Genomic DNA, 144,179 nt, shown 5'->3' with positions numbered 1-144,179 from the left:
GTCGGAGTAGTCGACACAGAGTCGCCAATTACCATTGTTCTTACGGACCAAGACGACGTTTGACAACCATCTAGGGTAATTCACGTTTTTGATGAATTGTGCTTCAAGGAGCTTGTCGACCTCTGCGGCAATGAGAGTGTTGCGCTCCGGATGAAAGATGCGCTGCTTCTGGCGGTAAGGTCGGAAATGGGGTTCAATGCTGAGGCGGTGGGTTATGAATGTGGGGTCAATACCCGGCATGTCTGAGTGGGTCCAGGCAAATACATCGTTGTGCTCGATTAAGAGGGCAGTAAGGTCGGCCTTTGCTTTGAGGGATAGTTGGCTACCGATTTTGGCAGTTTTGGTCGAGTTGGCGGGGTCGATGGGAACCTCAACGAGCTCTTCCACAGGCTCTCATCTGGCCAACTCGTCCTCATCTCGGACGTCAAGCCCTTTAATGATCATTGCCTCCTTCAGCATGACTTCTTTGAGTGAGGCGACATAACACTCCCTGGAAACTGTCTGCTCTCCTCTCACTATCCCGACATCCAGATCGGTGGGGAACTTAATGGCAAGGTGGTAAGTTGATATGATAGCTTGAAAAGTATTTAGGGCGGTGCAGCCAAGGATGATATTGTAGGTGGAAGGGCAGTCGACAACAAGGAAGGTGAGCAACTTTGTGGTCTACCGCGGGTACTCGCCGATTGTGAGAGGAAGATCGATGGAGCCAATGGAGGTCACCCGGTCACCAGTGAAATCGACCAAAGGGGTTTGGAGAGGAGATGGACTTTTCTCCCCAATCTTGAGCTGGCGAAAGCAGTTGAGGAGAATGATGTCTGAAAAACTGCCGTTGTCGATGAGAACTCGTCTGACCTTGTAGTTGGAGATGAGGGCAGAAATGACGAGAGGGTCATCATGAGGGTAACAAATGCCTGCGCAGTCGACGTCCGTGAAGGTGATAGGCTCGGCCCACTGCTTGGGCTATTTGGAGGGTTGGTCCACCGTGGCAACTGCTTTGTCTGAGCCCTGCCTTATCTTTTTGAGTTCTGCTTTCTGAGCCGAGTGGGATTGTTTCCCACAAGCAATGCCACCTGAAATAACTCTGATTTCTCCAATAGGTGGGGGGGATTACCTTGCGGCCGAGGCTGCTGTGGAGGGCAATCATGGCCTTAGTTTCGTTCGGCTGGCTGCTAGGGAAAGGTGCGCCGGCGGTTGTTTCTGAGTGGCTCAGTCCTTTTCCTCTACTGAGGGGGGGTGTCCGTGAACCGGCTAAGACGTCCCTGACGTATTAAGGTCTCGACCTGATCTTTGAGGTTGATGCACTCGTCGGTATTTTGGCTGTGGTCCTGGTGGAAACAGCAACATTTGGACTGGTCTTTCCGATTGGAAGGGGTTCGTGATGGTTGGGGCCATTTGAGGGAGTATTCCCGTTGGATCTGATTGAGGACTTGTTCTATGAGGGAATTGAGGGGTGTGTACCGTTTGAACCGACTAGGCGGTCGGGCTGATGCCGTACAGTCAACTCTAAGGGGTCGGTCGGTATAGTGGGGTGTTTAGTACTGGGTGCTTCTGAGTCTTTTCGCTTTTCTCGGGGGGTCGGGTTTTTTGCTGTAGTGTCTTGGCGAGCGGCTAGGGAATCTTCTGCGTTCATGTATTTTTGGGCTTTGGAGAGTAGGGCTGCCATGGAGGTGGGGGGTTTTTAGAGAGGGAGAAGATGAAATCAGATGACCGTAGTCCGACCATGAAAGCCATAAGGATGACCTTATCATCGTTTTCCGCCACCTACAAGGCTTCAGTGTTGAAGCGGGTAACGAAACTGCATAGGGACTCCCCCTCGGACTGGCGGTAGGAATGGCAACGGGCCGGGGCGGGGCCGGGGACTACACTCCCCGTCCCCGATCCCCGAAGGCTCAAAAATCCCCGTCCCCGCCCCCGATCCCCGGCGGGGGAACCCATCAACTCCCCGTCCCCGTCCCCTAACGGGGATCGGGTTTCCCCGACCCCGAAAAATCCCCGAACTTTTTTTTGAATTTTATTCAACACAACAACAAATCAATATAATCACTATGTTTTGTCATGAACAACAAATCAATGTGTACATAGATCAGACACAGATTTAAATTAAAAAAAAATTAATGTGAAAGAAAAATCTATTTTTAACAACAATATGTTTTCATCATCATCAATAAATCAATATGTGTACACAGATCAGATCATATAGAGATTTAAATTTAAAAAAAAAATAATAATCTGAAAAAAAAAATCTGATTTCAACAACAATACCAGAGAGAGATCTGAGTACACAGATCAGATCACAGAGAGAGAGAGAGAGAGAGAGAGAGAGAGACATAACAGATCAGAGTTCAGATCTAACATATTTGGGCGCGAGATCGACAATCACTGGTTGTGGTAGTGGGTTCGGTGGTGGTGACAAAGAGACACAGCTTCTGCGGCGGTGGCGGTGGCCAACGGTAGTGGTGGTGTCGGGGCTGAGATGAGAGTCGGGGCTAAGTTGAGAACGAGAGTTGACAGAGAGAAGAAACGAGAGTTGACAGAGAGTGAGGAAAAGAAGAACGAGAGACAGAGAGTTGAGAGAGTGAGAAAGAGACGAATGAGAGTGAGAGAGTGAGACTGAAAGAGTGAGATGAGAGTCAGAGAGTGAGAGGATAGAGATGTATGTAAGAGATATATAATAATATAATAATAATATGAAAGAGATATAGAATAATATAATAATAATACAACTAATAGTATATACGGGGGAACTTTCGGGGAACTTTTGGGCCGGGGCCGGGGCCGGGGCCGAGAAATTAATCCCCGTCCCCGGCCCGAAAATTATCGGGGATGTGTTTTTTAATACCAGCCCCGGCCCTATGGGGAATAATTTTCGAGGAAAAACCTATTTATCGGGACGGGGCGGTCCGGGTCCCCGTCGGGCCGGGTTGATATTGCCATCCCTAACTGGCGGATGTTGAGGAGTTGGGTTGCCGGATGGCGTTGGCGCTGGGCTCCAATAAAATGGCTGAGGAAGGAGTCACTGAGATGCTGGAAAGTGGAGACGGAGTCTGCTGGTAACTGGTTAAACCACAGCCGAGCTGACCCCTTCAGTGTCACGGGGAAAGCTCGACACATGATCTCGTCAGGGAATGCATGGAGGATCATGAGGGTTCTATAGGTCTCCAGATGGTCGACTGGATCCGTCATACCGTCAAAATAGTCGATGGTGGGCATTTTGAACTTGGGGGGTAGAGGTTTGTCCCGGATGGAGGCGACAAATGGTGAGTTTGTTGTGGTAGAGGGTTTATGCTGGATGTTCTGCATGACCCTTTGGAGTTGGAGCTTCATGGCTCGGAGTTCTGCATCCTAGAAAGGGATGTTATCACCACCGGAAGGTAGCGGGGGTTGGACGCTACTGGCTTCCCCTTCAGGGGTTGGTGCCAGGACCGATGGATGTGGGGGTTGGGGTGGTGAATTTATATTAGGAGGAGGAGGTTGGAAGCCTTCCAAGTTGGGTGGATAGGGCTGCGAGATAGTATGGCTCGGGGCTCGTTCTTGGTTGGGCAGAATATCGGGAGGTGGTGGAGAAAGCATAGGAAGGTTTCTTTGGAGTAGAGCATTTATCAGAGCTTGGTTTTGCTCGGCCATGCGATTAATGCTGTTGATAAGCTCGATGAAATACTGTGGTGGGTTGTTTAGATTGGGGGGGTCGGCTTGGTGGTCGGCAGCATTTTGGTGAGAAGTCATGGATCTAGTCGTGACCATACACTTTGATGGGTAGCAGGAAAGGGTTATTGACAGGGTCTCCGGCAACAATGAGCACAACTGGCGTGCGGAGCAAAGCGTTCCCACAGACGGCGCCAACTGATGATACAGTTATGATATAACGGGCTCCAGATGGAATGGGTCGGATTGGTCCACGCTTCTCCAACCGGTATCTGAATGGTCAAGCCCACCAATGAACCTGCACACGAGTTCAACGGGGAACGGGGAGTCCCCCAGCAAACCCTCGGACGAGCAAGTTAGAAGAAGAGGAAGTGGGATGTAGGGATAAGAATTAGAGATAGAAAAGCTTAACCTTCTTCTTGTCTTCAACGTCTGCTTATATCCTTTGGTAATCATTTCGTTGTCCCTCTCGACCTGTCACTTTGGCCAAAAGTCTATGCTATAGCTTACCTTGTTTAGGGTGAGGGCGTACTGTCCTGACGGAGAGATGTTGTCGTAATAAATGCTGTAAGGGGCTGCATTAATGGCGATGTGCAGTGGTAATAACTTTGTAGATCTTTGTCTGCTGATGTGGTTTTCCCTTTACCTGCCACGTGTCTGAATATCATTGGTCCTTCAAGTTATGTTGACTTCCAGCTGTGCTGGGCCTTATCAGTTGGGTTATGTATTGGGCCCTAAATGGTAGGCTTGGGTTATTCATAGTGGGTTATGGCCTTTATGGGCCTACCCACGTCAACTCCAATAATTTATTTATTTTTCCTCTCTAGGGAAGATTATAATATACATAGAGCTTTACAAACAATCCCTCAAGGTTAATCATTTTTTTAATTGAAATCTATTTGAAGCCATAAAAAATTTCGTGTAATTTTTTTATTATTATTCTATTGTATATTTTAATGATAGATCTTTTTAAGCAACATGTTCAAATTCATATAAATTTACATACAGTCTATATAGTTTTACATAAAATCTACTTACGTCTATAAACTTTTTCAAGCAATTGCTCTAGATTTATAAATCTTTGCATGTAATTTGTGATAGTACTTGAAAAAAAAATTTATTGAATAATTTATACATATTACAATTATCAATCACTTCATTTTAACTCACTATAATATATATCTATATATATATATATATATATTATGCATGTTTCTCAAATGTATCATTTGTCCTATAATATTTGGTATAATTACTACTATACATTTTTAGTCTCTATTGATCTAATTATTAGTTATATATGATATCTTAAAAATTCATTTCAATGATTGATTGCAATTATTAAATTGATATATGTTTTTTTCTATTCTTTATTTATTTATTTTGTATTGTTTTTATTTTCACTTTTGTCTATTCTATTGTTTATGTGAGAACTTTATTAATAAATTGTGTGGTATAAAAATTATCAATATTTAGTTTGAATAATTATTCATATATATATATATATATATATATTTGGATTGGCAAAAGTCAATTGTTAGATATTATTTAGCTTAAGTATGAGATATTATGGCTCTTTTTATTAAATGATTAGTTTTATATTAAGATATTTTTCTTCTTAATCTTATTTCCTTTCAAAAAAACACTTGAGACTCCTTATGAAAAAAACTGATCAACTAATAGTATCAATTTGGTTTCTATTGAATCATCCTTTAATCATGTTTGCTAAATTTAAAAATTAAAAACAACTATCTTATTGATATAAGTAACACAATTTAATGGGATTAGACATGACTACAATTCAATTATATTATTGGCTAAATTTAAAAAATCAAAATTAAAAACATCTATTACATGGGGCATAATCCAATTGGGTTAAATATTTTGACTATAACTTAATCATAACTATTTATTAAACTTTAAAAGAAAATTGAATATTAAAAATACTTATCTTATTCTACTACAAATAAAAATAAATAAAAACACCTAATTTTTTTTAGATGGTGAAAACAATTAAGTATTAGATAAATTAATTGGCATATGTGGTCATGATCAATTGGGTCAGATATTTGACTATATTTCAATCATAACTATTTGATCATAAAAAATGTAATAAATATAAAAAAAAAATTAATAATCATTAGACTATTTACCATGTCGCCCAATGTTCACTAAAAAGGAAAAAAATTCTTAGTGCATAAAGGTTCAAAATTTAGAACACCCAACAAGATAAGGCCTAATTTTGATGTATATTTTACTACTAAAAATTACCACATTAAAAATCTCTGTCATAATCAAAATCTACTAACTCCACCCTATCATATTCACACCACAATTAAAATCACATTTCTTTTTCTCTTTCAAATTTAAATATTTTTAATAAAATATTAAAAATAAAGAAAAATATAAATTAAGATTGTGCAAAATATATATATATATTTTAAAAGGTTTTATTATTGTTAATCTATAAATAAAATTTTGACTCTCCTATGCATACATAGTAGGTTTTATGCTAGTATAATATTATAACATTGTAATTAATAATTAATAATAATGTGTGAATCAAAGAATAAAGATATACAGGCAGGATTGAGGTTCTACAGGTCATCAACCAGAAACCATTATTTATGCCTTTAAAATAAAAAACATTAAGCATTGCTGGCGCCAAACACATTTGTTTTTGTTTTTTTTGTCAATTCAGCCAATGCTTGATGACAAAATTGAAACCATAAAAGGAGACAACACTTTTTTTGTTTGTTTGTTTGTTGAAGGGGTAATCCTCACAATCCAAAAATATATATATATAATTTCCACTTTACTGTTTTTGTTGAAGGAATCATGTCCATGCCAAAAAGAACTTTGCTGAAGGTCATCGTCCTTGGTGATAGTGGGTATGATTTGGCCTTTGTTTTTTATTGACAATTTCTTCTTCTTCTTCTTCTTCTTTCCCTCTCTCTCTTACATGGTTTAATACTTCTTGAGGTATGTTTTGTTTATTCTTTTTTGTGGGTGTGTTTTTGTGTGTTTTCAGGGTTGGAAAGACATCTTTGATGAATCAGTATCCATAAACCTATTTAATTAGTTTGGATGAGCTAGTGAGACAAATTGATGCTCCCTAATTTCTTACTTTTGTAATTTTCTGTCTTAAATTTAAAAAGTAAAATAAAAATACAGTTGTTGCTCTTTCTTTGTTGTTCTTCCCCTCCGTGCGAAATTTGGATAGACACATACATATTTATGTACTTTGAATGATCATTTCCTTTATATTTATTTTACTGAACTAGCTACTGCAGATTGGATGAGATGTTGGTGAAGTGATAAGAAAATTTGTGGTGGTGGCTATAAGTGCAATCTTTGATTTCTTTCCACCACATCACCTAACACCTAACTGAATTTGGTACAACACTCTCAGATAATGTGGCAACATGTTGCATACATAATTGGTCCAGAAATATATTGATCTTGTTGTACTCTGAACTTTATTTATTTACTTATATTTTATTTTGTAACGAGGGTATCCAGCGCTTTGTCCCGACTCAATTAGTCCCCTTGTAATAATTGGTCACAACCCTAAAGAAGTTAAATGCTTTATGAAATTCGAACTCGTAACCTACACTTTCTGAGATGCTTATCATGGATGGTTCAAGTTGCTGCTAGGCTAACTAACCCCTTGATGTTAGTTGTGGACTTTCTTGATCTCGACAACTGGATTTGATGTTCTTACCAAGTGTTTGTGGAATTAAATTCAAGTGCTACATGTGAGTTTGTTGTGTCGGAAATTGTTGTTTGAATTTGGGGGTCGTTAACAGCCACTCCAGATATGTTTATAAGAAATTCAGTCAACAGTACAAATCCACAATTGGAGCTGATTTTGTCACAAAAGAAGTAGAGATTGATGGCAAACACGTCACTTTGCAAGTGGGTAATTAGTTGAAAGTAGTACTGAATAATGTATGAATGTTGTATATAAGATGAAATATTGATTAACTCTACTCTGTTAAACTATGTGTTAATGTTGAATAGATTTGGGACACAGCAGGTCAGGAAAGGTTTCAGAGCCTTGGTGCTGCATTTTATAGAGGGGCAGATTGTTGCATCCTCGTATACGATGTAAATATTCCCAAATCATTTGAAACACTTCAAAATTGGCATGACGAATTTCTCAATCAGGTAGCTCTTTTCTATTTTTTATTTTTTGTGGAATTAGTTCTGCTGATTCTTGAACGCTATGCTTGAATGTGTGAATGGAAAAGAAAACGAAATGAAAAAGATATAAAGAGAAAGTTTGTGAAAGAAGCTAGTTTTTTTTTTTAATTTTTTCCCCCACTCTTGCACAATTTTATTGCCTATTATGTGAGAGAATGTTACCTCTGGTTTGGTTATAATTGGTTTGTATGGGACTCCAGGTAGATCCAACTGACCCTGATACATTTCCCTTTGTATTAATTGGTAACAAGGTCGATGTTGACGGTGGAAATAGCAGAGTGGTAAGAATATACGATGAATCACTTGAAAAGTTATTATTTTGTGATTTATTTTGCTACATATGTCCAAGTATTCTTTCATACAGGTTTCTGAGAAGACAGCAAGGGAGTGGTGTGCTTCCAGGGAAAACAGCATGCCTTATTTTGAGACCTCAGCAAAAGAGGGTTACAACGTCAATGATGCATTCCTTTGCATAGCAAAAACTGCCATTCTGAATCAACATGAGCAGGACATGTAAGTTTGGGTCGTCGACTCATTGGGGACCAACCAATTTCCTCATCTTCTATGCATAATAAAATTATATAAATATGCTTTCTGTGCCAAGTTGTTTGTTGATATTGCCTTGCCAACATTGATGTGATGACGTGTTCTTATTCATTGTAAATGTTTTATTGAGGAAATTTTTAGTAATCACCTACTCCTAAAAATCGATGATTGTTACACCTCATAGAATCTTCAAAAGCCTGTATAAAATTACATTTACCTCAGCCTAGTGATTTTGATTCAAAATGAAAAAGAGCAAAGGTCTACATTTAGAACTATGATGCCTGGGTCCTTAAGTAATTACTGTATTTTTGTTTTTGTTTACCACAATTGTCTATCAGCCTTCCACCTCCAGCATTCATATCTCAGGGATAGTTTTTTGGTGATTCCTTTGTTTTGTTTTGTGTTTTGATACATCAGTAAGTAGGCATACAGATAGAATACCATTTGTCTTTTGGTAGGTTGGTGTGGATATGGTTCCCATTAGGTATTTAAGCCTTTATTTTCAAATTTTTTTCATGACTTTCATATGTTATTTACTTGTAAAATTTTCAAAACTATAAACCTAGGCCCTTCTGTTTAATTCACCATTTTGTTTTCAGTTACTGTCAAGGAATCCAGGAATCAATTTCAGAAATTGAGCAGACAGGAAGATGTGCATGTTGAAGTTGGCTGCATCAAGAATCAATTTCCTAAATATTCATTCTTTTGTAAATAACTTCTCTCTCTCTCTCTGTCTCTCTCTCTCTCTCACATATTCATCCCAACTACGCTTCTTGGACAATAACGCTGTGTTTGGTTGGAGGATTTGGGGAGGGATTTGAAAAATGAAAGGAAAAAAGTGTGTGAAACTAGGTGAAATATAGTCATATTTTATTCACATTTCACCTACTTTTTTCATTTCTCTTTCCAAATCTCTCCTCAAATCTCTCAACCAAACACAGCATAATAGAATATTATTTTTCATTTTCAGTGTAATACCAAGGAAACTATTGTGGCATGAGTATGTAAAGTCCAAACTCTTGTGGCATGAGTGTAATACCAAGGAAACTATTGTGGCATGAGTATGTAAATCAACCACCAGGGTGGTGGTGGGGTGGAAAGGTGCCTTCCTTCTACACAGTTGAGCACGGCTCGATTTCTGTGAGGTGCAATTAGCGGTTCATTTTTTAAACAATGAAACTGACTACGCTACTATACTTCGATCGTAGCTCTGTCTCATGTCTTAAGAGTTGGTGCATTCCTCTATTGCTCTAGTAGTAGGTCCATTCTTTTGGATTTGGTTAAATCTGGTCGGCAATCGGTTACCCAAAGTGAGGGCTCACAGATGCTATGACATTCCTATGAAGTGTCCTTTTATTTTGAACAAGTGTTCTCCGTAGTTTTTATTTTATTTTATTTTAATGCTTGACATTTTAATTCGAGCACATTTGTCTTTTAAATTTTGTTTTTCTCTCAAATAAGGACAATTACAAACCCAAGTTAAGTTTTTGAATGGAAATTTGTCCCATCATCCCACATGACTATATTTTGGGGGGACAATGATTTTTTTGCCTTTCCCCGTGTAATTCATCTTCTTTCTTTGTTTCTCCCGCCACCATTACCCCCTCACAGCCACCAAAACTACCATTTCTGCCATCTCCACTGCCTCCAAACATCACCATCTTAAGCATAGCCACCAGCCACCGCCAAAACACCTCCGCCACACGACCACTACCTCATTAAACTAGCCTCAAACCAACACCAAATCCACCTTAAACCAGTGCCAAATCAAGTCCCTCTACCTACCCCAACACCCACCTCCCGCTAGATCATAACCACCAATACTTCCCCACCCCGTCACCTTTACCACTACGAAATCTGCCTTCAAATCCCCCACTGAAATCCACATCTTCAACGAATCAAACCATTGAATCCATTGCAACCATACACACATCACATATATATACAAAAATGATTTGCACCCCCACTTTTTCAACCCCCAGTGACCCCCAGTGTTTTCCTATTGGCTGGAAATTTTTTTTTTTTTTTTTTTTCTATCGGCCAATGACAGGGGCCCATGTGGACTGGGGGTGCTGGGGTCCCCAGCACGGTTGCATATATATATACACATATAAATTGTTGGGTTGGGTTGGGTTTCAGTGGCTGATGATGGGTGAAGACAACAAATACGTAATTAGAACCCAACCCTTTCTGCTTTTACCCAAGCCAATCATCCCAAAATAAATATATATAAAAAACTCAAAATTCATTTTATCGGGTTTGTGTTAAAAAAAAATGAACATCAAAAAAGTAGGTCGGTATAATTGTAAATTTTTTTTTTTATATATTTCTTTCTAGGACCTAATTTATTTTAATAAATGATATACACCAAAAATCTTATAAAAAGTAAAATTTAATTATTGAAACAGAATTTGTAATGATTTTCAAGTTCTCTCCTGATTCAAATTTGAATTTTAAAAAATAAAACAAAAGTAATAATTATCTTTCATGTTAATCCAATAAAACTGGCACATGAGGGTCATTGAAGCTAAGTTTTAGACGTGCACTTTATATGCTTTTTGTCAAAAAATAAAATAGCGAAAAAACAAAGCTAATACGAGAGTACAAAACAAAGTAGCTTGTTTAATGTAGGAGGTCTGAAATGTGTAGTATGAGATAATTACTAGATAGAGGCAAAACTATGTGAATAGTTAATAGTATGGGAGATAGAGAGCGAGTAGCCAAGTGAAAGTAGAGCAAACAACTAGAAAAAGAAGGAATATGCCAGTAAGCAAATGGCAACACCTCCCCACTCCTAAAATCCTCTTCTTAAATTTTAAGGTGTTGTTTGGTAATATTTATATTTTTAATTTTCTGTTTATATTTATAAAAATTTAAATAAAAACTTGTTTGGTAAAATTTTTGATTTATAAATCAGTGGTCTCAGTTTATAAATTTGGCCAAAAAATGTAAACTCAAAAAATGTGTTTCCGTTTTGAGTTTTTTTTTTTTTTACTACCCAACACTAGTCACCACCCGCCACCATTTTCCACCACCATCTTTCGCTACCACCACCACCCACCAGCCACTCCCCACCACCACCTGCCACCACCACTCACCAGCCGCCACCACCCATTAGCCACCCGCCACCACCAACCACCAGTCACCATCAGCCACCACCCACCTACCACCCACTCGCCACCACCACACACCCCTCGCCACCACCACCAACCACCCATTACCCACCACCCACTTGCTATCCACCCGCCACCACCCGCCACTACCATCTACCGTCCGCCACCACCGCCCACCACCTACTTGCCACCACTACTCACCACCCACCTGCCACCACCATCCATTACCAGCCACCTGCCACCTACCCACCACCACCACCTACCACCCACCACCACCACCACCACCCACCCGTCACCCACCTGCCACCACCACCACCACCACCCACTCGCTACCACCCACCACCTGCCACTGCCACCCATCCACCCACCACCACCACCGCCACCGCCACCACCGACCACCACCTGCCACCACCACCCACCGTCACCCACCCACCCACCACCACCACCTGCTACCTACCCACTACTGCCACCCACCCGTTACCACCCACCACCACCCGCTATCCGCCACCCACCTGCCACCACTACCCACCACCCGCCACCACCACCACCACCATCACCACTCGCTACCACCCACCACCCGTCACCGTTACCACCCACCTGCCACCACCCACCACCACCCGCTACCCACCACCCATCGTCACCACTTTCCACCACCGTCTTCCACCGCCAATTGCCACCACTTGTCATTTCTCACTCTTTTTTATATTTTTAAATTTTTTTAAACATTTTGTCAATTACCAAACGCGTTTGTAGTTTATGTTTTTCTAAAAATAAACAAAAACCAGTTTATAAAATTTTTGTAAATATAAACTGAAAACGTAAACGTTACCAAACAGACCATTATATATATAGGTTTTTCCGTGATATTGAAGATATCAAGTGGCCAATAGGGTGATGACATGTGTCTCTAGGTTCACGTAGAATATTCGTTGTCTTAACTGCAAAGCCTCAATAAACACGTGTCTCCTTCAGTCTTTACCATTTTGGTATGTACCTTGATAGTACCTTATTCAACATCACCTACCTCAGTGGTACCTTACTTGGTACAACTTTCCAAAGACCTTACTTAGGAGTCATACCTTTTGTTTAGCTATATTTGAATCCACTTCAACGACTTATCTACTCTTAGCCACCAAACTATAAGATCCGCAACTTCTTAGTCTTCGGGTCATAGCAAGGCCCTGAATCGTTTCGTTGGGCTATGCCTTATACCAAGTCTTAGGGGACTTCCTTGGTCTTGCCATTACCTTAGGTAAATGAAAAGAAAGTCCATTACTTTTAGGTTTCTCTTCATCTATCTTTGCAGGAGTCGTGATTCTGACTTGTTGCGATATTTTTTGTATCTTTGGGCCTACTATCAGCTTCAACCAGTGATCTCCATTTACACGGAATGGAGGCCTTGCAATCACCTCATGGAGTCCTGCCTTAGATAGTGGTACCTTAGGGGCAGTGCCTCAATGGGTCTTGTCTCAGGGACGGTGCCTCAGTAAGTCTTGCCTCAAGGATGGTGTCACAATGGGTCTTCTCATGGAGGCAGTGCCTTAATAATTCTTACCTTAGGTAGTTGTACGTCGATTACTTCTACCATTGTGACGACCTTGACGTACATATTATTTTATTGAGCATAATTGCATGATTATGTGTTTAATTTGCATTTATCTGTCTGTTTATGGAATACTTATTAGAATACCAACCTTAAATGAGAAATTGAAAGCTCAAATGGATTCAGAAACTAAAATTAACTAGTTCAATAGACTAATTATAATATTTGGAATCATATGGCAAGTTTAATTAAAATTTGATTTGGATCAAAATAATTAGAATAGACCAATTAGACTTTATTGGAACTAATTAGACTTAAGTTAGATTAATTAGCCTTAATCCTACTTAATTAAGCCTAATCTAATCTATCCTATATATAGGCAATATAAGCTTAATAAGCTTATTTCTCATCATCTTTTGAGCTGAAAATTTGGAGAGAGAAAGAGAGAGAAAGAGAGAGAGGACAACTACTTTAGAGAGAGAATAAGAAGAATTATGAAGTCTAAGAGGAGATTTGAGGGAATCAAGCTATCACACCTTCAATTCAAGCTCCATGTATGGAATTTAACCCTAATTCTTGCAAATAGTTCATGTAGGAGTTGGATTCATGTGATAATAAGTGTAAATTCTATGTAATTGACAAGAAGATCAAAGAATCAACTTGATTATGGAAGATATGAACTAAACTGGGACATGCATGCATAATTCATCATCTTTAAGTTGACTTTCACCAAAATCTTTACATGCATAGAGTTATACTTACTATTTTTTAGAGCCCTTCGTGATTTCACACTTATCATCTCGTATGATCATGTTTTGAAAGGGAAGAGGTTGAATTTATTACATGCATGGCAAAACTATTGAGTTTGGGGTTTTGTTTTAGAAAATTTAAAGAGGTTTTGGGACTATGGTTTGATAATTAACGTGTATTCATGATTGACAAAGATTTTTTACGCTTTTGACTCTAGCTATACAGGTTACACAACTTAAACTCATGTTTTTGAACCAGAAATCTGTTCTGGAAATTTCAGAATTCGACCACTTCGCTATGCTTTCAATATTTTTACAAACCTTTGTAGTTGGCTCAAGCGACCGAGTGTGTGCTCGAGCGAACTCAATTTTGCATTACACTTTGGCTCAAGCCCACTTTGATACCATCTAGTACTTTTGCAGACAGACTGTGATAACCCTATCCTGTATTATACTTTAATTCCTTAATTAAGCGTGTGATTTTTTGTAATCTGGATGAGGCCGTAGGTAATCGAGTGATTATTGGTCGGCTATGATCCAAATTTTTAGGGGTGAGTTTGGGTCATGACATAGACCACACGGCTCGAGCGGCCAAAGGTGCATTCGAGCGAACTGCCCAATTTTCAGCATTTTTGAAACACACTCTCATGTGCATGTTTCCATCCTCATGCTCTCATAAACATTCTTCGGTATTGTTTAAACATTGATAATAAGGAAGTGAATTAGAAACACATTAAAAGAATATTGGAATAAGATGGGTCATTCGTTTAAGTCACGTGTTTTAATGTGTGCTTTATTATGTGTTTTGTGTAGGTAGTCGCCTGAGGCTTAATAGCGGTACAACCCATTGTGAGTAATATCTTTATAAAACTATGTTCGAAAAGTATTTTGAATTGTTCAAGAATAATATTCTGAATCTTATTTTGTTATCTATGAATGAATGTCATTTGTGAAAATGTATTCATGACATTTTTTAGTGAGACCCTTGCTTTGAGAATAATACCATGGCCCATTGGATTAATTGAAACACAAAGATCTCTGATGTTAGACTTTAATGGTCCACATTGAATTAAGAATTATTGATTGACCCGTTGTGGTCCCATTGGATTGACCTTAGTGGTCCTATTGACTTTGACATATTGTTACATTGTTACTCTATTGGATGTCTAAAGATTTGAATGATTATTGTTATCGCAAGTATTGATATGATTGGACATATGATTGCTAATCGAATTATTTTACTTATTGAAATAAAAGATATGTTTTGTATCATGTTGGACTTCATTCATTAACCCTTTATATTGATGTTACTCATTGGGCTCCAATTCACCCATCTCCCTCATATATGTGTAGGTGAGCAAGTGGAACGTTAAGTCTAAGGCAGCCTCGGAGTCTACCCCTATGAAGTCATTTTTGAAGTGCCTCTGTGATGGAGTGTGCTTAGATCGAGTGGAGCCAAGCTTTGTTACCCCTTTTACTTGTTTTGTTTTTGTTTGTTTGAAACTTGTTAAGGATGGATGTTATGTACGAAACTCTATCTTTGATGTGATGTATATATGAATGTATGAAGTTTAAAGTTTTAAATATTTATGAATTCGGCATGTATGCACTGCTCAATAGACTTGGTTATATTTTATTATTGCTTTCGCTAAGCCCCGTTTATTATATTATGATTAATTTTGTCTTCGAGGCTGAAGGCAATCCGGGATTACTGGCTGGTCATTACCAGGTTCGGATTGTGACTCCCACGTCTAGTAATCGAACCTTGTTGAGTTCTATGTTGACCCACTTTCCTTAGGGATTTACCCACACTCTTTTTATAAAAAGTATTCCTTTTGCCAAGGTGACTTTGGTAGGAAAGTCAAAGTTTGAATTTTCTCCATAAGTAATAACTTATTTATGTTATGAGTTTATTTTAAGTAAATAAGCTAACTTAAATGTTGAGTGCCAATGACAAAGAATAATGCCCTTATGTTATGTATACAAATTTTATGATTATGAAAATTGTGCTAGTTAGAGCGAACTCATTAAGGAAGTTAACTCCCTAACAAAATAGATTGTTCCTAGAGAAAAATATCATTTCGTCCCTCAAATTTTATGAAATTTTCAATTTGATCCTCAAATTTTGATTAATATCAATTTTACACCCAAACTTTCGAAATTTTGATCAATTTGACCACTGCCATCACATTCCATCAACAATTTGATGGAATGTGTTGACGTGAGGGGCAAATTGATTTTTAAGGTATAATTTGGGGATTAAAATAAAATTTTAAATGAATTTTGGTGTCAAGTTAGCACATTTTGTCCAATTGCAGATGGAATGTGACGGCATAAGCCAAATTGATCAAAACTTCACAAGTTTAGGTGTAAAATTGATATTAATCGAAGTCTGGGGTTAAATTGAAAAATGTATGAAAGTTTAGGGGGTAAAATGATATTCCTCTTGTTGCTAGCCAAACAACCTGGATGAGGCTTGAAATGTGTAATGCAAATAGTATCATTGAAAGAAGCAATGTTATACAAAATAGTGGATAATTTGAAGGCTTGGAAAATGAGTAACCAGGTGAGAGTAGGGCAAATAGTTAGGAAGGAAGGAATATGACACTAAGTAAAAGAGAATTTTTTTTAAGGTTTCTCATATTAAAATTTTATAAGATAAATGATATATAATATTTTTATAATAATCAAAGTTCCTTAACATTTGTATAGAGAAAATTCGATTCAGAAAATTTTTGTCAAACTCAAACAAATTTCTCTGATTTCATACAAAAGACTTTACTTTTATAAACAAATTTAAAAAGTAAATTTTTTTAAAATAACAAAAATAAATCTAAAAAGTCTGCAATTTTTTTGGTTTATTTTTTTCTTTTCTAAATATTTTAAAAAAAATAACTTTTTTCGATTCATGTGGTAAAACTAAAATTTAGAAGCCTAAATAATTTTAAATTAAAAAAATAACTTAAAAAAACCAAATAAACAAGGAATAATTTCACATCAATGTGTAATTGAAAAAATATTTTTAAATTAATAAAAAAATATATAAACATGAAAAAATAAAATCATAAATTGTTTCATGAATTTGTAATTAAAATTTGAAGGTAAAGGCCTATAAATTCCCAAATAAATAATCCCCAAAAACCACTTAAGAAACCCTCAAGACGCGAGAACCAGTGTTCCAGTGGTCGACTCTGAAAAAAAGAACAAAAGAAATCGAGTGATCTGATACAGCGACAAGCTCACGGTTTGGGGTATCCCTTCTTCGAGGTTCCTGATCAATCTTGAAGAACCTTGAAGAGAGAGAGAAGTTGAAAATGGAATTCGATGAGTACGATTACCTGGAGAAGACCGTGGAAGAGAGCGAGCGAGACGGTTCGTCGACGAAGAAGAGCCAGAAAGGTTACAGGAGGAGAGAGAGGTCCGTAGAGGAAGACAGCGGCCATGAAGAGGAGGAGCATCGGAGAAGTAAGAAATCGAGAGGGGAGGAAGAGAATGGGTCCAAGAGAGAGCGGTCAATTAGGGATTCTGAGAGAGATGTTGAGAGAGACAAAGATCGCCGCAGGACTAGCAGAAATGGAGATAGGGAGTCCGAGAGAGAGAGGGTGAGGGACAGAGACAGGGAGAGGGATAGGGGCTCTAGAGAGAAAGATAGGGAGAGGGAGAGGGGCTCCAGAGAGAAAGATAAGGAGAGGGAAAAAGACAAGCGAGATAAGGAGAAAGAGAGGGAGAGAGATAGGGAGAGAAGAGAGAAAGATAAGGAGAGAGAAAAGGAGAAGGAGGTTGAGCTGCACCGGAGAAGCCGGAGTCGGTCGAGGTCATCGAAGAGGCACGATAGTGATCGCGAAAGAGACAAGGAATATTTGAGAGACAGGGAAACTGAACTTGAATTGAGAGACAGCAGGTGGTATCTCACTCTTTCCTCCCCAATTGGTGTTTTGGACTATATATATATATATATATATTCTGCTGTTGTTTGAAAGAGTTCCTTGTGAATAATTCCTATGCATTTGATTCATCATGACTGTAAATGTTTAAACTTCACCCTTTAGAAAATTTGAAATAATTCCCTGCGCTAAAGGTTGTAACTTGCATAATCTAACGACTACAATGATATAGTTGTTCAAGCCTTCACTGAGAGGAAGGGGGATTTATGCAAATGGAGTTGGAGAAGCTTTTATGTGCTTCATTTTGCCCTTTGAGTTGCAGCGTAAAAACATTTAGCAGGTTTTACCATCAATATAAACAGATGAATGTTGATTATATGCCTTTCATTTTCTTGGTGTCATTCATATGATTGTGTTGGAAGCTTGTCTTCATGAATTTTAAACTACTTATATGCTATATTTTTACTATCAACTTAAAACAACTTAAGAACTCATAAGAAAATGAAAATTCATGCATCTGTGTACAATTTCTAACTTGGGTTGAAATCATAGATGGATTGTTTGCACATTCTAATGGGCTAACAATGCGGCAAGTTCTTCAAGGCTTCATTGAAGAAAGTGGCTTTTCCACAAATTGGTTTTGATAAGGTCTGTTGTGTTTTTATTTTGCCCTTCAAGGTATGCATTGTCTTCATGGTAGATTCTGTATCAAAAAATAGATTTACAATGCATCTTATGGCTTTATGTTCTGTAATCATATGGATATTAATTGTCAAATTTAATCGTTCAGAGAGGTCTGTAATAAACTTTTGAAGCATCTAATATTTGCATGTAATTGGCCTTGAGGTTACTGTATACATGGGAGATTTTGATTGAGATGATGCTGAATGAAGTATGTTGACTTTTAGGTCTGCAATGCTTGTCATTTATCCTCTCTCATGCACTGCCTGTTGAATTAATTGTTTTACTAAATAGATGATAATGCTTTAACATCCCCTTTAATAGAGTGTTCACCGCCCACGTCATACTCCACAAGGTATTTCATAAGTAGAACTATGGATCAAATCTCTAAGTTTTCCAATTGAAATGGTTGAAATCTAGTCAATTTCAATGCATGTAGTTTTATAACTAAAACTCTTCAGAACTAACACTCAAAAATCCTCGTACACTTGAGTTCATCACACTAAAAGGCAACTTACTTGTATCATGGTTATAAAACTTGGCTTTTTTTGTTGTTGTTGTTGATGTCTACATGCTTCCAGTGTTCTTTCAATCTTTTTTTTTAATGAAAGTTGAAACTCACTCTCGAAGTCTTGTCTGAAGTTTATGGATGCTGTGCATAGAAAAGAAATACTAGTTAAATACCTAATTGTAATTCAATTTTCCCATGTTAATGTTCTTATGTACTCATATTTTTAGTTATCATGGCCTATTTTTGTTACATCCATAAAAGGTTGTGCATGTCAAAGTAGTGAACTGCCTTTTCTGTTATATACCTTCTTATTATGTTGAAATCAATTTTAATGGCAGGAGACTCAAAGAAAAGAAAGAAGCGGTGGAGCCTGAAGCTGATCCAGAAAGGGACCAAAGAACTGTTTTTGCATACCAGGTAGATGGATAATATTTGTCTTCTATTTTAAGGAGTTGATGGGAATGGAAATTTTAGTGGTTCTGTTTGTTTGCACTTGTTTTCTTGTATTCACATGCCCATACTACTCTTTCTACTTGTTTTTTGCTAATTCCTGTTTTCTTGTATGAATATGATGTCGGCAGATGCCTCTGAAGGCAACCGAGAGAGATGTTTATGAGTTTTTCTCAAAAGCAGGCAAGGTTAGTGGGGTTTTTAATATTCTTGCTTTGTGGATTATCTGAATGATCTATTTTTAGACTATTGTATGCTATAGTAGGCATTGTGCTCTATGTATTTTCTTATTGCATGCCATGTGTTGCCTTGGATTTTTCATTGCCGCCTACATGTATATGATCAATTCATGTCCTTGTTACTTGAAACACTACGTTGAACGTTAATACATGTTATTGAGATACATCTCCTTCCTGTTGCAGTAAATGCTCCTTTGCCTTCAGTTACGAGTAATATAATGACTTTCTTGTGTCAACATTCTATGTATGTGGGGTGAGTGAAAATATACAAACGAGTTAAAGCTGATGATCTCATGAAACACCCCGTAGTAGGTGTTGTTATAGACAATTTGTCCATAATGACATGTATTTTCTATGTTTATTGCAAGTTTTTTTTTTTTTGTTTTTTTTAAATCATTCACTGTTTCATATCCAGGTGAGGGATGTTCGTCTAATCATGGACCGGAATTCAAGACGTTCAAAAGGAGTTGGGTAAGTGTGTTTTTGCTAAAAAGCATATCATTTATGTGCAGTGTAGTCAGAAAGTAATTGTTGATTCTTTTTAAAAATTTATAGTCCCTATAGTTTGGGGCTCGGATAATTTTGGGCCATGACTTTTCAATTGTGACACATTTAACCACCCATTACATGATTATCATCCAAACACATAATAAAAATTAATTTGGTAAAATAAATAAATAAATAAATGTCTAAAAGATTTATCAATTTTACATAATTTTATCTTTAGTGGGTAGAAATAATTTTTAAAAATTTAAAAATATTTTTTTGACATTTATTTTTATCAAATTAGTTTATATTTTATGAAATTGACTACTTTATCCTTGAAATTGAGTAATGGTATCTTCAATTGTCGTTATTTGGAATATGATTCAAAATTCAAAGTCAAATGTGTCACAATTAAAAGGTCAAGGATCAAAGTGACACAAGGCCCGAACTAGAGGGACCGTTAGTGTAATTCGTCTTAAAAATTAAACATAACTTTATTCTTAAATTCACTAGCATTGCAATAAAGAATCCATGATGAGGGGTGGTGGGATTACCTTGCACTCATGTTTAAACAATTCATGTTGCGTGCTCAAGGTAGATGACATGAACCTAAGCTTAGTAGCAGGAACCTTCTACTCAAGTAGCGTTTCTTACTAAGAAACACGATTCCACACTCCCAAGTTAGAAACTTGTAAGAAACTTACTCCCAAGTGAGATAGAAACCTCTCAAATAAAGACAATTTATATAAGATTTATTTATACTTAATAAATAATTTGTAGTTAACATGAGTTTCTAATATTTATTCATATTTTAATACATATGTTACAACTAAGAAGCAAAATATAATTGTTAGAATATCTTTATATATTTAATAAATAAATACACCCCCTGCTCTCAACCAAAGAAACTTCTATATGCCCTTGTTTCTTTCCTCCTGCTCCTGCTCCTGCTCCTGCTCTCATCCATGCCCCGTTTCGTGCAACTAGGAACCTAAGTTTCTTCTTTTGTTTTTTCTTTTCTTTACCCAGTGTATATTGTTACTGTTTTCATCCAATGACAACCAAAATGTATTTGTGTTCTCCTTGTTTGCTTCCTGCAATTTTTATTTATAGGCTGTGTTTGGTTTTGTTTTCCAAACACATTTTCACTCACTTTCATGAGTGTGGTGTTAGTTTTGAGTTTTTAAATTATAATTCCACACCCACTTTTGAAAACTCCTTTCCAAGCGGGAAAATTTGGCTAACCCGGACGTCCGGCCGGTTGACCGGAGCAGTGTTCGCTTTTTTTTTTTGGCACTTGTTATTTTTATATTGTAAATAAAAAATATTTTTGGAATTTTTTAAATTTTTATATGAGCTTTGAATAGAATTTTAGGTTTGTGTGTTTGGTTATGAGCTATAAGTTTTTGAATCAAAAAACTTTTCTAATTTCAAAAACTCCCTCCAAAACTTAATTCAAAACTCTTTTTAAAACTCATAATCAAACAAATTTTTCACACTCAAATCATAATTCCAAAACTCACAAACTCAAAATACAACTCTATTATCAAATCATATTTAGAAAACTCTACCAAACGCTACCATAGTTTTTCTAACTCTGCACTGGAAATTTCACATTAGATCCAGTCAAGTTTATTCGATGGCAAGGCACTTATTCTTTAAGAATAAATTTGGCACAATTCTTGGGGAGAGTGTCTTGATCCTTGATATGTCTTTGTTCTGGCATCAATATTGCTTGTGGGAGTTGGAAGATATATAGTGCTGTCAATTGATGGTTTTGGCTGAGGGTGGTTTCTCCACAATTCATGATTGAGTTTGCTGCTTCTTTATGTTATAAGCCCTGATCATGTTTTCTGTCAAAAAGCGTGTGGACCATTTTATACATGTTCTATGGGAGACCATACAAACATGTTTAGTTCATCAGCTTGAGTCTGATTTTAGCTTTCCCTGTGCCCATATATGTAGAATTCCTTAGGTACTTCTTAATCCTGCCAGGCAGATTTTGTTGATTGATAAAATCCTTTCCTGGTTGGAGAAAAACTCCCTAGGAATTTTTACAGTTTAGTTGATTTAAGATGATTTTACCTTTTTTGTTGATTGATAAAGAAGTTGGTTGAACTCTTTAATTTGCCTATGTGGTTAGAAGTTGGTACTTGGTCTTTGAGCATGCTTCTATATCCCAACCTTGGAGTTCATGTCATTGCTAAATTTTTCCAAACCATTTCGAAGGAAATTTATACAAAAATGTTAACTGCTATTGTGCTTTGCAGACGTATTAGTTTGGCCTGACAAAGTGCTAATTCTTTTGGGTAGTCATAGCCCTTGATTTTTGTCACTCTATTCTATCCGAGTCTCCTAAAACTATCTTTTTTGTGAATCACTTTGATATGTCTTAATTATCCCAGTTTGTATTTTGTCACGAGTAGCTGACGTCTTCTGTTTCATGAACTTTAGATACGAGAGAAGAAATTCAGCTTGGCACATATGCACTTAAGAGAGTTTTTGATTTTCCTACCTTCCGTAGATACCTGCTTTGTAAGTTATAATTGTATTTTTGTCTCGTATGGTCTGGCAAACTTATTGTGAGTCCTTGGGTGATACTGCAGGTATATTGAATTTTATGATGCAATGTCTGTGCCAATGGCTATAGCTCTCTCTGGCCACCTACTTCTCGGACAACCTGTAATGGTTAAACCATCGGAAGCTGAAAAGAACCTTGTTCAAACTAATGCTGCTGCTGGTGGTTTAGTTGTGGGACCCTATGGTGCAGTTGATAGAAAACTGTATGTGGGGAATTTGCACTTCAACATGACAGAATTTCAGCTTAAACAGGTAATATGACTTTCATTACTGAATGTTTTCAATTTTAGCTTGTTTAAATATTACCATTGCTGTTAAAGGAGGAAGAATGGTGTAAGATTTGCAGAAAATGCCGGGTCCTATGGATGGGAAATTAAGTAAATAAACCTAAAAATGAAAGAAAAAGAGGAGTTCTTAGAAGCAGCACTATAAATACCAGATTAGCCCACACTGCAAAAGGCAGCCATTACAGTAATGGTGAGTGATTGTTAACAGATGTAAAAATATAGTAATGTGCTGTATTTCCATGGTAAGACAAAGGATCTTCCAAGTCCAGTGGCAGACCATCGATGTTCTTGAAGACGACAATAGTCAAGCAAGGTGGTTTACAAAGATAGCAGTGGTTGAGTTGTGATGTCATGTCTCCCAGGGAGCTGTAGATGGGTCAGTGTTCCCGACATTCTGGTGGTCTGTAATGGGTGACAGATGCATAGTTTGCCGAAGCCTTGTCAGTTGAGGGAGAGAGATATTTGGAAGTGACCATTTATTGGGAAAGGGAGGTAGAGTTTGCTTAAGATTAAAGATATGTTGGTGGAGGTGATTGGCTTGTGGTGCGGGAAGTGCTCAAGGAGTTCAGTGGGGAGGTTACAAGCTGAAGGACCGGCAGCCAAAAATCTTTTTGGGAGGCCAGTAGAGGACAGAATATGAATGGAGGTGGACGACGGATCTTGTAGGTATACAATGTCTTTCATATGGAATTGTCTAGTGGGTAGGTTTGGTAGACGGGGCTTGTCGTTGTCAAAGAAGGTAGAGCTTTAAGAATGGGTGAACAATGTATGGAGGGTACCATAAGGAGCTAGGGGAATGAAGCTCAGTGCTGCATGCTTTTTGTTTGAGTTACCATGACTGTTAGCTAAGAAGCATGAGCACAAACATGGACATGGGACTTGTTACAATATTAAAGAAGTTTTTTGATTGGGGTGACAGTTGCCCCTACCAGACCCTTTGTTGGTCCATCTCTGCCCACCACCATGGCAAGAGGTCTTTTGTCCTCTATGATGCTTGGTACTATTAGGCCTCCAATTTCCCTAGCCATAAAAGGCAAGTTTCCATGTCTCATAGTTTCATGCAGACTTGACACATAGAACAATTGTGACCCATGTTTTAGAAAAAAATTTGGGGCATGTGTCGCATCACATCTCTTAAAGGAATAAGCATGATACGCATCATAGTTGAAGTGGAACTACGATATGCATGAAGTGGAAATATAGTGAATCAACTAGTTATAGCGAAGTGGAATAAGCATATACCAACATGATAGGAACCAACTGGTTATGGTGAATCAATGATCATGCCTGAAGTGGAAATATGCTTTGTTCTTCAAGGGAAATATAATCAGTTGTTTATTTCTACTATGCTTATTTCCACTATAACTAGTTGTTTTCAAGGGAAATTTCACTTCGACTATGTTTATTTCCACTATGACCAGTTGTTTTCAACGGGATATGCATGAAGTGGAAATATGATCTGTTCTTCAAGGGATTTTCCTTTTTCAAATATTTTTGATAGGATGCTTAGAATTTTTCTTTGCTTGTGAAATTAACTTTTGTAATGGTCTAGCTAATGGACAACGAATTTTAAGAAATCAGAGTTGAATTGTTTTGTTGTTTGGTTTTCAGCCTAGCGGACACTTGTGAACCTTTATTAAAATCTTGGAAGTATTTCAATGGTAGGAATGTTCTAAAATCCAGACTGTTGAGGAAACCAGAAAAAGGATAGTGTCAATGATCATTGGTTCAACTGTAGAGTCCATTGGAATTGAACCATGACACATAATTACCACATAAGTATTTTAAAATTATATATAAATAAAAAATATAGGTTTTAAAACTATAGAAAAATTATCTAAAGAACTCTAAATTTTTTAAGTATTTCTTCTGGTATTTTTCTTTATTTTTCAAATAAAAATATCGTAGATGCAAAAAAAACACGTTGAATAAATAAATTAAAGTATGTGCGTTTGCCTAGCCTTTGCTATCCCATTCCCCAATTAGAAATGCACACATCCACATAATCTCAAGTCACATGTATGGTCTTTTTCTTTTGACTCTCTAGCTTTGTTCTCATTTATGTCACTTTGTTGGAATCAACCAACAGACACTTCGGGAAAGACAGTCTTTGGCTCTTTGTTTCACCTCTCTCTCTCTCTCTCTATATATATATATTGTCTATTACTTTTTTCTCTATATTTGCAAAGTACTCAAGTAATTTTTTTTAAGAAGAGAGATAACATAGACATCACTCCATCAGTCTTCATGCTTCTAATCTAAAATTGTAGAAGAGTTAGGACTTGAAACCTTATGAAGTTGCGGGTTGTAATTGTTTAAGAGTGAAGAGTTCAATCGTTCCACCGGTAGTGGTCGAGTGACGATTAAAGAAGAGGAGCCTGGGGCTTAACCAACTGGTTATAATGAATCGGGTTTGGTTTGAATGGGTCTCAAAGAAATTCATTATGGATTATTTGGTTCACTCATCATTCTTTATATCATTGAACTGGTCATGCCTCAGAATTTTGGATTAGTTGTGGAAAGAGTTTGATGTCATGGGATGGGAGTGATTAGATTTATGTTGAGCTCAAGTTGTGTTGAAAGCTAAGTAGCATAGACACGGACACAATGTTGACATGCCAACGTGTCGATTTTAAAAAAATGTAGAACATGACACACTGGGAACATGTTAAAGTTTTATATTTTAATAAATTTATTATGTCATATATATTAATAATTTATTCAAAGATAATAAAAAATATAACATAACACATATTTTACATTAAAAAGTTATATATTTCATAAATTAAACATCAAGATATCATTTACATAGCAATTACATTCTAAACAATGCAAAACAATTATATAACATTATATTACACATAATGTATCCATCTTATATATGTTTCAAAATTTTTTTAAGATGTATAAGTTGTGTTATGAAGAACGGAGAACATTGTTATAATGAAGGAATTCATCTTATAAGACTTATTTGGAGAGTATTCAAGAAGTGCCGCCAAAGTGTCCGTGAAGTGTTGCTAAAGTGTCCGATGTTATGAATTTGATTTTTTAATCAAGACATGTTGAAGTGTCGAACATGCTTTTAGGAGTGTTCAAAGAGTGTTGTGTCGGACACGGATGTCGAACACGACACGTTTCCTCTGTAGAAGTATTCATGCTTCTTAGGTTGAAAGCTAATTTGCTAAGGAAGTGAGATTTTGAGGACTTTGGTTCGGGAAAAGAGAATTTAAAATCTTGGTAGGGATTGAGGCCTTAAATCCATCATGAGAGGGAGGTGGTTTACAAATTCTCCAAGAGAAAAGAGAGAATTCCTTAAACATGAGCATTGCACATTCTAGCTAATATATATTCTTTAGATGAAATTAGACAATGAGATGGATCAAGTATGGTGGTTGGAATTCAAAGTTGTTTTTCATTGCCATTGGGAGTTACAGTAAAAAAAATGTTACAAAATCTTGGAATCGTTGGAAAATGCTATTAAAATTTTTAAGGTGTAGTTGAACTATATTGGATTATGAAAATCACATTTCAAAGGAGATTGTAAGCGCCTTTTTTTTTAGGGGTGGGGGTCTTAGTAGCAAGAAGCTCCTATGGGGGGGACCGACAATGAAATGGTAAGGGAGTTTGACCCTACATGGTCGAGTTTGTGGCAAATAATAAATTGACACGTAACCTGCCATGTTATTGTGGGTAAATTAGGGGAGCCTTTTTAGGGGTCTTGATCTTTTTCCATTGTCTAAGGGTCTATTTGATAACACAATGAAGTTTTTGAACCTAAACATATTCAGTGGTTTTGTAATTAAATGTGTTCGATATTGCATTATCACCTTCCACTTAAATTTGAAAATTGGCTGGATTTTAATTTTAAGTTACAGAGAGACTTGACTTGTCATTGAATATTGAATATGATCAGTAGAAGATGATTTTTTATTTTTCATTTTAAAATTTAGTGCTTACATATTTTAGCATAAAAAATTCGATACTGAAAATTTTCTGAGCTTGATCAAACAGCCCCCAAGTCATGCTTATGCTATGGTGTTTCTTTGATTTGGTTAGGGTGGAGTAGTGCAGATAATTTGGTTAGTCAGGAGATGTAAAGTTTTTTTCATGCTTAGTGAGAGGGAGATTAATGATATGGAATTTGTGCCGGACAGATTTGGGCCGGACAGAGTTGGGCTGTATAGATTTGGGCCGGACAGAGTTGTGCCAGACAGATTTGGGCCGAACAGGTGTTGGGCCAAGTTGTGTGGCCCGGCCTTGAAGGAAGCTGCTCGGATAAGGCATCGCGTTGATTGACCGAGCTGCAAGGATCCGTGGTTACGAAGCCGGTCAGGTGAAAAGTCCAGCGCCAGGAAAGGCAAGGTTGGACCGAGGTACCTGTTTGCTCGGCAGGTAGGTCGATCGCAGACAAGCGTAAGTAGTCCTGAGCTTGGCTTTGCCGAGATGCCGCCGAGTCCGGTCCTCATCTGAGCTTAGCTGTTGGAGTCCTTGGGCATGAAGCGCAGCATGGCAGACGATGGCCGAGATGGAACTGCCCGGCTGCCGAGCTCCCAAAAGAATGGGCAGGCAGTTGGGTTAGGTGGTGCTCAGCAAGGTTTATGCTGACAGATGGGATAGCAGTGCCACGTGTTGAGAGGTCACTGGGAGTAGATTTGGGGCGCAGAAGGTATATAAGCACGTCTGCGCCCCCCATACGCGGACAGATGGACATTTGGTGAGATATATACTAAACACTCAACACTCTCCCTTCTCTCTATCTATCCCCTGGTGTGTGTTCTAACTTGACCGTCGGAGGGGTTTTCCGGCCACACACCGCCGGGTAGCTCACCGCCTTTGTGTACGCAGGTGATCGGATAGAAGCGGAGCTTGGAAGAAAGGAGTACGGGCTCGCCTGAATATTTGCTCCCCGTACAATTGGCGCCGTCTGTGGGAAACTTGACAGACAAAACCTTGTCTTCCAGACTCATCTGATCGCCGTCCATGGCGAACAACAACGAGATTCCGTTGTCTGCTATCGACGGAGTTACTCCGGAGTCAGGCAGACGGAGAGAAGGACATCCAGCCATTCCTCCTATGGCGGACTTGGAGACTTCTCCAGGAGGACATTCAAGAGACGCGCGAGATAAGCGCGAAAGAAGCTTTGGTCATTCTCGGAGTCCATACGGTCACCGGCGGCGGAGAGAATCGCACGCCAGGCGATTGGAACACAAGCTAAGGGACCAAGATGCCGTCATCCAGAGAATGGCGGCGGAGATAGAAGCTCTGAAACGGCATGTCAAGGGGAAGGGTGTGCTGGAGTGGGAGACCACAGTGAGCGCACCCAACCACACCGTTCAGGCAGTCAGAGCCAGCGGCATACTCCCTTCCTTTCTATCGCCAGAAGTTACAGGGTGGGAGATTCAGACGCGCTTGTAGAGAAGTCTAGCGTGCAAGATAGTACTTACCATCCTTTGCGTCCGGCGACGACGTCGAGATATTCCTACTCCGTTCGTTCAGGTGACTTGCAGGTTGTCTTGAGGGATTGAGCTCGCCGACGGGAGACTAAAAGGGTGCCGGCGCTCCAACGGTTATCTTATGGGGTTTTAAGGAAGGTCATGGGCAACACACCGGTGCCGGGCGAAGGCAAGCTGGGGGCAAACTGGGAAGGACCCTACAAGATAACCGGTTTGGCGGGCGAGGAGGCATACTACTTGGAGAACTTGGAGGGAAGAGGAATACCCCGGCCATGAAGTGAATTACTTTTGCTGAAGAACTTTTCTATTTAGGCCGAGATGATTTACTCCGGCCAGATGAGTTGATGATTTGCTCAACTCCAAAGTTTAGGCCGAGAAGATTTACTCCGGCCAGTTGAGTTGATGGTTTGCTCAACTTCGAAGTTTCAGCCGAGATGATGTACTCCGGCCAAATGAGTTGATGATTTGCTCAACTCCGAAGATTCAGCCGAAATGATTTACTACGGCCAAATGAGTTGATGATTTGCTCAACTCCGAAGATTCAGCCGAGATGATTTACTCCGGCCAACTGAGTTGATGATTTGTTTAACTCTGCAGATTCAGCCGAGATGATTTACTCCGGCCAAATGAGTTGATGATTTGCTCAACTCCGAAGTTTCAGCCGAGATGATGTGCTCCGGCCAAATGAGTTGATGATTTGCTCAACTCAAAAGATTCAGCCAAGATGATTTACTCCGGCCAAATGAGTTGATGATTTACTCAACTCCGAAGTTTCAGCCGAGATGATTTACTCCGGCCAAATGAGTTGATGATTAGCTCAACTTTGAAGTTTCAACCGAGATGATATACTCCGGCCAAATGAGTTGATGATTTGCTTAATTCTGAAGATTCAGTCGAGATGATTTACTCCGGCCAAATGAGTTGATGATTTGCTCAACTCCGAAGTTTCAGCCGAGATGATGTACTCTGGCCAAATGAGTTGATGATTTGCTCAACTCAAAAGATTCAATTGAGATGATTTATCCCGGTGGGAAGCTTAGAGGATGGCGATGCGAACAATCGTGGAAGAGATCTAGGGAGTTTGGTTTTGGAAGTTGTCAGTCAGAAGGCCGAGGAAAAGGGGCAATTGACAATCATTTTGGAAGCAAGACGCCGAGCTGATGTTGCTCGCCAAGAAGGAAGTCGCGGAGCGGACCTTGCTCGCCTTCCTTGGAGTTCCTTGGCCGAGCTGATGTTGCTCGCCAAGAAGGAAGTCGCGGAGCAGACGTTGCTCGCCTTCCTTGGAGTTTTTGCCGTGCTGGTGTTGCTCGCCAAGAAGCAAGTCGCGGAGCGAACCTTGCTCGCCTTCCTTGGAGTTCCTTGGCCGAGCTGATGTTGCTCGCCAAGAAAGAAGTCGCGGAGCGGACCTTGTTCGCCTTCCTTGGAGTTCCTTGCCGAGCTGATGTTGCTCGCCAAGAAGGAAGTCACGGAGCGGACCTTGCTCGCCTTTCTTGGAGTTCCTTGCTGAGCTGATGTTGCTCGCCTTCTTTGGAGTTCCTTGGACGAGCTGATCTTGCTCGCCAAGAAAGAAGTCGTGGAGTGGACCTTGCTCACCTTCTTAGTGCGGTCACCATCTTGCATACTGAGGACCGAGGAAGTATTACCCCGGTCAGGATAGGTAATCCCAGTCTCGCTTCAGCGGACGGAATTAAGGGGCAATTGAGAGGGAGATTAATGATATGGAATTTGTGCCGGACAGAGTTGGGCTGAACAGATTTGGGCCGGACAGAGTTGTGCTAGACAGATTTGGGCCGAACAGGTGTTGGGCCAAGTTGTGTGGCCCGGCCTTGAAGGAAGCTGCTCGGTTAAGGTAGCGCGTTGATTGACCGAGCTGCAAGGATCCGTGGTTACGAAGCCGGTTAGGTGAAAAGTCCAGCGCCAGGAAAGGCAAGGTTGGACCGAGGTACCTGTTTGCTCGGCAGGTAGGTCGACCGCAGACAAGCGTAAGTAGTCCCGAGCTCGGCTTTGCCGAGATGCCGCCGAGTCCGGTCCTCATCTGAGCTTAGCTGTTGGAGTCCTTGGGCATGAAGCGCAACATGGCAGACGATGGTCGAGATGGAACTGCCCGGCTGTCGAGCTCCCAAAAGAATGGGCAGGCAGTTGGGTTAGGTGGTGCTCAGCAAGGTTTATGCTGACAGATGGGATAGCAGTGCCACGTGTTGAGAGGTCACTGGGAGTAGATTTGGGGTGCAGAAGGTATATATAAGCACATCTGCGCCCCCCATACGCGGACAGATGGACATTTGGTGAGATATATACTAAACACTCAACACTTTCCCTTCTCTCTATCTATCCCCTGGTGTGTGTTCTAACTTGACCGTCGGAGGGGTTTTTCGGCCACATACCGCCGGGTAGCTCACCGCCTTTGTGTACGCAGGTGATCGGATAGAAGCGGAGCTTGGAAGAAAGGAGTACGGGCTCACCTGAATATTTGCTCCCCATACACTTAGTTACCAAGAGGCATGTGCTAGTTTGCTTAGATTTTATACCAATATTGCTTAGAGGGAATCTGTTTTGTCGACAGAGGGCCATATCTTATGGGTCACGCATTTTTGTCTTACATTGGATTATTTTTTGAACTTGGGTCTAGATTTTGTCTTAGGGAGGATTTGTTTGGAGTAAACAGGTTTTTAAAATTGAGTAATGCTATGTAAATTGATTTGTCACTAGATTTCACCACTAGATACAAAGGTAGTGGGATTCACTTTAATAAATACGTGGGACCTTGCCTTTGTGTCTAGCAGTGGTAAGAAAATAAGGTGAAAAATATGTTTATGTATAATATTTTTCTTTAAGATTCCGCCCCCTCAGTCTGCAGAGTTTCTAGACTTCATTTTGGAATTTGTGATTTATTTTTGAAAAATGACTTAGACCCCTAGTGGGGGTGCTGGGGGTCATTGGTGATTGGTCAAAAAACAGTTCTTTTTTTTTTTTTTTTTTTTTTTTTTCTTGGATTCCAGCCACTGGCTGTGTGCCACCTGCCACTGGGGGTGCCCCCAGCTGGGGGTCGGTAGCACGGCTGTTTATTTTTATCTTCTACTCTTATTGAATTTCAACTGTTTCCCCTTTTAAAAATCTATTAACTGTGATGTGAGATAGTGGGAATTGCTTCACTCCTTTTCTCTTTCAATGATATGCTTCTTTTTGTGTTGATTCCTGCTACTTTTGGAATTTGTGGTTCATTTTTATCTTCCACCCTTATTGAAATTCAACTATTTCCCTCTTTTAAAAATCTAATAACTGTGAGATAGTGGAACTTGCTTCACTCCTTTTCTCTTTCAATGATATGCTCCTTTTTGTGTTGATCTCACAGGAGAGATGTTCATATTTTCGAAGCATTCTCTTTCACTTCTGCAGGTTCCTTAAAATAATGTTTGTATCAATTGCTTCTAGCTCGATTGATTGAACGGTAAGAGTTCCAAATGAAAAAAGTAGTTGGCTTGGTTATGCGGCACCCATGGGCCATGCAGGACACATCTATATTCAATTACACTTGGGAAACTGTTGGGGTTTTGGTGCAAGTAATGAGGGCTAAAAAATTTATTAAAAAAAACGAGGTTAAAAAATAATGGACAACACAAGCTAGATGATGAGACCCTTCCAACCAATTGGAGTAGAGGATTTACAGCTTATGAATATATTTGGGATGCTAATAAAGTACTTGAGTCTCTACTATAAATAACAAATTATATATATATATATGTATATATCTGAACTATCCTGTTCGATTCCAAACTGGAAGCATAATTATGAAACCACTGACTTTAAGAACTAGGACCAAACCGTGCATTGAGAAAACCAAACCAAACTCTGTGGTTTGGTCTGGATCGGACTGGTTTGCTGTTTTTTTGTTTTTTTTCGCTCAGCCTTACCTTGTACTTTTCTTGCCTGTAGCTTCCACCAGTGAGAGAATTTCAATGGATTTTTACCAGTGGATTTTTTCCTTCACTGTGGTGAATTTTTGAATAGGTAATCTATTAATTTAGTGTACAAAGTAGCTTCTTTTATAACAATTGGTGTCCTTTGTCAGATTTTTGAAGCTTTTGGGCCTGTGGAGCTTGTGCAACTACCTACTGACCCTGAAACAGGACACTGCAAAGGTTTTGGGTTTATTCAGGTTAGTATAACTTGATGTTGACTACTAAAATTGACTTTTTGTTAGTATTTGTTTTTGGTAAGATTTACTTCTTCACTGTTATATTGTAGTTCGCTCAACTGGAACATGCAAAGGCAGCTCAAAGTCTGAATGGAAAATTGGAGATTGCAGGTCGAATTATCAAGGTAGTCTTGTACCTATTGGTTCTTCAGATTTGGTAATTATGAAGTTGTGAACTTATGTGATTACAACATAATGGTTACATTGTTTGTCATTTCTTTGTACTTATGCCACTGTGACTGGCTATATTCTTTTCAGGGCTAGTGTTAATTTTTCTGACTGATCTTCTACATTCATTTGCAGGTTTCATCAGTTACAGATCATGTTGGAGTGCAAGATTCAGGAGCCAAAGCAGCTGACTTTGATGATGATGATGGGGGTGGTTTGGTGAGTCCAATTTTGTCATTATATAATCAATAAAGACTGGTGTTATCACGATAGAGATTTCTGATATTGTACTGTGGTGCAGTGCTGTTGGGCAATCAGAGTACCCAAGAGCTAAGCATATTGAAAGTTTTTACACTCAGAAATAGTTTGCAGGATAATTTGTTTGTCAAGGCACAAATTTTACAATATTTTTCTGTAGAAATTTAATGTATAAAGAGAAATTATTGTATTATTGATTGTTGTATGTTATTAATTACAAATGGTGAGGGGCTCCTTATATAGGAGATGTAGTGGAGTAGGTGGTAGTAGGTGGTAGTGGTAGGTGTGTAGTAGGTGGTGGTAGGTGTAGTAGGTGGAGTAGGTGATGGTAGGTTTTAACAGCCCCCCGCAAACTCAAGGAGGATAGGAACTAACCAACTTGAGTTTGGAGAGAGTAACAAAACAAGAAAATAATCTGAAAAATAAAAAATGGATAGGAGACACTGTATGGTCGTGTCAGACCGTTGTAGAAGACTGTATGGTTATGGCAGACCGATGTAGAAGACACTGGCTCGTGTCGGACCGATGTAGAAGACAGTTTATGGGGTCATGTCGGACCGTTGTAGCAGACAATGTTGTGACAGTTGTTGTGACAGTTTACGGAGTCTTGCTGGACCCTTGTAGAAACTAACCGGAATCAATGTCGGGACAGTTTACAGAGTCTTGTCGGACCCATGAAGGAGCTAACCGGAATCAATATCGGGACAATTTACTGAGTCTTGTCGGACCCCTAAAAAATCGCACCCTCAAAAGGTGTGCCCAATCTGTCACAGTTTACAGAGCCTTGTCGGACCCATGAAGGAGCTAACCGGAATCAATGTTGGGACAGTTTACAGAGTCTTGTCGGACCTATGAAGGAGCTAACCGGAATCAATGTCGGGACAGTTTACAGAGTCTTGTCGGACCCATAAAAAGTCGCACCCTCAAAAGGTGTGCCCAATCTGTCAAAAAGGCGTGCCATCAAAAGGCGTGCCCAATCTATCAAAAGGCGTGCCATCAAAAGGAGCGCCCATGTTGTCGTCTAGCGCCGAGCAGCGCATGATGCGCGTGTCTGCCTCTTCATCATGGTCTTTATAAACCGAAGCGGAGGCTGAGGCTTGGAAGCATAACAAACCAGTTGAAACCTCTTCGTTCTCTGAGAGCTTGTCGCTAAGAGCTGCAAATCTTGAAACACTCTGTAAACACTCGGTAACCAACCCTTCTCTGAAACACTCAGCAACCCATAACATGGCCTCGTCTTCCCGTTCAGCTACCCAGAATATGGCCTCTTCATTCCGTGGTCTGCTCACTCTCTTTCCCGACCTCAACGAGTCAACAAGAGAGATAACTGGTGCGGTGGCCAGTGAACCTCAACCAAGCGCCTCTGGTTTTGCGCCGTTGAACTTTCCGATGCGGTCGGTGGAGCAAAAAATGGCGGTGCAAACTGATATTGAGGCCAATCAGTATACTTTGAAGTCATGTGTGGAGACCATGACGGCGGTCACAAACCTGTCGCACCGGCTGCAGAGTAGGACAAATGAGGTGCAGCAGTTAAACGCCCAACTGGCTCTGCTCCAGCGCATGTATAAGGATGCGCGAGCAGAGATTAGTGTGCTAAAGGTGGAAAATAAGGAACTGAAGCGGAAGGCCACCGTGATGTTCCGATTTGGAGGTCCGCCATATGCTGTAGTGGAGGAGCAGGGAGGAGGCAACTTGCTTGGTGGTCTAGGAAGCACGGAGGCACCACCGTCAAGGGCCGCCCAGGACGGAGGCAAAAAGAAGAGACCGGCAGCAGAGTAGAGAAGAAAAATCCCACTGTGGGTGTGGTTGTTTTGTTTGTTTTGTGGTTTGTTGTTTTTTTTTTTTTTGGTGTAAAATTATGATCAGGGCGAAGTCCCGATAGAAATAAAATGAGTGTATTGTGCAAATCTGAATGGATGGAAGGTACAAGACTGAGCAGAAAAATTAGATGGAATGAATAGAAGGTTTTTTTTTTTTTTTTTTTTTTTGGTTTGTTCGTTTTAAAAGAAAAGATAAAAAGTTGAGGTTCAAGGAAAAGTTGGGCGGTGGAAAATATGTTAGAATGAAAAAGTGTATATAATAATAATAAGAAAAGTGAATTGGGTGGCCCGAGGAGGGTTCAGTCTCTAATAATAATAAGAAAATGAATTGGGTTGTAGAGAGAAGAATCTGAGAGAGATTTCGAAAGAATGGAATTTTTTTTTTTTTTTTGGTTGATAAAATAAAATAAATAAAGGGAAAGGAGGGGTAGCGTGAATCAGCATGCGTTTTAAAAAATGAGTAGGTATGAATTAGAGTGGGTATGGGTTTGTACAAAATAAGAATAAAATAAATGATGGGTTTTATATATATATATATATATACTGAGAGAGTGGGGAAGAAGGGGAATAATGAGTAAAGAGAAAGGGACCAGAGAGAGAGGGAGTGGGTTGATTAAAAAAAAATATTTCAGCATAAAGTGCATGTGGGAGAGGAAATAATGGGACAGGAGGGTTGGGAGCAAAAAGGAAATAATGTGAGGAACATGTGAGAAGGCGTGGGTTTTGAGGAGAGAGAAAGAGGGTGGTGTGAGGGTTGCAAGTAGGCCATGTATGACAGAGTGAGGGTTGCAAGTAGACCATGTATGACAGAGTGGATCACTTCCTTCAGCTCAGTGCATGTTGGTTCTGATAACTCAGCCACCTTCTCCGGTTGAAGTGACCTCAAGTAATCCAGCAAATCATTCTTTTCCTCTCCAACAAACTGTTGCATTTGAAGAGCTGCAGTTTTCCTCTTGACTTCATGCAGCTCCTTTTCCTTTTTTTTTTTTTTTTTTTTTTTTTTTTTTTACAGAAGACAAACGAGAATGCAAATTTAAAATGTATTGTTGAGCTTCAGGAGTGATTTCCCCAAGGCCTTCAACACCAATACTCTCAGATGCCTTATCACTTATTTTTTCTGATTTGGGCATCTCATCTTTTCTAGCCAAGTTAACCCTTCTCTCATAGTCAAGCAACATCCTTGGTGCTTCAAATCTGGAAGAACAGTTTCATTCCACATTACCTTCTTGCAAACATAGCATCATTTCAAGCTCTCTCTCGGTCTCTCATTTCTGCTGCTGCTACTGGAGCACAAGTGGATGAGGAAGAGGAAGAGATTGACGAGACTGGGGTGGAGCCACGTGACATTGATTTGGTGATGACACAGGCAGGTGTATCAAGGGGTAAAGCTGTCAAGGCTCTCAAGACTCACAATGGAGACATAGTCTGAAAGTATTTGGACAATGATGGGAAGGTATGTGTAGAAAATAAACGGAATAAGTTGAGGTCCGGCGGGCGGCTAAGGTGAGGTTGCCGCCCGCCGGGGAAGAGAAAATATTAGGCTCTAAACCTGCTCTGATACCATGTAGAAATTTAATGTATAAAGAGAAATGATTGTATTATTGATTGTTGTATGTTATTAATTACAAATGGTGAGGGGCTCCTTATATAGGAGATGTAGTGGAGTAGGTGGTAGTAGGTGGTAGTGGTAGGTGTGTAGTAGGTGGTGGTAGGTGGAGTAGGTGATGGTAGGTTTTAACATTTTCCATGGGCAGATGTATAACAATTGGAACATGGCATATGGTTTTACAATATTTTTTTTCCTTGCATTGGAATTCGTTTAAGAAGTTAATGGTGTGATATGTGAGTAGGTTTTTATGGTGGGTTAAATGCATAAAATGTTGACTTCTAAAAAAAGGGTTAATTTCACTTTCTACCCCTAAACTATTGCTAAATTATGTACTTCGTCCTGAACTATTGATTGAGTGTATTAAGCCCCTAAAATATTTAATTCAAACCTATTTAGTTCTTGAAAGGATTACAGAAATAAAATATAAGCCCATAAGTATTATAAATTAGTAGAAGATCTTACCTAGTTAAGATTTTATTCTAGAAAAATCTTAAAAATTATGTTGTCTTTAAAAAGTGGGTGCCCGTTCTTCTAGTGAATTTCCTTTATAGGATAAGGGTAATTGTCTATAGGAATTTCTCGCTTATCTTCTACAATAGCTACTTGTTTATTTTTATTTGGTATTGTATGTCAAATTTCGTTTATATTTCTAGTTGATTGTTTTTACGTTTTTTGTTAAGTTCTTTTAATAACCTAATTAATGTATTATTTTGTTCGATTATTATTTGTAGAGAACTACTATTATTTAAATTATCAACAAATAATAAAAATTCTATTTAAATTACATAATACTCATATAATTTCATTGGCAAGGCTGAGAAACCAAGTTCTAATATCAATTTAAACACAACGAAACAAAACACCATTTAAAGACAGAATAGAAATTTGGTGGTTTGGGGTTTGCTTATATAGTATAACTTTTTGACTTTTTACGAAAAGATGTTCAAAAAAGTAAAGAGATGATATGACAACTTAGGGGTTGTTTGGGATGACCTAAATAAGTGCACTTTTTGCCTTTTTACGAAAAGATGTGCAGAAAAGTCGAGAGGTGATGTGATGGAAAAAAGATAAAAAGATGGATTATTTTTGGGTTGCCAAACTTGGCCTTATAGTAAATAAGCAAATAAGTGCACTTATTTAATGCATTGCCAAACAACCAATAAGATTTTTTTGGAATAAAATCTTAATTAGGTAGGGTCTTTTACTAATTTATAATACTTATGGGCTTATATGTTATTTTTATAATCGTTTCATGGGCAAAATAGATTTGAATTAAATACTCAAGGGACTTAATAGATTCAATCAATAGTTAAAGAATTAAGTAGACTTTGATTTATATAATTTAGGGGTTTAATAGACTCAATCGATAGTTCAAGGACAAAGTAGATAATTTAGCAATAGTTCAGGGGTATAGAAGTGAAATTAACCCTTCAAAGAATAAAAATAAATAAAGGGGTCATAGACAGTTTGTTGGTTTATGAATTAGAAAGGTGGATGAAAAGTTCTAAAATTTATGAAAAGGAATGTGAGAGAAATATTGGTGAAGAATGATATATCTCGATATAAAAAGCGTAGAAATACTGTAATCAAGTACTAATAGCAAACTTCATTAATGAAATGGCACAAATCTTGTAAATCTTGATTCATACTCCTAATCTTAGTAGCAGGAACCTTTTGCTCGAGTGGCTTTTCTTTCTAAGAAACGCGATTCCACACTCATAAGTAAAAACCTTGTAAGAAACTCACTCCCAACTGAGATAGAAATCTCAAAAATAAATAAATAAATAAAAATCCTCAAACTTATTCTAGTAGTTTTTATTTATATAATATTTATTTATACTTAATGAAGACAATTTGTAGTTAACATGAATATCTAATAGTTATTCATATTTTAATACATATATTACAATTAAACAGCAAAAAATAATTGTTAGAAGATCTTTATATATTTAGGAAATAAATATATACACGCCCCTGCTCCCAACTTAAGAAACCTCCTCCACCCCCGCTCTTGTCCCCACTCCCACTTTGGGCAACTAAGCTCCTAATGGTCAAAAAGTATAGCCAGCAAAAAAAAAAAAAAAAAAAATTGAATTATAACAACAGACAAGCTATATGCTTTATTTTGCTGCACGATTTTTCTCAGAAACTGTACTTGGCTGACATATGGTATATTCCCATACAGTCTCTAAATGCTCAATCAAGAGCATTGCTTATGCAGAAGCTGGATCGCAGTGGTACTGCCACTAGGTTGGTGTATTTATCACTATCCATCCTATATGTTTCCTGACAACCATAGCATACACTTAAATGTAATCCTTTCTGTAGTATTGCGGGGTCTCTTGGAGTGCCAGTTAATGGTGCAACTTCAAATCAACAAGCCATCACCTTGCCTATCAGTGGGCAATCTGCAGTTCTTGCTCCAGCACTTCCTGCACTTGTAACTTCTGTGGCCTCAGAGCCTATTGGGAAGCCCAGCGAGTGTTTACTCTTGAAGAATATGTTTGATCCAGCAACAGAGGTGTGTATTCTCCGTGGTGTTTTATTTCTTTTTCCCAAAACTTTCCAGTTCTCTATTGTGTGGAAAGAATTCATCTTTGAAAATGTGTTACAGACCGAACCGGACTTTGATTTGGACATTACAGAGGACGTGCAAGAAGAATGCTCGAATTATGGTCGTGTGAAGCATATCTATGTAGACAAGTAAGCCAAACAGTTTATTGTAATAATCCATTTGTTGTCAAGTGTCCTGTTTGTGTTTTTCATGTATCTCTCCTTTGTTGCATGAGAATCATAATTAGTTGCTCAAATGCATCTCTCTTGTATCAGTAGCATAGAATTATTTTAAAGATATTTCAATTTTCTGTCTATTGTGTATTGCTTTAAAGGTCAATGTGCCATGTGTGTGAATGCCAATATCTCTTCGTTTGCAAGAGAATTCTAGTGCTACAATATTTTTCTAGAATTCAACTTCATTTTACACACTAAAATGAAACTAGGATGTTTGGAAGGAAATTCTAATATTGGGATACTGTATTCCCATTGTCTGGATAAAAATAGAAAGCAACCTTTAGGACTTTTTATCATAATTACATGAAGAGTTTCCTGCTACCAATCTGTTTACATGAAGTTATTATCCTAATATGAATAATATGTACTTAGTAGTCAATTATTTGTAATAATGAGTAGTTAATTGGTATAGTTAATTATTAATCCCATGAACTACGTAAGATGGACCAGTATAATATGATTGCATCTCATACTAATCTGCTGGTCAAATGTGGAATAAAATTATCAAGTTGCAAGTATAATAAATATAGGACATTGCAATGCTGTCTGTCTTCACCTTCTATTGCCTTACATTTACTAATTTCTCTAGACACTATAGTGGAATTGTTTCAGTTTATATGTTTTTATAGGTTTACTTCATAAAGTTCTGGCCTGTATGGGTATGTGACTTGTAGAAATTTAATGTATAAAGAGAAATAGAGAATTGTATTATTGATTGATTTATCTTGATTTCTATTACAATGATTCATGATTCCTATATATAGAAGAGGATGAGTGTGTAGTAGGTAAGGAGTAGGTGAAGTGGAGGTGGTAGTGGTGTAGTGTGTTAGGTTTAGTGGAGTAGGTGAGGTGGTAGTGGTGTAGTGGGTTAGGTTTAGTGGAGTAGGTTTAAGTGGGTGAAGTAGGTGGAGAGTAGGTGGATTTTAACAGCCACCCGCAAACTCAAGGGGGATAGGAACTAACCAACTTGAGTGTGGAGAGAGTAACAAAACAAGAAAATACATAAAAATAAAAGAGGATAAGAGACACTGTATGGTCGTGTCAGACCATTGGTGAAGACACTGGATGGTGGTGTCATAACGTTGTAGAGGACACTGTATGGGGGTGTCATAACCATGTAGAGGACACTGTATGGTGGTGTCATAACGGTGTAGAGGACACTGGATGGCGGTGTCAGACCGATGTAGAAGACAGTTTATGGGGTCATGTCGGACCGTTGTAGCAGACAATGTGGTGACAGTTGTGGTGACAGTTTACGGAGTCTTGCTGGACCCTTGTAGAAACTAACCGGAATCAATGTCTGGACAGTTTACAGAGTCTTGTCGGACCCATGAAGGAGCTAACCGGAATCAATGTCGGGACAGTTTACAGAGTCTTGTCGGACCCTTAAAAAGTCGCACCCTCAAAAGGTGTGCCCAATCTTTCAAAAAGGCGTGCCATAAAAAGGCGTGCCCAATCCATAAAAAGGCGTGCCATCAAAAGGCGAGCCCCAAGTCATAAAAAGGCGTGCCATCAAAAGGCGAGCCCAAGTCATAAAAAGGTGTGCCGGACATGATGGCGAGGCGCGTCACCACATTGGCTTGCGCGCCCGTTTTGTCGTCTGGCGTCAAGTGGCGCGCGATGCGCGTGTCTGCCTTGGCTATTTAACCCAAGGGTGAGGCGGAGGCTGTGCATACCAGTCTGAAACCGCTGAAACCAACCCGTCTCTGAAAAACTCTGCCTCTTCGGAGAGAGAAACTTTGGAACACTTTGTAACCCAGAAAATGGCTTCGTCTTCCCGCGGTCTGCTCACCCTCTTTCCCGACCTCAACGAGTCAACAAGAGAGATAACTAGTGCGGTGGCACTGGAACCTCAACCAAGCGCCCCGGAGTTTGCTCCGTTGAACTTTCCGATGCGGTCGGTGGAGCAAAGAATGGCAGTGCAGTCGGATGTGGAAGCCAATCAGTATACATTGAAGTCATGTGTGGAAACCATGACTGCGGTTACAAACTTGTCGAACCGGCTGCAGAGTAGGGCAAATGAGGTGCAGCAGTTAAACTCCCAGCTGGCTCTGCTCCAACGCATGTATAAGGATGCGCGAGCAGAGATAAGTGTGCTAAAGACAGAAAACAAGGAGCTGAAGCGGAAGGCCACCGTGATGTTCCGATTTGGAGGTCCACCATATGCTGTAGTGGAGGAGCAGGGAGGAGTGAACGTGCTCGGCGGCGTGGGAAACACGGAGGCAGCACCATCAAGGGCCGCCCAGGACGGAGGCAAGAAGAAAAGACCGGCGGCATAGGTGAAGAAGTGAGGGCGGTGGGTGGCCGGCTGCAGAAAAGAAAACAAATCTGTGGGTGTTGTTTGTGGTTTTTTTTTTTTTTTTTTTTTTTTTTTTTTTTTTTTTGGTGTAAAATTGTGATCGGGGTTGATCCCTGAAATGAATAAAGCAAGTGTGTTTGGCAAACTCGAATAGTAGGTGTGGTAATGCAGAAAAATCAACTGGAATGAATTTTTTTTTTTTTTTTTTTTTGTGAAAATAATAATAATAATAATAATAATAATAATAATATTATTGGTATCATGGAGTGGGCGGTGGTACAAAAATATTGTGTAGAAAAAGAGGAAAGATGAGAGAGAGAGAGAGAGAGAGATTATGTGTTGGAGGTTTCAATTGGTTGAGGTCTGGCGGGCGGTTAAGGCAAAGTTGCCGCCCGCCAGAAGGCGAAGAGCACCAAGAGCTTAACCTATAGCTCTGATACCATGTAGAAATTTAATGTATAAAGAGAAATAGAGAATTGTATTATTGATTGATTTATCTTGATTTCTATTACAATGATTCATGATTCCTATATATAGAAGAGGATGAGTGTGTAGTAGGTAAGGAGTAGGTGAAGTGGAGGTGGTAGTGGTGTAGTGTGTTAGGTTTAGTGGAGTAGGTGAGGTGGTAGTGGTGTAGTGGGTTAGGTTTAGTGGAGTAGGTTTAAGTGGGTGAAGTAGGTGGAGAGTAGGTGGATTTTAACATGACTATTATGAGTTCTCCCATATTGTTAGCCTCGTCGGAAGATTGCAGCTTATGGTGTGAGATTGGGAGTCTTATTTGATATTCAATTTTTTTATGGGACATGAAAAGGTAAATACCCAGTAATATTACTAAATATCAGTGTTGGTCTATTTGACTGGTCAAGACAAAAGAATCAGTGATGTTTTTATTATTTTCCAGAGATTTGCATGATAAGGCATCTGAAAAAGGTCTAAAATTTTGTTTATTTTGTTTTGAAGAAAATTTTACATTATTTGAGAATTTTCCCAAAGTCAACTGGGGAAGTTATATTTTGTATGTCGGAGCAATACACGAAAATTAGGGGGAGTAAACCAAGACCAAACCACTACCTATGGTTTCATAAAATTTGAAGCCAAACCAAACCAAACCATACCATGAAAATCTTGGAACCAAACCAAACTGAAGCAGAAAAACACAGTTTGATTCGGTTTGGAATCACAGTTTTTATGAACTTTGGCATCATTCACAACATAATCACAACTTGCGCAAAGATCAAGCAATTATCGTCATTTTACAAACGAAATTGTTTAAATGATTGTTAAGAAGTAGTTCTCACACTTGTAGGCAAAGGGTTAACAACTTAATGAGTAGAAATAGGATATTAACAAACATTTTTTTTGCTCCACCCTTACAAAAATCATTTTCAAGGGGTTAACACACTCAGCCTTCCAATGTAATCATTGTTGTTTGATGGTATAGCCTTTTTTGTTATAGAACGAATTTCCCCAAGCCATTATTTTGCCTTTAGGTCCAATGCTATTACGCGTAGGAGCAAAAGAAATTGGAAATCATTTTTATGTTGCCTGCACTCATGGAAGAAAATGCCTGTTGTAAGCTATCAATAACTGCTTCTGAATCTGGGAAGTGGATTTCCTTGGCCTATTCTTTATGCATTTATGATTTCATGAAGAGCACAATCTAATGAGGATATGGATCAAGTCAGCCAGTTTTGTAAGTAGTGTGCGTTATTCATTACTGTACTTTCATTACTTTGTTTAGAACTGATGTTGCACACTTACAAATCTCTCCGTCATTTTATCTACCGGCATGTGGTCGTAATCCTTCCTGGTACTTCTTGGATTGATATCATCTTTGATCTAACAAAGCAACAATTTTGCCTTGGTTATAATGACCAAATCTGGTTGCAATCTATTTGAGACTCTTGATTTGGGGTTAATATGACAGTTGGTCTCTTTATTTGCCCCATTGTGGCTGAAATGTTATCAGCAGAAGTTAAATCTTAGTGAATCCTACTTTCAGGAACAGTGCTGGTTATGTATATCTGCGGTTTGAAACTGTTGAAGCAGCAGCGAGTGCCCAACGAGCAATGCATAAGAGATGGTTTGCACGGAGGTTGATCTCAGCCATGTTCTTGGTATGTATTTGGACCCTTGTGAGGCTCTTCTTCTGCTTCCCTCCAAAGATTTTATTGATTGGTTGAGTTTTCAAAATATGTTTTTTGGAAATTTTAAAAAAACTAGTTTGGTGAAGAAACTGGAGAAAAAAAAAAAATCATTTGATCTGGACACCTTGATGCCAAAAAAAAAAAAAAATCAAAATAATTTGTTTTTGGTGTTTATTTTTGTCAAACTAGTTTCTAATTTTTCAATAAAATTTCAGAAAACAAGTTGTGAACTCAGCCAAACAGATGAGTTCCGTTGATGAAATGTGTATCTGTTTAGAGCAACCATCTCAATGTAAATCTAGAACAAATCTGGGAAATCACGGTCAAGAGAGAATGGAAGGAATTCGGTTTACTAGTATTTTAGAAAGTGTTTTGGGAACATTTTTTAAACTGAAAACGCACAGCCTCTGGCTGGAACTATTCTCTTTCTTAGGGATATTATTTTAGTTGAATGTTTTGGGGCACACAACTTTGTGTTCTTTGCGTTCTAGAAGGCTTTCTGCTGTCCACAATTTGTCCCTCTAGATCAAATCTAGCTGGTCCAATTGCACCTTTGCTTCTCGTAAAGCAAGTTCTCATGATTGGTTGACATCCCTGGAGGCAGCCACAATAACTTCGAAAAAATTCTTGTAGCCAACTATTTCTTTTGAATTCTGCCTCTGCCCCACTTTTATGTTAATGTGCGTCTTTTGCTGCATTGTTGCACCTTCTAATGAAAAAAATGCTTTTATATGATGCAGCAACCGTATGAATACGACGCCAAGTTTAAAGGTGCAGCGTGAAGAACAAGTTCATATTATGTGCAAATGGAGATGGATTTCTTGACATGTTGAGTTGGCTATTTATTTAATTTTTATTTTTGGCTTCCTACAGTTCTAATTCCCCAAAGCGTGTCAGCATCGCATCGTATCAAATGTAAGATAACAGTGATGGGGTAGGAATCTCTCTATCTGTACTTGCAGCAGCCCATTTGTGTAACTCACCTCACCTCCCCTCACCTCACCTCACCTTCTCTTCTCCTCTTATAGATCTTGATGATAGATTAGATAGGTTGAGAATGAAGTCCAATTAGTTCGTTCCAAAATTGTCGAGAAGATTTTTTATTCATTCAGCTGGTGAATGGCTTGAAATGAAATATGGATTTGGAAGTCTCTCCCAAATAATTTGTTCAATCTTAATTTTAACCAGGTGGCAGGTGGTGGTGTTACGAGCACAAACCACATGAATAATCTTTCCTTGATCATCATGCATTTCCCACAAGTGTTCTTGTCATTTGCATCGGAATGCACCTTGCATATTAGTTGTTTAGTTCTTACAACAAATTCAATGCATAGGTGAAATCATGAGCAAATTGTTTAGTAGTTATTACTTCTGTTTTTTTTTAAATACACTTTTGACAGATTAACAGGAGGTTATTGTTGAACAATTAGTTTGATATGGCTCATTTTCAACATATTTGGTAGTTTTGTAATTTTGCGTGTTTGATAAAAGCATAATTGCCCTCTGATTGAATCTGAAAACAGATTGAAAGTTGTACTCTCTCCCCGTTCCAAGATAATAATCACTATTAGGGGTGGGCAATGGTTTATTCAACCCACCGAAACTGACCCTACCCTCACAAATTCGATCCTACCTACATGCATAAATAGGGCAGGTGCAGGTCTATTTTTTCATGCAAATTCGGGGTCAGGTCAGATCCAAGCCTACCCGCGCAGCCGCATGACCTGTCTGCAAATTATGTTTAAAATAAAAAAAAATTCTCTTCCATCGCATGTTGAATTCATTTTTGTCCTCTCTCTCTCTCATCTCGCCTATTTCTCTCTACTCTCCTCGTCGTCACCACCATCCTCTCTCGCCCTTTGCTTGTCGTCTCTTTCTTCTCCTTCTCGTCGCCATCTCTCTCTCCTCTCTTTTACCGTTGTCGTCTCTCACAGATCTACCCCTACTCCATCACTGCTTCATCACCACCAGCCATGTCGTTGGTTGCTTGCCGTTGTCCCCTCCTCTTCTCTCTGTCACCGTTGCTCACCAGATCTGGAAGATCTACTGCAAAAAAAAAAACAAACAAACAAACAAATAAGCAAAATGTTTGATACTTGGAAGATACTTGTATCTGTCAGATTTGGATGATGCTTGTTTTGTTTATTTAATAAAACAAAATGTTTTCATTAAGTTGGAAAGCGATGGAAGAGAGAGAAAGGGAGGGGTATGGATGGTTTGATACTTGGATGCAAAGAGGTAAGCAGTATATGGAAAAAAGTGGGTTCTTGTAACTGGTATGTGATAAAGCTAGCTGGGTTGAATAATTAAATTTTTTTGTTTTTTTCTTTTTCTGTCTTTATTTGTTATGTACATATCGAAGTGCAAAAAAAAATTAGTTATGTTTGTTTTTTTATGGCTTCAGAAAATAGGAAAGGCCCCAAAAATAAAATTTCAAAAAAAAAAAAAATCTAATTTATAAACTGCCCGTAGAACCGCATGACCCACCCGTTTAATTTGCAACCCGCACTGTAAGCGGATGTGGTTCCATTTTTTCCCAACCCGCACCCCATTGGGCGAGTCCAACCCGCCACTTGAACTGCACGAAACCGATCTACCCCCCCCTAATCACCATGTTTGTTTTGAGTTTTTTGAAAACACTTTTTAGAAAATTGTACTTTCTTATTTTTTGTATTTTTTTATTTTTATTGATTTTTTTTAATATTTTAAGCAATTTTTTTTTATGAAAAATTTAGACACATCTAACATAAATACACTTAAAAAAGTATAATTTTTGTGAAAAAAATCTTTAAAAAAATTCATTAAATACCAAAAATACAAAAAATATGAAAATTCAATATAATTTCTAATTTTTGTGTATTTATTAATTTTTTAAAATATTTTTTTCACAAATATTTTACTTTTTAGATAAATCTAAGTAAGGTGCATTTAAAAAAAATTTAAAATTTTAAAAATATTCACTAAAAATAAAAATAAAAAACACAAATAACAAAAACTTAACTTTCAAAAGATTGAATTCAGAAAACTGAAACCAACACACTAAATCTCTTTTGAAAAATTTAGGATCCGTTTGGTTTAATTTTAGAATTATGATTTGAGGGTGGGGTTGTATTTTGAGTTTTGAATTTTTGAATCATGATTTGAATATGTAAGGCTCTGTTTGGTTGTTAATTCAAATCAATTTTCAACACGTGAGCTCGCGCATGATGTTTGGATTCGACGTTCAAAAGTTGATTCTGCGTGTTAATTCAAATTACATTTTGAAAATCTGTTTGGCAGCTTGTATCTCCCTTTCAACGTTTCTGTCTTCTTCATCGTCTCTGTAACTTTCACGTGAACCTCATCTACATCAGTCCTTCAGATTCATCACGGGTGGCTTCTCTATATCAAACATCCGTACTTCAGATTCATCACGGGTGGGTTTCAGAAGTCAAACTCATTTTATAAATAACGAATCCACCCAACCCGCTCTGTACTGGTATCATATTTCACAAATCGACTGAGTTACGATTTGTGCGTTGCGAACGATTCTTATTACGGGCAACCAAACAACGACGACTGCGAGGTGAAATTACTCACAAATTTATTTACATATTTTGTTATAGGGAAATTATTTGAGAAATTCATCTTAATTTATTTTTATTTTTTTTCAAGTCAAATTTATCAAATTTATTATCGAATCCGACGAGCAAACAGTGGCACATTCAATCAGTATACACATTCCATCACCGGTGATTACTACTCAACTCCCACTAATCTGGTAAATAAATCCTTCATCCTTCATCTGTTATCTGAAAATGATTTCAGACGAGTCGATAAATGATTTCATTCTGCATCCTTCATCCTGAACTGTTTCAACTTTTTTGTTTTTCAAGAATAGTCAGTAAATCAATCTTTATCTGTTATGTATAAATGATTTCAGAGAAGTTGAAATCAGTTCCTAAATGGTTTATGAGAATTTGTAGAGACGTATTTTCCATTTCAGATCGGTTGTTATTTTAAATTATGAACTATTTGAACCTTTCATCGATCAGAACCTAAAGCGACAGTGCCTGGGACACCCGGCCGGTCGTCCCCCGGGTCATCCGGCCGGTCAACCACCCGGTCCTCCCACCTCTTCCGATTTTGTCTTTCGGTTTTCCATCTCTTCCTTAATGGTTTGAACCTGCCGGTCCTCTCCTCAACTGTTTGAACCTACCGGGTTTTTTTACTGATTTTTTTCCTTAATTTTTCTTTTACTGATTTGTTTCCTACTATTTAAACACAATGTTAACTGATTTTTTTTTTTAATTATTTGTGGTTATATTTCTGCTATCTGAATGTTTTTTTTTTGTGGTTATATTTCTGCTATTTAAATTCAATTAATCTGTTACGTACTTTTTTCATCGAAATAAAATCATTTGTTCTTTTTCCTTTATCTGTGTTCTCCTTCAAACCATTTTGCGCTGTTATTCTTGTATATCCATCGCAGACTACTTTAAAATACTCAGTTATGCTTGTATATCCATCCCAAACTAGTTTAAATATAATTTGTATGTTTATAGATGGATGGAAATAATTCTGATGACAATGAGAACACCAAAATGTGGACGCCCAGAATTGAAACGAAATTAATAAATATGTTGAGAGATGAGGTTAGAAACAATCAAACAACGGGCCGTACTACTTCGTGGACAATTAGGCATTGGAATCATTATGCAAATCAGTTGCACAACATATATGGATTTCGGTATACAGGTGTCAAGGTGCACCAAAAATATCAGTGATTAAAAGCTGATTACCAGACATTTAATCCACTGTAGGCACAGACTGGTCTGGGATGGGATCCTATTATAGGCACTGTTGTTGCACCCGATGAATTTTGGGATAAGGTATTCCATTAATCTATACTATTTTCTAATTTTATTTTAAACATTTCATGATATATACAGTGCTTAATTCTTGTTTTGTAATTGTTGTAGGCTAGCAGAAATGTGAAGAAGTTTAGGACAAAAGGGTTTGAATATTTTCAAGAAATGGTAGAAATAGTTGAAAATTGTTGTGCCACAGGGGCCCTGTCTCGTGCATCCACACAAGGACCCCGTGACTCAGAAGAAGAAGATGACATGTTAAATAAATTTTGGAATGTTGATGCTGGTGGGAGTAATGCTGCTGAGGCCATTCCTGTTGACTTATTCGGAGATGAGTATATGGATCCAGCAAAGGGCAAAAGTCACAAGAGGGGCAAAAGTCACAAGAGGGGCCCTGCAACCAGCCAGACTGACAGTAGTCGTTCCAAAAAGTCACGGTCAAGTGGGTTTGATGATGTGTGCGCAGCTTTCACATCCTATGTATAAGCCAAAATAGGATATTCCCATGCACGAGAAAATGAGACTGAGGCTGTAAGTGCAGGTGGTAATGATTATTCCCTTGATGCATGTCAAGATGCATTGCTTGACTGTAACAACCCTCATACTGTTTACCGATTAAAGACTGATTGATTACCGATAACCATCGATTACCGTTAAACTGAATTGATTATGACCGATAATTGAACTGATTAAAGTACTGAACTGACTGACTGAAAACTGGAACTGGATTGAATGAGTACATCTGTTTGAATTGCATTTTATCTGTTGACTGTTTGTTTGATATGTTCGTATTTTAGTGTTTAAACTGCTAATTGAAGGCCTTATCAGCGGCCGAATCTGAAATTGATTGATGTTTTATGATCGTCATAATTAATGAGATTTTATGGTATAATTATCCGAAAACTGATTAGGTATGCTTACATTAGATTAAATAAGCTAATTTAAGAGTTGGACTTAATTACCGTTTTGCCCTTGAGTGGGCCACTACCTCTACACCTTGAGCTCACTATACTTGAGCCAAAAACATTTTCCTCAGCCTTCTTCTTGTTCTTGCCGACCTTGAGGGAGAGAGGGAGAGAATAGAATTGTTCTTGGGGGTTTGGCTTAGTCAATTTGAAGAATTGCTTGAAATTGAAATGTATCTGCCTATTTGAGCTCCCTCACTTCTAATTCTACACCTAAGGTAGATCATTCATCATCTTAATGGTGTCTTTGAGTTATTCTTGCATGATTCATGCTTCATTGTAGAACTAAGTCATGAATTGGTTCATTGTTGTTGAATTGAAACTTAATTGTTGCATGCATGTACATATATTGAAGTTTTGAGGTTATAGTCCATGTTTCCTCACATGCATGTCCATCTTTTGGTCATACTCCATGAGTTCATCTTGTTTTTGAAGGTTTGAGCTCTTTTGAAACAGCATTAAAGCTTTGAAAATGATTTGAGATCATGCATGTTGCATGTTCATATTGTTCTTGAAATTGGTTTGAAATTGAGTTTTGAATCATGTTTAACTATGAGTTTACATGTGTTTTCTGGAAATTTAGCCCAAGAGGTCGAGTTTTGATGCTTTTGAACTTGGTTTTGAGCTTGGAGGTGCAATCTGGGTTTTCTAGATTTCGCACTTCCGCTCGAGCGGGGGAAATGCCGCTCGAGCATGGAATCCGAGCATCCAGCATCTCTCTGCACTGTTTTACAGTCCGCTCGAGCGGAGGATTGGGCGCTCGAGCGGAGTCTTGTCTCAAGCTCGAGCGGGGGTCGAGTGGAGATTTCACCCATCCAGTACTTTTACAGTACGCTCGAGCGGGTAAGTTTACGCTCGAGCGTGTACCTTTGTTGCGTGACCGCTCGAGCGGGGAAACATGCGCTCGAGCGGGACCCTGTTTTTCTGAAAATGCTTTTAATGTACATCTTTGCATCCTCATCCCATTCTAGGCATTCTTAGGCCTAGTTTAAGGCATCTTGTTGAGGATATAGATGTAGAACACACCGAGGCATTAGGAATTAAGTTATTACCGTTCCCAATTGGGTAGCTTAGTGTGTGTTCAATCTGTTAACTGTGTAGGGTTGGCGACTGGAGAGACACGCCCTAGCATACTGTAGCCCAAACTCTGTGAGTAACAATTGTGTAAAGATATGTTCAACTGATATCTTTTGAATACTGAACTGAACTGTTTACTGAACTGGTATTACTGAATGAATGTATGTCCTTTATTTCTGAACTGTACTGTGGCATCCTTAGTACCTACTGTTTACTGTTACTGTTACTGTTACAGAGATCTCTGTCGGTTCCCTCGTGGAACCACTACTGTTTACTGACTGATGGCCATCATTACTGTTCGGTCTTTTAAGACCTACTGTTACTGTTATGCTAATGGATGTACCACATATGACTGTTTACTGTACTGAACAACTGAAATACTGATTGAATTGAACTGTTTTCATTACTGTAAGGACATTCATTCTAAACCCCTTTACGCTTTATGTTATTCACTGGGCTTTAGCACACTGCTCATATATCTATGTAGGTGTACAGGCACCAGATCGGAGCTAGGAGCGTCAGGGTAACTCCAGTTTTGTCAAGCCAGCCTTTGTACCTCACTGCGAGGTTCCGAGCCTAACCGTTAAGGCTTAGGGGTGTTTTAGATTTTCCCTTCTGTACTGTCTTACCGTTCTGTATAGACTGTCAACTGTTTACTGTACTGTTATCAGGGATTAAGTCCCTGTACTGTGTGATTGTAAATGTTGTGCATACTGTTCTATACTGTTTATGTATAAATGTAGGAGAAGTCTTTTTGCATACAGACTGTAACAGCTCATTGGGCACTGTTTATTTACTGTATTGGCTTCCGCCAGGCCCTGTACTCTGTTTTACTGTACTACTGTCCTGCAGGCCTTCGGTAATCTCGGATTACTGGCCGGTTATGGTGCTAAACCCATAGGGCCGGGTTTGGGTCGTGACATTGAGCTTGGGGACATGCCACCGTTACAGTACGTTAGGGCACTGACACTGTTAAAGGATAAGGAATGGTGAAGGTTTTTTATGCGCACTCCTACCCAGTTGCGCCTAGCCATGATCCTTGCTTTGCAGTGAACTGAGAAGTTCTGTTTTTCTTGTGTTAGCAAATCTTCTTGGCTGAACTGTTTGATGATTTCATTATTCCTGATTTGGTTTTTATTGTTTTTTTTTTCATTCCATCATATCCTCTTTCCTTTTCTACATTCGTATGTTTTTTTTTTTTTTTTTTGAACTTTTAAGTGTTTTCTGTTATATTAAAACTATGTTCTGTTATTATAATATGACCATGTGTTAAAAATTCGCTGGGTACATCTTCAAGTAAGGGTGTATAATTTGTGTAAAAGCTGGAGTATTCTTCATAATTTTATGTACAGAAGTTTATATTAATTTTTTTTCCTTTTCATTAAAAAAAAGAATGTTTATTATTAAATATTATTAAATTGTAACTTGTTTTATTTAATTTGAGAACATTAATTTAATTTTATAAATTAATTGATGCAGACAAATTATTTAATAATTGTGTAATTTTTATTCATTTTATTCAAATGAAGGATTTCGGAGACATTTATGAAGTACTATTTATTAATTTTTATACAAATAATTTTTTCAATGCATAATCTTTTTGCACAGATTGTTATAACATTATAACTATGTAATTAAATGATTCCAAAAAAAAAATCCTCGTTGTTATTCATAACGTGAATAGAAAAGTTTATAACAAAAAAAACAAAAGTAAAACAATCACAACAAAACTCACCAAATAAATAACCAAAACAAAAAAAGGGAAAAAAATATAACCACCATATCTGTGAACCATTTTACTTGATTTTTAAACAAGTTAAGCATTCTTGTCATGTGGTGTTGGAGGTGGAGGGAAATGCTGATGGTACAGCAGAGTGACTCGATGGTCAATCAGATCAATGGAGTTCCTTGTCAGTTTAGTACGTCTCTCTGAGTCTACACGAAACTCACCAAATTGATGAATTAGTGAGTTCTGAGCGGTGGCAATTTCATCGAACCGAGTACCCAATGTATTGAACTGATTAGCCATTTGTTGTTCCCATTGTAGGTGCTGATTGTACCGTTCTTGTTCCAAGGCTAAATAATCAGTCCAGTAATGGGATTGTTCATTTGGTGGCATGGCATTGTCATTGGGTTCTTCCTTATCAGGTATTGGTTCATTTTCAAGATTAATAGAGCCCATCAAGGTGTCAACACCACCAACTCGGGTCAGTGTATACTCAGAAATTGGTGAAGTGATTCTGATCCATCATTCACTTTTAAGGTTCACATCATGGGCTTTGAAAATTATGGTTAACAAAGCTCCAAAAGGTAGTGACCGGCCACTCAGAATATCCAATTTTGCAAGTATCATTTCTTTTAGTAATATAAAGAATAAATCTAATTTTTGTCTAATTTCAAAACAATATAACAAGTAAACTTGAAAACATGAAACACTATTATAATGTCCTTTTTTGGGAGTGATATTTTCAACTATCCATCGATGGAGAACACGAATGTGAGGTTTTAAATGGCTGACTTGTAAATTAGTGCCGCTAAATCGGTTGTCACAAATTGTGGTATAAATCTTAGTGACATCATCAATAATTTTTTCTAATGCGACCTCATTTTGAAAATAACATTGTAAATCTTCTGTTTCGACTCCAATAATTTGTGCAAAACGACGGAGAGAGAGTGTAATTCTTTTCCCCTTAACATAAGAGGTAAGACTGAACGGTTCATTTTGTTGGCCACCCAGTGTCAAGTGAACATAAAATAATCGTAGAAGACGAGGATATAACTTATTTGGTAAATTATTTAATGGTAACCATCCCATTGTATCTAATTTGCCAAGTAAGAGTGAATCATATTGAGAAGGTAGTTTTACGTTTCTCCCCGTAACAATTGGTCAAGTAATGAAATTTTTATCGGCTTGTTCATGATGATATGTTGCAAAAACATTAGTTGGATAGCCATCATGTTGTTGCTGTGGTGGTGGTACAGGGTTTGAGGATTCACCAAGTTCGGGCCTGGTTCGTTTTGTTCTTGGCATGATAACTGCAAAAGTGAAAGAAAATTGTATATTAAAACATATGAGAGGTAAGAAAAATGTAGGAAAAATATATCAACCATTAGTACATTTTTGTGCATACAAACTTATTTTTATGTAAAAAATAAATATAAAAAATTTTGGTGACAAAATTTAATTAGGCAGATGCCATAGAAACAGATTTTTATACAAAAAAAATCACAGGAAATGATATTTCTCATTTATATTAGGTTTGTTTCATACAGTTTATTATAACTTAGAAACTGATAGTCAGAAAAATAAATGATAGCGTGACAAAATTAGAACAGAAATTAGAAAATATAACAGATGAAAATAGAACAGATATGAAACAAAGCCAACAGATACGGAGGTGGAATGGTGACTGGACCGGGATGACCGGCCGGATGTCCCGTGGGATGACCGCCCGGTTGTCCGCCTCTTCCCCTCCCTCACTTCCTCTGAAGCTAATGTCTGAAGCTAATATCTGAAGCTAGTATGAAGATAAACTGGCATCAAAACTAACCTGTAAATTATGGAAGTGAAGAAGGAGGACCTAATGAGATAGTGGATATGCTCAATTTCTCTAATTTTTGTTTTCTGATGTAATTGGAGAAGGTGTTCTGAGATGGTGAAGTTGGTGTGGTAAACGGATTGAGATTCAGATTTAATAGAAAGGGTGAGGTTCAAAAGGTTCATGTTGTATTTTTTTTTGTTTTACTTTTTATTTGTTAAATATTATTTGTTTTTAATATTATTACTTTTTTAATGATATCACATCCGTGTACTGAGTACACAGCTGCAGCCTCTTCTTTTTCTTTACCTCAGTGTTGAACACACAACTATGAAACAATAGGGGGTAGGTAGTTAGTAAGTGAAATTACTATCTTACCCTTTATATTTTGTTCTATGTAACCACTTTCCATTTAAGTCAAGAGGGGCATAGTAGTCATTTTGTATGTCAATCCCCACAATTATATGAGCTCAACGGGTACAATAATGCATTGCATTTCTGTTACCACATCTGGACGAAATTCATAACATGTAATAAATGGAAAAAAAATTGATAATGTTTTGTAAGATTTACGTTATGATTTGTATTTTAAAATATTAAATTTAGTGTATTTATTCCTTCTTTATTAATATGTATTTTCAAAAGTTGTTGACTTTAACAAAATGTTAGAAAAAAATTAAAAATGTATTTTACAAATGAATTGATAGAAAAATTAATTGGCAGAAAATAATTGACATAGGTTTATTTTAAAATGAAAAAATTATTTCGAAAAAACAATTATTCAAAAAAATTACAAAAAAAAAAATAATTGACAAAAAAAATCAATTTTTAATTTCAGTATTTTTAAAATAGTTTGGTTATTATTGTTGATAAAAAAAATATGGATATCGATATATGAGTTGTGTGTTTGATGATAAATTATTGGTTGAATTAAGTTTTGAAAATTATTTTCAAAACACATCACCAAACAAATTTTCACCTTTCACATGTCACATCAAACTTTCAAAACTTAATTCAAAATACATCTTCAAAACACAGTTCAACACTCTATTTAAAAACCATAACCAAACAAATTTTGTACACTCAAATCATAATTCTACAACCCACAAATTCAAAATACAACTCATACTCTCAAATCACATTTACAAAACACAACCAAACGCAGGCTAAAATTTGTTTGGTTGTAAGTTTTGAAAATAGTTTTGGGATGATTTGTAATTTTTTTTAATTAATTGATGTATAGAATGTGAGAGAATGTCATAGGAGATGGGAGATGAGAGAGAAAAGTGATTGATTGATTGAATAATAATAAAAAATAAATAAGAGAAGAAAGAAGTTTTGAAAGTAATTTTAAATTGTATTTTAAAAATATGTTTTGTTAACATGTTTCCTCCAAATCATGATTTTAAAATCAGAATTGAATTTTGAAAAGTAAACCAAAAGTTGCCTTAATTTTTTTTTATAGTACAATTATTACATTTTAAAAATATTTAATGTGTTTGGTTTCACTTTTTTAAAAATTGAGTTTTTTGTTTTTTGTGTTTTTAGTGAATATTTTTAAAATTTTAATCAATTTTTTTTTTTGGAAAATTTGGCTATAAACCCCTATTATCTTCCTTTTTATTGTTAAAAAGACCAAGAAAAAATTATACTTTTAAAACTCTCTCATAATTATAAAATCTTGTATAGAGGACAAAATTTATTATTTAAATATTTTATCAGACTATTATACCCCCAACTAAATCTTCCCTAATCACCATCTCAATCTCTCAAGTTTCGTTTGATACAACTATTGCTTATACATAGACGATGACACCATGGCTAGGGTTTCAAAGGAGATCTGGTCGGAGTGACCAGATCTGAAAGCAAAACCAACGCCGACGACCTCGCATGCCTCTCTGTCACCCCGCTGCCTCCGCCTTCCGCCTTCCACGGCATCTACTTCGTAGTCGACGAAAATCGCCGCCGCCACCGCCACAGATCCTAATCCATCACCAACTCCGATCGAAGCATGAAAATATCGATCTGAGTTTCCAGTGTTCGATTCGAATATTGATTTGTTACTTCACCATCGCGGTACTCCAAGAGGCGACGATAGAGTTTGAACGGCTTGAGATGTCGAAGAACTCGAGTTGCACGTCGTCGACGCCATTACAACGACTCAACCTGTCTTTGCTCTATCTCTTTCTCGTCTGATACTCTAAATCTAGGGTTTTGCCAAGCTGCCAGTCGACAATGAAGTTGGTGTGGTTTTTGGAGTCGGTGCAGAAAAGGAAATACCTTGCTTAGTCGTAAGTCTCTCTCTTGGTAGGTAGCATCTTCTTTTTCTTGATACAAACACATAACACACACACAGAGAAAGAAAGATGGTGTTGAGGTTGCAAACATGGATGATTTTGTAGAAGATTGAATTTTGGTATTCATCAATTTTTATTTTATTTTTTTAATTTGACTGGTTGTTAATCTAATTTTTTTTTATTTGTTGTTGTTGATTGGAATATATAAATGTTGTTGGAAAGAGAAACAGAGAGAGAAAACTCAGATTATGATCTATATAATTTCAATAGACAAATGTTGATGTAAAGAGAAGAGAAGGATGAGAGAGAGAGAGAGAGAGAGAGAGAGAGAGAGAGAGTGAAAAGAAAACTGGGATTGTTTCAATAGATAAAACAATGAGTGGAATTGTTTTCAATTGGGTTTTTTTTTTTTATATATATTTGTTAATAGATCTTAGAGTAAAATTTGATTATGGTTCATTCATTTAGTATGTATTTTATTTTTTGTAACAATAAAATTTTACTCTGGTTAAAAATATATTGATTTGCTTAACAATATAAAATTTTACTTTGAATTATAGTAAACTTTACTCTAATTCAGAATAAAATTGTACTTTTAGAGTAAAATTTTACTTTGAATCATTCAGAGTAAAATTTTGCTCTGGTTAAAAACATGTTGATTTGCTTAACGATATAAAATTTTACTTTGAATCATAGTAAACTTTACTCTGATTCAGTGTAAAATTTTACTCTAAATCAGAGTAAAATTTACTATGATTCAAAGTAAAATTTTACTCCAAAATTTTACTCTGGTTAAAAACATGTTGATTTGCTTAACTATATAAAATTTTAGAGTGTATTTTAGAGTAAAATTTTACTCTGAATCAGAGTAAAGTTTACTATGATTCAAATAAAATTTTACTTTGAAATTTTACTCTGGTTAAAACCATGTTGATTTACTTAACGATATAAAATTTTATTTTGAATCATAGTAAAGTTTACTATGATTTAAAGTAAAATTTTACTCTAAAATACACTGTGACGATGGCTTAATAGGAGAGTTGATAGATATGAGGGTAATATAATAAAAGAAACAAGTATTAAAATATTAGAGGGTTTTGAAAGTACCTATATAATTCTTATCATTTTGAAAGACAAATTAGACAGTGAGGGGTCTATCATCAAATCCCCCATTTTTTTAAAAACTTTTTTAGAAACACCTTACTTAGATGTATCTAAATAGTAAAATATTTGTAAAAAAAATATTTTAAAAAATTAATAAATACATAAAAATACAAAAAATATATTGAATTTTTGTGTTTTTGGTATTTAGTGAATTTTGTAAAGATTTTTTTTACAAATATTATATTTTTTTAAGTGCATTTATGTTAGGTGTGTTTAAAAATTTTAAAAAATTACTTAAAATATTTCAAAAATTCACTGAAAATAAAAAAATACGGAACACGAAAAAGTAAATTTTTTTGAAAAGTGTGGTAGTACGATCATTACACTTTAAAAGTAATTTTATTGAATTTTTAAAAAATGACAAAATAAAAAATTCATGTTATTTTAGTCTTTGATTTTTGAAAATAGATTAATATTTTGGGATAATGAAAAATGAAATAAGTGACTAATATTTCGGGATGGATGAAGTAAATTTTTAACTGCGAAATTTCTCAAGTACGGTAAATGTGAAATTTCTCAATTTTCTGCAACAAAAGTTATTATTTTTTCCTTCGAAACTTTATATTAAATATGAATCTTATTTAATAGATCTTCTTGAATAGGTTTTAAAAATATAAATTTTAAGTAAATCTATGAAATGAAAGAGATAAAATTTTAAAATTTTGAATAAAAATGTATAACTAACTATACAGGTATTTTGATCAAGCAGTAATGCGCACGATTTCATGAGTAAAAAAAAATCATCGGACTTAAGCATTACTAAATGAGTTAAAAAAATTCGTTGGACCAAATCTAGTAAAACTATAGATTACTAGTCCTATAAAAAACTTCCAAAAATATTTTACACTTCTTAATTGTCTAAATTATTTTTCCCCAGATCTCTACACCTACCTTTTTTCATCTCTTAAAAGGTGCAATTTTATCATTTACGTAATAAAGATAAAAATATAGAATATATTTGGTGAAAATGGGAGCTGGAATATGGCTACTAATTTTTGGATTATGAATTTTGTTAACATGTACCTTAAGAACATTTGTTAAGAAGCTTGAACATAGTTATGTATATATATAAAAGATTGTATCATAAAAAATGCGTAATTTTAACTTTTGTAAATCAATACATTTGGGATATTTGTTAACAATTATTTTGTAAAACGAAAATGATATTCATACACAGTTTTTGACAAAAATGACTTGACTGTAATATTTCTAAAAATAAAATCCATTTTGTTGAGTCTTTTAATTTTAAGGTTAGTTTCACCAATAATCTTCTTAGTCCCCCTAATTAATTGTTCTATTTTGGTCCCAAAAATATATGATCTATTACACTTTAAATCCCAAACGTCAGCACCATTCAAACTAGTAACAAAGAAGGGGTAATTTCAGATTTTTACCGAGAGAGACCAAAATTAGAAGATGGGAGACAAAAATGCAAACAAGAGCATATTTTCAAGACTAAAAATAAAACAAAACGTATACTTTAGGAACTAAAATGCTTTAAGACCGTGTGTATATTTAGTTGTTTTGGTTTTGTTAAGACTTCATGTAAAATTCTAAAAATACTCGTCATTCTATTATTGATTTTGAATGATTGCATAGCTGACTAATACCTAGTTTGGAAACAGGCTAATTTAGTAACTTTTTAGCTATTTGGCTAAATTATGAGTTAAAAAAAGGGCAAATTACATATACACCCCTCGAGGTTTGGCTAAATTACGGATGCCCCCTGAGGTTTGAGAAATTACGAATTCCCCCCTGAATGCTATATTTGCATAAGAAATTAGGGGGTAATTTGTTATGAAATATAAACCTCAGGGGGCAAATTGTTATGAAAATACAAAACTCAGGGGGCGGGATGTAATTTCCGAAACCTCAGGGGGGTATCTGTAATTTAGCCAAACCTCGAGGGGTGTATATGTAATTTGCCCTTAAAAAAAATAGTATGTTTGGGATGATTTTTTGACTTTTTACAAAAAGATGTGCAAAAAGTAGAGACAAGAGAGAATTTTTGACTTTTTAGTATAGGCTATTGACTTTTTGATTTTTTTAGTGACTTTTTGACTAAAAAAATTACTTGTCAAACGAGTGTAAGAAATTAAAATATTTGGGAATTCAAATTTAACAAAATGTATATTTTAAATATTATTAGTGTAATTAATTCTCTATTTTAAAGTAATAAAAGATTTTATGTTAAAACCTATCACCTACTTCACCCACTAAACCTAACCCACTATACCACTACCACCTCACCTACTCCACTAAACCTAACCCACTACACCACTACCACCTCACCTACTCCACTAAACCCACTACACCACTACCACCTCCACTTCACCTACTCCACCTACCACCTCCACTTTACCTACTCCATCTACCACCTACTACCACCTACTCTTCTATATATAGGAATCATTGTAGCATTCAATAATTCAACAATTACAAATATCAATCAATAATACAATTCTCTTTTTCTCTTTATACATTAAATTTCTACATGGTATCAGAGCAAGGTTAAGCACTTAGTATTTTTCGCTTCACCGGCGGGCGGCAACCTCGCCTTGGCCGTCCGCCGGACCTCAACCTAATCTGCTAAAATTTTTCTACACATACCTTGAAATTTCCTTTCTGAGTGCACTACTGTTCAGTCGCCGGAGACCACCACCGCTTGCACGTCGATGTCCCTTTGCCAAAGCTCCGTCGCGACACCGGCCTTCCTTGCGTCTGGTTTCAATCCCCTTGTTATTCCAAGCCACAAAATAGGGCACGACTTTTGAGGGCTCGATATCTATATCCATGTATATCTTTTGGGCAGTCTATATACACACTCATACAGTGTCTTCTACACCGGTAACATGGTACAAGGGCCCAACCCTTCTTGATGCCCTCGACATGATTACAGAGCCCAAGAGGCCATCAGACAAGCCTCTTCGTCTCCCACTTCAGGATGTCTACAAGATTGGCGGTATTAGTAATTTGGCCCATTTTTTTGATCAACACCAGCATATAGTTTCAAAGAGATAACTATATTATATAATTTTTTCTATTTTGAAATATTTTTCCACCGTCCAAACCTTTTTTTTTTTTATCTTATATATATAAAAAATTGGATGGAACTCACGTGGGTGCTACTTTTTCTTTTTCTTCTTTCCACAGCCCAACTTTTCCTTGAACCTCAATTTTTTATTATTAAAAATAAAAAAAAATTAAAAAATTAAAAAAAAAAAAATTCATTCCATCTAATTTTTCTGCTCAGTCTTGTACCTTCAAGCCATTCGGATTTGCACAATACACTCATTTTATTTCTATCGGGATTTCGCCCTGATCACAATTTTACACAAAAAAAAAAAAACAACAAACCCAAACAACCACATCCACAGGCGGGATTTTTCTTCTCTACTCTGCCGCCGGTCTCTTCTTCTTGCCTCCGTCCTGGGCGGCCCTTGCCGGTGCTGCCTCCGTGTTTCCTACGCCGCCGAGCACGTTCACTCCCCCAAGCTCCTCCACTACAGCATATGGTGGACCTCCAAATCAGAACATCACGGTGGCCTTCCGCTTCAGCTCCTTGTTTTCTGTCTTTAGCACACTTATCTCTGCTCGCGCATCCTTATACATGCGTTGGAGCAGAGCCAGCTGGGAGTTTAACTGTTGCACCTCATTTGTCCTGCTCTGCAGCCGGTGCGACAAGTTTGTGACCGCAGTCATGGTTTCCACACATGACTTCAGAGTATACTGATTGGCCTCAATATCAGTTTGCACCGCCATTTTTTGCTCCACCGACCGCATCGGAAAGTTCAACGGAGCAAAACCAGAGGTGTTTGGTTGAGGTTCACGGGCCACCGCACCTGTTATCTCTCCTGTTGACTCGTTGAGGTCGGGAAAGAGAGTGAGCAGACCACGAGAAGATGAGGCCATGTTCTGGGTAGCTGAACGGGAAGAAGAGGCCATGTTTTTTGGGTTGCTGAGTGTTTCCGAGAAGGGTTGGATACAGAGTATTTACAGATTGTTTCAGAATGACAAGTTCAGAGGTTTCAGTCTGGTTTGGTTTCCTCCGCCTTCGCATTGGTTTATATTGACACTGACGACGCGGCCGACACGCCGCTCTGTCGCTCACGTGCCTCGCCGCGTCTCCGGCTCACCTTTTGATGGCTCGACGCTTTCTGTCGGGCACGACTTTTGATGAAGTGGGCGCGCCTTTTGAGGGCGCAACTTTTGATAGCACGCCTTTTTATGGATTGGGCACGCATTTTGATGGCACGTCTTTTTATGGATTGGGCACGCCTTTTGATGGCACGCCTTTTTTGAAAAATTGGGCACACCTTTTGAGGGTGCGACTTTTTAAGGGTCCGACAAGACTCTGTAAACTGTCCCGACATTGATTCCGGTTAGCTCCTTTATGGGTCCGACAAGACTCTGTAAACTGTCCCGACATTGATTCCGGTTAGTTTCTACAAGGGTCCAGCAAGACTCCGTAAACTGTTTTCTACAACGGTCCGACATGACCCCATAAACTGTCTTCTACATCGGTCCGACACGAGCCAGTGTCTTCTACATCGGTCTTCTACAACGGTCTGACACGACCATACAGTGTCTCCTATCCTCTTTTATTTTTTATGTATTTTCTTATTTTGTTACTCTCTCCAAACTCAAGTTGGTTAGTTCCTATCCCCCTTGAGTTTGCGGGGGGCTGTTAAAACCTATCACCTACTTCACCCACTAAACCTAACCCACTACACCACTACCACCTCACCTACTCCACTAAACCTAACCCACTACACCACTACCACCTCACCTACTCCACTAAACCCACTACACCACTACCACCTCCACTTCACCTACTCCACCTACCACCTCCACTTTACCTACTCCATCTACCACCTACTACCACCTACTCTTCTATATATAGGAATCATTGTAGCATTCAATAATTCAACAATTACAAATATCAATCAATGAAGTAATGTGGATTAAAAGAATTCTTGAAGAATTAAAGCTTTCTCACCCGACACCTATGAAGGTCTATTGTGACAACAAAGCAGCTATATCTATAGCTCATAATCCAGTTCTACATGATCGCACAAAACATATAGAAGTGGATAAACATTTCATCAAGGAGAAAATCAATGCTGGCATAATCTGTATGACCTACCTTCCAACAGGTGAACAATTAGCTGATGTGCTAACGAAGGGACTACACAAGAAGCAATTTGATAAGCTGACTAGCAAGCTGGCTATGGAAGATATCTTCAAACCAGCTTGAGGGGGAGTGCTGGAAATTGTGTTCATGCATGTAATATGATAGTAGGTGAGGCGGTAGTGGTGTAGTGGGTTAGGTTTAGTGGAGTAGGTGAGGTGGTAGTGGTGTAGTGGGTTAGGTTTAGTGGGTGAAGTAGGTGATAGGTTTTAACATTTTATGTATATTTTTTTGGGAGCTTTTTTGATAAATCCATTTTCTAAGAGCTTTATTCCATCCAACCCATATTCTTTTTGACTATTCCATTAGGTCCAATTTGAGATAAGAAGACCAAAATACCCTTTTCATCTACTTATGTTCCATTTAGTTCACATTATTTTCTTATATTTCAATAAGTCCTATGGGTGACATAATTACCAAAATACCCTTAATGTGAATGTTCACACCGTCAACGTAAATGTTCATATCGTCAATGTGTAGGGGCCCGACCCATGTCGATCCTCGTGGGTGCCCGGAAAAATTCGAGTCGGGCCAGGCCGGCCCACAGGCCAAAAAAATAGGCCAAGCTCGGCCTGTTGATAATATGAATATTCACATTGACAAGTTAACATTCACATTGATAGGAGTGTAAAATTGGCCTGCGGCCCGAAACCGGCCCGCCGCCCGGGGCGGGCCCGGATCGGCCCGTTCACAATGTGAATATTCACATTTACATATTAACATTAACAATAACATTGACAAGAGTGTAAAATTGGGCCATGACCCGTGGGCAGCCCGAAGCCTGGGCCCGGGTCGGGGCGGACCGGGCCCGGCCCGGGTCGGGGCGGACCGGGCCCGGCCCGGCCCGGCCCGGCCCGTTGACAATGTGAATATTCACATTGATATGTTAACATTCACATTGATAGGAGCGTAAAATTAGCCCGCGGCCTGTGGCCGGCCCGAAACACGCCTGCGACTCGTGGGCTGCCCTGGGCGGGCCCGGCCCGACCCGTTGATAATGTGAATATTCACATTGACATATTAACATTCACATTGATAAGAGTATAAAATTAGCCCGCGCCCCGTGGCTGCTCGAAACTAGCCCACGGCCCGTGGGCGGCCCGGGGTGGGCCCGGCCCAGCCTGTTGACAATGTGAATATTCACATTGACATGCTAACATTCACATTGATAAGAGTATAAAATTGACTCGCGTCCCATGGGCGGCACGAAGCCCGTGGGCGGCGCGGGGCGAGCCCGGTCCGACCCGTTGACAATGTGAATATTCACATTGACATATTAACATTCATATTGATAGGAGTGTAAAATTGGCCCATGGCCCGTGGGCGGCCCGAAACCAGCTCGCTGCCCAGGACGGGCCCGGCCCGGCTCGTTGACAATGTGAATATTCACATTGACATATTAATATTAACATTGATAAGAGTGTAAAATTGGCCCGTGACCCGTGAGCAGCCCGAAGCCCAGCCCCGGGCCGGGGCAGGCCCGACCTGTTGACAACGTGAATATTCACATTGACATATTAACATTCACATTGATAAGAGTGTAACATTAGCCCGTGCCCCGTGGCTGCCCGAAATACGCCCACGGCCCGTGGGCGGCCCGAGGCGGGCCCGGCCTGGCATGTTGACAATGTGAATATTCACATTGACATGTTAACATTCACATTGATAAGAGTGTAAAATTGACTCACGTCCCACGGGCGGCCTGAAGCCCGTGGGTGGCTCGGGTTTGGGTCCGGGCCTACCCCGGGCCGCGGACGAGCTTCGAGCAGCGGACAAATTTTACACTCTTATCAATGTTAATGTTAACATGTCAATGTGAATATTCACATTGTCACGGGTCGGCCCAAGCCCGCCTCGGGCTGCGATCAGGCTTCGAGCCGCCCACGGGCTGCGGGTCAATTTTACACTCCTATCAATGTGAATGTTAATATGTCAATGTGAATATTCACATTGCCAATGAGCCGGGCCCGCCCCGGCCTGAGGTCAGGCTTCGGGCTGCACACGGGTCACGGGCCAATTGTACACACTTATCAATATGAATGTTAACATGTCAATGTGAATATTCACATTGTCAACAGGCTGGGCCGGGCCCGCCCCGGGCCACCCACGGGCCGTGGGCGGGTTTCGGGCAGCCACGGGGCGTGGGCTAATTTTACACTTCTATTAATGTGCATGTTAACATGTCAATATGAATATTCACATTGTCACGACTCGAGCCAAGCCCGCCTCGGGCTGCGGTCGGGCTTCGGGCTGCCCACGGGCTGCGGGCCAATTTTACGCTCTTATCAATGTAAATGTTAACATGTCAATGTCAATATTCACATTGTCAACAGGCCGGGCCGGGCAGGGCCCGCTCCGGGCAACGGGCGGGCTTTTGGCCGTCCATGGGCCGCGGGCCAATTTTATACTCTTATTAATGTGAATGTTAACATGTCAATGTGAATATTCACATTGTCAACGGGCCGGGCCGGACCGGGCCCGCCCCGGGCCGCCCATGGGCCGCGGGCGGGTTTCGCGCCACCACGGGACGGGGGCCAATTTTACACTCCTATTAATGTGAATGTTAACATGTCAATGTGAATATTCACATTGTCAACGGGCCAGGCCGGGTCGGCCCGCCCTGGACTGCTGTCCAGTTTTATACTCTTATCAATGTGAATGTTAACATGTCAATGTGAACATTCACATTGTCAACAGGCAGGGCCGGGCCCGCCCACGGGCCGTGGGCGGGTTTCAGGCAGCCATGAGGTGCGGGCTAATTTTACACTTCTATCAATGTGAATGTTAACATGTCAATGTGAATATTCACATTGTCAACGGGCCATGCCGAGCCCGCCCCGGGCCGCGGGCGGGCTTTTGGCCGCCCATGGGCCGCGGCCCAATTTTATACTCTTATCAATGTGAATGTTAACATGTCAATGTGAATATTCACATTGGCAATGGGCCGGACCGGGCCCGGCCCGGGCCGCCCATGGGCCGCGGGCGAGTTTCACGCCGTCACGGGACGAGGGCCAATTTTACACTCCTATTAATGTGAATGTTAACATGTCAATGTGAATATTCACATTGTCAACGGGCCGGGCCGGGTCGGGCCCGCCCTGGGCTGCTGTCCAGTTTTATACTATTATCAATGTGAATGTTAACATGTCAATGTGAACATTCACATTGTCAACAGGCCGGGCCGGGCCCGCCCACGGGCCGTAGGCGAGTTTTGGGCAGCCACGAGGCGCGGGCTAATTTTATACTCCTATCAATGTGAATGTTAACATGTCAATGTGAATATTCACATTGTCAACGGGCCGGGCCGGGCCGGCCCCGGGCTGCAGGCGGACTTTTGGCCGCCCATGGGCCGCAGCCCAATTTTATGCTCTTATCAATGTGAATGTTAACATGTCAATGTGAATATTCACATTGTCGACGGGCCGGACCGGGACCGCCCCGGGCCGGCCATGGGTCGCGGGCGGGTTTCGCCCCGTCACGGGACGGGGGTCAATTTTACACTTCTATTAATGTGAATGTTAATATGTCAATGTGAATATTCACATTGTCAACGGGTCGGGCCCGCCCCGGCTCGCGGCCGGGTTTCGGGCCGCCTACGGGCCAATTTTACATTCCTACTAATGTGAATTTTAAAATATGAATGTTCGCATCATTAAATTGCTAATCGTTCAAAAAATATTTATAAGGGTATCAAAATTAAATATAAGGGCATAAGTGTCCAAGAAAATAGTGTAAATCAAGAAAATGGACTTTATGGAATAAAACTATACATACATGGGACTCAATGGGTTAAAAAGTTCCTTCATGGACTTTTTGGGTTAAAACACTTCTAAATTGGACTTATCAATAAAAATCCCTATTTTTTTCCTTTATATATCATTATTATTTTGTCACTCGGTATGCATTAGCATGAGTTAGTTTGTTGAATTTTAGTAGGAGGGTAACGCGGAAAAAAGGAGATCGGATAACACAAAGGTATAAAACTCCTCTTTATATAATTTAAACTGGCAAATTCACCCCATAAAGTGATGCTAGACATTACTAGGTCATAGGCCTTAGTTATTAATTTTTTGAATAAATTATACGGATACCCCTTTTATAACTTTGAAATAACTATAAGGATCTTATGATTAACAGTAAGTGAAAAACAGGCCCGCAGTATTCAGGTTTCGGGAGGTCTTAATCAATGCAGATAAATTTAGGAGTTGTGATTAACCATGAAGATCTTGTAATCATTGATTACATTTTGAACACAGATTAGACAAGATATGACTCTTCCATAGTTGTGATTAAACATGAGGATCATATAATCATTGATTGCACCTTAAGTACAGATTTGACAAGATGTGACTCTTCCATAGGCTTGTGACAATCGATAGTCTTGTCTTGAAATCTTTTGATGTAGTCAAGAATATCATCACCTCTTCTTTGAATTTCCTTGCAAAGTGTTAATGTATTGACTTGGCGTAGAATTTGTTGACCATTGAATCACAACTTTTGATTGGGTTGATGATTTGAAAATTTGAAACTAAATTGACGCACTCAAAAATCGAACCGAACCAAAATAAAGAGATCAGGTTGGTTTGATTCTTCGATTAATCGATATTTTGCACATTTCTAATAGAAGGGGGTAACGATTTGTTAAAGTTGAATATCTAAACTTTACAGTGAAGTTAACACATTATCAAACTAATGTGGACTTATTTGGGTAATTTAAATTGTTCATCTTGTACAACTAACTAATAAAATTATCTATCAAAAAAATTAAATTGAGCCAACAATAATTGTTATGTTATTAGATTAATGTCTTAAGAATAGGACATCAATCTGTTATAATATATAGTGTGTGATTTGATCATATAATTACTTATGTTTGATCTATTTAATTTTTTAAATATATTAACAGGAATATAGATTAATTTCGTACTCCACTATGTTTATTTAGGCAAAAAATAATTTTCGGGAAAATGATTTTCATATTTTTTGGTGTTTGGTATAATAAAAAATGAAAGTCAACGGAAAATATATAATTTCTAGAAAATGATTTCCATATTTCCTGGTATTTGATATAATAAAAAACGAAAGTTAATGAAAAATATTTTTTATAATCAACAGAAAACAAACTTATATGGACATAAAACATTTTCAACTTTTAAAAGGTCAAAAGCATTTTTCCGAACTAAAAATTTTACTAATGTCACAACTTGCCACTCTCACATCTACCACCACGCCACGATTAACACATCCACTATCACTGTTATTGCCACTAGCACCGTTACTGCCCCACTACCATGTCACTACCTCCACCTCTACTTTCATTCCACCACCACCACTCTCAAACATAAATATATATATATATATATATATATATATATTTTATAAAAATATTTTTTATCCAAACAAATCCCAACTCAATAGAGCCCTCGTTTGGTATGTTGGATTGGAAGGTTAAAAGGTTAAAATAATCACAAAAATAAAAAATAAATTAAAAAATTAATAAGACAAAATGTCACGTCTAAGCTATAATCATTTCATTTTTTCTTTTATAAAAGTAAAAAAAAAAAACTAAAAAATTCAATCCAAACAAAACTTTTTAAACCAGACTAAAATAATCAAAAAAATTAAGAAGTCCCCAAACCAAGCAAGAAGGTGTTAGTGTGGATGTTTAAGAAGTTGCTATTTTCATAGGTTATTTTAGTTTTGGGAAAACTTCACTTTACCCCCCTATGGTTTGGACCAGGTGCAGTTTACCCCCTAACATTCGAATATCACCACATAATCCCCTTTGATTAATGGACTAAAACACACACTAATTTTTGTTAACAGAAGTTGTAAATTGATAATTATATCCTCATATATATATATATATATATTATTTCAGGGGAAACCCAATTCTTTCTCTTTCCATCTTCATCATCATCATATTCTTCTTCTCTCTCTCTCTCTCTCTCCCCATTTCTGAGTTCAGATCCAAAAAATAATGTGCACTTTATCTTTTACTCTACATTTTATCTTTTACCGTGTTCAACTTGGTCTCATAAATAATGTGCACCTGTAGCCACTTCTAAGAAGCAACTTTTCACATATTACATTATATATATACATATTTATACTATCAGATTGAGTTTGACCCAAATATATACATATATATATTATGAATCTGACTAGAATTTGACCCAAATAAATGTGAAGCTTGTTCCAATATATTGGTTTGTGATTAGTGAGTGTCATTTTGACTAGTTTCTTTGATTTTGAGTGTTGGATTTGAGATTGAGAGTTGGTGATGATGATGATGACAACGACGACTTTGAAGACCAAGTTCTACACGTAGGTAGAGATCGAAAACTCAAATTGACAGAGGAGGTGAGAGGTAGGGACACCATCGCTGTGGTGACATTGTTATAGAGATTACAAGCTTAAATTGGAGGTGAGATTTCTTCCCTATAGATCACGTTACATTACAGTACCTTAAATTAACTGGAAGGAGTGATGAGACTGTGCGTTTGTCTTTTCTTTTTCTTTTTGTTTCTTTATTTTTGTTGTGTGCTATATTTGGTTGATGGATTTCTCATATAAATTTCTGACTGCTATTGCTAAAATAATTCATAGGTGTCTGCTATTGCTAAAATAATGATGTAGAAAACAAATTTTTTTCCTTTTTTTGTTATTTTCCTACATGTATGATTTTCTTCTTGGCATTCTTACATCTGAGGCTAATGGGATTATTTCAAAGCCTCCACCAAAAAGAGTATTCTCATCATATTTCAAGTTGGACCTAGTAGATGTAGAACCCTGTGTTTCAGGACCAAAAATGTAGGCCTTGTTTGGTTTGTGTTTCCCAAAAATTTTTGGGAAAAATTCTCTACAAATAAGTTTTCAAAAGTAATCAAACCAAACAAATTTTCTCAAATTTTTTTTCCAAAACTTGTTTGGTTTACAAGTTTTCCAAACAAATCTCTCTCCCATACACATCAAATCAATCACTTTTTCTAAAACTCTCTATCAAAATAATTTTCCAAAACATCTTTTGAAAAAAACCAAACCAAACAACTTTTCGTACTTTTTATCTCTAAAACTCATCTCCCAAACTCAAACCAAACATACCTTTATTCTCAGTTCTAGCACCAAACCTCATCTTCAACCCACCATAAAGAGAGAAACATTAAAGAAAGAAGGAAAAAGAATGGTATATTTTGCAAATTTGAAAGTGAATGAGGGGTAATTTAGTCTTAAAAATCAACTTACTCTTTTCTAGGCGCCTGAGCCTTACATTCCGTTAATTTAGATGGAAAAGCTGACTGTGCGCTTTGGCCCATAAACCACATAAGAGTTATTTGGTGATTTCTGAATGTCCGGGGGTAAACCACACCCGACCCAAACCAAAGGGAGCCAAAGTGAAGTTTGCCCTTTGTGTTTGAAAAATAAGTTGGATTTTTTGGAGCTTCTATTTTCACACATCACTTCCTATCTTTCTACATCTTTCTTTAACACACACACCTAATAAATTTGAATTATTATTTTTCACTCAGTACACATCCTATTATACCAAAAATATCCTACTTTTTTCATTTTTCAAACTCTAACCGTAAACTAGCCACCCATCTTCACCCAAGCCTCTTTTTACCGCTGCCATCATCTCTGGCAACTCTTTCCGTCGGTGAAGGGTTGTAGCAGCAGGGGAGGGTGGTCACCGGAGGAGAGAGAGACAGAAAGAGAGGCACTCGTGCCCAAAATTGGAGATTGTACGATCGCACGACAGAGAAGAAGAAGAAGGAGGAGGAGGAATGCGACAGAGAAGAAGAAGAAGAAAATGAGGAGGTAGAGAAGGCTGGTGATGGGCGGCTGCAGCAGCGACGATAGTCACAAAGGGGTAGAGGCGACAACAGCGGCGACAGAAGGGTGAAGCGAAGGAAGATGGGGGTTGCGCCGATCGTGTTCTTAGATTTGCAGGTGAAATGGGTCACGATAGTGGAAGAAGAGGCGACAAGAAGCAACAGATAAGGGGAGAGATGGCGGCAGCGACAAAGGCAACGACTACGGCAACTGCGGCGATGAAGAGTGGTAGTAATTTTAGGGTTAGGGTTTGAGTTGAGAGGGAAAATTAACGTTAGGTTTTGATTGAAGAAGAAGGGCCTATTTTGCTAATTTTATTTTAAGAAAAAAATGTAATAAAAAAAATATCATTAAGTGTGGAAGGAGAGAAAGTGATGCGGGGAAATAGATGATATTTCTAAAAGAAAAAGTTAAATAATTAAGAATTTAATATAATATTTTATTTTATTAATTATTTTAATTTATTTTATTTTATTTATAAATTTTATCATAAAAAAAACTATAAAACAGCATCTGCCCAACACCCCAGTGTAATTTGCCAAAGTTTTGTTTTTTGTTTGGAAAAATGAGTGAGAGTGTTGGCATTAATGATGTGATAGTAGGCTCTACTATGAATAATTTGATGATTTGATATTGGTGTTATATTTTTTATTTTTATTTTTTTTATTGAGTTTCATATTATTAATGATCTTTTACCAAATTAGTCATCTCTATCATTTTTGTTTTGTTTCACACCCCAGTCTGTCTGGAATAACAAATTAGACTGGCTTACTAGCATATAGTATACTTGTCGCCTACGACAAGCCATGGACACCATTTAAAACTCCGCACTGTCTCTCTCTTGGTGTTCAGATTCAAAACTCGCTGTTTCCCTCTTTGAAAGCTAGTTCATTGACTTCTCAATTCCAATCACCCATTCGAATTCAAGATGGTAATTTCAATTCAATCTCTTCAATTTTTGTTTTTTCTTGTTTCCAGATTTCAAGCTTTGTTCTTCGATTATGCTTTCCGGATGCTCAAGCTCCTTTTTTTATTCTTTGCAATTGATTTGCGGTTCAGGAAGTTGGAGGCGATTTGGATGCGAAGATAGAGTCGCTTTTGAATGTGGAGAAGCAGATGAGACTAGCAGGCGATGTTGCCGGCACCAAGAAGGCCGTCACCGATATTTTGCAGCTTTGCTTCGAAACTCGTGCATGGAAGACCCTCAATGACCAAATTACCTTGTTATCGAAGCGCCGTGGTCAGTTGAAGCAGGTATGGAGAGAGATCATAACTTTAGTTTATATCACCATCTTTTCAGGAAGAGATTTAAATATATATATATATATATACATATATATATGTATATAATTTATTGTTGCATTTGTTCTGCACTAATCTAGTGAAAATACATAATATTTGTATATTTTGGTGTAATGAGTTGTCAGTTATCACCACAAAAAGGAAATAAAGAAAAGTTATCTTGGGCTGTTGTTGGTGTATTGGAGATATAACAAACTGAATTTGTGTACTAAAATAAATTGTAAGAAGTAATATAGTTGTGCTGAAGATACTTGCTATAAAAAATGTGTACTCATTATTTTTTGTGTTGGGAGTAAATTGTATCTTAATTGTGTAAAAAAACTAAGATTGGATACCACCTACACGTGTGCACTAGGATGAATCACTGGCATCCACTCATATGTGTTTGGGTAATTACATGTCAGTGGGATTTGGGAGTCAATTACATTTTAGTGCGAATCTATTATTTTAATTGCAATAGATAGATGTGGCAAGAAGGATAACAAAGGGGTAAAATCTACCTTATGAATTGACCAAACTACCCCTCACATCTCCTCCTTTTCACTTTGTAACTGTATTTGGCGATCGGTATGTCCATGCCAACCTCACCAACCCCCCTCCCCTCCTCTGCCATTCTTGCCCCTTGTCTTCTCTCCCAAACAGGCCCCACCCCCAAACCTTAGCCAATGTAGCTCCCAAAAAAACCCACCAGACCCCCACACATCTTATTCCGTTGATGCGAAACATGTTTGATGCAAATGGCACTTCTACTTCATGCAAGTGCAATATGTGCAAATGCAAATTGTATGGGTTGTCACACTTAGTGTTATTAAAGGGGCGCCTAGGCCCAAGGTGCAGTTAGTGCGCACCGGAACATCTCAGGCTAGGCGATAGGCCCCATAAAGCTGCATGAAGGCTGCGCTTTAGGCTTAGGCTCAAGGCGCATGTCTTGTTCGCTTTTAAAATGTTTGTTTATCACAAATACAACCCTTGATTGTACTTAATTTCATTATTTTTTTGTTTACATGCAGTTATAGGGGATTAAATTCCTAAACATACATTGCAACTTAACACTTTTTTGAGCCGTAATTATACAAAGACATTGATTGGATAGAGCTTTCTTTTCTACTAGACTAACAATTGTTGATCTTCTTCTTCTTCATCTCTTCAATCTTTTTCTCTTTTTTTATGCTTATTTGGTTTGACATGTGGATTTCTTCGTGATTTTCAAATGTTTATGATTTGTAAGTTAGATGTTTGTGTTTTATGTGAACCTTGAATTATTTGTCTATGGTAAAATATTGGTATTTGTTAGTATTTATGTTTTAAAATATTTAATATTTAAATTTACTTGTGTTGGACCTTGAATTATTTGCTTATATTAAATTTTCTATTTTTTATCGTCAACATAAGTCTCGTTATTTAGGGTCGATTATCACAACGACGGGGGAGATTGATGCGGATGTGGCCCATAAGATTAAGATGGGATAGCTTAATTGGAGAAGTGCGTCTGGGGTACTATGCGATAAACGAATATCCACTAGACTAAAAGGTAAGTTCTATAGAACGACTATTAGATCAGAGATGTTGTATGAGATGGAGTGTTGGGCAACCAAGAAATAACATGTAGATAAGATGAGTGTTACTGAGATAAGGATGCTAAGATGGATGTGTGGCAAGACTAGACAAGACAAAATTAGGAATGAGTATATTCGGGAATGGGTAGGAGTAACACTGATAGGAGATAAGTTGAGAGAGAATCGATTGAAATGGTTTGGTCATATTCAACGGAGACCAATAGAGACAGTAGTGAAGAGATGCGATGCAGTGACGGTAGATGAAAGTATTAGGGGATTGGGTAGGCCTAGATTAACGTTGGCTAGCGTTGTAAATAGAGATATGAATCTACCTAATTTGACTAACGAAATGTCCTTTGATAGAGCCGCATGGAGAAGAAGGATTCATGTAGGCAACCCCATTTGATGGGACTTAAGGCTTGGTTTGGTTTGGTTTGGTTTGGTAACATGAGCCTCGCTTTGATGAAGCTTGCGCCTCGCCTTGCACCTAGACCCCAGGAAACCTTGGCGCTTTAGTGTGCTTATTGCCTTTAATAACACTGGCTCACACTTGTCACTTGCACCGCGCCTGGTTAACACTTGCACCCATGCACCGTTCAACAACAGGGGTCAGGGGTTGTGAGAAGGAGGGTTTAGGACGGTTAGGCGTGGCTAGGGAATGGGGGAAGGGGTTGTTGGTTGGGGAGGAGAAAGGTTGGGAGTGGTAAAGGAGTGACAGGTGGTGGTGGTAGGGATTGCGGCAGTGAAGGGTGGGGGAGGGATGGGGGTTTGTAGGGGAGGGCACGGCAATGGTGGCTGAGGACGGGTGGTTAGCCTTAGCTGTTGGAAAAGGAAGGAAGAAGATGTTAGTTTGTTCCATTCAAATGGTAGATTTCATGTCATCACTGTGTAATTATTTTTCTTCTTCCCACATCTATTGCAATTAAAATAGATTTTCTACTAAAAATGTAATTTATTTCTTCAAATCCCATTGAAATGTAATCATCCCTATGTTTATTGGGCGGCATACTCGTGTATGTGTACTATTATGTATGCAAGCTTGTGTTCATAGGATTTTTCTACAGTGCAAAAAATGTGGCTTTTGGGTAACATACCTAAAAACCACTCTAACCATTAAATTTGGATAAAGAAAAAATTCAGAAATTGTTTGGTAATTAGTAAAGTTGGATACCAAAAATAAGGTGGTTTTTTTTTTTTTGAAAGAAAACAAAGTGGTTTTCATGATTCTACTTTCCACTGAATTTGGTCCTACTTACCACCAGAACTGAATTAACTTACCAAGTTACCACACATTGTGATAAAAATATAGGATCTACTTACCATCAGAAACGACCCTACTTACCAGTTATCATACAATGTGATCATTCTTAACATTTTTTGAATGTACGGTACCCGAATACCACTAGTTTTGTACCATATTTGGACCCTGTGTTTGTATTTTTGTTCAATTATATGCACTGAGAAGTGTGTCTGACAGACACAAGCACGAGCGCTTGTTGTATGTGTAACTGCATAATTATGTGTATCATGAATGAACATACGTATGAGGTGTATCTATCTCATGAACAATCACACTATGGTTTCAATTTGGAATTGTGTGAAATTTATTTTAGTTTGAAAATGTTAATCCTTGGTCTTTCCTGGTCTTTCAATTTGGCATTTTAATTTTTCTCCTTTTTGGGATAAGAAATATCTTGGAGCCAGCTTTTCCATGCTTTAATTCTTTTTTATACAACTTTGGTTGCTTCAATAACTAAGTATATCCTGTTAATAATGGTGTAATTTGCCTTCGTTTTGTTCATGATAAAAAAGTAGTGTGGACATTGTTTTGGTGTTAACCTCTATAACATAAACTTGCCTCGTTGTTTTCACACAGGCTGTAACTGCAATGGTCCAGCAAGCGATGCAATATATTGATGAGACACCTGATCTTGAAACTAAGATAGAACTTATTAAGACACTTAACTGTGTATCTGCAGGAAAGGTGAACATGCTTTCCTGAATTTGAAGATATTTTGTATTGTATTGTCCTCATTGTGAAGTTTATATTTCATGTTTTCTGTTTCTCAATTGGCCCTGTTATGTTGTAGATATATGTTGAGATAGAGAGAGCGCGATTGATCAAAAAACTTGCAAAGCTTAAGGAAGAACAAGGGCAGATAGTTGAGGCTGCTGATTTAATGCAAGAAATTGCTGTAAGTGAGGGATGAGGGATGAGTTTTTTATTCTTAGATTTATTTCTGCTCTGATGTACCTGAATAAATTCCTGTTGAGGTGCTGTTTTTATCCATTATTGGCACTTTTTGATGGCATTGATATACAGGTGGAAACATTTGGTGCAATGGCAAAAACTGAAAAAATAGCTTTCATTCTTGAACAAGTATGGGGCTCCTTCCTTTTCCTTTTTGTTTTTTTTTGTTTTCCCCCTTAAATATTTTGTAACCTTGTCTAATGGCCGGGTTTTGGTGGGAATATAATGGTGGATCAATGAAATTTAAATTTTGCAGGTTCGTTTATGTTTAGACCGCCAGGATTATGTGCGTGCACAAATCCTCTCTAGAAAAATTAGTGCAAGAGTTTTTGATGCAAATACTTCAAAAGAAAAGAAAAAACCTAAAGAAGGTGATAATGTTGTGGAAGAGGCTCCAGCTGATATTCCATCATTGTTGGAGTTGAAGCAAATCTACTATGAATTAATGATACGGTATGGGAGTGCCCTACTTTTTGCCCTGCTGTTTTATTGTTCCATTATTTCTGTGAAGTCACATGAACCAGAAGTCTCTCTCTCTTTCTCATGGTACACTACATTTTCACCCCCATAACTTTATGTCATAGATCACATTACCTTTTGTTCCATCTAGTGTATGTAGTCAATAAGAATCATCTTTTTTAAATACAAAAATCTCATACCTAGAAGTGTTGTTTGTGTTTGCCTAAGGAATGCATAGATGCGAATATGATTTGGAGATTGGATAGATATTGAGAAAGTTTAAAGAAACTAGAGAGCAGGAATGATGTAAGACGGCCAACAAAGAGAAAAATAATGTAAGTGAGAAGAACAATCACATCCAAAATAGAAGAAAATAAACCCTAAAATCTCAATACTCAGTATCTCAATTCAATATTCGAAACTACATGACACTACTACATAATGGCCCATTTATAGACATCCAAGAAACCTTTAATTTAAAGTCACCAAAAATAAAACATTCCAATACTTAAATCCTATTTAATATTCTACTATTGATAAAATTTCAAAAATCTAAATTCCCAAAAAATGCTTGATTTTGTTCTCATATGATCCTTTCCTGTCCTCATCAGAGAGAGTGGAAAGTGAAAGTTGGAATATGCAGACATTTTGGAGGAAAGTACTGGAAATTTTGTGTTTATTTTGAAATTTTGACATAATTTGTTTTCTAGATGCCTTCTGTCTTTTCCCAGTCATGTATTAACACAACAAAAAATTGTGACCATGACATTGCCCCTAAAATGGGATCTCTGGCCAAATCTCTCTTTATCTAATTTAACTGAGAAAATAGCCCTTGATAGGCCGGAATAGAGAGAAAAGGATTCATGTAGCTGATCTCACCCTAAGAAGCATGGGTATGGATATAGATGCAGACACAGGACATGGTGTTTTCAAAAAAATAGGGACACGGACACAGCATAATACGCTAATGAAATATGTTTTTATATATTTTTATTTGCTATCTAGATTAATATTACATTCACAAACAATCAATATTAACAAAAACTAACTCTAATTTTATATTTAAAAAAAAAAACACTTTTAAATTAACACTTACAATTTATATATTTTTTTTATGGATGATCTATTAAGTATTTAAATGTAAGAAAAGAAATATTAAACATTCAACATCCAACATTCATCATAGGCACTAAAGAAAATGGGAGAAAAAGACAAGTTAGCATGTGCCGAGTGTATCCCCGGTGTGTCCCCTGAAAATAAATTAATTAAATAAGGGCCTGCTGTGTCTGCATGTGATACGGTATTTCTTTTGAAGTGTCGATACTTCATAGATCTTATCGATTTGGACATAAAATTTAGTTTGGTGTGGTGTGGTTTGGTTTGGTGAAAGTTTTACTTAATTTTGTGGAAATTTGGTTAAAATTCTGCAATGGGTGAAAGTTTGGTCAAATATCTTAAATTGAAAATTTTGATTTTCCAACTCGTGCTGAGAAGAAGGGAAGGGGGGGGGGGGGGATTGGTCGCTTTGTAGTTTTTTGAACTGGCCTAGAAATGATTTATGACAACCATCTCAACATAGACATGTTAAAGGAGTTTTAGATGAAAGCTTTGAATATGAATAGCTTTATACTTCTTTGCTTTTTTCCAGTTAGTTGTCAATTTAATTTGTTGCCTTTCAATATCTGTAGGTACTACTCACACAGCAATGATTACCTTGAAATATGTCGTTGTTACAAGGCAATATATGAGATTCCCTCTGTCAAAGAAGACCCTGCTCAGTGGATACCAGTATCAAAACTAAACTTATGTTTTTTTTTTTTTTTTTTTTTTTGTTCTTTGTCTAAAGGAGGGGGAAAAAATAGAAAAATATGCTTTCTCCACTGTTTTTCAGCTTGTCTAACAATTATTTGATGCAGGTCCTGCGGAAAATATGCTGGTATTTAGTTTTGTCACCGCATGATCCTATGCAGTCAAGCCTTCTTAATTCCACATTGGAGTATAAAGATCTTTCAGAAATTCCTCATTTTAGGTGTGTCCTAACCAATCTGAAACCAATAGTAAATGACCCCAAAAAACCAAAAAAACAAAAACAAAAAGTGAGCATAGTTTTGTTCTGTTAACACTATTTGATGCTTGCCCTTCTGTTCTGTCATAGGTTGCTTTTGAAACAGCTGGTTACAATGGAGGTGATTCAGTGGACGGCTTTGTGGAATGCATTCAAGGATGAATTTGAGAATGAAAAGAACATGCTTGGTGGTTCTTTAGGTGACAAAGCAGCTGAAGATTTGAGACAGAGAGTAATAGAACATGTAATCTTTCACTCATGTTCAGTTATATATTTCAATTAGATGCTGCAATGGTTCATTTACAAGACATCGTTTCTTGCAGAACATCCTTGTTGTCTCAAAGTATTACTCAAGGATTACCTTGAGGAGACTTGCTGAGCTGCTTTGTCTCATTGTTCAGGTATGCCAATACTTAATTGTGGTATAGTCGTCATCAAATGTTTGTGATGTACTCATTTGCCTATTTACTTGTTTTCCTATGAAATATGATGGATTTATTACTAACTTCCCACTTGAAAAATTATTCTTGGGAATTTATATCATGACAAGTTACTCATTTTCATATTTACTTGTTTGCCTATTGAATATGATGGGGACTGATTACTAACTTCTCAAGTGAATATTTTCTTGTTTGTCAAATGTTCGTGATGTTCTCTTTTGCATATTTACTTCACACCACTAGCACCACTTCCTTCTCCCTCTTTCCCATTTAGCACCCAGCTCTGATTTTCTTAGAAATTTTGTTTGAATATGTTTCTTTGTGGGTATTGGAGCTCTCATTTGTCTTGTTTATATACCCACACAACTATACATATTGCATAGATAAAAATCAGTTCCAATCCAACACGTCTAATTAAAAAAAAATTGTATTTTTTGTTTTCCGTTACCTAATTCGTTAAGCTTCGTAACAGAATTATGGGTTCATGGATTATACAAATTCCAAAGGTTGTGCTCTAGCTATATTTAGAATTTAGACAATTGAAGAAGCATGGACGTAGACAAATGACACGTTAATTTTTCAAAAAATGCAAGACACAAAATATATGGTTTTATATATTTATTATATGTCATATATATGAATCTTTATTGGTTTTCTTTTATTATTGTATCCTATAAGTTATTTTGTTCAAATTTATAATATGTTTCATGTGTGTTTAAGTGATGGACACTTGTGTCCCCCAAGTGTACGAAGTGTGTTTATGTCTAAAAAATTAAAAAAATATTGACACATTTGGATGTGTGTTCAACACATGTTGTGAAGTGTCCGATGAGTGTTGGTCTCGGACACGTGTCGGATACAGACACAACAGGGACACACATCTTCGTAAAAGTGTCTATATGCTTCTTAATAGACAATAGCATAAAAACATATTATTTGTGCTTGAGAGGGAAAAAGATTGCTTTCAAGTCATTAGACTCATTACTTGATGATGGACGCTGGTGTTTCTCAATGATCTATGAAGCACACATTGATTTGAGGCATGATTGCCAAGATATTCATTGTCTTTGACATTTTGATTGGTAAAGCAAGGCTCTAGAGGGCATACTAAGGGATTGTTTGGGATGATCTAAATAAGTGCACTTTTTGACTTTTTATGAAATATGGGTTGGGTTTGGGTTGAGTTTGAAGTGATGTGTTAGAGAGGTGATGCGACTTAAATAAGATGATGTGACTTAAATAGGATAATGACTTTTTGACTTTCTATCTTTTTTTCAAGCATGCCAAACTTGGCCTAAACCTGGGATGCTATGCATATCCATACTAGGCATGCAAATCTTACCATGACATCCTCATTCATCTACATGACACTATAAAGCACCAAAAACCATACAAATGAATTGGAGTGAGGAAATGATTCTTTGGACCAAAAAATGGGGACACACTTAACGTCATAAATCAACATAAAAACTGGAACACATACTTAGAAAACCAATGTGCCGTTTACTCAAATTGACCACAAACATAAAGGAACCACATACCCAGACAAACACCTTCCAAAGAAACTGAACCTAGCATTACTAACTCTATGCTGAACATCAAGAGTTATAGGCACCAAAATTTCTTAGCTACATCACAATGAAAATCATATAATATATAAGTAAATTGTCATGCTCTAAAAAATTATTCAGGGAAAAATGTTTTGGTGTTAGAAAGCTATTTCTAAAAACGAGGAAAAAAGTGTGAAACTTTCATTTGAAATTTTAATTTCAATTACTCTTATTTTTAGAAGATTTCCTTTATGCCATAAAAACTTTACATATATAAAATCTAAGCATGCACTTATTTATAATTTTTTTTGGTCATTCTAAATATATATATTTTTGTATGTTTTTTAAAAGTTCCCTAGAAGTTGCTAACTTAAATACATAAATTGTTGTATGGGATAAAGTTAGTCTCTTTATTATAATAGGGCATTACAATAATTGCCAACATGAAAAAATGTCAAATTTATATTAAATTGAGTTTAAACTAAAAAATCTATCACAATCACTAGAGTTAGGTTAAACTCTCTAAACACACAATATATATATTTACAAAATACAATACTATGATTATTTTGAAAAACATTTAATTTGATCACCTACTAATACAATGTTTTCAAATTTGATTTAATTATGGTTGACATCTTATTTAAAAATGATCTGCAGAAAATGTTTTGATATATTAATAGAATACTGATTATCTTCAACTATTTGTCTACGTTTTGTACTGTTTTTCATCCAAATTTTTTATTTTTCCATTTCAGTTGAGAATATAAATTCTATTTAATTTATTTTATAAGTTTTTATTCTTTGGCATTTTTGATAATTTAGTTATCTATTTATTTATTTTACTTTTATGCTTTTACCTTATGATGTACCATACTTTCAAAATTTCTCATTCATAAATACCGTGTGTAGTTATTTATATCATATTTATATAAAATAAAAATTCAAACACAACCATACAAGTGCATGTCACAGGTAGAAAACTAGTAGAAGATGATAACGCTGTCCTCCTTCTACACATACGATAACACGACAACAATTAGTTAGGAAATTCTTGTGTCTTCCATTTCAAGTCATGTTCCGTATCATTTCTATAAAAAAGCTAGTGTAGGACGTTTGTTGAATCTTTGGTTTTGGAGGGCTTTAGAGGATTGGGGACTTTTCAATCCATGGAGGCCCTTTTTAGTGTGCTCTATGATTTTGGAATTCAGCATAGTTCAGGATTTTTTGGGTTGGAGGTGTTCGGGGTGAGGAGTCTTTTTGATTAGTTTTGTCTACCAGGGCCTTTGTGGTGGGGGACAAATTTTGCTGCTTGGAAGGACATTTGGAGGAATAAGGCTCCTAGGGATGCTTTCTTTACATGGACAACTGCCATGGAGGTTATTTTCACCATTGACAACCTTAGGAAGAGACCCGAGGTGATTATTGACGGGTGTTGCAAGTGTAAGAAGACCTGGGAATTTGTGAATCATCTTTTTTATTGTCTGGTGGCCAGTGGGCTGTGGAATTTGATATGCGTGATTTTCGGGTTGACATGTGGGTGATGCCATATTTAGTGGGAGATCTCTTTGTTGTATTGAGTTCTTGCCATCCTAGAAAGTTAAATATAGGAAGGCTTGGCAGACGGTGCGCTGTGTGTTATGTGGATTATGTGAATAAAAGGCAATGGAGATCTAATTAGTAGTTGAAAGGATCTATGCTCATTTCTGTGAATTTTTTTCTTTTTCTTTTTTTCTGGAGAGATAGAGAGGAGTGTCATTTTTCTATTGATTCTTTTGTGCAGTTTATAGGTGACTTGTACATGCCACTGGATGTATAGTACATAGGATGCGGCTTTTTAAATGTACAGGGTTTGCATCCTTCTTGGTGGTTATTTTTTGCTAATGAAAATTTTTTATTAAAAAAATAAATAAACAAGGGCAAAGTCCATTTTAGACCCTTGTGTTTTGATCTTGGAGCACTTTACCCTATTGTCGTTCAAAAATTGCCAAGGACCCACCATGTGCTTTTGACCATTTTGTACTTTACATCCCTACTGTTATTAATTCCATCAAAATTGACAGAGTTTGTGTAACACGCACTGATTTTAAGACTTGGTTGGTATGCAAAAAAAATCAAGTTAAAAGTCAAATTTCGTGGTGAAAAGACAAATTTATCCTTTCTTCATCTTCTTCCCATTTAAAAACCCTAACCCTAATACACCCACCACTGCCACACCAAGTGTTGCAACCCAAGATTGAGATGGTGAAATATATCAAGTCCTTTGCCAAGCCTACACACTGCTTTGTCTGACCCTAGTTACCCTCTCACACTCACTAAATGCCTATGAGAGTATGGTCTATGTGCTCGGGTGGTCACTGGCATGGCCGCATGGAAGATTTGCTTAAGCTCAGAGAGCTTCAATGTTGAAAATGGCACCTGGGGCAAAAAAGACCTTCTCAGAAGAAGAATTTACCCGCCCCCACCCATCTATTTACACGGCTTTTCCACTGTTCACCATTGAAATCAATTTATTAGAGCTTTGTTAATGTATCTGCATCTGGCGAAGGAAACACCCTTTTTGTGTGTCTTTGAAGGGATTGTTAATTCCATAGATTTTGAACCCAATGGTGTGACCCAACATCTCCTCACGATACCTACTGAACTTGTTCTTACTTTCTATGAAGGATTGTCCATAGTTTTCACTGTTACTCTCGTCTTGGATCATCATCAAGATCATAACCTTATTCATTTAATATTGGAAAAAAATAATCAATCAATGAAATAATCAACCAAGTAATCGAAGATTTCGGTGCTTTCTTTTCGTTGATTTGGATGTTATGGGTGGATATGGATCTGGATTTGATATATATATTATTAGATTATAAACTGAGTTAAACATTAGAAATTTAGTTATGAAATTAAGAGTATTTGGAAATTGGATTAATATGTGATTTAATTAGTTAGTATGTAATTAGGATAAAAAAGAAAAAGTTATGTATAATTGAAGAGAGAGAAAACAGTAGAGGGTTGCTTTTGTCATTTTGCATCTTCCGTTAACGAAGTTAGTGTTGCATTTTAATCCAAAATAGCGTGGGGCCTTTTTGGCTTCTTTTGAAAGACAAGGGGGTAAAGTGCTCTTGGGCCAAACCCTAAGGGAGTCATAGTTGTCAATCCTGTACTATATCTGCCGGTACGTACCATACCAGAGAGAAAACATAATACAAATAAGCCAATACCGTTCTAGTTAATTTCTCTGTGAGTTCCAGCCAATTTCGTAAATACCGGCAGAATTGAACAGTACCCAAGCAAAGTGAATTTATGATTTTTTTGTTTTATTTTATATATTTATATATTATATAATATACTTTGTTGTCCTAAGTCAACAAAACAATACAACTTTGGATGTTTAAATTATATGCTTAAATATATTATATTTTTAAATTATTTGCTCCAAAACAATATTTATAATACATATATAATATTTTTGCGATAAATCCAAAACGGTACTTTGTCCGGCACGAAGTTAATGACTTTGGGTAAAGTGGATTTTGCCCAATAAATATTAAAGGAATCCACCAATTCCTATTCTTTTATTTTTTATTTTTTATTTTTTGTTTTTTTGGGTAAGTAGGCATTTTTAAGAAAAAGAAAAGGAAAAATACAAATTTACTAGAGGCATACAGCAGGCATTACATCATAAGAGTAAAGGTAGTTGATGGAAGAACACCCTCAACAGAATACCACAAGTTAACAGTATACATCCAACCAAAACACAAATGCAATATACAACCAAACAGCTAAAGCCGAAATACATTGGACCTATTTCTTGTACACAATGCGCAAAACCCAAAATAAGCTATATGCTGCCTTCCCAAATCTCTGAAATGTCTGACCTACTTGTTTGATAACAATGTGCTGCACTAAACAGCGGCCACAATTATTCTATGCCTTCCCAGCCTCTCAAGATGCTCTTGGTCGGCAAAATTATGTATAGAACAATTTGTGGTTCTTCAAGACAATACAACACAAGTTACACAACAAAACCCAAGGTAGCACACTGATTTCAATCGACTTACCGAGCTTCTTTAAATGAAATTGCCGTTCATTGGATTACTGCATAATGCTTTTGAAGCTCATTTGCTGCAATACTTTCCCCAACTGTATGATGATTCTTCTGTTCATGTCTTTGCTTGGGTGATTGGTGTTATTGAAGTCGCATATAGTTATCTCAATCCCCATCTCCTGTATGAAGCGTTAAATATTGTTCCTGCTGTGTCTGTATCTCAGGAAGCTGAAAAGCATCTTTCAGATATGGTTGTCTCAAAAGCATTGGTAGCAAAGATTGACCGGCCAATGGGGTTAGTTTGCTTCCAGACAGCGAAGGACAGCAATGACCGTTTGAATTCATGGGCCATCAACTTGGAGAAGTTGCTTGACCTTGTGGAGAAGAGCTGTCACCAAATCCACAAGGAAACTATGGTTCACAAGGCTGCCTTGAAAGTTTGAAAATGCTCTGATATATGGGTACCAAATGCAAGTGCAAGCATACTCCTTTTTGTTACACCTATAAATATAATAATATATTATTAGCTCAAACATATGAATAATATATTTTGTTACACATATAATTCAAATTTCATCACATCTCAAAGGTTATATACTAATAATTTATTTTTATTTTAAATTTCTTTATAGGGTGGCCCTTGTGTTCTGCTGTGTTTTGGGGACTATTGACAGAAACAAAATTTGCAGTGGGAAGAGATTTATGTGCTTTATTTGTTTTCACCACCATGTTCTGCTTTTATTGAGATTGATGATTAGATAATCCAGTTGGTTTTTCTGTCTTTTGAGTCTTTTGTGCTATTATTCTTTGTTAGTTTTTTTTGTTTTTCATCTGTTATTCATGGTCGTCGTGATCAATTTATTATTAGTTGTGATTTGAAAGTCAGTGAGGTCCATGAATGATGCTTGTAATTCAATTACATAAAACAACCCATAACATGACATGATCATGTTAGTGGGGTTCGTTCAGCTGACTATATATATCTTTCTTTTGGCGGAGTGATTTAAAAATACATTTTAATGATTCCAATGGTTAAAAAAAAAACAACGGTAAAAGAAAAATATAAATGTAGCTAGCCTGCACTCTACTCTTGTCGAATGGATGAACTAGGTGCTGTTACTTCAGAGGTTGTTTGGAGAAAGATCTTGTTAGTGGCTTTTTAGTTTTTTGGTCAACATATGAGATGAAATAAATTATATATCTTTGGAATAAATTATTTTTTTATAAAAAAAATGTGTGAAAAATAATGTGAGTGAAAATAAATATTTGATTTTTTAATATATTTTTTTTTTACTTTTTTAATAATTTTTTAACTTTTAGATTATTTTTCAATGTTGCGAAACGACCCTTAGTTTATTAGGGTATTCCTGGGGGCCATTTTCATAAATAAGCTAAAATAGTACAGGAATTCCCAAACTAATAAGCTAACTCGCGGTTTACAATCGCGAGTTCAACAAATTTTTTCCCGTTTCGCGTGAAAGTTGATAAATCTTAAATTCGTGGTTACGAAAAACGATTTTGATTAAGAAATCGCGGTTACAAAACGCGATTTTATTCAAAAAAAAATTTCTTTTAAACTCGTGGTTCTAAACCACGATTTTATTAAAAAAAAAATTTCTTGAACTCGCTATTTCGATGCACGCTTTTTGACCAAAATCTTTTCTTCTGAACTCGTGGTTGTGAACCACGAGTTCACGACCAATTTATATCACAAACCACGCACTCACTCACTCACAGCCACACCACACACTCTCTCTCCCTCTCTCTGACACATCACTCACACACATACATCAAAATAAAAATAAATAAATTTTAAAAATTAAATAAATATAAATAAATAAATATATTATTGGAAAAATATATTATTTTTTTCCAAATAAATTTTTTTCAATTGTTTTTTTAATTAATTTTTTTTCCAATTAAATTTTTTTCTAATTTAATTTAATTGGAAAAAAATTTAATTGAAAAAATATATTATTGGAAAAAAATTTAATTGGAAAATATATTATTGGAAAAAAAATTAATTGGAAAAAAAATTTAATTGGAAAAATATATTATGGGGAAAATATATTATTGGAAAAAAATTTAATTGGGAAAATATATTATTGGAAAAAAATTTAATTGGAAATATTTTTCCAATTAAATTTTTTTCAATTGTTTTTTTAATTAATTTTTTTTCAATTATAATATGTGTGATCCCATTGTCATAAATAATAAATATAAATATAAATATTTTAAACTTGAACAAATATATATTTTAGTTTATGTTTTTAAATTTTTGTAACAACCCTCATACTGTTTACTGATTAAGGACTGATTGATTACCGATAATCACCGATTACTGCTAAACGGAACTGATAACTGACTGCCTGAAATTGAAACTGAATTGACTGAGTATATGTTAGTTAATTGCATTCTATCTGTTTGATTGTCTAATTATCTGTTCATGTTTATATGTTTAAACTGCTATTTGAAGGCCTTATCGGCGGCCGAATCTGAAACCGATTGATGTTACGTGACCCTCATATTTAATGTGATTTTATGGTATAAGTATCTGAAAATTGATTAGGTATGATTAAATTAGATTAAAATAAGCCAATTGAAGAGTTGGACTTAATTACCGTTTTGCCATTGAGTGGGCCACTATCTCCCACACATACTTGAGCCAAGAACAACATTTCCTCAGCCATTTTCCTTCTCATTGCCGACCAAGAGGGAAGAGAGGAGAGAGAGTGAGAGGAATTGAATTCTACCTTGGGTTTTGCTTGGAGAATTGAAGGAATTGAAGTATAGATTGCATATTTGAGCTCCTAGTCTTCTAATTCAAGCTCTAGGTAAGGATCTTATCTTCTTATTGATGCTATTGAACTAGTTCTTGCATGGTTCATGCTTCATTGTAGAACTAAGTCATGATTTGGGTCATTAATGGTGAATTGAAGCTCATTTCTTGCATGCATGGTTGAATTAATGAGTTTTGAGTTGAATTCATGGTAAATGGTTACATGCATGTCCATGTTGTAAGAGTAGACCATGTTTTCATCTTGTTTTGAAAAGAATGAGCTCATTTGAACAAGCTTTGAAGCTTTGATTTGGTTTAAATCCTTGCATGTTTGCATGTTCTTCATATTCTTGAAAATGGGTTTGAATATGGTTCTAATTGACTCACCTTTGGGGCTTGAATTCATAAATTGAGCTTTGAAACTTGTTATACATTGAATTTAATGATGTTTTCCAGAATTTGGGCCCAAGAGGTCGAGTTTGGAGTGGTTGAATGCTTGGTTTGAGCTTGGGAGGCAAATCTGGAAATTCCAGATTTGGCTTACTCGCTCGAGCGAAGGATTCCCCGCTCGAGCGAGCACCTTTGTCCAGGGCTCCGCTCGAGCGACCATCGAGCGACCATCGCGCGTAAAATTTCAGCATCCAGTACTTTTACTGTTTTGCAGACCGCTCGAGCGAAGGATTACTCGCTCGAGCGAAGCCTTTGATTTTGGACTTACGCTCGAGCGTAGAAAGTCTCGCTCGAGCGAGGCTCCTATTTTCAGCAAACTTTACGAAATGTTTTCTAAGTGTATTTTTGCATCCTCATCCCATCCTAGGCATTCTTAGGCCTAGTTTAAGGCATCTTGACGAGGATATCATTGTAGAACACACCAAGGCAAATTAGGGATTAAGTTATGAGATTTCCCAACTGTGTAGCTTAGTGTGTTCAACCTGTGAACTGTGTAGGGTTGGCAACTGGGGAGACACGCTCTAGCATACTGTAGCCCAGAACTCTGTGAGTAACAATTGTGTAAAGATATGTTCAACTGATTATCTTCTGAATACTGAACTGAACTGTTTACTGAACTGGTATTATTTACTGAATGAATGTATGTCCTTTATTTCTGAACTGTACTGTGGCATCCTTAGTATCTACGGTTTACTGTTACTGTTACTGTCACAGAGATCTCTGTCGGTTTCCTTGTGGAACCACTACTGTTTACTGACTGATGGCCATCATTACTGTTCGGTCTTTTAAGACCTACTGTTACTGTTATGCTAATGGATGTACCACATATGACTGTTTACTGTACTAAGCAACTGAATTACTGATTGAAATGAACTGTTTTCATTACTGTAAGGACATTCATTCTAAACCCCTTTACGCTTTATGTTATTCACTGGGCTTTAGCTCACTGCTCATATATATATGTAGGTGTACAGGCACCAGACCGCAGCTAGAGGCGTCAGGGTTACTCCAGTTTTGTCAAGCCAGCCTTTGTGCCTCACTGCGAGGTTCCGAGCCTACTGTTAAGGCTTAGGGGTGTTTTAGAATTTCCCCCTTTTTGTACTGTTTCACTGTTTTGTATAGACTGACTGTTTACTGTACTGTTATACAGGGATTAGGTCCCTGTACTGTGCGACTGTTAATTTTGTATACTGTGTTGTACAGACGGAATGTTTTCTGTACTGTTATGTGGGGTTGAGTCCCTAGTTAAGTGGATGTGAATATTGTGTATACTGTTCTGTACTGTTTTTGTATAATGTATGAAAAGCCTTTTTGCATACAGACTGTCACAGCTCAATGGACACTATTTATTTACTGTATTGGCTTCCGCCAGGCCCTGTACTCTGTTTCACTGTATTACTGTTCAGCAGGCCTTCGGTAATCTCGGATTACTGGCCGGTTACGGTGCTAAACCCATAGGGCCGGGTTTGGGTCGTGACAATTTTTTAAAATATTTTGTTCAAACCAAACACATTTGTAACTTATGTTTTTCTAAAAGTAAACAAAAATCAATTTATAAATTTTTTGTAAATATAAATCGAAAATGTAAACGTTATCAAACGCTACTTTAGTGTTTAAGATAAAATTTATTTTTTTGTATCTTAGGGCTTAGGGTTTGATTCTTAAAATTTATTTATTTTTAAACATTATTTATTTATTTATATTTATTTAATTCTTAAAATTTATTTATTTTTATTTTGATGTGATGTGATGTGTGTGTAGGTGATGTGTCAAAGAGAGGAAGAGAGAGTGTGTGGTGTGGCTGTGGGTGAGTGAGTGCGTTGTTTGTGATATAAAACTGGTCGTGAACTCGTGGTTCACAACGACGAGTTCAGAAGAAAAGATTTTGGTCAAAAAGCGTGGATCGAAATAACGAGTTCAAGAAATTTTTTTTTTATAAAATCGTGGTTTAGAACCACGAGTTTAAAAGAAATTTTTTTTTGGATAAAATCGCGTTTTATAACCGCAATTTCTTAATCAAAATCGCTTTTCGTAACCACGAATTTAAGATTTACCAACTTTCATGCGAAACGGGAAAAAATTTGTTGAACTCGCGATTGTGAACCGCGAGTTAGCTTATTCTGGGAATTCTTTCAAAACTAGGCTTAGTTTGGGAATTCCTGTACTATTTTAGCTTATTTATGGAAATGACCGTGGTGATAGATGTATCTTTTGAGGAAATGGGTATGTATGTTGGGGGCTTTTTTCAAATTAAGCTAAATTAGTAACTTATTTTCCAAACTAAACTTAGTTTGGACGCAATTTCCAATCTAGGGTAAAGCGCTATTACAAATCACGCTTTCACTGTTTGGAGCTGAAAATTTTATGAATAGTGAAAGCGTTATTACAAACCACGCTTTTAATTAAGAAAGCGTGGTTACAAACCACGCTTTTAAGGTAAGTTTGTTTTTTGAAAAAAACGTGATTTCAAACTACGCTTTCACTATGCATATATTTTTTAAATAAAACGTGATTCCAAACCACGCTTTCACTGTGTTGTGAAGAAAGCGTGGTTAGAAACCACGCTTTCAACACTGCCCCAAACACACAAATACTACACTCACAAACTCTCTCTCTCTCTATCTCACACAAATACAAACAAACACAAACACGACTCACTCACGCTCACACTCACACTTAATATATATATAAATTTTAATATATATTTATAATTTAATATATATATAAATTTTATTTCATAAAATTGAAATCAATATTAAATATATATAATAATTTATAATAACAAATAATAATCAACTATATAAAATGATTACTTTTTTATTTTAATTCTTAATTTTTTTTATTTTACTGTTTAGGGATAAAAATTATTTTTTTTATTTTAGGGTTTAAGATTTAATTCTTAAAATTTTTTATTTTTTTATTTTAGGGTTTAGGATTTATAAAAAAAATAAAATAAATTTTAAGAATTAAACTATAAATTCTAAACTCTAAATCCTAAACCCTAAAATAAAAATAAATAAATTTTAAGAATTAAACCCTAAACCCTAAAATAAGAAAAAATAAAAAAAAAAATTTATCCCTAAACACTAGCGTTGGTAACATTTACGTTTTTGGTTTATGTTTATAAAATTTTATAAACTGGTTTCTGTTTATTTTTAGAAAAACATAAATTACAAACGTTTGGTTTGAACAAAATGTTTTAAAAAAAAATTTAAACATAAACTAAAAAATATGTTTGTTCAAGCCTAAAATATTTATATTTATATTTATTATTTATGACAATGGGATCACACATATTATAAGTGAAAAAAAATTAATTAAAAAAAATATTTGAAAAAAATTTAATTGGAAAAAACTTGGTTTGTAAAAATTATTGAAAAAAAAGTGGTTTATATTTATTATTTATGACAATGGGATCACGTATATTATAATTGAAAAAAAATTAATTAAAAAAATAATTGCAAAAAAATTTAATTGAAAAAAAATTGAAAACTGAAAACGTAAACTCATTTTTTGAGTTTACGTTTTTTCCTCAAATTTATAAACTGTGACAACCATTTATAAACCAACAATTTTTTCAAAAAAAAAAATCAATAATTTTTACAAACCACATTTTTTCCAATTAAATTTTTTTCAAATATTTTTTTAAATTAATTTTTTTTCAATTATAATATGTGTGATCCCATTGTCATAAATAATACATATAAATATAAATATTTTAGACTTGAACAAACATATTTTTTAGTTTATGTTTTAAATTTTTTTTAAATATTTTGTTCAAACCAAACACGTTTGTAATTTATGTTTTTCTAAAAATAAACAGAAACCAGTTTATAAAATTTTTATAAACATAAACCAAAAACGTAAATGTTACCAAGCGCTACCTTGTTTGGTAACGTTTACGTTTTTAGTTTATATTTATAAAAATTTTATAAACTGGTTTTTGTTTATTTTTTGTTTATTTTTAGAAAAACATAAATTACAAACACGTTTGGTAATTGACAAAATGATTAAAAAAATTTAAAAATATAAAAAAGAGTGAGAAATGGCAAGTGGTGACAAGTGGCGGTGGAAGACGGTGGTGGAAAGTGGTGACGGTGGGTGGTGGGTATCTAGTGGTGATGGGTGGGTGGTGGTGGCGGGTGGGTAGGTGGGTGACGGTGGCGGGTGTTGGGTAGTAGTGAGTGGGAGGTGGTGGTGGCGGGTGGTAGTGGCAGGTGGGTGGCGGATAGCGGGTGGTGGTGGGTGACGAGTAGGTGGTGGGTGACGGGTAGGTGGTGGGTGGATGGGTGACGGTGGCGGGTGGTGGGTGGTGGTGGTGGCGGGTGGTAGTGGGTGGGTGGTGGTGGTAGCAAGTGGGTGGCGGATGGCAAGTGGTGGCGGGTAGATGGCGGGTGGTGGTGGGTGGGTGGGTGACGGTGGCGGGTGGTAGGTGGTAGCGAGTGGGTGGTGGTGGGTGGTGGGTGGTGGTGGCAGGTGGGTGGAGGGGTGTGGGCGGTGTTGGCAGGTGGATGGCGGGTGGTGGTGGTGGTGGGTGGGTGGGTGACGATAGTAGGTGGTAAGTGGTAGCGAGTAGGTGGTGGGTGGTGGTGGCGGGTGGTGGTGGCAAGTGGGTGGCAGGTGATGGCGGTGGTGGTGGTGGCGGGTGGGTGGCAGGTGGTAAATGGTGGTGACAGGTGGGTGGTGAGCGGTGGTGGCAAGTAAGTGGCGGGTGGTGGTGGCGGACGGTGAATGGTAATGGCAGGTGGTGGGTGGTGGCGGGTGGATAACAGGTGGGTGGTGGTGGTGGTGGTGGTGGTAGTGGTGGCGGCGAGGGCTGGGCGGTGGTGGCTGGTGGTGGCTGGTGGTAGCAGGTGGGTGGTGAGTGGTGGAGGGTGGGTGGTGGTGGCGGAAGACGGTGGTGGAAAATGATGACGGATGGTGGCTAATTTTGGGTGATAAAAAAAAAAAAACTGAAAACTCAAAATGGAAACACATTTTTTGTGTTTTCATTTTTTGGCCAAATTTATAAACTGAGACCACTGATTTATAAATCAAAAATTTTACCAAAAAGTTTTTATTTGAGTTTTTAAAATTTTTGTAAATATAAACAGAAAACTGAAAACATAAGTGTTACCAAACGGCAAGGTACCGTTTGGTAACACTTACGTTTTCAATTTTCTGTTTATATTTACAAAAATTTTAAAAACTCAAATAAAAATTTGCTTGGTAAAATTTTTGATTTATAAATCAGTGATCTCAGTTTATAAATTTGGCCAAAAAATGAAAACACAAAAAATGTGTTTCTATTTTGAGTTTTCAGTTTTTTTTTTTTATCACCCAACATTAGCCACCACCCGCCATCATTTTCCACCGCCGTCTTCTGCACCACCACCCACCCTCCACCACCACCTGCCACCACCACTCACCACCCACCTGCTACCACCAGCCACCACCCGCCACCACCACCCACCAGCCACCCACTTGCCACCACCACCCACCCCTTGTCGCCGCCACCACCACCACCACCACCACCCACCTGTTATCCACCCGCCACTTACTTGCCACCACCACTTACCACCCACCTGCCACTACCATTCACCACCTGCCACCACCAGCCACCCACCACCACCTGCCACTTGCCACCCACCCGCCACTACCATCACCCACCACCCACCCGCCACCCACCTGCCATCACCACCCACCACCACCACCACCCACTCGCTACTACTTACCACCCGCCACCGTCACCCATCAACCCACCACCACCACCACCCGCCATCCACCTGACACCACCACCCACCACTCACCACCCACATGCCACCACCACCCACCACCCACCACCACCACCACTACCCACTCGCTACCACCTACCACCCGCCACCGTCATCCACCCACCCATCACTACCACCACCGCCACCCGCCACCATCTGCCATCCGCCACCCACTTGCTACCACCACCCGCCACCGCCACCACCACCACCGCCACCGCCACTCACCACCCGCCGCCGCCGCCACCACCACCCACTCGCTACCACCCATCACCCGCCACTGTCACCCACCCACTACCACCCGCTACCACCCGCCACCCGCAACCACCACCACCCACCACTCGCCACCGTCACCCACTCACCCACCACTACCACCCGCCGCCTACCCGTCACCCACCACTACCCGCCGTCCGCCACCCACCTGCCACCACCACTCGCCACCCGCCACTACCACCACCATCTCTCACTCACTACCACCCACTACCCACCCACCCGCCACCACTAGCTACCCACTACCCACCGTCACCACTTTCCACCACCATCTTCCACCGCCACTTGCCACCACTTGTCATTTCTCACTCTTTTTATATTTTTAAAATTTTTTAAACATTTTGTCAATTACCAAACGCGTTTGTAGTTTATGTTTTTCTAAAAATAAACAAAAAATAAACGAAAATCAGTTTATAAAATTTTTGTAAATATAAACTGAAAATGTAAATGTTACCAAACACAAAGTTAGTGTTCAGGGATAAAATTTATTTATTTTTTTATTTTAGGGTTTAGGGTTTAATTCTTAAATTTTATTTATTTTTATTTTAGGGTTTAGGATTTAGAGTTTAGAATTTATAGTTTAATTCTTAAAATTTATTTTTTTTATAAATCCTAAACCCTAAAATAAAAAAAAATAAATTTTAAGAATTAAACCTTAAACCCTAAAATAAAAAAAATAAATTTTATCCCTAAACAGTAAAACAAAAAAAATTAAGAATTAAAATAAAAAAGTAATCATTTTATATAGTTGATTATTATTTGTTATTATAAATTATTATATATATTTAATATTGATTTCAATTTTATGAAATAAAATTTTTATATATATTAAATTATAAATATATATTAAAATTTATATATATATATATATTGAGTGTGAGCGTGTGTGTGAGTCGTGTGTGTGTAAGTCATGTTTGTGTTTGTTGGTATTTGTGTTGAAGAGAGAGAGAGAGAGTGTGCTTGTGAGTGTAGTGTTTGTGTGTTTGGGACAGTGTTGAAAGCGTGGTTTCTAACCACGTTTCCTTCACAACACAGTGAAAGCGTGATTTGGAACCACATTTTCTTTAGAAAACAAACTTACCTTAAAAGCGTGGTTTGTAACCACGCTTTCTTAATTAAAAGCGTGGTTTGTAATAGTGCTTTCACTATTCATCAAATTTTCAGCTTCAAACAGTGAAAACGTGATTTGTAATAGCGCTTTAGCCTAGTTTGGGAATTCTGTTCAAACTAGGCCTAGTTTGGAAATTAAGATAGTAAATTGGCTTAATATGGGAAAAGCCCCATGTATGTTGACTTGTGGTTGGTGATTTCAAGTATGCACAATAAACACATCTATTAATAAAAAAGGGCAAACAACCTATACCTCCTTTGAGAATTAACGAAATTATAAATTTTTTCTTAAAATTTCAAAAATTATATTATGTACCATCGTAATTAATGCCGTTAACAGATATCATAAATTGACTAAAATATATTTTTAACAAATAAGGGCAAATTACTTACATAGCCTTGAGGTTTAGTTAAATTACAAATTTTCTCTTAAGGTTTAGCTAAATTATAGATTTCTCCTGAGATTTAGCTAAATTATCATTTTTAAATAAATTATGAAATGCAAAATTAAAATGGAAAAACACTCATCACACTACAAAAAATTAAGGTTTTAGAGACCAAAATTTAGGGACAAAATTATTTTTGGAGATTAAATATTTTTGTTGCGAAAAGTGTCGTTATTATATTTTTAGTAACGAAAATTGAACATTAGTGATTAATTATTATCTTTTTGGTATCGAATTTTTTGTCTCAAAAAATTAACCTTTTTGAGACAAAATTATTTTATCCCTAAAATCTATTAATTATTGACATTTTCAAAATTTTATCGCTAAAAGCCTTATTTTTTACTTTTCAAGGCGACCTTTTAGCGATTATCTTCATGACAATAGAAATTAGTCTCTAAATATCTTCTGTAACAAAAATTTCACTTTTAGAGATATCAAAAAAAAAAAATGGTCTCTAAAACTCTTATAAGTGTCAGATGGTGAAAATATCATAAAATTATAAATAATTAAATAGGTTAAAAACAATAGCTTGTCAAAAAAATCTTACAATAGGTTAGTTTGATTTTTAGAAATTTATTTTTAAATTTAATTTTAAAAAATTAAAATTTAATTTGGTTAAGAAATAAAAAATAATAATAATAATTATTATTTTATATAATTTTATCTTTTGAGTGGTTAGAAATAATTTTTACAAATGAAATATATTTTTTCATATTTATTTTTATTAAATTAGTTTTTATTTTTATTTTTTTAAATTCAGAAATTTTTTTCTACACAACAAATCAAACATGGTTTTAAAAGCTTAATTTTTTGCCCCATCTAACGTAATTCTTTTATAAATTTTATTGATTTATCAAAGAGATTTCAGTAAGGGCAATATCGTCCATAAATTTATATTTTGGTGATGTTAGCTAACCATTCTTAACGTTTAGTTAATGGTAAGGGTAACATTGTTATGCGAATATAAACTTCAGGGGGCGGAATGTAATTTCTGAAACTTCAATAAGAATCTGTAATTTAACTAAACTTCAAGAGATGTATTTATAATTTGCCCAATAATAAAAAAAAAACAATAATAACCAGTGACGTTGTCTTCAGCTGCCACAAACGTTGGCGTTAACAATTTATTATTTTTTGTTTACAAAAAAAATATATTAAATATGTTTATAGTTATTTTGAATAAAAATAAAAATAAAACATATTTGGTATACAAGTATTTAAAATTTTATTTTGAAAATAAGTGAAAATAGGGGTTGTAAGAGGTGATTGTCAACGGTTGAAGATAGTGATCAGAGATAGGTATTGGTTACATGAAGTAGTGGTTGAAAGTGGTTGCCACCTGTAAGAGATAGTAGGCAATTATTGTAGATTGTTATTGGCCACAAGAAGTGTTGTTCGAAAATGATTGTCAATAGTCAGATATGGTGGCCAATCAGCCATCTAAAATGGCAATTGAAAGTGGTTTTTAAGAAAAGGAGATAACAAAAATTGGTTACGGCTAGTGAAAAGGTAGTTGGTGGCAATAACAAGTGGTGGTGGCCGAAGGTGGTTGGTGGAGGAAGTCATCAGTGATAGTAGCTGACAGTGATGAGTAGGGATGATAATAAGGTAGGTTTGGAGTAGATTTGTCGTTCTATACCCATACTCCATATCATATCTAGGGTGGGGCGAGAGTGGCGCAGGAGTGAATTAATTTTGTAACTTTAAAAATAAAAAAATTAAAAGTAATATAGTATATTATAAATAATAATTTATAATTAATGAGAGCTAAAAGATATAATATAATAAATAAATGAGTAATTAAGTATAGTATTTTAATATTTTGGTTTTATTATATTAAAAAATTAAATTATATACATATTATATGTTTAATAAATAAAATTGAGGCAGGATAGGGGGCAATGATTAGTCGGGAATGTGGGAAAAAGAAGAAAAAATTAAAAAGAAAGCGAAATTAACTTTTTGTGTTTATAAAATTTAATAAATTTTGTAAATTGTTTACTACTTTTTTTGAAAACAAAAACAAAAACAAAAACAAAAATCAAATTTTGTTTATGGTTTTCAAAATATAAATAGAAAAAGAGTAAATATAAAAAGGATAAATTACACTTTACCCCTTCATATTTGGTCACTTTCACACTTTAGTCCTTAAAATTTGTTTTGTTTTTTTTGTTTTGTTTTTGTTTTTTTTTCCACTTTAGCTTTTTATGTTTCAAATTTTTTCAATTTACTCCTAAAACAAACTTCTATTCAAAATTAGACAAAAAATACCACGATAACTGTTACATAACATAAAAAAATATATTATTATATTGAAATTTGAATTTGTGTTATATGTGTAAGTTATACGTAACAAAATATTTTTATGTCCCGTGATTATTAATATGTCATTTTTGTCTAATTTTTAACAAAATTATTTTTAAGAGTAAACTAAAAAAACTTCAAATATAGAGGACTAAAGAGAGAAAAAACAAATTTTAAAGGCCAGAGTGAGAAAGTGGTTAAACATTTTTAAAAAATAAAAAAAATAAGACAAATAACTGGGCTATTTTAGTTACTTTTTCGCTATTTTAACCTTATTTTATATTTCTTCATATTTTCAAAATACCATTCTCAATATGTTGCTCCTGAAAATGCATCATATAGCAACAATCACATGTATCGTGCAGCAACGGACACTAAGGCCTTGTTTGGTTTGTTTTTCAAAAAAAATATTGGGAAAAATTCTCTATAAATAAATTTTCAAGAGTAATCAAACCAAACAATTTTTTTCAAAAAAAATCTCTAAATTTTGTTTGGTTACCTACTTTTCAAAATCACTCTTTCTCTCATACACATCAAATCAATTTTCTAAAACTATTTCTGAAAAAAGTCAAACCAAATAAGTTTTCGTACTTTTTATCTCAAAAACTACTCTACAAACACAAACTAAACACACAAGACTTTTAAATTTTTGTAAGTAATCGCTTTACGAACTTCATGTATAATAATAATATTTAAAATTCTTAAAAAAATTATAATTTAATCCACAATGATTTGATATAATTGATATTAATATATGTTAATTTTAAATTTGTCACACAATTATAATTTAATTTTTTTTGAAGCCCCTCATATTTAAAAAAAATTAAAATTGAAAGAATTTTTTTTTTCTAAAAAATTGATTTCTTTTTTATGCTATGCCAACCAAGCCTTACATGGGCTTAATTCATGAAACTATAATTGTTTTTAACAATAATATTTATGGTAATTAAATATGAGTATTAAATTCTAGATGTGTCACCAAAACATTTTTATTATAAATATAAATGAAATGTGAAACTTATTAAAAGTTGTGTTTAAAAAGATAGTTAATTTTTTTTTTTAAAAATTTATAGTTGATTTGATAATTATAAGAAAAAAATAAAATGATTATGGTTTAGATCTGACATTTTATTTTATTGATTATTTTAGGGGCCATTTGGAAAGCAAATAAAAAGTCAAAAGCTAGTTTTTAACTCATTTTAGGTCACATCGCCTCTCATATTTTTTACACAATAAACTAAAAAAATCAAGAATAGCCAAAAAACTAGCTTCCAACTATCTTTCCAAAACACTACTTAGTTAGGAGTGTAAAAATGGTCGACAGCCCGTGGGCGGCCGGGGGCGGGCCTGGTCCGTTTAGGCCCGTTTGGGCCCAGGGTAACAGCATCCCAGGCTCGAGCCCATGCCAAAACCCTAGGTCTGGGCTTGGGCCATCAATTTGAAGCCCCGTCCATCGGTCCGCTTAAGACCCACTCAAAATTCGTCCCAAGGCTCAGTTCGCTCGAGACCCAATGTCTTAAGTGGAAAATAATAAAATTTTAGTATAAAAAATAAAATAAAAAAGCAAAAAATTGTTCAAGCTCGCCCAAACTGAGCCTATGCCTAGGCCCATCAGTCCGTTCAAAGCCTGAATCTCCCTTGGGCCTAGGCCTCGACCTGGGCCTAATTTTCTAGCATGCCCAAATTTTGGCGGGAGCACGGAAGGCCCGACATTTTTTTGGCCGGGGCCAAATTTACACCCTTACCCTTACCCTTAGTTTATTTTTGTTTTTATTAATTTATGAGTGTTTTGAAAAGATAGTTAAAAACTGACTTTTAATTTTTTTTAGTTTTTTAGTTCTTTTTTTTTTTGTGAGAGAGAAACTGTGTTAAAAATAGGAAAGTGACTTTTAAGCTACTTTTCAAAATATCCCTCAACTTCTAACCGTCTTTCAAACGAAAAGTTATTGATTAATTTAGGGATAGAATAATGTTAGAAGCCCAAAAATTATATTAAATGTCTTATACGAATATGCGATATTTAATAAAAAATTTCGGTAGTGTTACATGCATCAATTAGTATATTAATTAGTTATGATCTTATTATTCACCACACTCATTAATTACATTACAAATATTAAAAATTTTCAAATTATGACACGTCATCAATTGATATACTAATTAATATATAAAAATTATTCAAAATTTTTAATAAAACGTTTAAAATATTTAACATTTTTGTTAGGAATAATGTCACGTAATGCTCCACATCTATTATGATTGATGGACAAGTAGGCTCACAATTTTATATTGGAGTGTTTTAAAAAGTTGGTAAAAAATTAATTTTTTGATTTTTTTAATTTATTTTATCTTTTTATGGGTAAGTTAGGTAAGAAATAATGTGATTAAAAATAGATAAAAAGTTAAAAACTGATTTTTTTACCAATTTGTCAAAAGAGCACATTTAATAATTGAGGAATATAACAGGTCGGAGATTTGTAATTGGTTTGGGGATGGCCGCGTGGCCAAGAAATAATTTTTTCCATCCAAACAGGGCCATAAAAGATAAGCCGTCCGATCTGAATTCTCTCTTTCCTTGAGAAACCCTCAAGACACCAGAACACTAGTGTTTCAGTAATTCGCTCGACTCAAAGAAAAAGAGAGAAGGAAATCGAGTGATCTGATACAGTAAAAAGCTCACGCTTTGGGGTATAACTTCTTCAACGTTCCTCCTCTTGATCAACCTCGAAGAACCTTGAAGAGAGAGAGAGAGAGAGAGAGAGAAGTTGAAAATGGAATTCGATGAGTACGATTACCTGGAAAAGACCGTGGAAGAGGGCAAGCGAGACAGTTCGTCGACGAAGAAGAGCCAGAAAGGTTACAGGAGGAGAGAGAGGTCCGTAGAGGAAGACAGCAGCCATGAAGAGGAGGAGCATCGGAGGAGTAAGAAATCGAGAGGGGAGGAAGAGAATGGGTCCCAGAGAGAGCGGTCAATTAGGGATGCTGCTGAGAAAGATGTTGAGAGAGACAAAGATCGTCGCAGGACTAGTAGAAATGGAGATAGGGGGTCCGAGAGAGAGAGGCTGAGGGACAGAGACAGGGAGAGGGATAGGGGCTCCAGAGAGAAAGATAGGGAGAGGGAGAGAGGCTCCAGAGAGAAAGACAAGGAGAGGGAAAGAGACAAGAGAGACAAGGAGAAAGAGAGGGAGAGGGCGAGAGACAGGGAGAGAAGAGAGAAAGACAAGGAGAGAGAAAGGGAGATGAGAGACAGAGAAAAGGAGAAGGAGAAGGAGATTGAGTTGCACCAGAGAAGCCGGAGTCGGTCGAGGTCATCGAGGAGGCATGATAGTGATCGCGAAAGAGACAAGGAATATTTGAGAGACAGGGAAACTGAACTTGAATTAAGAGACAGCAGGTGGTATCTCACTCTTTCCTCCCCAATTGGTGTTTTGGAATATATATATATATATATGTAAACATTCTGCTCTTGTTTGCTTTGGTTTTTATTTCTGGTTTTATTTGAAAGAGTTCCTTGTGAGTAATTCCTAAATTATGCATTTGATTCATCATGGCTGTAAAAGTTTAGACTTCACCCTTTAGAAAAATGAAATAATTCCTTGTGCCTGTGAATAAAGGTTGTAACTTGCAAAATCTAATAACTACAATGATATAGTTATTCAAGCCTTCACTGAGAGGAAGGGGGATTTATGCAAATGGAGTTGGACAAGGTTTTATGTGCTTCATTTTGCCTTTTGTAAAAACATTTAGCAGATTTTACCATCAATATAAACTGATGAATGTTGATTATGGATAACAATATGCTTTTCATTTACTTGGCGTCATTCATTTGATTGTGTTGGAAATATTGTCTTCATGAATTTAAACAACTTATATGCTATATTTTTACTATCAACTTAAAACAGCTTAAGAACTCATAATTAATTTCACTGTCAAGAAAATGAAAATTCATGCATCGTGTACAGTTTCTAACTTGGGTTGAAATCATAGATGGATTGTTTGCACATTCTAATGGGCTAACAATGCGGCAAGTTCTTCATGGCTTCACTGAAGAAAGTGGCTTTTCCACAAATTGGTTTTGATAAGGTCTGTTGTGTTTTTTATTTTGTCCTTCAAGGAATGCATTGATTTCATGGTAGATTCTCTATCAAGGATAGATTTACAATGCAACTTATGACTTTATGTTCTCTGAGCATATGGATATTAATTGTCAAATTTAATCGTTCAGGGAGGTCTGTAATAAACTTTTCCATCATTTAATATTTGCTTGTAATTGCCTTGAGGTTACTGCATACATGGGACGTTTTGATTGAGATCATGCTGAATGAAGCATGTGGACTTTTAGGTTTGCAATGCTCATCATTTATCCTGTTTCTTATGTATTGTCTGTTGAATTAATTGTTCCACTAAATAGATGATAATGCTTTTAACTTCTCCTTTAATAGAGTGTTCACCGCCCACATCATACTCCCCAAGGTATTTCATAAGTAAAACTATGGATGAAACCTTTAAGTGTTCCAATTGAAATTGGTGAAATCTGGTCAATTTCAATGCATTTAGTTTTATAACTAAAACTCTTTAGAATTGCAATAGACTAACACTCAAAAATCCTAGTACACTTTTCATCACACTGAATGAAAGGGCAACTTAATTCCTTGTATCATGGTTATAAAACTTAGCTTTTTATTTGTTGTTGTTGATGCCTATATGCTTCCAGTGTTCTTTCAATTGTTTCTTTTTAATGAAAGTTGCAGCTCGCTCTTGAAGTCTTGTCTGAAGTTTATGGATGCTTGCATAGAAAAGAAATACTAATTAAATGCGTAATTGTAATGTTAATGTTCTTATGTTTTCATTTTCTTAGTTCTCAAGGGAAGTGCTTGGAGAGTCGAAAGGAACGGGACCCAGCTCTAGGGAAACTTGGTGGTGGAGGGAAGAGGTCCAAGCGGTAGTTAAGGCAAAAAAAGAGTGCTTTAAAAAGTGGCAGAAGGATAGAACTGAGGAAAACCTTAAGAGCTATAGATTGGCTAATAAGGAGGTCAAGAAAGTAGTGAGAGAGATTAAGTTGAAAGTTTATGATGACCTATACACTAGACTAGATAGTAAGGATGGAGAGAAGAGGGTATACAAACTTGCTAAGATACGGGAGAGGAAAACAAGAGATTTTAATCAAGTAAAGTGCATCAAGAGTGAGGATTCTAAGGTATTGGTGAAGGATGATGAGATTAAGGAAAGATGGAAGAATTATTTTGAGAAACTGTTAAATGAGGAACATGGAAGTATGACAATAGGGGAAGAAATAATCAGTAATACGATAAACCAAGACTATAGGTTCTATCGCAGGATTAGGAATTTTGAAGTGGAGATTGCACTTAAGAAGATGAAATCAAATAAGGCTTTAGGACCTGATGATATCCCTATTGAAGCTTGGAAGTGTTTGGGTAAAAAGGGAGTTGCTTGGTTGACTAGGTTGTTTAGCAAAATTTTGTTGACTAGGAACATGCCAGATGAGTGGAGGAAGAGTATTTTAGTGCCAATCTATAAGAATAAAGGTGATGTCCAGAATTGTAACAACTATAGAGGAATTAAGCTAATGTGTCATATAATGAAAGTGTGGGAGAGGGTGATGGAACGTCGATTGCGAGACATAACAGAGGTGTCAGAGAATCAATTTGGGTTTATGCCTGGTAGGTCAACAATGGAAGCGATCTATCTTTTGAGGAGAGTAATAGAAAAGTATAAAGAAAAGAAAAGAGACATTCATATGGTGTTTATCAACCTTGAGAAAGCATATGACAGAGTGCCCCGAGATATAATATGGTGGGCGTTAGAGAAGAAAGGGGTGACAAAAGGCTACATTGACGTGATTAGGGACATGTATGAAGGGGTGGTGACCAATATTAGATCGCCAGCTGGAGAAACAAATGAATTTCCTATCATTGTAGGGTTACACCAAGGATCTACCTTAAGTCCTTATCTTTTTGCTTTAGTTATGGACGAGTTGAGGATAAATATTCAGGATGACGTGCCATGGTGTATGCTTTTTGCAGACGATATTGTGTTAGTGGATGAGACTAGAGAAGGAGTTAACACAAAGTTGGAGATCTGGAGAAAAACTCTTGAATCTAAAGGATTTCGGATAAGCAGAACTAAGACAGAGTACATGGAGTATAAATTTAGTAACAGTAACAATGAAAGCAGAGGAGAAGTGAAGATTGAGAACCAAGAACTGCCTAAGAGTGAACATTTTTGTTATTTAGGGTCGATTATCACAACAGCGGGAGAGATTGATGCAGATGTGGCCCATAGGATTAAGACAGGATGGTGTAAGTGGAGAAGTGCGTCTGGGGTATTGTGCGATAAACGAATACCTACTAGACTAAAAGGTAAGTTTTATAGAACAGCTATTAGACCAGCTATGTTGTATGGGACGGAGTGTTGGGCAACCAAGAAACAACATGTAGATAAGATGAGTGTGACTGAGATGAGGATGCTAAGGTGGATGTGTGGTAAGACTAGACAGGACAGGATTAGGAATGAGTGTATTCGGGAATGGGTAGGAGTAGCACCGCTAGAAGATAAGTTGAGAGAGAATCGTTTGAGATGGTTTGGTCATATTCAACGGAGACCAACAGAGGCAGTAGTGAAGAGATGCGATGCTGTAACGGTAGATGGAAGTGTTAGGGGACGGGGTAGGCCTAGATTAACGTTGACTAGCGTTATAAATAGAGATATGAATCTACTTAATTTGACTAATGAAATGGCCTTTGATAGGGCGGCGTGGAGAAGAAGGATTCATGTAGCCGACCCCATTTGATGGGACTTAAGGCTTCGTTTGGTTTGGTTTGGTTCATGGCCTATTTTTGTTACATCCATAAAAGATTGTGCAAGTAGTGAACTGCCTTTTCTGTCATATACCTTCTTATTATGTCGAAATCGATTTTAATGGCAGGAGACTCAAAGAAAAGAAAGAAGCGGTGGAGCCTGAAGCTGATCCAGAAAGGGACCAGAGAACTGTTTTTGCATACCAGGTAGATGAATAATATTTGTCTTCTATTTTAAGGAGTTGGGTAATGGAAATTTTACTGGTTCTGTTTGTTTGCACTTTGTATTCACATGCCTGCTCTTTCTACTTGGTTTTTGCTAATTCCTGTTTTCTTGTATGAATATGGTGTCGGCAGATGCCCCTGAAGGCAACTGAGAGAGATGTTTATGAGTTTTTTTCAAAAGCAGGCAAGGTTAGTGGGATTTTTAATATTCTTGCTTTGTGGATTATCTGAACGATCTATTTTTAGACTATCGTGTGCTATAGTAGGCATTGTGCTCTATGTATTTTCTTATTGCATGCCATTTGATGCTTTGGATATTTCATTGCTGCACATGTATAGGATCAATTCATGTTCTTGTTACTTGAGACATTGCTTTGAACATTAATACATGTCATTACGCTACATCTTTTTCCTGTTGCAGTAAATGCTCCTCTGCCTTCCGTTACGAGTAATATAGGGTGTGTTTGGGGTTTGTGTTTGTAGAGTAGTTTTTGAGATAAAAAGTACGAAAACTTGTTTGGTTTGCCTTTTTTCAGAAATGGTTACTTTTGGAAAATTGTTTTGGGGAGAGAGTTTTAAAAAAAGTGATTGATTTGATGTGTATGAGAGAGAGATTGATTTTGGAAAGTAGGTAACCAAACAAAATTTTGAGATTTTTTTTGGAAAAATTTGTTTGGTTTGATTACTCTTGAAAATTTATTTGTAGAGAATTTTTTCCAAAAATTTTTCTGAAAAACAAACCAAACAAGCCCATAATTTCTTTCTTGTGTCAACATTCTGTGTATGTGGAGTGAGTGAAAATGTACAAACAAGTTAAAACTGTTGATCTCATGAAACACCCCCTAGTAGGTGTTGTTATAGATGATTGTCCAAAATGACATGTATTAGCTGTGTTTATTGCAAGTTTCTTTTTTCTAGTTACATCATTCACCGCTTCATATCTAGGTGAGGGATGTTCGTCTAATCATGGACCGCAATTCAAGACGTTCGAAAGGAGTTGGGTAAGTGTGTTTCTGCTAAAAAGTATCTCATTTATGTGCAGTGTCGTCGGAAAGTAACTGTTGATTCTTTTTAAAAATTAAACATAACTTTATTCTTAAATTCACTAGCATTGCGATAATGAATCCATGATGAGGGATGGTGGGATTACCTTGCACTCATGTTTAAACAATTCATGCTGCGTTCTCAAGGTAGATGACATGAACCTAAGTTTCTCCTTTCTTTTCTGTTCTTTCCTTTTCTTTTCCCACTGTATGCCATTACTGTTTTCATCAAATGACAAAACCAAACAGTATTTGTGTTCTCCTTGTTCGATTCCTGCAATTTATAGTTTTTCTAACTCTGCACTGGAGTTTCACATTAGATCTAGTTGAGTTTATTTGGTGGCATGGCAGATATTCTTTAAGAATAAATATGGCACAATTCTTATGAGTGTCTTGATCATTGATCTGTCTTTGTTCTGGCATCAATATTGCTTGTGGGAGTTGGAAGATATATAGTGCTGTCAATTGATGGTTTTGGCCCTGAGGTGGTTTCTCCACAATTCACGATTAAGTTTGCTGCTTCTTTATGTTACAAGCCCAGATCTAGGCAGATTTTGTTGATTGATATAATCCTTTCCTGGTTGGAGAAAAAACTCCCTAGGAATTTATCTAGTTTAGTTGATTTAAGGTGATTTTACCTTTTTGGTTGATTGGTAAAGAAGTTGGTAAAACTCTTTAATTTGCCTATGTGGTTAGAAGGTAGTACTTGGTCTTTTGCATGCTTCTATGTCCCAACTCTAGAGGTCATGTCGTTAAATTCTTCCAGACCATTACGAAGGAAATTTGTAGAAAAATGTTGACTGCTATCATGCTTTGCAGACTTATTAATCTGGCCTGACAAAGTTACGTTATTTTATTGACCTAATATGATTTTTTTGGGTAGCCATAACCCTTGGTTTTTGTCCTTCTATTCTGTCCGAGTCTCTTAATTTTTTTTTTTTTTTTGTGAATCACTGACATGTTTGATTATCTCAATTTGTATTTTATCATGATTAGCTGACATGTTCTGTTTTGTGAGGTTTAGATAAGAGAGAAGAAATTCAGCTCGGCACCTATGCACTTTAAAGAGTTTTTGATTTCCTTCCTTCTGTAGATACATGCTTTGTAAGTTATAATTGTATTTTTGTCTCATATGTTCTGGCAAGCTTATTGGGAGTCCTTGGGTGATACTGCAGGTATATTGAATTTTATGATGCAATGTCTGTGCCAATGGCTATAGCTCTCTCTGGCCACCTACTTTTCGGACAACCTGTAATGGTTAAACCATCAGAAGCTGAAAAGAACCTTGTTCAAACTAATGCTTCTGGTGGTGGTTCAGTCGTGGGATCCTATGGTGCAGTTGATAGAAAACTGTATGTGGGAAATTTACACTTCAACATGACAGAATTTCAGCTTAAACAGGTAATATGACTTCCACTACTGAATGTTTTCAATTTTAGCTTGTTTAAATATTACCATTGCTGTTAAAGGAGGAAGAAGGTGTAAGATTTGCTGGAAAATGCCATATCCGATGGATGGGAAATTAAATAAATAAACCACAAAAATGAAAGAAAAAAATGAGCTCTTAGAAGCAGCACTAATGGTGAGTGATTATTAACAGATGATGTAGAAATATAGTAATGTGCTGTATTTCTGTTGTAAGACAGAGTATCTTCAAAGACCAGGGGAATACCATCTATGTTCTCGAAGACAACAATAGTCAAGCAAGTTGTTTTATAAAGATAACACAGGTTGAGTTGTGATGGTTGTACTAGATGATGTGTGATGTCTCACAGGGAGCTGTAGTCGGGTTGGTGTTCCGGACATTTTGGTGGCCTGGAATGGATGGCAGATGCAATCATTTGCCGAAGCCTTGTCAGTAAAGTGAGGAAAATATTTGGAAGTGGCCATTGATTGAGAAAGGGAGGTAGAGTTTGCTTAAGAATCCAGAGATGTAGGTGGTGGTGGTTGGCTTGTGGTGGGGGAAATGCTCAAGGAGTTCAGTGGGGAGGTTACAAGTTGAAGGATGGGCTGCCAAAAGTCTTTTTGGGAGGGTGAAGAAAGGGCTGCAGAGGACAGAATATGAGTGAAGGTGGATGAGGGATCTTGTCGGTGTACAATGTCTTTCATATGAAATTGTCAAGTGGGTCGGTTTGGCAGATTGGGTTTGTCATTGCCGAAGAAGGTAGAGCTTTAAGAATGGGTAAACAATGTATGGAGGGTACCATAAGGACCTAGGGCAACGATGCTCAGTGCTGCATGCTTTTTTTTGAGTTACCGTCACTGTTAGCTAAGAAGCATGAGCATGAACATGGACATGGGCCATATTATAATATTTAATGAGTTTTTTTGTTTGGGGTGACACTGCCTCTACCAACCCCTTTGTCGGTCCATCTCTGCCCACGACCAAGATGAGAGGTCTTTTGTCCTCTATGATGCTTGCTTGGTACTATTTGGCCTCCAATTTCCCTAGCCATAAAAGGCAAGTTTCCATGCCTCATAGTTTCATGCAGACTTGACACATAGAACCATTGAACAAAATTATTCTCGAAGGTAAATTGAGCTCGTCATGCTGAGGGTGATAGGAGTACTTGCCAAGTGCTGGTAATAAATCAATGGCGTTGGTGGCGGGGGAGAGAAGTGCCATCTGTCTATTATGTGCATGAGATTCTGCAGGATTGCTAGGAAGCCGTTGGGGAACTGTCTGGGTAGTATGATACCAGTGTGGAACTGCCTGGGAGATGTGGTATAGGAGTTGTGGCGTATATGTGATTAGTCAGCACTATGCGCGAGCGTGCTCCATCCTTTCCCAATCAAGGTTTTCTAGCTTTGCCAAGCTTTGATAGACTACTACGTGAGGACCATGGGGGTCAAAGGGGATCCTGTTGCTCTGCCTTTGGTTTGAGGTTTGTTGGCGGGAAGCCATTGTTTGGGTGAGAGTTTGTTACCGTTGGAAGTGGGGAAAATGATATTATCGGAGTCAAGACTATAACAGGTTTTGGTTGTCCTTATCTTGTTGAGGGGCTTTTCTTTTTATAGAGATAAACTGTGTTGGAAAGGAGTAAGTAAATCAACTCACTGGTTGTGGCAATGAGTAGCCGTAATTGCTAATTTGGAGTTGCCAATCATAGCTGCTGATTTGGAGCTGCTAATCATAGCTGCTAAGCTTGTAGTTACTGATAGCTTTAGCCAAGGTGACTTTGGAGAGTTTAAGATTTGGTAGACAACTTTTTGTTGCTTCGAGGCAGTCATTTTTTTGTCACATGAACTCTCGGGAATGCTCGATCTTACTTTTCTGTATGTTTTTTATTCTTCCCTGAGAACGTGTGTTCAGAAGTTGTATTTTTTGGTGCTTGAACAACTCGTTTTGCTAGATCGTTCTGTAATATGTAAGCCTCATTTTTGCAACCATGGGATAAGTATCTATTCTGTACTTTTCAGAACCCGGTTGGACCGGTTTTGATGTAAACCAAGACCAAACAACAGCTACCTACGGTTCCATGAAATTTGGAACCGAACAAACTATGAAAATCTTGGAATCAAACTGAACTATGAAAACACGGTTTGGTTCAGTTTGGAACCACAATTTTTATAAACCTTGTCATCGTTCACAATATGATCACAACATGGTCAAATATTAAATAATATGCCATCATTTTACAAGCAAATAATTGTTTAGAACTAGTTCTACAATTATACAAGAGCACATTTGTAAGAGTAGAATTAATTTTGATTTATCCTCGACTCTCTTTTTGATTTATCAATTGATTTTGTTGTTGATAAAAAAAAAAATAAAAAATAAAAAAAGGAGTAGGATTAACAACTTATGAATATATATGGGATACTAACAAGGTGCTTAAGTGTACTATAAATAACAAATTATATAATATTTATGTGTACATATCTAAACGGTTCAGTTCGATTCCAAATTGGAACCGTGACTATAAAATGACGGATTGAACCATAAATACGGTTTGCCTATTTTAAGAACTAGGACCGAATGCATTGAGAAAACCAAACCAAACTGTGTGGTTTGGTTTGGATCGGTCTCGTTTGTGGTTTTTTTGCTCAGACCTGCCCTGTACTTTTCTTGCGTGAAGATTCTACAATTAAGGGAATTTCAATGGGTTTGTATACCACTGGATTTTTTTCCCTTCACCGTAGTGAACTTTTGAATACTAATCTATTAATTTTTGTACAAAGTAACTTCTTTTTGTAACAAATTGGTGTCCTTCATGGGGACTTGTCAGATTTTTGAAGCTTTTGGGCCCGTGGAGCTTGTGCAACTACCTACTGACCCTGAGACAGGACACTGCAAAGGTTTTGGGTTTATTCAGGTTAGTACAACTTCATGTTGACTGTATTAAAAATAGCTTGTTGTTAGTAGATGGTATTTATGTTAGTATTCAGTGTGTTTGATTTGAGTTTTTTGGATTAAGTTTTTTGAAAATTGAGTTTTTTGGTTTTCGTATTTTTTTTTTTTTGTTTTTAGTGAATATTTTTAAATTTTTAAACATTTTTTTTTTACTTTTTTAGATGCACCTTACTTAGATGTATCTAAAAAGTAAAAAATTTGTGAAAAAATATTTAAAAAAATTAATAAATACATAAAAATACAAAAAATGTACTGAATTCTTGTATTTTTTATATATTTTTGGTATTTAGCGAATTTTTAAAAGATTTTTTTCACAATTTTTTTATTTTTTAGGTGTATTTATGTTAGGTGTGTCTAAAAAGTAAAAAAATTGCTTAAAATATTAAAAAATATCAGTAAAAACAAAAAAATACAGAAAATAAGAAAGTAAAACTTTCTAGAAAGTGTTTTTGAAAAAATGGAACCAAGCAAGCTGATTGGTTTTTGGTAAGATTTACTTCTTCACTGTTATATTGTAGTTCGCTCAACTGGAACATGCAAAGGCAGCTCAAAGTTTGAATGGAAAATTGGAGATTGCAGGTCGAATTATCAAGGTAGTCTTGTACTTATTGGTTCTTCAGATTTGGTAATTATGAAGTTATGAACTTATGTGATTACAACATAATGGTTACATTGTTTGTCATTTCTTTGTATTTATGCCACCGTGACTGGATATATTCTTTTGAGGGCTAATGTTAATTTTTATGACTGATTTTCTACATTCATTTGCAGGTTTCATCAGTTACAGATCATGTTGGAGTGCAAGATTCAGGAGCCAAAGCAGCTGACTTTGATGATGATGATGGGGGTGGTTTGGTGAGTCCAATTTTGACATTATATAATCAATAAAGACTGGAACTAAACATATTGAAAGTTTTTACACTCAGAAAAAGTTGGCATGATAATTTGGTTGCCAAGGCACAACTTTTATGGTTTGTTCCATGGGCGGCAGATGTATAGCAATTGGAACATGGCATATGGTTTTACAATATTTTTTTCGCTTGCGTCAGACATCGTTTAAGAAGTTGGTCGTGTGATATGTGATTAGGTTTTTATGGTGGGTTAAAGTCCTAGAATGTTTGACTTTTAAAAAAAGGGGTTAATTTCACTTTCTACCCTTGAATTGTTGCCAAATTGTTTACTTAGTCCCTGAACTATCGATTGAGTCTATTAAGCCCTGAAAGTATATAAGTCAAAGTTTACTTAGTCGTTGAACTATCGATTGAATCTATTAAGTCTCTAAAGTATTTAATTCAAAACTATTTAGTTTTTGAAAGTATTACAAAAATAAAATATAAACCCATAAGTATGATTAAAGTAAAAGACCCTACCTAGTTACGATTTTATTTCAGAAAAACTTTAAATTTCTATTGTCTTCAAAAAGTAAGCGCCAATTCTTCTAGTGAATTTCCTTTACAAAGATAAGGGTAATTATCTATAGTATTTTCTTGCTTATCTTCTACAGTAGCTAGTTGCTTGCCTTTATCTAGTATATATGTTGAATTTCGTTTGTAATTTCTAATTAACTATCTTTTAAGTTTTTCATTAAGTTCTTTTAAAAACCTAATTAATGTATTATTTTGTTTTATTTGTGGAGAAGTGCTATTATTTTAATTATTTGTTTCTACTACTTCAGTATATCTAATACTTACATGATATGATTGGCAAGGCTAAGAAACTAGACTCTATTACCAATTTAAACATAGAACTTGTGTTACCAGAAGAAAATACTAATAACCTAGCCTAGGAAGCATAGATACGGATACGAGATACGGATATGACACGAAACGGAAATGACGATACGACAAAACTTAAAAAAATAGGATACCGGTACGGCTAGGATACGTTTGTAAAAAATATATTTTTTAAAATTATTAATAGTGAGTTACACATAAGCTAAAGAACGTTGAGAAACCACAATGTAATTTTATAATACAAAATACTAACCTTTAAGAATTTTGTATTAATTTAAGCTAGTAGTTTGTTTACTTTTTAAATTTTTAATAGGTCTTGCAAATATTTCATTTCAATATCAAGTTTAGTATATTTATATTACAATAATAGAACAATTCACAGCTTGTTCCTATGCTTTTTTCCTTTGACACTAGTGAAAAATATTGTATTCAAAGTTTACTTGCTTATTTATTTATTGATATTTAATTTTAACATTGTTATATTCTCTTGTTAATTCTTACTTTCTATGTAGTTATAGGGGACATGCATGAAATAATTAGGATACATCAATTTAATAAATTATATTATTTAACTCACTATGCTCTTCTTATCGAAGAACTTAACAAAGTATTAGAAAAATATTCTTATATTTATACTTGCAATTATATTATATTATATTACATTACTATGCAAGAAATGTTACAATTCTAATTTCATAAAACAAGTAATCATGACTTGGGAGTATTTGATACTTCAAAATTAAGTATCCGATATGGATACGTTACCCTATTTGAAGTACCCGTACTTCATAGAACCTAGCGAATTACATATTGGTACGCATGTTCCAAAACGTGGTACACTTTTGTTCCAAAATGGTAAACTTAGTGATCTAAAGCAATCCCAAACGTTTTTTTCCAAAATATTTCTTTAAATGTTTTCTTAAGAGGAGAAAAATCAAATATAATGAACTAAAATCTAAGTGAGTTAAGTTTTACAAGACATCATAAAAAATGAGTCAGAATGCTCATAGAAATGTTTTGCTACATTAAAAAAAAAAAAATGACATTTTATTGGATGTTTAATAGTTAAAAAGAAAATTATTTTAGAAGTACCTTAAATTTGTGAGTGTAGTCAATAGAAGTCTATCCTTATTATACTACATTTTAGAGCATGTGACGTTTCCCGTTTCCCGTTCTCCATTCCCTATTCCCCGTTCTAGTTCCACGTTCTAGAACGATCCACGTTCCATATAACATAGCACATAACAAAACAAAACACATTTAAAGTCATAATAAAATCTTAATTAGATAGGGTCTTTTATTAATTTATAATATTTATGGACTTATATTTCATTTTTATGATCCTTTTGAGAGACTAAATAGATTTGAATTAAATATTTTAGGAACTTAATAGATTCAATTGATAGTTTAGGAATTAAATAGACTTTGGTTTATACACTTTAGGGGCTTAATAAACTCAATCAATAGCTCATGGATGAAATAGATAATTTGACAACAGTTTAGGGGTAGAAAGTGAAATTAACCCTTCAAAAAAAAAAAAAAAAAAGAAAAGAAAAGAAAAGAAAAGAAAAGGAAACAAAAAAAAGAAAGGGATCATAGACAGCTTGTTGGGTTATGAATTATGAAAAATGATTGAGAGCTCTAATAAAGAAAGCTCGAATGAGCTCTAATGGGAGTGGGCCCCACTGTGATGTGATGTTTGGCCTTGGTTTTATTAATTTTTATTTTTTTTATTTCTTGCCACATCATTAGAGCTCAATTAGAGCTTCTAAATTAGAGGGATGTATCATTACTCATGAATTATAAAGGTGGATGAAAAGTTCTTGAATTTAATAAGATTCAATCGATAGTTTAGGGATTAAGTAGATTTTTCAATTGATAGTTCAAGGGTAGAAAGTCAAATTAATCCTTCAAAAAATAAAAAAATAAAGAAAGGGATCATAGACTTTGTTGGTTTATAAATTAGAAAGGTTGATGAAAAGTTATAGAATTTATGGAAAGTAATGGGAGAGAAATATTGGTGAAGAATGAAATTTAGTATAAAAAGCGTAGATATACTATAATCAAGTACTAATAACAAACTTCGTTAACGAAGTGGCAAAAGTCTTGTAAATCTTTATTCATCGCACTCCTAATGGTCAAAAGTATAGCCAGGAAAAGAAAAAAAGAATTTATAACAGAAAAACTATATGTTTTCTTTTGCTGCACAATTTTCCTCAGAAACAGTACTTGGCTGACATATGGTATAATTCCCATACAGTCTCTAAATGCTCAATCAAGAGCATTGCTTATGCAGAAGCTGGATCGCAGTGGTACTGCCACCAGGTTGGTTTATTTACCATTATCCATCCTTTAGGTTTCCCGCCAACCATAGCATACACTTAAATGTAATCCTTCCTGTAGTGTTGCGGGGTCTCTTGGAGTGCCAGTGCTTAATGGTGCAACTTCAAATCAACAAGCCATCACCTTGCCTATCGATGGGCAATCTGCAGTTCTTGCTCCAGCTCTTCCTGCACTTGTGACTTCTTTGGCCTCAGAGCCTATCGGTAAGCCCAGCGAGTGTTTACTCTTGAAGAATATGTTCGATCCAGCAACTGAGGTGTGTGTATTCTCTGTGGTGTTTTATTTCTTTTTCCCAAAACTTTCCAGTTCTCTATTGTATGGAAAGTATTCATCTTTGAAACTGTGTTACAGACTGAACCAGACTTTGATTTGGACATTACGGAGGACGTGCAAGAAGAATGTTCGAATTATGGTCGTGTGAAGCATATCTATGTCGACAAGTAAGCCAAACGGTTTATTGTAATAATTCATTTGTTGTCAAGTGTCCTGTTTGTATTTTTTAATGTATCCCTGCTTTGTTACATGAGAATCATAATTATTTGCTCAAATGCATCTCTTGTATAGAATAATTTTAAAGATATTTCAATTTTCTGTCATGTGTGCTGCTTTAAAGATCAATGTGCCATGTGTGTTAATGCCAAGATCTCTTTGTTTGGAAGAGAATTCTGGTGCTACAATATTTTTCTAGAATTCAACTTCATTTTACACACAAAAATGAAACCAGGATGTTTGGGTTGAAATTCTAATATTGGGATACTGTATTCCCATTGCCGGGATAATAGAAAACAACATTTAGGGCTTTTTATCATAATTGCACGAAGAGTTACCCGCTACCAGGCTGATTATATGAAGTTATTATCCTAATATGAATAATATGTACTTAGTAGTCAATTATTTGTAATAATGAGTAGTTAATTGATATAGGTAATTTTTAATCCCATGAACTACGTAAGATGGACCAGTATAATATGATTGCATCCCATACTAATCTGCTGGTCAAAGTGGAACAAAATTATCATGTTGCAAGTATAATAAATATAGGACATTGCAATGCTGTCTGTCTTCACCTTCTATTGCATTACATTTACTAATGTCTATGGATGCTATAGTGGAAATTGTGTATTATGAATTCTTCCTTATTGTTAGCCTCATTGGAAAGATTGCTGGTTATGATGTGAGATTGGGAGTCTCATTTGATATTCAATTCTTTTATGGGACATGAAGAGTTAAATACCCAGTAATATTAATAAATATCATTGTCGGTCTATTTGACTTGTCAAAAAAAAAAAAAAAAAAAAATCAGTTATGGTTATTCATTTTCTAGAGATTAGCAGGACAAGGCATCTGAAAAAGATTTAAAAATTTTGTTTATTTTGTTTTGAAGAAAATTTTACATTCAATGAAAATTTTCCCAAAGTCAAATGGGGAAGTTATATTTTGTATGGCGGGGTAATACACGAATCATTTACAAGGGGTTAACACACTCAAGCTTCCAATGTAATCATTGTTGTTTGAGGGTATAATCTCTTTTTTGCTAGAACCAATTTCCTTGAGCCTTTATTTTGTCTTTAGGTATAGGATTAGTATGTGTGGTAGCAAAACAAATTGAAAATCATTTGTATCTTGCCTGCACTTACGGAACAAAATGCCTGTTGTAAATTATCAATAACTACTACTGAATCTGGGAAGTGGGTTTCCTTTGCCTAATCTGATGCAAATGGGAATTTTAATAATTGTATATTTTATCTTTATTATTTTAATATTTGATTAGGATTATTATTTAAGACTATGATCTTTAATTTTTTTTGTTTATTTAGGTTTCCTATTTCGTTTTGTCCTAAAAGAATTAGGGTTGTTTACTTACAATAAATATTTTTATTTCCTAGTTTTTTATTTCCCTTTTAGTTCTAGTTGTTTTAGGAATTCTCTTCTATTATAAATACCAGTTGTAAGCCTTAGAGCAATTCTGTTTTGATTAATAATATATAGTTTTATAATTCTGGTGATCTTCGGATTTAACAGATTGTAGAAGAGTTGCAACTTTCTTTGTTGTGCGATTCTACTGTTGTTCACGTTCACGTTTCTACGTTGCGTCATAATCTTTATGCATTTTTGATTTCACGAATAGCACAATCTAATCAGGATATGTTTGTATGTTTGCAAATTAACGAATAACACAATCTTACCGTTGCACCTAAGATATTTGTATGTTTGCAAATTAGTTTTGGAAGTAGTGTGCATTATTTATTACTCTACTTTCATTACTTTCTTTAGAACTGAAGTTGAACACTTACAAATCTCTCCTTCCTTTTGTCTACCAGCATGTTGGTGCAGTCCTTCCTGGTACTTCTTGGATTAATTTCATTTTTGATCTATCAAAATGACAATTGTACATTCTTGATTCTGCCTTGGTTATAATGACCAAATCTGGTTGCAATCTATTTGAGACTCTTGATTTGGGTTGATATGACAGTTGGTCTCTTTATTTGCCCCATTCTGGTTGAAATGTTATCAGTAGAAGTTAAATCTTAGTGAATCCTACTTGCAGGAACAGTGCTGGTTATGTGTATCTGCGGTTTGAAACTGTTGAAGCAGCAGCAATTGCTCAACGAGCAATGCATAATAGATGGTTTGCACGGAGGTTGATCTCAGCCGTGTTCTTGGTATGTATTTGGACCCTTGTGAGGGTTCTTTTTGCTTCCCTCCAAGGATTTTATAGTTTGGTTGAGTTTTCAGAATCTGTTTTTTGAAATTTTTTTAAAAACTAGGTTGGTGAAAAAACTGGAATTTTTTTTTATTATTTTCATTTGATTCTCTTTACCGGGGCAGGAATTTTTTTTTAAAATTCAAAAATATTTTGTTTTGGGTGTTTATTTTTTGTCAAACTAGTTTTTAATATTTCAGTAAAATTTAAGAAAACAAGTTTTGAACTCAACCAAACAGATGAGTTCCGTTCACGAAATGTGTATCTTTTTAGCCCAGCCACCTCAATGTAAATCTAGCACGACTGGGAAATCACGGTCAAGAGAGAATGGAAGGAATTGGGTTAAGTTTGAATTTCACGGAGTCTAAATTCCTAGTATTTTTATGGAGTGTTTTGGGAACATTTTTTTAAACTGAAGAGGCACAGCCTTTGGCTGGAATTCTTTCTTAGTGATATTGTTTTACTTGAATATATTTTGGGGCATACGACTTTGTCTTCCTTGTGTTCTTAAAGGCTTTCTGCTGTCCACAATTTGTCCCCCTAGATCAAATCTAGCTGGTCCAATTGCACCTTTGCACCTCATAAAGCAAGTTCCATGTTTGGTAGACTTCCTAGAGGTGGCCTTAACAACTTCCAAAACAATATCCATAATTGACCTACTTATATGTTGTAGCCAATTTTTTCTCTTTGAATTTTGCCCCTGCCCCTGCTCCACTTTTGTGCTAATGTGCATGTTATGCTGCAATATTGCACCTTATAACGATATAATGCTTTTATATGATGCAGCAACCATATGAATACGACGCCAAGTTTAAAGATGCAGTTTGAAGAATATTTATCAAAAAAAGAGCTTGAAAAAAGTTCTTATTATGTGCAAATGGAGATGGATTTATTGACATGTTGAGTTGGCAATTTGTACTCACTCAAAAAAGAGTTGGCAGTTTGTTTAATTTTTATTTTTGGCTTATTACAGTTTTAATTCCCCAGAATGCATCGCATCGCATTGCATGCAAGATAACAGTGATGGGGGTGGGTATCTCTATCTGTAATTGCAGCAGCCCATTTGTGTAACTGACCTCACCTCTTCTCTTCTCTTCTCTTCTCCCATGGATCTTGATGATAGATGGATAGGTCGAGAATGAATGAAGTGCAATTAGTTGTCATGAAGATTTTTTTATTCATTCAGTTGGTGAATGGCTTGAAATGAAACATGGGGTTAGAAGTCACAGTTCCAAATAATTTGATCGTGCTTAATTTTAACCTGGTGGTGTTATGAGCATGAACTGCATGAATAATCTTTCCTTGATCATTATGGCCACAAGTGTTCTCTCATTTGTATGGGAATGCACCTTACATATTGTCTGTTTGGTTCTTACACAAATTCATGCAATTGCCACGTGTTCTCTCATTTGTATGGGAATGCACTTACATATTAGCTGTTTGGTTCTTACACAAATTCATTGCATTATTAGGGAAATTGATAATGCGAAATCATCAGTGAATTGGTCAGTAGTTATTTTTATTTTTTTTATTTGAATTTTAAATACACTTTTTGCAGTTTAGCACATGGTTATAGTTGAAAAATTAGTTTGATATGGTACATTTTAAACATGTTTAGTAGTTTTGTAATGGGTTGTGTTTCTGTCAAGTTCACATCTCAAGTTGAGAGAACTTGAGGGACTTGGGCCAATCATGATCTTGTTTTGATAATTTGAATCGTTTATTTTGTAATTTCTCAATGAATATATCATACATAAAAATATTAAAATGGATTTGATAATTGTAATCTTTTTATTTTATCACTTCAATCTCTACAAAATTGGGTAAGTATATTTTTGAAAATAAATTATTTATTTTTTGTAGGCAAATATAACGATTATCGGATCGATTTAATTTGATGTATTTAATTTTTTTTTTTTTAAATATATACAAAGGCCTTTGTTAGCAAAATTTGTGGCAATGATGATCAAGGAAAGATTATTCATGTTAGCAAAATTTGTGTTAAAGCCCAATCAACAGGGGTTAACAATAATTTTACCAAACAACAAAAGGAAATCAGGTAATTGTGTTGGGGCTTTTTTTTTGTTTTTTGTTTTTTGGGGTAAGTAAGTCATAAAATAAAAATAAGAAACAAACACAACTACAAGGGGCATATCCCAGGCCCTACTGAAGACAATACAACACCAAGAAAAAATAAAAACGGACAGCAACAATGCAAAACAAAACCAGGATAACAAACTTGGACAGAGCTAAAACTAGAAATAAAGAATGACTAGCACCAGTCCACTATGATATCAACCTAGAATAATCAAAAAATAAACAGACAGCATCATCAGGATGCAGTCCACAAAACTAAAATCCCTTGCACACCCTGCAAGGCTAGGGCCAAACAAGATAATGACACAAGTCACATAAAACTAGACAATATACAAAGTAAGGAAAATGCAAATTTCTTCACTCCACAGGTGCTTCCAGCAGCCATACAACCTGTTATAGTGCTTCCAAAGTTCAACAAACCAAGGTAAAAGGAATATGTTGACAGCAAGAGTTTCCAACAGGTGTAACCATGCATCAACAAAACCCAAGGATTTACAGAGCAAATCTAAACTGGTTTTTCACAGCTTGCAGCAGACAGATAGCAGACATAGATTGCAGACAAATCAGCACAGGCTAGCAGCAACAGATTGCAGACACAGATCTGTACAAAATTAGGAAAAAAAAAAAAAGAAAGAAAAGAAGAAAGAAAGAAAGAAAAAGACATCAACAATCCTATTTAACAATAGCTAAAAGGGCTGGCGCATATATGCAGCCTGGCCCTCTTGAAGTCCTTCAAACAGACCCTACAAGAAACTGTGCACAGATCTATATCAAGACTCACTTTATGTGACCTCACAATCTCAACCCACATATAGGCACTCAAGCTCAGCGAAGAATAAAAATAGCTTAGCATAGAGGAGAAGAAAAATGAAGCAAAAAGCTCTCCAAGAATGTAGATCTCTCCTCACTCAACCTTCAACAAACAACTCCCTCACAAAAGTACCAGCTTTGTCACCTGTAGGCACAACAGTTAGAAACAGAATATAACTGGAACTCACATCACTCAACCCTCAAGCTCACAAACCTCCACTGCCTAATTTAGATCTCACAAACACTCAATCCACTTTCCCTAAGAATAGGCCAGCTTGACAACCTACAAACAAACAGTTAAGGAAAACTATTTAGTAGCTTACAGTCACTCAACCCTGGATATAGAGATCTCACCACACTCAACCCACAAAACCTCCCCATCACTCCACACACAAAGTCTTGGAAAGGCCACTTTCAAGGATACCCCCACCTGCAAAAATTAGAAACATGTATACAATATATCACAGTGAGGGGACTGTTTTGAGAATAGAATCTGGCAATCTCTAGATGGACAAGAACCATGCATCATTTGGATTTCTCTTGAAAAAATTTAAGTGACAAGACCCTGAACCTGATCATATTAAAAATATTCAAGGCAACAACTTCTTCAGGGTTTTTCTCTGTGGTGAAAATTCTATTATTCCTTTTAAGCCAAATAAGATAGACAGAGCAGGTGAAAGCAAGCCTAGAAATTATGGAACCAAGAGACTTACCTTTAACAGTTTTGCTAATATGAGAAACTAGGTCAGGCCATTGCATCACAGGCCAAGCCATATTTAATTTATCTTTCACATTTAGCCAAACTCTCTCAGATAAAGGACAATAAAAAAACAAATGGGAATGGTTCTCAGTATGATATTGGCACAAATGACAAGTAGCAACAGGGGAAATGCCAAAAAACTTAAGTCTATCCCCAGTGTCAGGTCTATTTTGAATGGCCAGCCAAGCAATAAAACTTGCCTTAGGGATAGACACAACATTCCATAACAAATCAGACCAAAGGACCTTATCAAAAGAGAGCCTCCAAGCATTCCAAACAGATTTGATAGAAAATTCCCCATTAGAAGATGACCCAAATAAGCTTATCAGGCCCACTGCCAGGGATAAGAGTATGAGGAGTGGACTGAATTAGCTCACAGATATCCGTTGTAAGGAAAAAAGGCCACTTCCAAGAGAGATTGGAAATAATCCTACTAACCTTAGACTCCCTATTAAAAGAAGAATTATACATGATCCTATCTCCAAATTTAGCCCAAAGAGAGCCAAGGGGGTGCCAATTGTCATACCAAAGGAAAATCCTCTGACCATCCTCAACAATATACTTCATGTGAGGATAAATAATAGGTCTAAGCCCTAAGATTTTCCTCCAAACCCAAGAGGAGTCTGATGGCACTTTGATTTGCCAGAAACTTTTACCCTTTAACAAATAAGATTTGACCCATTGATACCACATAGATTACTCACCCCCAGAAAACAAGAACTAGACACGCTTAGCAATAATAGCCCTATTCCACACATCCATAGATTTGAGACCTAAGCCCCCCTCCTTCTTAGGGAAACAAACCTTATCCTAAGAGACCCTAGCCCTATGCTTCTTAAGATCACTCCCAGACCAAAGAAAGGATCTAAATAGACTCTCAATCTCTTTCACAACCTTTTTGGGAAGTATAAAGAGAGAGGCCCAATAGACTTGCATAGAGAAAAGGATGGATTAGATCAGTTGCAATCTACCAACATATGAGAGACATTTGTTGGTCCAGCTCTTAATCCGTTTAGTAATTCTCTCAACAAGTTGCTTACAATCACAGGTCTTAAGCTCAGACGCAATGAGGGGGACCCCAAGGTATCTAACAGGAACGAAACCCTTAAGGAATTGCAAAATATTCATAATATCATCCCTTAAGTTCTTCTCACACCCAAAGAAGAAGACATGGTTCTTGTTGGGGCTAGGAGAGAGACCCGAGAGGGCTTGGAATTCGACAAGGCCCTCCTTAATAGCCCGGACAGTGAAGGTATCCCCTTTACAGAAGGTCATAAGATCATTTGCAAAACAGAGGTTAACAATTTTAGTCTTTGCACACCTCCAATGAAATTTAAAGCAAGGATGAGAAGACTTTTCATGCATGCTCCTAGAGAGGATTTCCATAGCTAACACAAAAAGGCAGGGGACATAAGAACCCCTTGTCTAAGACCCCTAGCCCCTTTAAAATATCCCTGCAGACTCCCATTGATACAGATGGAAAAAAAAAGGGCTAGTCATACAACCCCGGATCCAGTGGATAAAGCAAGGAGGGAAACACATAGCCCTCAGGACATCAATCATGGAATCCCACCTCACATTCTCATAAGCCCTTCATGATATCCACTTTCATGGTACAGTTAGGAGTAGAAGAATTCCTATGGTAACCTCTCATCAAGAATTCCTATGAAAGATTCAAGAATTTCTGTAGAACAATGACGAGAAGAAAAAGTAAACAAAGGAAAATTCCATTAAAAGACTTCAAAAGTTTACAGGGATCAATATGAAATTACAAGGTTTAAAAAAACTCCTAAGATGAACTACTCGTATCTTAACTAATCTATGGTAAGTTGATTTGCTGGTTGTTGATGATTTCCTCTTCTTCTGCCTTCCATTGCTTTTATAATACTATGCCTCTCTTCAGCCATTAGATCTCTGCATAATGAGGTGTCCATTTTTGTTCAAAGTTCCACTGGATCTCCCAACAGAAAAACTGGACAGAGGATCCAGTTACCAAAAATAATACTACTTATATATGACTTTAACCATATGACTCCTCCTATTTTGAGGCGTTTTTCAAATTTGTCGTTGTCGTCGTCGACCATTGGTTATTGGAATTCCACCATAAGAGAAGCTGTAAACCAAGGTCAGGCTCTCAAGGCCCTTGTTCTCTTCCGCCAAATGAAGCTCAACAACAACAACGGTTTACAACCAATCCATCTGATTTTTCCCTTGTTAGCAAAAGCCTGTGGGAAGTTGTCCAGTCTCCGCTACTCCCAAGTCTTTCACACCCATGTCTTGAAATCACCATTTCACTCCGATATGTACGTGCAGACTTCGTTAGTTGACATGTATGTTAAATGCAACCGCTTAGATTATGCTTATAACCTGTTCGAGAGAATGTCTGAGAGGGATGTTACTTCCTGGAATGCAATGCTTGTTGGGTTTGCTCAACTGGGTCTTGTTGATAAGTTTGCTATTCTTTTCTATCAAATGATGAGACTCGATCATGGGATTCGCCCTGATTCAGTCACCGTTATGGGGTTGACACGGTTGAGTTCCGTTACCAAGGATCTCAAGTTGGTAAATGCCATTCATTGTTTTGGAATTCGGATTGGGGTTGAAACTGATGTTTCAGTTGCTAACACTTGGATTGCTGCATATTCCAAATGTGGTGGTGAATTGGGCTTGTACATGGCGGAAGTGGTATTTGGTGATATTGATGATGGTTTGAGGACCGTGGTTTCATGGAATTCTATGCTTTCAGGATATTCCTATCTTGTGGATTCGCTCAAGGCAATTTGCTTGTATAAATGCATGCTTTCTGATGGATTCAGGCCCGATGTGAGCACCATTCTTAGCTTGCTTTCTTCATGTGTGAAAACAGAATCATTATATCGGGGTAAATCGATCCATTGTCATGGTATTCAAGTAGGGTGTGATTTGAATGTTTCTGTACTTAATACCCTTATTTCCATGTACTCCAAGTGTGGAGATATTGATTCTGCACGATATGTATTTGATCGCATGATGGACAGAGATAGAACTTGTGTTTCATGGACTGCCATTATTGGTGGGTATGCCGAGAAAGGTGATTTGGACGAGGCATTGGCATTGTTCCACTCTATGCAAGCAGCTGGTCAGACACCTGATTGTGTCACTTTGCTTTATATCATCTCAAGTTGTGGCCAAACAGGAGCACTTGAGACTGGAAGATGGATTGACAATTATGCCATGTCAAATGGGTTGAAAAATAATGTTATGGTGTGCAATGCATTGATAGATATGTATGCAAAATGTGGAAGTATAAGAGATGCTCGGGAACTGTTTTGTATCATGCCAGAGAGAACCATTGTCTCTTGGACAACTATGATTGCGGGTTGTGCTCTAAATGGAGAATTTAAGGAAGCTTTGGACCTTTTCAGTGTGATGTTGGACTTGGGACTGAAACCAAATCATATAACGTTCCTTGCTGTTCTTCAAGCTTGCACTCATGCAGGTTTGCTTGATAAAGGAAGGGAGTGTTTTGATCTGATGACTAAAGTGCATAAAATACATCCCGAATTAGATCACCATTCCTGCATGGTTGATCTTCTTGGACGCAGAGGAAAGCTAAAAGAAGCGTTGGAGTTTATTCAGAAAATGAATGTCAAACCTGATGCTGGAATCTGGGGTGCATTGCTTGCGGCTTGCAAGAATCACAACAACATAGAGATGGGTGAGTACGCAGCCCACCGCCTTTTTGATCTGGAACCCCAGGCTGCAGCTCCGTATGTAGAAATGGCTAATATATATGCATCAGCAGGAAGGTGGGATGGAGTTGCTGCAATTAGAACAATGATGAAAGGCAATCAAGTGACAAAATCTCCAGGGCAAAGCCATGTTCAAGTGATTGGGAAGAAGAGTCATACATTTAAAGTTGATGATAGAAGTCATCCAGATGGTCTACTAATATATGAAGCCTTGGATGGCTTAGCTTTGCAATTGAAAGAGGAAAACCATTCATCCATTTTAGAGGATCTTTTTGGACATTAATATGATAGAATTTAAATTTTTGGCAAATTATGACAGTAGTCCTTGTAATTTAGTCCTTATGTTTTTTTGGTTCTTATATTTTAAATTGACTCAATTTTAATTCTTAATTTTAAATTTTATATCAATTTGGTCCAGTTGATAATGCTGTTGGTGTTTTTGACAAAAATTAATCACTGGGGCATATGACACAAACTCAAAATGGAGTATGTGTTATAGAATTTCCCTAATGATATAAATATATATATATATATATATATAGTTTTATTAAGCAAGTACCCCTAGTAATTGGTAGAACTCAAAAAAATAAGGAAAAATTTCAATTCAGTTTAAATTTGTAATTTTTTGGGAGTACAACTGTGTGGTAATTTCCCCAAATAATAATAATAATAATAATAAAATTACGTAGTATTTCTCTGAGTCAAAAAATGAAGCACTGTGTTGTTTTCCTCTATATTTGTACTGGATCAAATAAAAATGTTAGAATATTCTAAATAAAATGACATTTTTATAGATTTGTTTGGGGTGTTCTAAATAAGTGCACTTTTTGTCTTTTTGGACTAAAAAATTGAAGAAGAAAATATGGATGTTTGGGTTAACTTTTTGACTTTTTATGAAAAAATGTGTAATAAAAAATTATAAAAATTGATTTGTAGGGAAAAATTAGAATTGAGAGTTGTGCAGCCGTAATTGTTGACTTTTGGTGAATAGTGTTAACTTTTTAACTTTTTAGCTTCTTTACAATATGCCAAACTTGGCTTTAGTCTCAAAATAGTCAGGTGTGCTAGAAGCCTAATTGGAATACAATTTCATCATAAAAACTTGAATAATAATTTTGCATCTTGAAAATTAAAAAAACTAAACCTTTGTCTCTATTTACACACCATAATTTATCTCAAAACAAACCACTTCTGAAGGCACACCTTTAATAATTTGGTAAATAAATATTTTGTTCAATACAAACCACAAATTTGCATATTTACCTTTACTTACACACCCCACCCACCGCAATATACTCACAAACTTTCATTTTTACCCTCACTCGCTCACACACCCCTCACCCACGATATTCATCTCCCCCACCATTCTCTGTTCAAACTGGTGAACACCATTGCTCAAAACACTGGTTTTCTTATCACAGACGTCATCGGTGGTGCTCAACACAGTTGGAAACAACTTCACATTAGAGATTTAGTAGGTGAGTTCTAATTTGGCTTAGATTTTAGGATTTTATGTACTTTTTTCTATTGTCATGAAATTTGTATTTGAATGAATCATTTTCCTGTTCGACACTGGATTTTCAAACCCTAAACATTTAACATTCGTTCGACACTTGATTTTCGAACAATAGCATTTTGTATGTTTGCTATTATCGAACAGAGCATCTCTATTCTCGATCTCAATGTTCAGAACTTCTTGGATGTCTCTTCCGCTACACCGCCGCTGAAGCCGTCTTCGGAGTCTGTCTCGGTCGAAATCTCATGCTTTGAATCGGTCGGTCTCGATCCCTGAACTTCACTCTTAATTCGCTTCTTGATTTATCATTGCTGTCTCTTACTTCTATTGATTTTTTGAGTTAAATATTAGATGATGTATATATATATATATATATATATACTAGCGTATGCCCGTGCCTGAAGGCACGGTGTAAATAATATTGGTACACATATTTTACAAAAATCAATTAACATAAATTATTAATATTGGTATCACATCCTTTACAAAAAAAATCAATTCAAAATGATAATAATTTCACTGCTACAAAAAACTCCACACATAAGACTTCTGCCACCATCTACGGCAACACCACCGCCGGCCATGGCTTCAACAGATATCATACTATGGCAGTTCGTTTAAGTTAAAATATAATTTATCAAATTCATTGCTAAAAGTCAAAACGTTTGAGGTGACATTTTTTCTCATTTTTTTCCTCAAATTCTCATATATATATATATATATATATATAATGTATTTAAACAATGTCACCTCAAATATTTTTTTGAGCCATATGTATTTAAATATTTTTTTTGATTAAAACTATATTAAAAGACAAAATAAGTTAAAATAATATCAAATTCATAATTATTTTATATTTTTTTTTCCTCATATACATCATATCTAATTATAAAAAAATTTAACAATTTTGCTAAACATAATTATTTTAATCTACTAAACTAACCAAAAATTAAAATAACTCATTAAATTAACCAACCTCCCATACACCGCCTATAATTTTGCATGGCTTTATTATTTTTTTTAGAAACCACACTTCTGTTGCTAATTACACTCATCTTTCCAATTATTTATTGTGTCTCAGATTGGTCTCTTTTTTTTTGCTCACTCTTTCTTTTTAATTATAGACTATACGTATTTTTAATTATAGACTATACGTATTTTTTTTTGCTCACTCTTTCTTTTTTTTGCTCACTCTCTCTACTCATTCTCATTCTCTCTCTCTCTCTCTAACGTCTCTCTTTCTCATTTTCTCATTGCATCCTCTCTCATCTCTTAACAAGCACTACATCTCCTCTTAGAGCTCAAATAACAAACTCTTTATTTCCTTTGTTCGATCTTCCTCTTCAATAGTAGTGGACAATCACAAAGTGGAGGCGGCAATGAATCCCTTATTTTTTTTCACTCTATTTTATCTTAAATTTGTGATTTGATTTTGTTAAATCATAATAAATCAACACCCATTTCAAAAGCTTTTTTCAAAATCATAAAAAATCAACACTCATTTTCCATTAAGAAATTAAATCCATTTCATAAATCAAACTGAAAATAAAAATATATTTTTAAAATCAAAACTCATTTTATAAAAATCAACTATTATTTCAGACCTCAAATTTTTTAAAAAATTAAATCCAAATCCATAAGCCGCATAAAAAAAAAATCTATATAAATAAAAAACAAACAAAACACACAAACAGCAAAGTAATACAAAATTTTAACTAATTTCTTAAAACACCCCTATAATTATTGATACTTGTCAAATAAAATTAAATCCCACTTATTTTTGTGTAAACTTTAACATAATTAATCATTGAAGGTGCATTAAAAAATTAAGAGAAAAAGATGACAAAGAATATGCTTCGAATATATCTCTCTCTAAGCATGTTGGATGAGTCACTTCTCAAAAAGAAAGATAAACATTGGTTAGCGGGGACAAATAAAAAAAATTAAAAAAATGAGTTACACATTCCAATTAGTCTTATCCAAACAACCCTCATCTACTAAAGCAAACTTAGCCAGACACGGCGCCCCACCACACGACATCCCTTCTCTCTCCTCTCTCTCTAGATCTCATCCATGGCTGCCTCTGTTCCCACACCACATCCCTTCTTTCACTTTCCTTCTCACTTTCTCTTTCTCTCTCTCTCAGAAACCCAGTTCACATAACATTGGTATAGTCCTTCCAGTGATCAAAGATGTCTCAACACTCCAATATGTGACCCATATACATCAAACAGTCACACAACACAGTGGATGTGATTTCTCTCTCTCCAAGTCAGCGTGACAGTGTGTAGGGAAGGAAGGGAGAGTTAAAAAAGCAGGGAGGAGAGTGGGGAGCTCTCCAGAAACGTTGGCAGTAGCCTGATGTCGATCCATCCATGGCGGCGGCGATGATGAACGGTGGCAGTGGTGATGAGCAGCAGCGGTGGAGATGACTGGAGGAAGTGGCGTTGTGCAGTGGCGATGACTGGAGGAGGTGATGAGCAGCACCATGGCTGGGTCACGAGAGAGTCGTCGGAAAGAGATGTATCACCGTCGGAGAGGGAAGCAAGGCAGAGAGAGAGAGAGAGAGAGAGAGAGTGGGTGTTGTGAAATTTAAATTTGAAAATTGGGAGTGAGATTGAAAGACAGGAAGGAGAGTTTATAGACAGTTGGATGAGCGTGGGTGTTTAGAAATTTGAAAATTGTGAGTGAGACTGAAAGAAAAAAATAGAGAGTCTATAGACTGAGAGTTCTGTCTAGGAGTGAGCAGCGGATATATTGATTTGTTAAAATTGACCGAACCGAATCGATCCGTCGCATTTTGGACAGATGCGTGATGACGAGCGGACGGTTGCGGATTGATTTTCTCCAATCCACTAATTTGGTGGACGGATGACGGATTTAAGATTCCTTTGACCGCAATTGAACCGTCAAACCCCGAGCATTGTGTTTTCAATTTGTTTAAATATTTTGTTTGTGTTTTTAATTGAAAAAGAGTTCAAATATTCTGTTGATAAAAAGTTTTCAACTTGAATATATTTTTTGAATTAAAAAAAATAAACGTATTATTTATCTATATTTTTTGGTTTTTAAATCTAACTGTAAAAGTAATAAATAGAAAATATGATATATGTTGGTTGGTTTTTATTTTCAAAAACATATATAAATGTAATAATATAGAGACATATAATCTCTACTATTACTCTATTCATGTTTTGGTAGTTTGAATTGTTTTTATATTTTAAGAATTACAGATTGTAATATTTTATGTGGATGAGGCATGCTGTGATTGTAATATGTGAATGAGGCATATAGTGATTGTAATATTCTAAAGTTTCAAACTTTCTTTCGTTGGATGAGGCATGCAGTAATTGTAATATTTTTTTAAGTCATTGACTGTAATATTTATTATTTTTTTTGAGGAAGTGCGCAAGTTGAACTATGTTAAAAATTTATAAAATTCCAAACCACCAAACCGATTCGCATCCATCCGCCAAACCGCCAATCCGCTCAACCCACATCCGCCGGATTGGCGGACGGATGCGGATTGATTTTTTCCAATCCGTCAATCTGGCGGACGGATGGCGGATTGAAGGTTTTGTGGCCGCAACCGACCCGCGCCCACCCCTAGTTCGATGAGCGTGGGGTTTCTTTTTTGTAGAGAGTGGATATGTGTGTTTTGAAATTTAAAATGTGAAAATGTAAGGTGTGACAAATGAGGATGAGTTGTTGTAAAGTTTGTGACTCTTGGACAGAAAATTTAGATAATTTAAATAGAGTGAGAGAGAATGTTTTCATCTCAATTGTTCATTTAAATACAAAAATAAATTATGACTATTAAAATGTCTTAATAGGACACCCTCTTTCCTTATTATATAGATATATGTATGTTTGTATATGAGAGGCATATAAGTGAGAGTATATGTGCTTGTATGTTCCTTGGGATGTGCCTCAACTATTTGACAAAATTAGAGTCTTATGATTTTTTTCTTCTTTTTTTTTCTTGAATTTATTGAGATTGTTGATAGATATTATATTTATTCTTTTCTTTTATGGTAATTATACAGATGGTGTGTATCATAACTTCTCGTTTGTAGTCATTTCACTTAAGATTAAAATTGTAATAAAAAATAAATTAATTAATACTGTACCTTGAGAGGAAATGTGATGTGTAAATAGAGTCTCTCCAACAAAAGCTTTATTATTTAAAAATTAAACTATGGTTATTTAAATTAATTACTCAAAAATAGTTAGGCCGCCCTTGGTGCTGTGGTTGTAATAAGACAAAAACATGGTGTGTAAATAGAAGCTGTCAATTAATTATGAATTTTATTTTAATCCCCAACCATGTGAGTATGAATTGCATATTTTTAAATGAGAGGTAAATTAAGAAAACTAAACGTTGAGCTTAAGCTTTGATTGCTTAACTGCCGGCTTGGCCTTGTTACAAAACTATGAGCCCGAACCCAAATGTTTTTTTCTCTATCTATCTCGACTTTAGGTTTTTGTTTAGTTTGGTTGAATGAACAGACATTTATTTTTACTAAAAAAAAAAAGAAAAAAAGAAGAAGCTGATCTTAGAGACATAGAGTAGCGGTTGGTGTGTACATCATTTTCCCTAGTAAAAACATTTCTGATGATGACGATGGTTAAGCTAATACGGTGAAGAAAAATTTCGCGATAGTATTCTCCAACAGCCATTTGGCTTTTGGCTAGATGGGATCCTGCTGACAATGTCCAATAAATGAGAGTCATCTAGCTTTGGCATTTTCTATCGCGAGAAAGACAGATCAGTCAGATTACTACGAGAATATAGATATAAATATAGATCAAAAGCGTGCAAAATTACTAGGAAAAAATGACTGTTATAATCAGTTATGCAGAGCTTCAAAGAGAAAAATACACAAACGACAAATAAAGGATTAAGAAGGCAGCAAGTGAATCAATCTCAAAGGGGTCACACACCAAGTTCTAATTGCAAAAGGAGCAACTGAAACAAAATAGATGGCAGCAGTTGATTAAAAGCAAGCTACCAGAGACAAATAAGTTCATTGCTTCTCTCAACTCAAACTGGACATCACATAACAACAGTCATGTCATGTTGAAGACAGTCACCAACATTTCATATCCATGCATCAACTTTTATCACAATCCCTCATACTAAAAGTTTTCTTAAACTTGCTTAGATTTATTGGTTTAGATCTAAATATTGAAAGGAGATAATAGCAGCAGCTGCTTCAACATCATCACTGACTTCCCTCCTGCTACTGCTGCAACAAGGAGTTTGCCACATCAATAACAAAGCGATATCTGACATCAGATTTGGCAAGCCGTTCCATGGCAGTGTTGATGTAGTCCATGTGGATCAGCTCAATGTCTGATGTTATGTTATGCTTTGCGCAAAAGTCTAGCATCTCCTGTGTCTCTTTCACTCCACCAATATCACTACCCCCAACAAGCTTCCGCCCTGCCAGCGTAACATAGAACTATTAAGTCACTAATTGTTTCAAAAAAATAAAGCAGTTACGAAATGAGCCTAACAATGTATATCAAGCTTCCCAACAAGAACAAGTCAAACAAAAAATATCAAATCAATACATAAAAGATGCAGGAAATCTTGTTCAGAAAAAGTGAACCAGTCAGTCACTCTTCCCAGAAAAGGTCTAATTGAAAGTTGTTTGCCCAGTCCCCTGCTCTCTTCTTCACTCATCATTTCAAAAGTTTGTGTAAATGGTCACACCAAGTGCATGAGGCTCCTGCTTTTCAGCAGGCTCTGAAAGAGGTAGCAGGGCAAACAGTCTTGCCATTGCCTTTTTGCGTAGGTTGATTCATTTGAGTCAAACCCGTGTCACAACACTAGAGCAAATGAGACCTTGCCATTGCTCCAGGTTACGAACCCTATTTTAAATGTTCGAATCACCACCCAAAATTAAATATGATCACAATATGGGACCCACATGAAAAGCAGAACATAATGGCTGAGTTAAAAACATTAGGCCTTGTTATTTGTTTGTCGGACATTTCTTGTACATATTATCATGCACTTTTGTCCTAAAAATTTAAAGAAACATGACAAACAAGCTCAGGAGCACGCATCACATGCATTGATTCTTTGACTTCTCAGTAGTCGTTTCCACTTTGATGCAAACTTTTTTATCATACGCTTTTTCCAGCTGATTTTCTCAATATATCTTTGTAATTTAAGAATTTCAAAAGCATAGCTACTTAAACCTTAGGTATATCTATCTGGCAGGAAATGGGTCCAAGAATGTACATCAAGCTACCTACCACTCCCATGTAATGCCATCTCGCATGTGAAGAGAAGCAAACAAACTAGGGGCATTGGCACACGAGGAATAAGGTATTGAACCAATGCAAGGCCCATTGATATGATTGGATGGGACTACTAGAGCGACAAGTTGCACCATAACAATTTTTATGAATGATAATACAATACATCAGATAGTTTAGACGAGGTATAATTAATTATGTGTCTCACCCAAACATAATGGGAAGATAGGAAGTTCTAAGGGCTTATTAGGCAGGCCAACAGTAACAAGTTTCCCATTCAGCTTCAATAGGCCAAGCAGTGGAGCCAAAGAATGAACTGCTGAAACTGTATCAATGATATAATCCATAGTACCCATAGCAGCCTGCACCAAAAATGCATAGGAAAAACTTACTTTAGAATAGTTTTAAATAAATCAACTTTAAGGCCCTATTGACTTGTCTACAAATTCCATTCATAAAACAGCAAAGCAATGTTGCCTGCAAAGAACTCTATAAGATGTACACAGAAACCTGAACACATATTGCTAAATACTACTCATGGTTCTTGATTCATGTCTCATCATACGACAACCAAGCCACACCTATCTGCAACTTTATAGGATGCATAGGTATTAGGTAATGTCAAAACTTGAGCTCATTTTAATAAAATAATGAAGCTTAATTTTCAAATTTGACTACACTCAGAAATTCTACAGCCTCAATACCTACATATCAAGTGGGCTTGTAAAAGTCCTAGATCAAACCTACATAACCATATACCATGCCCAACTTCGTTTCTTCCATGCATGCGGGGTCTGAAAATTGCTACCTAATTTTCATCCATTATCAAACTAAATACCCAAAACCCACTGGCATCTAGGTGTCATGAAGCCAAACTTGTTTAGCAAAATCTATTCAATCCCAACTTGTTTAGAAAAACCATTTCAACATCTTTGAACTTTTCAAGCCAACTTTTACTAACCTTCATTGCTGTGGGATCAGTGCTAATGAGGAAAGAGTCAGCACCAAGTTTGTTGATGGCCTCTGCTTCTTTCTTCAGCGAGGTACTGATTACAGTGACTTTCAACCCAAAGGCCTTCCCAAACTTCACAGCAATATGACCAAGTCCACCAAGTCCAACCACACCCAAATGCTTACCAGGCTCAGTCATTCCATAATATTTCATTGGGCTGTAAACTGTGATCCCAGCACAAAGTAGGGGTGCACCAGCATCAGCAGGTAGGGTATCAGGAAAGCGAAGCACATAGTGCTGGTCGACAACCATTACATCAGAATAACCACCTTGGGTCTTCACCCCTTCAGCTGAAATTGAGTTATAAGTAAGGACCATTTTTGGGCAGTAATTTTCCAAGTCTTGTTGGCAGATCTCACATGTTTTGCAGGACCCAACAATGACCCCAACTCCAACTCGATCACCAATCTTGAATTTCTCAACGTTTTTCCCAGTTTTGGTCACAACACCTACAATTTCATGCCTGCAATACAACAATTAAAAAATTCATCAGTACATGTAATCATAGTTTTCAAATCGTGAATCGAAATTGCATTTTCAAAATGAAAATCGTAAAGATTCAGTCATAATCTCTAATTTACATAAAACAATATCTATGCATTCAAATATTAAAGTATTATATAAATGAAAAAATTACACTTAAATCAATGAAAAGGTTGTTTTGAAAGGTAAATGTCAAGAGAGGTGAATCTGAGCCACATTGTGATCTATGATCCTATATTACATTATCCATAATGCTATGATTTATAACGATCCACATCACAGACGTACATATATGAATTAGAAGGAAACAAGAATAAAGCTTCATCAACATAGGTACAATTGTCCCATGTAGAATCATCACCTGGTTTAGATTTTGCCTAACAAACATTTTCAAAAGCAAACTCACTCAAACACACAATTTCTGAACAACAATAATTGAATAACAAAGTTTTACAACTAAAGTAATAGAAAGGCTCACCTCAAAGTGGGGTAAAGTACCCAAATTTCCAAACTTTTTAAAAACCTCACTTGAAGCCATCAAAATATTTCTTTTACAAGTGTCACAAAATAAATAAATAAATAAAACTTAACTTATCAATTGAATTATTCATATTTTTTAAATAATATTACTTTTTATTTATGATTTGAGAATTTTTTATTTTCAGAAATAGAAAAATAAAAATTAATATCAAAATCTTGTTTGACAAACTATTTAAATATATATATAAATACCCATTTTAAGGGGAAATTTTTTTTATAAAAATGAAAAGGATATTAAAATAATGAGTGTTTTTTATTGTTTTTACTCTTGAAAAGACAAAAAATAAAAATATTGAAAATAAAGATAATACAACAAAAAATTAAATGACACCACTCACAAAAATTCCTAGTCACCACTGTACATAGGTTGGTCGACTAGCTGTCCGTCATACCCACAGAGACTTGAACTCAAGACCTCGCATATCAATCTCTCCAAAACCCTCAATGCCAGATACCTCTAGTGATCCCAGGTGAAGGGGTTCCATGGCTCTACTCCCAGCCCAAGTGGCCATGGTTATCGAAGTGTCTTGAATCATGTTGGTGATAAGTCACTGGAGAGGAGAAATGAGGCATAAGGGAATCTTAGTCCGGTAGAAATGCCCTTGGCTGCACCAAAGGGATACCGAGCCATGTTTCTACAAAGCAGAAGTGGCTGAGCGGAGATGCCTTGACCCAATTGAGTAATTCCCTAGGCCACGCGTCCGAAGATCCTATGCCATGGCTCATCCTACGGTGCCATAGCACAAATCTAAAGTGCTGACTGCATTAACTGGCTATAACACTATACTTGGCAGTTCATGTGCTCTAGGTAGAGTCAGCTGACCGTTAGCGATTAACATGTCTAGGGCTAGGCTGAAGACCCCAACGATCTATTTAGTAGATGATGTGGCACCAAAATGGCTTGTTACTTGGAGATTCTTTATCCAAGTTGGGGATGATGTGGTGCCTACGAGGCTTGCCACTTGGCGATGGCTATTCAGATACCCACAAAAAGCTATTCCTAGATTTGAAACCGCGCTATAGTTACATATTGTATTTAAATGTGTAAATTATGTAAACATCTATACATGTTGAACAAGAATATCAAAACTAACAATGGTGCCTTCTTTACCCATTATGTAGTTAAAGTATTGACATTGTAAAGAGCACAACAACAGAATAAATCAAAATGCAAGATGAGCATCATACCCGGGAACAATTGGGTACATGGTGAAGCCCCATTCATTTTTCACAGTATGCAAGTCAGAGTGACAAACCCCACAATAAAGTACTTTAACTGTCACATCGTCATCATTGTTTTCTCTGCGAATAATATAAACAGTGTAAAAGACAACAATATTACCAATATCAATAATATAGTATATCACCAAGATAATTAACAATTTTGGGACACTTGTCAATTTTCTAAGGTGTACAAATAGACAAAATTCACAAAAATTTAGACGGAAAGATCAAATTGAAATTGGACTTAAAGTGTAGGGATTAAATTGTTCAATTTGAAACTATAGGAACTAAAGTGAAATTTGTGTCAAACTATAGAGGTGAAATGCGTAATTAACCCATAATTATATTATAAAGTAGATAATTATGAAAATGTTTTTTTTTTTTTTGTCACACATAATACATTGGTAGGGTTAACTGATAATTGTTAGCAGAGGAAAGAAGCAACACGGGATATCAAACTCGTCTTTATAAGATTTGAGTCTGCAAACTCACAATACAAAATGATCTATGAAGCACGAATACTTAAAAAATGGAGACGTATCCGTATCGAATATTTATCAGATACTGATACTCCTTGGATACTCGCAAATATGTATCGAATACTTCTTAATTAATTTTTTATTAATTTTGGAGTATCGGATACTTAATTTTGAAGTATCAGATACTCGAAATCACATATTACTTCTAATACTTTGTTTAGTTCTTTGATAGGAGTAATATAGTGTGAGTCAAAGTAATAGAATTTGTCAAATTAATATATCCTTATTGTCTCCCTCACTTCTCTCTCGCTCTCTCACTATCTCACTCTCTCACGTTTGTTCTCTTTGCTCTCATTCTTTTTTTGGTGTTGGCATGTATGGATGATGTTTAATTTACATTTGCTTTTGCTTTTGCTTTTGCTTTTGCTTTTAGTTTTGGATATTTTATGAATGTTTGAGGACTCTTAACTTAATAGAAATCCCTCTATTTATTTATTAATTTGTTTTAGGTTTTATTTTCATGCATATTACATTATTAAAACTATAAATAAAAAAAAAAAATTACAATTGTATCTCACTGTACCCATATCTTACTTTTTCAAAATTTGGTGTATCTCCATATCTGTATCCCGTATCCTTATCCGCATATTGCCGTATTCCGTATCCGTACTTTCTAGAAGGTGATACTAATAATTTAATTTAGGGCACTTGAGAGTCGGGCTAGAAGTTCAATTTTCAAACTTTTCGGACAATCATCCAAACTCTATTCTTTTTGGGCCATAAGGACAACGATAATTAAAAAAATCATTTTATTCCACCTATTTGTGTATATCTGTCCACCTATTAACCACTACCAGCCACCATCGACCTCTGACACCGGTGACTTTTCCGGCATTGTCTCGGTGGACTAGACAGTCGGTGGCGAATCCTCTATTGTGCTTGGGACTAGGGATGGCAATGGGAATCCTACCTCATGGATTTCCATGGAGACCCCGACCCAAATATATGGGCCTTGTTTGGTTTGTATTTGAGAAACATGTTTTGAGATAAAAAGTACGAAAATTTGTTTGGTTTGGTTTTTTTTCAAAAGATGTTTTGAAAAATTATTTTGAGAGAGAGTTTTGGAAAAAGTGATTGATTTGATGTGTATGAGAGAGAGATTTGTTTGAAAAATTTGTAAACCAAACAAGTTTTGGAAAAATTTGTTTGGTTTGATTAACTTTGAAAACTTATTTGTAGAAAATTTTTTCCAAAAATTTTTCCGAAACACAAACCAAACAAGGCCATGGATTCTCCCATTTTTTCTTATCTGTTGGGTCGGTTAAGTAATATTTTTAAAATATTATAGGGTATGGGTCGGGGATGGGTACCCGCCCATTTCCCCCATATGTTATTTATTTATTTATTTTTGGCTTACGAAAGAGAGAGAAAGTGAAGTGGTATAGTGAGAGGAAGCCTTTCTTCTCTCTCCTCGATTTTTACCAGACCCTGTGATAACAACAGATGCCGAGAAGGACCTCCAATTTATATAGATTGAAAAGTTGATTTTCAAATTGACCCCTTAGATTTAACTGAATTGCAGACTAGTCCCTGGTGGAAAAGGCCTAACAACCATGTTACATGGGTCAATGAAAGAAAATAAGTTTTGAAATTCTGATTTGAGTGTGGAGTTATGATTTGAGCGTGGAATTGTGAGTTTTGAAAAGAGAAAATTTATTTGGTTATGAATTTTGAAATGAGTTTTTGAATTTTGAAAAGAGTTTTGAATTTTGAAAAAAAATTTGAGTTGTATTTTGAGTTTTTGAATTTTGAGTTGTATTTTAAATTTTTTGGATCTATTTTTTAAAAATATTAAATAATGTTTAAGAAAATTTTATTTTTTTATTTTCAATATATAATTTTTATTTAGATATTTCAATTTTTTTTATCTTAAATATTTTGTAAATATTTTAATTTTACAAAAGAATGTAACATTGTAGGTGAGGGAGAGGGATGGCTATAATTTATTATTATTATTTTAATTTTTCACGTTTTTTCACATTTTTTTTCAATTATTAAAAACTTATTTAATTGTTTCAAAATTATATATTTGATTATTTTAAAATAAACTTATTAATTAATTAAAGTGTATTTAATTTTGTTGATGAGTCAAATAAAATAAAATAAGATTGAATATATATTTAGTTTTGGTTGTAAACTTCAAAAAAAAAAAAAGGTCAAGTTAATTAGGAGATGGGAAGGATAGTACCCATGCCAAATGGGGAATAGGGAAAAAATTGTTAGGTCCGGCTTGTCTCATGTTTAGATCAAGATTGAATCTGTCCAGTCTGGCCTATGGGTTCATTTTGGGCCCCGTTTCGATAATTCGAATCGTTCAATGTGTAGAACTCGTTAAGTACTGTATCTTTGCAAAAAAAACACGTTGATTGGATATTGATAGCTATTTGATCGGATCAGAATTTTGTCAATCGTTTATTTTTTCACCATTTATTTTTTTTAATACAAATATGATCCGATCAAATAGCTATCAATATCTTATCAACGTGATTTTTTACAAAGATATAGTACTTGATGAATTCTACACATTGAACGGTTCGGATTATCAAAACGGAACTCAAAAATTGACCCATGAACCAAACTGGACGGGTCCAATCAGACAAGTTGAATCCAAATTATTATAGGGAATGGGAATGGGCATTTAATATTCACCCGCATTATTCACTCCCATTGCCATCCCCACTTGGGACGTACAAGCACGTCAGAGTGAGCTTCACTTTCCTCCATTTGTTTCCCATTTTGATTTTGGGTTCGATTTGATCTTTCTAGAGGGAGAAAATAATTTACGGACTCTTCAGATCTTCAAACTCACCAACCAAAAGCCACATAATCGCAAGAACAGATCTCCAGATGCTCGGTTATTTTATCTAAGGCGTGGACCTTCAATGGATATTCTTTCTTAACGGGAAAAAAAAAATAAAATAAAAATGAGGGTAGAGTGTTATGAGGTACGGCTGAGTCAAAAATAGTCATCGGAATGGCCACCAAAAAATGGCCGTCAAAAATAGTTGCCATAAATTGTTGCCGGCGGCAGTCCATACCGGTTTTGCCCCGGATTAGTCCGAGTTTAAAATAAAAAATAAAAAATAATCTTTAAAACCAAAACAGAATAAAAACCGTGAGAAAACATAAATGGAAACTAAAAATGAAGCAAGAATCATTAAACTAATCATAAAATACTGACGTGTGTTTGGTTTGATCGAGAGATTTTAGAAGGGATTTGAAAAGACAAGAAAAAAAATAGATATTTCACCTAGTTTTGCACATCATTTTCTTTTTCCTTTCTAAATCCTCAACCAAACAAAGCTTAAAGGGAATGTGGAGGTGCGAGACTGTGTGTGTATAAATCAATATCCATGTATGTAAGTATAGATAGATATGTATAAATGTTTAGCAAACCTGCGAGAAAATTTGAATGGGGAGAGGAACCCAGAGGTGTCCCTTGCAGCCCAACCAAAAGCCTTCTGTGGGTATTCATCTTCAGCCATTTCTTCTCACTCTCTCTCTCTCTCTCTAGTATCAAAGAATAAAGGAATGAAAGAAAGGAAATAGGTGGTGTGGTGGTGATTGATGTTAAACCTAACACATGTGGTCATTCATACTAGCAATAATGATTGAGATGATTAATAGTGGTGTTCTAAAAGCATTATTAATGATGTGACAATAGACGAAACTCACTGCTTGTATCTTGTTTTTTTTTTAATTTTTTTTAAATACTTGTCAATTCATTAATGATATTTTAAAACACCATTTTTAGTGAAATATATCATTACCCTTCATACTAGTGTAGGGAGAGTTGGTGCTCAGAACAGTAGTCACTTGTTGAAGATCCAGTTCACCGCTGCATTCTAGCTAGAGAGTAATGTTAGGGATTTGAAACGTTTTATTAAAATATCTAATTAAATGTCTTATATGGGTATAAAAGAATAATATATTGATTCTGTATTCAGTTATTAATAGAATATTTAGTAAAATATTTAAAATTTTTAGCCTTCCTTTGATATGTTAGATTTTTTTGACTTTTTGACAAAATAGATTTTTTAATTCAATAAGGTAAAATATCATATTCAAATCATAATCATTTCATTTTTTCTCTAACAAAAGTTAAAAAAACTAAAAAGTATTCTAAATGAAACTTTTTAATCCCAGACTAAAGGGTTGTTTGGAATGAACTATATGAGTGCACTTTTTGATTTTTTAACTAAAAAAGTAAAAAAAAAAAAGTGTTTGAGATAACTTTTTGACTTTTTATAAAAAATGTATATTAAAATATGTGGTGTTTTGAAAAGTTAGTAAAAAGTTGACTTTTTACTTTTTTTAGTTTATTTTGTTTTTTTGTGAGAAAAAAATGTGAGAAGTGATGTGACTCAAAACGGGTAAAAAGTAAAAAGTTGACTTTTTACTAGGTTGCCAAAGCACCCCTAGCAAAATTACCTTCCTACCCTGTGCTGCACTGTGCTGGGTTTCGTGTAGTGCACTGTGATGGTATTAAAATATTGTTTGGGTTCCGTGCAGTGCACTTTGCTGCATAGTTTTTTTTTTTCTTAACTCAAAATGTCCAATGATGTATGTGAATAGTGTTAACTTTTTTTATTTTTTCAATAACTTTTTAACTTTTTTAAAAAATACCAAACATCTACTAAAAAAGTAAAAAAGCCAACCCACATTCCAAACGAACCCTTAGTATTTTTCCTAGCTAAATCCTCAATCGAGCCTCTTTATTAGCAAGAATTTGTATAAAATTCTATTTATACATAAAATTTAGGATAAATTACAAATACACTCCTGAAATTTACTTAAATTACAAATTATCTCTTGTGATTTTAGAAATTACATTATGTCTCTAAGATTTCTAATTTCATAACAAATAGGTTCTTTTATTAATAAATTATCAAGTTATTTAACAGTTTTTAATAATGTTAAAATTTTATTTCAATTAATAATTCAAATAATTTTATTATTATATATGTGAACAGTTAAAAATTTCACTTTTTCAATAAATTCTGTTAAATAAAAAATTTTGACAGGGAGGTATTTATAATTTTTCAAATCACAAGGAACAATTCGTGTTATAAGCAAACCTCAAGAGGTGTATCTGTAATTTATCCTAAAATTTATATAAAAGTATCATACGGATGTATATTGTTGTAAATATAGATTATTTTTATGGCTATCTTGTTTTAGGCTTTGTTTGTTTTGTTATAAAATATTTTTTATATAAAATAATTTTGCCTAATTATATATGTATTTTTTTATTATTTTTGATTAGCACTTAAATTAATTTCTACAATAAAAATCTTAATAGAAAACGAAATATGGAATAAATTTAATAATTAAAAAAATGAATAAAGAAAAACAATATTCATATATAATTTTCATGTAAAATTAAATGTGATTGTTGACAGATTTTCCAAAAGGAAAATGTTTGGTAGTTCGAATTTTTGTGGCTCGAATGGCTCGAGTGTGTCAAAGCGACGTCGTTTTATACTCAAAGCGACGTCGTTTTATACCCAAAATGACGTCGTTGTGAGTGTTTCGAGCCATGATTTTTTGGGTCACCTATCATTGTTGTTTCGAAAATTAACAATTTTTTTTTTTTCTTGTAGAAAGATATCAAATACTACTTATGTTGCCCAATTGTTATTTTGAGAAGTGGTTTGATTGCATGGTTTGCCAAAAACCATAGTTTCAAATTGTGACAGTAAATTTTTGAGACATTTTTGACGAACTTGGTGGAAGTGGGTGGATATTACTTTGCAGTATAGTGCATGTAGGGATATATTTTCTGAGGACCAACACGTGGCAAGGTGACGCTGACGTGTCAGCCGAGGTGCCACGTGTTCTGGTCGTGACGTTGAGGTGATCTCGGCAAGGCCGAGGTTATCTCCGAAGATATCGGAATCCGAGATAAACGGATAAGGGACAAGAGTCTTAGAATGAAGAGGAGACTTAGTCAATATGAGGATAAAGCTCTTAGGGAGCTTATCTTTATCTCTTGAAGAATCCAAAGTAAGTATTGAGTTGGAATCCATAGAAGTCAGGCTTCTAGTGGGACAAGGAGTGAGTTAACTATAAAAGAGAGGCACCCCCGTGGGTCTAAGGTATGCAATTTAGGCTTTGAGCAGTGAGTTTAGCACTTGATTATCTTTGAGAGATATACTGACTTGATCGTCGGAGTGCCCCTGGGTGGAAGAGCCACCGCCGGAACCTTTTCTTTCTGTTACAGGTTAACTGAAGCCATCTATTCTGCTGGTGCTCTCTAGCTGATTACTAAACGGGCAGTGTGGTCAGAAAATTTTCCACACAATTTGGCGCCGTCTGTGGGAACTTAGAAGAATAGATGGCCAGTAACGGACAGAGGGAAAATATTGGGGACGGCACTCCTGCTGGGAGTGGCAGACCTATCGACCTTGATGTTGAAGGAGACAACAACAATGCAGAAACTCGTGACCAGGGCCACGGAGAGAAATACGTCGGTCAGGAGGTCGACACTTCGAAGAAGACAGACCAAAACAAGTACTATAACAAAGATAACCTCCAGGTATGGAGGGATAGGTGCCTGCGGAGGGATGAAGAAGTAAAAGAATTGGCAAACAAGTTGGCGGACCTGCAATCAGTCGTCAACTTCATGATGCAAAACAATGTCATGCAGCCACCGTACCCGCTACACGACACGCCGATTCCAGCAACTAATACCCAGAATGGAGGAAGGAAAACAATCCCCGAAGCCCCTCAGCACACCAGGAGCGGAAGACACTCTCACCGACCTTTTAGGGAAGTCGGACGAGAGGAGCCGAGACGAGAGGAGTCCCGAAGGATGTATCATACAAAGGACCCAGAGCCCAAAGAACATCGGCATGTTCAAGGGCAGGCGCTCTGCTTTGACACAACCCATGGAGAAAGATCAAAACGGGCTCACTACGAGGCCGAAAGTAGTATGCCGAAAAGATTGAAGTCCAGAGATAGCCGAGCTCCAAGAAGGAGTAAAGAAGACTTGAGAGATTACCTTAAGAGGAAGCAATAGAATGCTGAAGCCGAAGTAACTTCCCCGGTTAAGCCGAGGACACCATTCTCGGTAGAACTGGACAAATTTGAAGCACCAAAGAAATTCAGTATGCCGAGGTTCCAAATATATGATGGTAAGTCAGATCCCAACTTTCACGTTGGACTATACCTAACTTCAATGGCGTTATATAGTGGGAACGAGCCGTTGCTCTGCAAAGTATTCCCCTCATCCTTCGGGGAGATTGTATCAGATTGGTTCCATAAACTACCGAAGGGAAGCGTAAAGACTTGGGAAGGCCTGGCCAAGATGTTTGTAGCCAGGTTTGTGACAAACAAACTACAGCCCTTGAGGGTCGACGCACTGATGGCTTTAAAAATCACCAAGGATGAAGGCCTTAGGGCTTACGCAAAAAGGTACTACGAGGTGTTCAATCGAATACCCGAATGCAACCAAGAGGTAGCGGTCGTGTCTTTCAAGAATGGCCTGAAAGCTGATTGTCCATTACGGTAGTCTTTGGCAAAGACATTGCCAAAAAGCATGGAAGAACTCATGGCGAGAATCGAGAAGTACGCCAGAGCCGAGGAGGATGCGTCGGGAAACAAAGAGACAACGCAGGAGAAAAGAAACGGCTCGCCGAAGCGAAGCCGAAGTAACAATGGATCAATCAAACAAGAAACGGAATTAAGGGCTAAACAGGCAGTAACGACTGTATTCCGAGTCCCGATCCACAAAGTCCTGGATCAAATACGAAACCAACCCTATTTCAGAGCGTCGGCAAGAACACCAGGGGAATTTATGGGAAGAAACGTCGGTAGGTGTTGTGCTTACCACAATGAAGAAGGGCACCCAACTCAGGGTTGCAAAGCCCTAAAAGCACACTTAGAAGACTTAGTGAGGCAAGGCCATTTGAGGGACCTTGTCGATGAAGCCAGGACAAGGGAAGAACATGCAAGATTGCCTCAAGCACCAGTAGCTCCACCTCCCCCAGCACAGCAACCACAGGCAGGAGGACCACAGGTGGTTAATGTAATTCACTTAAAAGTGAACGAAAATGACATACGAGGGGAGACCCAGAAGGTAAAACACCTTCAGCACGTAAACCAGGTAGGACATAAAAGACCTCGGCCTGAAGAATGCCAGGAACCAACAATAGCCTTTACTGAAGCTGACCTAGAGATGGTCCAACATCCACACAATGATGCCTTGGTAGTATCTCTCCAGGTTAGGGAGTGCTAAGTGAAACGCATCCTGATTGATCAAGGCAGCTCTTGCGACATCATGTATGTTAGATGTTACAAGGAGCTGGGCCTTCATCCTGATGACTTGGAGCAATCCAATGGTCCGATGGTCAGCTTCAATGGAACGCCGACGTGGCCACTGGGCGCAATAAGCTTGGAAGTACAAGCCGCCACTAAGAAGATCAAGACAGAATTCATGGTGATTGACACGCCCTCGCCATACAACATCATCTTGGGAAGGCCATGTGTCACACACTGGCAATGCGGAAGCCTTGTTGAAGATAAGCAAGTGTGTGTGGCACTAGTTAACACTCTTCACTAGCCTGCCAAGAATGCTCGAAAGGTTTGCAAAGACAAGCAAACACAATATTAGTCCAGTTGATGAGC

At 36.4% G+C, this 144,179-nt stretch overlaps 6 protein-coding genes across 14 annotated transcripts; 5 read left to right on the top strand and 1 right to left on the bottom strand.

The window, feature by feature from the left end:
- The first annotated feature begins 6,251 nt into the window (after window positions 1–6,251).
- Window positions 6,252–9,453, top strand: LOC114293566 (ras-related protein Rab7). Of its 3 annotated transcripts, none has more exons than XM_028237660.2 (7): window positions 6,252–6,533; window positions 6,674–6,700; window positions 7,461–7,560; window positions 7,666–7,812; window positions 8,100–8,129; window positions 8,213–8,361; window positions 8,994–9,453. In XM_028237660.2, the coding sequence occupies exons 1-7, from the start codon at window positions 6,481–6,483 to the stop codon at window positions 9,055–9,057; spliced, it is 570 nt and encodes a 189-aa protein (XP_028093461.2). In that variant the 5' UTR covers window positions 6,252–6,480; the 3' UTR covers window positions 9,058–9,453. The 3 variants fall into 3 exon arrangements, with proteins under 3 accessions (XP_028093461.2, XP_082722936.1, XP_028093459.2); XM_028237658.2 differs by having other exon boundaries at window positions 6,259–6,533; window positions 8,049–8,129; XM_082866810.1 differs by lacking the exon at window positions 8,100–8,129.
- A 7,482-nt stretch (window positions 9,454–16,935) lies between these two features.
- Window positions 16,936–44,816, top strand: LOC114293563 (uncharacterized). 2 transcript variants are annotated; one of them, XR_014365425.1, is made up of 14 exons: window positions 16,942–17,700; window positions 19,214–19,292; window positions 19,457–19,513; window positions 19,980–20,035; window positions 22,657–22,882; window positions 32,440–32,526; window positions 32,616–32,690; window positions 32,869–32,952; window positions 38,606–38,670; window positions 38,749–38,941; window positions 39,035–39,123; window positions 42,242–42,320; window positions 43,512–43,626; window positions 44,397–44,816. XR_014365425.1 is itself a non-coding variant. In XM_082922576.1 (13 exons), the coding sequence occupies exons 1-13, from the start codon at window positions 17,114–17,116 to the stop codon at window positions 44,436–44,438; spliced, it is 1,755 nt and encodes a 584-aa protein (XP_082778702.1). In that variant the 5' UTR covers window positions 16,936–17,113; the 3' UTR covers window positions 44,439–44,816. The 2 variants fall into 2 exon arrangements, 1 of the variants encoding a protein (XP_082778702.1); XM_082922576.1 differs by lacking the exon at window positions 42,242–42,320 and having other exon boundaries at window positions 16,936–17,700.
- A 25,811-nt stretch (window positions 44,817–70,627) lies between these two features.
- On the top strand, window positions 70,628–85,250 carry EMB2107 (26S proteasome regulatory subunit, putative (RPN5)). 5 transcript variants are annotated; one of them, XM_028209244.2, is made up of 13 exons: window positions 70,628–70,766; window positions 71,425–71,503; window positions 71,632–71,826; window positions 75,307–75,414; window positions 75,521–75,625; window positions 75,754–75,810; window positions 75,938–76,134; window positions 77,829–77,928; window positions 78,057–78,169; window positions 78,296–78,449; window positions 78,529–78,606; window positions 84,465–84,710; window positions 84,873–85,250. In XM_028209244.2, exons 2-12 carry the CDS (start codon window positions 71,501–71,503, stop codon window positions 84,681–84,683), a joined length of 1,329 nt encoding a protein of 442 aa, XP_028065045.2. In that variant the 5' UTR covers window positions 70,628–70,766; window positions 71,425–71,500; the 3' UTR covers window positions 84,684–84,710; window positions 84,873–85,250. The 5 variants fall into 5 exon arrangements, with proteins under 5 accessions (XP_028065045.2, XP_028065044.2, XP_028065047.2 ...); XM_028209243.2 differs by having other exon boundaries at window positions 70,663–70,800; XM_028209246.2 differs by lacking the exon at window positions 70,628–70,766 and having other exon boundaries at window positions 71,289–71,503; window positions 84,465–84,701.
- Window positions 85,251–99,832: 14,582 nt separating this feature from the next.
- LOC114268132 (uncharacterized) lies at window positions 99,833–117,736 on the top strand. 2 transcript variants are annotated; one of them, XM_028209247.2, is made up of 13 exons: window positions 99,833–100,743; window positions 104,296–104,374; window positions 104,525–104,581; window positions 105,338–105,393; window positions 106,611–106,836; window positions 109,665–109,751; window positions 110,308–110,382; window positions 110,561–110,644; window positions 113,783–113,847; window positions 113,926–114,121; window positions 114,217–114,305; window positions 116,414–116,528; window positions 117,356–117,736. In XM_028209247.2, the coding sequence occupies exons 1-13, from the start codon at window positions 100,121–100,123 to the stop codon at window positions 117,395–117,397; spliced, it is 1,794 nt and encodes a 597-aa protein (XP_028065048.1). In that variant the 5' UTR covers window positions 99,833–100,120; the 3' UTR covers window positions 117,398–117,736. The 2 variants fall into 2 exon arrangements, with proteins under 2 accessions (XP_028065048.1, XP_082778701.1); XM_082922575.1 differs by lacking the exon at window positions 117,356–117,736 and having other exon boundaries at window positions 116,187–116,485.
- Window positions 117,737–118,650: 914 nt separating this feature from the next.
- Window positions 118,651–124,369, top strand: LOC114268156 (Tetratricopeptide repeat (TPR)-like superfamily protein). Its single transcript, XM_082922574.1, has one exon. The coding sequence runs from the start codon at window positions 122,265–122,267 to the stop codon at window positions 124,248–124,250; it is 1,986 nt and encodes a 661-aa protein (XP_082778700.1). The 5' UTR covers window positions 118,651–122,264; the 3' UTR covers window positions 124,251–124,369.
- Window positions 124,370–130,400: 6,031 nt separating this feature from the next.
- On the bottom strand, window positions 130,401–139,114 carry LOC114268134 (putative mannitol dehydrogenase). The gene is made up of 5 exons (XM_028209249.2): window positions 138,948–139,114; window positions 134,977–135,090; window positions 132,715–133,228; window positions 131,962–132,115; window positions 130,401–130,929 (listed from the first exon to the last, which is right to left on the bottom strand). The coding sequence occupies exons 1-5, from the start codon at window positions 139,034–139,036 to the stop codon at window positions 130,727–130,729; spliced, it is 1,074 nt and encodes a 357-aa protein (XP_028065050.2). The 5' UTR covers window positions 139,037–139,114; the 3' UTR covers window positions 130,401–130,726.
- Window positions 139,115–144,179: the final 5,065 nt, after the last annotated feature.

This window comes from Camellia sinensis, chromosome 4, assembly GCF_055761805.1.
Source record: "Camellia sinensis isolate YWXY chromosome 4, ASM5576180v1, whole genome shotgun sequence".
Taxonomy (NCBI): Eukaryota; Viridiplantae; Streptophyta; class Magnoliopsida; order Ericales; family Theaceae; genus Camellia; species Camellia sinensis.
Note: the sequence above shows the minus strand (reverse complement) of the source record. Positions and strands in the feature narration are given on the sequence as shown.

Excerpts from the sequence above, each read along its gene's own strand:
- LOC114293563 (XM_082922576.1), top strand. The coding sequence starts at position 17,114 with ATGGAATTCGATGAGTACGATTACCTGGAGAAGACCGTGGAAGAGAGC. Across the intron at positions 17,701-19,213 it reads CTTGAATTGAGAGACAGCAG|GAGACTCAAAGAAAAGAAAG; the intron begins GTGGTATCTCAC and ends TTTTAATGGCAG. Across the intron at positions 39,124-43,511 it reads AAGCATATCTATGTAGACAA|GAACAGTGCTGGTTATGTAT; the intron begins GTAAGCCAAACA and ends TCCTACTTTCAG.
- EMB2107 (XM_028209244.2), top strand. Across the intron at positions 75,626-75,753 it reads ATTTAATGCAAGAAATTGCT|GTGGAAACATTTGGTGCAAT; the intron begins GTAAGTGAGGGA and ends ATTGATATACAG. Across the intron at positions 75,811-75,937 it reads TAGCTTTCATTCTTGAACAA|GTTCGTTTATGTTTAGACCG; the intron begins GTATGGGGCTCC and ends TAAATTTTGCAG.
- LOC114268132 (XM_028209247.2), top strand. The coding sequence starts at position 100,121 with ATGGAATTCGATGAGTACGATTACCTGGAAAAGACCGTGGAAGAGGGC. Across the intron at positions 104,375-104,524 it reads GAACTGTTTTTGCATACCAG|ATGCCCCTGAAGGCAACTGA; the intron begins GTAGATGAATAA and ends TGGTGTCGGCAG. Across the intron at positions 114,122-114,216 it reads TGTTCGATCCAGCAACTGAG|ACTGAACCAGACTTTGATTT; the intron begins GTGTGTGTATTC and ends ACTGTGTTACAG.
- LOC114268134 (XM_028209249.2), bottom strand. The coding sequence starts at position 139,036 with ATGGCTGAAGATGAATACCCACAGAAGGCTTTTGGTTGGGCTGCAAGG. Across the intron at positions 135,091-138,947 it reads CCATTCAAATTTTCTCGCAG|AGAAAACAATGATGACGATG; the intron begins GTTTGCTAAACA and ends TATTATTCGCAG. Across the intron at positions 132,116-132,714 it reads CTGATCCCACAGCAATGAAG|GCTGCTATGGGTACTATGGA; the intron begins GTTAGTAAAAGT and ends TTTTTGGTGCAG.
- LOC114268156 (XM_082922574.1), top strand. The coding sequence starts at position 122,265 with ATGACTCCTCCTATTTTGAGGCGTTTTTCAAATTTGTCGTTGTCGTCG.
- LOC114293566 (XM_028237658.2), top strand. The coding sequence starts at position 6,481 with ATGTCCATGCCAAAAAGAACTTTGCTGAAGGTCATCGTCCTTGGTGAT. Across the intron at positions 6,701-7,460 it reads AAGACATCTTTGATGAATCA|ATATGTTTATAAGAAATTCA; the intron begins GTATCCATAAAC and ends CAGCCACTCCAG. Across the intron at positions 7,561-7,665 it reads GCAAACACGTCACTTTGCAA|ATTTGGGACACAGCAGGTCA; the intron begins GTGGGTAATTAG and ends AATGTTGAATAG.